The sequence below is a fragment of the Camelus dromedarius genome, chromosome 1 (assembly GCF_036321535.1).
Source record: "Camelus dromedarius isolate mCamDro1 chromosome 1, mCamDro1.pat, whole genome shotgun sequence".
In the NCBI taxonomy this organism is placed as follows: Eukaryota; Metazoa; Chordata; class Mammalia; order Artiodactyla; family Camelidae; genus Camelus; species Camelus dromedarius.
The window spans coordinates 66,166,966-66,311,144 of NC_087436.1; the positions used below are offsets into that span (position 1 = coordinate 66,166,966).

The window sequence follows — 144,179 nt, forward strand, 5'->3', positions numbered from 1 at the left end:
ATTTTCCTATAGTATATAATATTTTACAGTAGCTTTATATAAAAACCACAGTCTTTTGAGGTCTGCAAAATAGTTATAAGATAAACTTATTTGAGTAAATGTCTGTATCTTACAGAAAGAGAAACTAAGTTATAAACAGTTATTTTGATCCCAGGAAATTATTTAATCACTTATGTTCTCTAGTTCTTATTTGGACTATATTTACAATGTCTTTGCCAAAGTTATTTAGTCTGTTGTATCTGTCCTCATTTTACTGAGACTTAAAAATCCTGGTCTTATCAAATATCACATATTTAATATATATGAGAACATGATTTGAAGTCTTAACTTTAGTTCCATGAGTTTATCTATAAAGCAGAGAAATAGGTGTGCACATGGTATTAGGGAAAGAGAGAAGGAAAATATAAAACTTACTGGAGGAGGAAAGATTTGGAAAAGAATTTCTGGAGACTATAACCTTGAGCTGGGTCTTGCTTGAGTATTAAAAAAGTTGGGATGAGATTAAGTGTAGAGATGAGTATAAGCGGGACAATGCATGAATGAAAGCAGACATACTAGAGATAGTATATTGTGACTGAGGAAATATAAATGATTGTTCTGGCTGAGCAGGTATTGGATAGGTTATGGCCTGATTATGGAGAGACCTGAATACCAGTGTAACTGGCTTGCTTATGTACTTGAAAATTGCTGAGAGTAGATCTTAAATATCCTCACCACAGCAAACAAAAAAGCAAACAGAAAAATTATACAAGGTGATGGATTTATTAACTAACATTTTAGTGGCAATCATTTTGCAATATATATATATATATATATATATATATATATATATTTATTTATATATATATATTTGACATATATATACATGTGAAATCACCGTGTTGTACATCTTAACCTTACACAATGTTACTTGACAATTATATCTCAATAAAACTGGAGAAAAGAAACCAAAAAGAAAATCAAAGAAAGAAAAAAACAAAAACCAACAAAACAACTAGCCAGATCATAATTCTAGTATTAATGGAGAACCACTTAATATCTTTAAATAAATGTCCAAATTACCATTTGATGTGGCACTCTATCCATTTTGTTACAAAAATGTATATATCAACTAGGAGTGGTTTCAGTAATGTCACATAATGTGAAAGTTAATAAACAAAAAATAATATAAAGAAAAGAACAATTCATGGCATGCTTTTAACAAATACATTTTGAGATACATTTAACTAATATACTTGATGTGAAAAAAGTTGATTTCAGCTCTACTAATTACTGACAGTGTGACTGTGGACAAGTCATCTATCCTATATATTTTTGATTCTTACTGTTAGCACTAATACTATTTTTAAATGGGTGATAGTATTAGGTAGTTAGATAAGTGGGGGCACTGGGCAGATAGGTGGAGGAGAGGGAAGGTAGTCCAGAAGATGGCATTTTGCCTGCCTCTTAAAGCGACTTGATTTCTAAATGAGTGTCAGCAAGAAACTGGTTAAAACTCCACAGCCATGACTGTGCAGTAGCAGAAAGGACTTAACCAGATAGCACCAATGCTTATTGTATTATAATTAACATTGTGATTTAGGCACCTGCCCCACAGGTTTTTCTGTATACACCTTGGGTAAGGACATACACAGAGGGGCCGAATGTAACTAAGCATTCCAGGGAAAGGAGCCATCAATCAAGAGACCACCTCTAAGCAAGGGTATAAGAGAAAGGGGAGATAAAAACCACCACTTTTCCTCCCTTGGGTCAGCCCACCTCCCATTCTTGGAGGGGGGAGTACTTTTCCTTTCTTTTCAAATAAATCTTTTAAAATTTTCACTACAAATGTACCATCTCCCAACCGTAAACTTATCTTTCGAGTATGACAAGAATCGGAGTCTTTACCTTTTGGGGCAACAATACTTTATTGTATGCTTGTTGGTGGGGTTGTTGTTGGAGCAGGTGTATCCTGTAGGATCTTCAGCAGCACCTCTGGTTTCTACTCTCTACATGCCAGTAGTAACTTCTGACTCCTGTCAATCAAAAATGTCTCAAGTATTGTAAAATACTTCCTGGGAATAAAAGCACTCATGTTGGTAAGCCACTGCAGTATTCTCTCTCAAAATTCGGTGTCTTCAGTAATACTGTGAGGACTTGGGGAATATTAAATGAAAATATGTAGTTCCTGTTTGTCAATAAATGTTAACCCTTCATGTTTCTTTTTTATTTTGCTATAATATTTATTAATATATAGGAGTGCTTTTTCCTTTGTGAAATATAAATCTGTAAATCATAGAGGAATATTTTTCACAAAGGATTACTTCATTATATACAAATTATATACATATGTTTTTCTCTAACTGTTTGAAAAATAAGTTATCAATAAAGAAAGTTATGATCATGTTAGATCTTTGGGGGGAATGGAAGAGTGAGAAGACATAATTTACCCAAGCAGGGAGGTACAACTATGTGTTTTGAGACAATGGAGAAAGCAGAGCCCCAAGAGGAAATAATTGCTCTTGTGAAATTTGAAACCCCTGAATAACTCTATTAAATAAAGAAATGGTAATTAGATAAATAGAAATAAGTAATAAATGTAGGTGTATATTGAATAGATAGATAATCAGGTAGGTAAGAATATAGATGTTGGAGCTAGAAAAGAGGTGCCAAGAAGAGAGAAGGTGCTGTAGTTCTCTATTTAGTATAAACAGTATTCCACATTGTTTTTTTGCATCTAATCTAGACTGCAGGTGATGATTACCTACTCAGACAGGAAGGAAGGGTGCAGGGCAGAGTCATTCAAGAAATAACACAGCAATTAACATCAAACTGGTGGAAAATTCAACTCCCAACAGGCCTTGAGGCCCATGATGGTGGGAGATTTGACTTCCAGTAGGCCTTGAGCTTCATTATATGCTCATTGTAATATACTAACATGCTAACTGGCACCCCCACAGGCACCATGACAGTTCCAAGACTGACCATATAAGGTCAAAAAGTGATGGTGACCCAGTTCCTGGGAATCCCAGCCCCTTCCCCAAAGTAGTTGGAATAATCTTCCCACTTGTTAGCGTAAAAAGTTACCCAGGCCATAAAAACTAACAATCCCCACACTTCATGTCTGCTCTCTCTTCTGAGTGAGATGGTCCACACTCTGTCTATGGAGTGTGTAACTAAATTTACTTTATACTAAGCACCCAACCCCCACACCTCGTGGCCTTTCTCTTGCCTTCGGAGACAGCCTGCCCTCTGTCTATGGAGTATGTATCCCTCTGAGTAAATCTATCTTTACTCAACTGTATGTGGCTCACTCTTGAATTCTTTCCTACATGAAGCCAAGAAGCCACACTTGGCAGGGTGTGTCTCAGGGACTCAACCGAGACCTGTGACACGGCCATCCTTTGGCCCTATGTTCATTTTTCCTGTATCATAGTCATAATTTTTACCTAACCAACCTGTAGTAACTTTTTATATACAAGGTGAATTTTAATATAAAGTAACATTTCAGAAAAAGAATATCTTTAAGGGAGTTCATATTATAATATGAAGAACACATACAGAAACTTAGCCGTATAAAATCATGAAAAATTCAATTCATATTAAGTTGATTAGTAATTATTTGAACATAGGGAGTATGAGAAAATATCTTTGAAGATTACACTAGAGAGAAAATGCAGGAACCAGTCCATAAAGAATCTGTTGCTTTCAATAAAGTTTTAAAGAAAAATTTAGTAGATTATACTTGTTCATGGTAAACAATCTGGAAAACATAGAACAGACAGAAAAAAATTATTTTTAATCCTCTTACCTTATAATTGTGAATTTTTTGATACTTTTCTTTCTTTTATATTATTATTTAATATGTAAATTTGCTTTTATTTTTGGTGGTTTTCTGTTTTGTTTTTTGCTTTAGTGTTGTTAAATATCTACAGGATAAGTGCTTATCACTTTTGCATTCTATTTCATTTAATCTTTCATATTAGGATTTAATTATGCCAATTAAAATTCATAGAATATATATTTTAAAAGCTAAATATAACTCCATTATCTAGCTATAGCATAAATTGACAGTGTCAGCTGAAAGTTCATCCAGTTAGCAAATTCAGAGTCTCACCATCTGCTTCATCCTGCCCCTCATATCACTGTTTACTCTGTCATAGCACACAGATTTTCTTATAGCATGAGCACAGTCTAAAATTACTTTGCCACTCATTTATTAGTTATATTCTCATTTTCTATCTCAAATGAGACTCCAAGAAATAAAAACCTTGTTTACTTTTTTCAGGAGAGCTCAGACCTGTTTTTTAGATACCAGATACCAGTAAATATCTTTAATGGATTAACAGAAATCGTATAATATAAAAACTAAATGTTGGTAATGTAATTCAAACATGGATGTTATATAACATTAGAAGCAATAAGAATTGACAATTATTTAAATCTACAACCATTTCCTGTAAGAATTTATAGCGAAAGTATATTACAGGTTGCTTACCTCAAATATTTTATTGATAAGAAAATGACAAGAAAACACATATCTAACAACTTAAGGTAAGCAAACCTAGCCAATATAAGATATTTTACAATAACAATTCCTAAATGACTTACTTTTTATTTTTATAAATTTCTTCTTAATGTTAAACTAATTGATAATGTAAATGTAAATATAGGAAAGATTTCTTTATTGGGGTTATTTATCCTATTATATTCTCTGTTGAATTAGCCAATAGATGATTAGACAAAGTATAATAATTCCTTTTACTTGGAGATTCTACCAGGAAGGACAAGAAAACTTGGAAAACAACCTATTTGTTGAATGGATAACAATTAGGAAATCATTGATAGAAGAAGAATGAATTATAAAGAATTTATTGTAGAAATAACATTGATTTCCAGGTCAGTAGAATGATGGGATACACATAAAATTATACTTTGTGATTGTTGTGAACATTTTTTATATTTGACGGAAAAAATAGAATTTTATGGGCACCAATCATTTCTCAAACAGTCAAAAAATATAAACATATGTCTTCTATAGTCTCAGGAAAATAAATCTGGTATGATTATACATTTGTTTTTTAAAACATACCTGAACTTTTTTTTCTTACATGTTTTAAGCACTGTTATCTAACTACAGTTAAAAATCAAAATCCCGTTTTAAAATGGAACTTCTGCCTCCAAAATGCTTTTTTACATCTTGACGATCAAACCTCCCCTAAAGGAAGGCTAATTATAGGCTTCAGTATGCACCTGGGTGAAAATTAACTTTTAAGCAGCCTTTAGAATAAATGTTTTTTAATTATTATCATTATGCAAAAGCTGCATAAATGCTTTTAATTGTACTTATAAAGTAACATTTGCTATAATCACCTCTAATATCCAAGAGCAACCACAAGGGTTTTTTTTTTCTTTTTTTTTTTTAAATAAAAATAGAAAGAACCCTCATTATTGATTCACAGGTCATTTTACTTTATGAGCACAAATGTTATAACTGAAATATATCAACTGCAAAAGTGTAACATGTGCTCAGTGACAGTTACTTAAAATTGAATTTAAATATCTTGAAAATACATTTAATTACAAGATTAAAGGTCAATATACAAGATATTCAACTATAGTGTTGAATTTTGTGATTTGATTACCCTTTGATATTAAGCATAACATTTTTATAGAGAAGTAAGATTGAACATGCACATTTAAAAATAAGAATATGTTTCATTTATTTGAAAAATATTTGATGCTACCAAATTTTATTGTCTCTTTTAAGAAATATTGCTTAAAATTGCTGCCTGTGTGTATGAGTTAGTGAATAAGTTTTTTTTCATTTTTTTACTTTTAATGGAATTATAGTCATTTTCAGTTGTGGTAAATACACATAAAATTGACCACATTAACAATTTTTAAGTGTACAAGTTCAGTGACATTAATTATACTCATATTGTTGTACAACCATCACCACCATCCATCTCCAGAACTTTTTCAGCATCCCAAATCAAAACTCTATACCCATTAAACAACAACTACCCATCCCCTTCTTTCTCCAGCCCCTGGCAACCCCTATTCTACCTTCTGTCTCTAAGAATTTCTGCTCTAGGTCCCTCATATAATTGGAATAATACTAGATTTGTCTTTTTCACACATGTTGTAGGATGTCTCAGAACTCCCTTTTTAAGGATGAATAATATTCCGTTGTATAGATACACCATATTTTGTTTACCCATTCATTCATCAGTGGATAATGGGTTGTTATGAATATGCTTGTTTGAGTGTCGGTGTTCAATGATTTTCATTTTCAAAGAGTCACACTAACTACTGTGTTGAGATTAGATAGTAGATGTCAATACTAGAAGCTAGAGACCAGGTAAGGGGCTAGATGAGCGTTGATGGTGAGAGAAAATGGTAGTGGTGGAGGAAGTGAGAAGTTACCAAACTCTGATTGGATCTCAAAGATAATGCTGGCCTCTGGGCTGAAGCAGTGGGCATTTTTCTGCATTCTTTCTTTCAAGGCTAGCATCTGATACAGTGAAATTTACTTCTTTCAACTTTCTATGGGAAGTCAGAAAATGATACTTCTAGAGAAACCTGGTTGTTTATCTATAGAGAGACTGACAAAAGTGCTAAGCAGTCTTCAGTCCTATTTCAACCAGGTAGAGGCCTGAAAAATTTCTCAGGGTGCCAGAAAACTTGAACAAAACACCAAAAAAGTTTAATTTTAACCATTTGAGAATAAGTTTTGTTTCCACAAAACTTTTGCTAAAAGACAAAATGCGCTAAGTGTCGTAAGGGTATATTTTTATTCAAACTTAGCCAGAAATTAAAAACAAAACAAACCAACAAACAAACAAACCACGTGCAAACAAACCAAAAACACCTTTAAAGTAGCAGCTTGAGCTACAATTGATGAAGGGGTGGGGAAGACAGGTAAGAGGCTATAATAATATGGAGTGAGGTAGCAGCTGTTTCAACTTTTGTTCTTCTGTTTTTCTTTCGATTTATTTCCCTCTCCAGCTACTTTTTATAAGAAATGTGCAAAAGACGGAGATGTGGTATTTTAAAAACACTGTCTCCAATTTTTATTTTTGAATAGAAAAAGTAATATTCCAGACAATTATTTAAAATTTAGCCATCAATGATTAGATTAACTGTGATGCTTCTTTTTAATATCATATGTAATCACAATTCTAGTATCTGTCAGAAAGTTTTAAAGTTAATTTATTAAATCTTGACTGCTTAATTATGTTCATAAAATTTAAATATGTTATTGACTATATTATGTGCAAAACTGTAGGCTGCCAGGCTCATAACTGTTACACTAAATGATTTGGAGGTAGAAGCTAAGATCTTTGATCTGTGATTATATTTTTCCTCTACTGCTTATGATTATTTCCCATCCCCTGGAATGGGGACTTCATTAGTAAAGATATAGTAAGTTCTGTTTTGATAAGGGGAAGATTTATGTGAAAATTCATTTTCCTTGTGGTCTAGTCTACTTTGAGTAGTTTCATCCTCCTGAAGACTCCTTAAACCAATTCATGTAGAGATATGTAGAAGAGAATTACTAAACACCCAGTAACCCAAAGTAAACTGATAGGTAACCCAATCTTTGAAGATATCATCAGGCATTAATTCACAGATCTATGCATTTCTCAAAAGAAATGTTTATGGTATATTTTATATGCCAGCCATTAATGGTATATTTTCTATTTTTAAACTTTCTGTGGTGTTTTTTTAAATTTATAAGTAGTATGCTCTACAAAAGTGATAGAGTGAAAAAATGGAGAGCAAATGCATTCTAAGATATAATGGAGAAATGGCCTGAGAGGAGACTGATCATTTGAACCAGGATATTGAATACAACCAGGGAAGATAATTTTTAACAGGAAAATACAAGTTGTGGTAATTCCATTCCTTTATATCTCATGTAGCCCAAAGAATAAAAGAACAAAACCAGAAAATGTTAGTATTCTTTTCATACGTGTTTTTAATTAATTTCAATTAATTCTACTAATGATTTTATTGTTATGAATTATGTTGGCTTCTAAATAAGTAAACTATCTAAAAAGCAGAGGCTTCATTATTACATTTTCTTCTCTTATCTACTGTTTGCCCACAGCTGACATTTAGTTCCTTTAACAAATTTATCAATGAATAGAGTAGGAAAATTTGAATGTTAAGTGGCAGTATCTTAGTACTGTTTCCCAGTTATATGGCTGATAATAACATTTAACTTGTTCCTTAAACTACAAAACTGCGTCTTGACCAATCCCATATTACTTTAATGATGATATCATGTATATACATACCTCATTTAAATTAGAAATAAGGCCTATTTGTCTTTCTCTATTGAAAACGTGGATTTGTGAATGCTAATATCATCATAATCTTTAATTTTCATAAAAATCGTAGTTGTTGAAAATACACATACAAGAATTTTAGAATTCGAGAATGTAAGTGCATTTTATTTATAAGATGAGGATACTGGCACTTTGGGAGAATATAGTATAATGAAGCATATTTAGGATGGCATATTATGTTATGACAAATATGATTCCATGCTATTTTACTGAATGGGTATTAGTGAATTAAAGTTTGTTGTCTTCCCATGAGATATTTTAATATTTTACATTTGGGAATGATAATAACGTTTTTAAAGGAGTGCTTTTGTTATTTCTTAAATAGTCGTTCACATAAACTCTCACAGAATGCATATAGACCTACTTTTACCAAGGATATTATGTCATATATGTATATATCTAAGAACTTTAATGAGGATATTTTGACATATGTATATCTATCTATCTAGAGAGATAGATTTATGTCAGAGAATTGGAAAGTCTCTAGAAATTAACCAATCTAAACAACCCCAATTTAAATATGAAGAGACTAAGAATTTCTTTTAAATATATAATATGTATTTAATTTTTGTCAGTTATATCCTTGTCAAAATATATATGCATATTCACATATACACTCATATACACATGCATACAGCCTTGGAGAAGACATAGGAATTTAAAAGTGTAAAAATAAAGCAAAAATATCTTTACACTTTACATCTCAAAGTTCCAATGCACTCTCTTTTTATCATCACATATAATCCATTGAAAAATATATATTTCAATATATATATTCATATATAAATGTGATTTATTCATTTATGACTGTTAAAATTCCAGAATAATATACAATGTATATATTATGAATAAGTAAGGTACATGGCTAATTACAACTATTTAACTTTTAATATAGGTAGAATTTTCATAAGAAATTGATCTCTTAGCATAAGATACTTGATACTTCTCAGTAACATATTGAACAATAAGAAAAAAGTTTAATTGCTGTCAAAATAATATATAGAATTTGAGTGATTTACAACTTTTAAAAATATTTACCTTAGAATTCAGGTATTTTAAATTGTCCTAAGCAAATTGTATTATGAAATATTTAATGAAGTAAGATTTCATAAAGATCAATCCCTTGCAAACATATTGGATGCTATTTTTCATTAGTCATATTATAATTTCTACTTTTCATTTGTCTGAAGTTTATTACTCTAAATTTAGCTAGGTACTACCATTTTATATTTTTACTCAGAAAAATTTCTGTTATTTGTGAATTTCTGAAACACAATAGGCAACCATCATTCATCAAGTTTGATTTAGTGAGTCCATATACTACTTTTCTGTATATGAGATAAGATCACTTATTTTTTTCTTACAATATAAATGGAATCATTGCCGATTTCCTACGCATGTAAGAATTGAATTTCTTCAGGTAAATCTTATGTTTCTTTTGTGCCCACAAAGACATCTGGATACTCACTAGAAGTGTAAAAATTCCAACTAGAAGAAAAAAGATATAATCATTCATTCTCTTATTTTTATGATGAATACAGCAAGTTATATTAGAAACAACTATCATATATAGCTCTTAAAATATTTATCAAATGCTGCATAGTTCTCTATCAATTTTCTTTACTCACATTTATCTTCTAGTATAATATACATTCAATCGATCAATGGTTAAATAGACATAAAAAGTTCATAGAGATTAAAATAAATCTATATTTTTTATGTCTCACTGCCACAAAATACTCCCAAATAAGGAGTTTAAAAAACTCATTGAATTTTTAAATAATAGTTTTCCATATGCTTATAAAATACCTCTACATATACATACACACATATGACAAACCACATTAATTGTAATCCAGATTTTTGTGCAGTTGAACAAAGAATGGATGAAATGGACAGAACATATATCCCTTCTAATACATGCATTTCATAGCAATTTGACTTTTTCCTCTGTGTTAAAATGACCAGTTTTCAATATTACTCATACTCCCAGCCTTCCCTTCACAGACACATATGGATGCTTGAAGACATAGTATGTACAAGTCTGTGAGCATGTACAAGAGAGTTTCAAGTGAAGTGTATTAATATTACTGCTTCTTTTTAACAAAACTTTGTTTCTCAATAAATATATTTGCATTTTCTAGCTTGGGTTAAGCCACAGCTACACAGAGATGCATATTAAATAAAGTTTCAACATATTTTAATACTGCTAAAAAGTTCAAAATAAAATAAAAGCATAACATCCCCTTACAAATATGACTAATTCTAATACTATAGCAACTTGTCCTCAGAAACCACGTATCTTAAAGGTGTATTTACTTCAATTAATTATGAGTAAACCAAAGTCTTACCTGGCAGTGTTTGCGTCATGACTGTGAAACTAATCCATGATCCAATCTGTTAGATCGAAACATAACAAATATTTACTTGTTCACTAGTGGCATTAAATAGGCAATTAAAAAAAATTAAAACACAGTAGAAAAATTATAAGTAGAAATACATATCCCAAAGATAATTATTTCATTGTTAAATATGATAAAGCCATTAAATAATCCCATAAAACAGTGTCATATTCATAAGAAATGAAAGATAATGTTCTAAAAATGTTGATTAAAAAATAAAACCCTGAAACTTCTCAGGATATTTTATATGACAATTGTAAAATTTTCTTTAAATATAGATTAATATATGTACAAATATTATTTATTCTGCAGAGAAAATTATGGTTGAATAATTTCAATTTTCTATGCCTATAGCAAATTGAAATCTATATCATCATCTATATTTCTGTCTATTCTATGCCTGTATCTATGGTAAAACCTATATGTATAATGATATCATATATGATAACACTTATAACATATATTAACCTATAATACATGTAAATACATAAACACATGTATTTAGTATATCATCAAATAAAGTTCAGTTACTTGCATATGTAAATAACATACCTCATAGGTGTAGTTAGGACAGGAAACCAGGAAAAACATCCATGTAAAGGGGTTATAATTTGGAGTTGGAAAACAGGCATTATTTCCTTTTAAAAAGGAGTAAAATGTCAATGATGTTCCATATTGCAAATCTGATCACATGTTGTATAGGTCTGAGTTCCCTAGAACAACTATATACCATGTGAAATGTCATCATATATTTATAAAAACTATTTTCACAAATTACTTCAGAAGACACCCATTTTCAAATGGTATGACCTTTTGACTCAAATAGAATACCTATGGTTTTCTGACCATGTCTACAGCTATGTTGCTGTGAAATTAACCACAATAATCAGTTCTTTAAGTTTCTAAATAAAGTTATATATAAACATTACTTCGTATATTTGAATACTTTGTAATAGTTGCAGCAATATTGCATACTGAGATTCATAAATGCATTTTAACAATTGCATGCCTCTTCCTATTCATTAGTGTCAAAGAAGATATTGTTGGTTGAGATTTTTAAATATCTTAAAACCCTCTATTAAATTAGTGAAAATCCAAAGTGAGTTTTATAAGGATGTCATTTAAATCAGAAAAGTGCGAAAATCTCTCATAAGAGGATTACAATGAATATCAGTGTAGTTAATATTCAGAAATACCACATAAATTATTTCTTCTCAGTAATCAGGGTTGTCATTTACAGCTCTCATTATATTTAGCATATTGTATTTTGATTTTTGTTAGTTGCTTTTTGCCTTTTGAATTTTGTTCAAGAAACATTTGGATAACAAATTTCCAATGGTTTCAAGTTGAACTTTGAGCTGTGATATTTTAAAATAAATATGAACTATAAAATTACTATTCTCCATAGCAAGATTTAATCAGATATCACATCAAATAATCTTTCAGTTATAATACTAAAGTCATAATGAAATGTCAGTATGTTGTTTTCAAAATTGTGACTACTGTTGAATTTGTTAAAGTAAAAAATTTATTGGGCACTATGCAGATTTCATGCACTGCTCATTTCAAGATAAAGACATATATGTATGCCATTTAAGTAGTACAGATTCTCTTGGTAACATTTATGTAAACGCCTTTACGTAACTTCCATTTATTTATCAATAGAAAGATAATTGAGGAACCTACCCACATTATAGGAACTGAATTTCAGAGGTAGAATTTGCACACAAGATAATCTAGGTTAAAGCCAGTTTATGACTGATAAGCCACTGGAGGTAGTGGAATGATCAGTGTCCACAAATACCCATTTCTTCCAGATGTCATTTGTAGATTAAATAACCAATATGTTTTATGACACAGAAAAACATTATATAGGTATTTTCTAAAGTGTATATAGTTGCTATTAATTATAATAATATATGTTTATAAGTTACTAATTTAATATTTACATTTCTGTGATATGCTTTCTCAACCCATAGTTACTATTTATAATAGAGCTTCAGTTAAGTTGAAGTTGAAGGTTTTGTTTGTTTGTTTGTTTGTTTGTTTTTTTAACATTACAATGTTGCACCACCCATATTCTTCTTGAGGCATAAAGGATTTATCCCAAAAAAAATATTCTGGAAAGTGTTTCATATGCTTCACCAGACTGCCAGAAATGTGCAAGACAAGAAAATGTGAAGAAATTCAGACAGATGTTAAAACAAACTTGAAGAGACAAACAGACCTTTACTACTTAGTTATCTGTGTTTTCATATTTTTAAATGAGATTTTGTGTGTGTGTGTGTGTACATAGATACTTCATTTTAGAGAAACCATTATTAGGGAATATAATTTAGTTCAAATATTTGGAAAATTTAAGCATACAAAGACAAGAAGTAGAGAATAGTATTCTCAAATGTTTCCAACAATTGCTTTAAAAATAGTAATTAATAGAATTCACTCTAGAGAAGATTAAAAAAGAGATTAACCTGTGTGATTGGGATGAGCCAACACAACATTGATGAAATGGTTTCCAGCTTCACAAATCTGCAAAATATTTCAACCTTTTCAGTGTGATATACATGTGCCTTATTAAAAATACATTTTATAGATATACAAATATCCATGTAATATATTAATTCCAAAGATCCCCAAATATATATTATTACTCTAATTGTGGGAAGAGGAAATTTTGTATTATAATAATAAAAGAAGCTATTGTGGATAGATATAGAATCATAAGAATGAGTCACCTTGATTTAGAGATTTTGAAGATATTTTTGACCCTTTTAGACAGCTATGATCAAATTCCCTTGTTAATCAGATCCTGCTGATTATCTGCTTTGTACTTGTTACAATAAATAAATTTTTATGGTGTGAAGAGGCAAGTTATATCACTGAAGATAGATTTGGCATAGGTTTACATATTCTAAATTTATTAACACAGTAGCAACCCTTCTATTGCAAGGGTAGTATGGTTCCCAGCTGGTTTTAGCTTAGTTTAGAAAATCTGTTGTAAGCAGTACTGCCCCACAAAGACACTTACTGCTTGTCTATCACCTGACCCCTTGGTCATGTTTAGTAGGCATTATGACCCTCTAAGAAGCTCAAGTGTTAATGTCCCCTGGGCTAATAGGGTTTGAATTTGTAACGTGTATCCTCTGAAGTTAAAACCCTTTCCTTTGTCTGTCATATATACTTTACCTGATTTAACATAAAATGTATATTCAACATACAAATAACATGTTATTAATAACAAGTTAATGTTATCCAAAATATTGTTTAGAATCATTCCACTTTTCACCAAATGATAAACTGTATCCCATAAGTTGAGCACTCTCAACTCAATGGCTTTAGTGCTATAAATCTCTTAAAATATATCTGATTTTGCTCTTTTTCTTTTCAACAATTTCTGAATTCCTTTCTTCGTATATAATTATAGTTCTGTAAACTTTTAATTTCTAGGTGGTTCTAACATTGAATAACTGGCATATATTTCTACACCGTAAATTTTAGGAAAGAAATACATTGAAAGAGAAAACAAAACTCCATTTGTCGTCACCTAAAACTGTTATACAAAAAGTCATTTGGAATAATCAACTTCACTAGGTTGATTCTCCCAGAAGATAATATTAGAACATACACCAAATAAATTAAAATAACATTTGAAGTGCTGGAAAATCATATGATTGTTAGCATTCATATTTTTGCACAAATTAATTGTAGAAGAGGCTTCCAATTTCTCAAGTTACCATTAGAAAGAGAAGATTAAATTTTCAGAATTTTCAGATCATTATTTTCAGTTGAAATTATTTACATGAGTAAATGTGATTAAGAGTAGGTCTTTTGCTGGATGGCCCTGTGTTTGAATCCTGAGTCTTTCACTTAGTCGTTGCTATTGATTAAATGATTTAAATTTTGAAATTTTCCTTCTTCACCTAAGTGCAAATTTTAATTCCTGTTTCATAGAGATTTTATAGTGATTAAATGAAATCAAGTACCTGACATATTAATTGCTCAATTAAATTATTCTGATAATTTTAGTTACCAATGTAATCAATTAAAACTTCTTGAGAGAATTGTTCTGCATTGATCTCACTTCTCTAAGTTTCTGTATTGCATATTGTCAGCACCACAAAACACATAATTTGTTATAATGTTATATTTGTGTAGGTTTCAGTTAGACCACTAGAGTAGTCTTACCATAATTTATCATTAGGTGTTCTTTATCCCACTCCCCCCCCCAAAAAAACATAATGTGTACTAAAATAAGAAATATGAGAGAAGAGGATAAAAAAGTGATAAATGAATAAGCCATATTTTTCATTTTGCTACCTACTGATGAAATGCTTACCTATGTATGTTCTAGGGGCAAAAAAGCACTGACTCTGTCTATATGCTTGGAAGTGCTTAGTTTATCATTAACCTAGCAACTTCCTATTGAATTTTAAAGAGAAATTGTGACAATCTGTAATTTTTACCTTAAGCACTGGCTTTCAAATTCTAGGTAATAAGTGAGTTCAATACAGGTTGCAGTACTAGTTGATCTAGATAAAAGTGGTTGATTTAATTTCCTCTTGGGTCAGTGCTTACTAACATTAGAAAATTCTGTCAGTGCTATAAAACTCAATGTGTGGTTTTATCACTGATTTAAATTCCAGGGACACATTAAATTTGAAACATTGGAATATTTCTTAGCATGATTACATACTTCTCCTGGGTTGATTCTTACCCAAATTAGATGTCTTCATTTAGTATATTGGATATTAACACAACAATTTCATAAATAGCATTTGGGGAAGTTGCTGACGTTACTTTTGACTTTATATTACTTAAATTATAAATTATCTTAGATAATAAAATGTATCGATACTATCTGCTATGAACTATGTATGGCACCTATGTAACACATATGACAAAAACAATTGTAGATGATAAATATACAGAAACATAAAAAAATAAGGAGACGATGTCCAGATATATTGAGAGAGAAATAATATCCAAACATTATATCCAAAACAAGCATGATTCTCCTCATTATAATAGTGGAACAAGTAAATTTGAAAATATTTCTATTGGGTTGCTCATATATGAACTGATCATTTGCAACAATCTTACTTTTTTTCAAAAAGTTTAATCTAATTAAAAATAAGTTTGTATTTTTTAAAACAACTCACAGAGAGATGCAACCCACAGATATTACCAGAATTGCCTGAGTTGTAAAGAACAAAATGGCATAGATTTTAAAAATCATTGTTGTACAAAAATGTGAGTATACGTAACATTACTGAACTGTACACTAAAAATGGTTAAGATGGTAAATGTTCTGCTATTTTTTAACTACAATTAAAAGTAAGAGTAGTCACTAGGTAAAGTATTTAAAGTGAGAAAGAACTTTAGAGTGGTAAATAATAAAAATTCAAATGGACTTAAATCTGGATGCATATGGTGGCTTAAAGCAAGTGAAAAATATGCTTTATTTTATATAAACTTTATTGAGTAATTTGACTACTTGTTGCTTCTCAATAGCATTCATTTGAAAAATAGCAGAGTGTTGATTCAATATTCTACTTTCCCTCAGCATTATCGTTATGTGGATAAATATGAAATATGAAATTTTTAGCTAATTAAAAATTAGTTTTTTATATGGAAAAATCATCTTTTAAAATGTTTTGATTCAGAACATAATCAAAACATTTTTCCTTTTTCAGCATCTTCTGTACTCTCAGTTCTTTGAGGTTTCAATTTTATCTTTAATCAGTACAACTAAATATTTAATAATGTACAGTGTGGGGAATGTCAAATTTTAATAAACCACAATGGACTTTGGTTAATATATTAGAAGTTATATATTATACATCACATCATATTCTACAGATTTTTCTGAAAACATGCCCAATTAAATCCTGCTGTATCCAGACTGAAAGACATGATTGGAACAGAAAATAGAAAATTTCAGCAGTAAGATTCTTTTTGTTTACTACTAGGTACAGTAGTCTCCCCTTATCTTCAGTTTCACTTTTTGCAGTTTCAGTTACCCATTGTCATTTGTGGTCTAAATATATTAAATTGAAAATTCTGGAAATTCACAATTCATAAACTTTAAATTGCCCACCATTCTGAGTAGCATGATGAAATCTTAGGCCATTTCACTGTGTTTGGACATTTTCTTAATATGTTTATAAATTAAACTTTGTTATAGGCATGCAGGTTAAGGAAAAAACATAGCATATGTAACGTTCATACTATCCAAGCTTTCAGGCAATTGCTGAAGGTCTTCAAGTGTATCTCCCACAGAAAAGGGGAGACAATGGTATTGTGCCTCAGTCAGTAGCATGTTGGCATTGTAACAAAGATTCCAGTGACCGATGACCAAAACAAAGGATTGAAGGAGACGAACTTGCAGGGATATATAATTTATATATTGTTCTTTCTTAAAAGTTTCATCATATTAAGCATTCTCTACTTTAAATAAGTGAAAATAAGTGTCAAAAAAAACCCAAAACCCTAATACAGAATTTGTAGTCATCAAGTGGTCAGGCTGTCATATTGCAAAGTAAAATCCTCTTCGTTTCCACAGTAAAAACAAGTCATCTTTGTTCAATGATTTTATATTTTTAGAGGAATGAACATAATAGTCATCTTATTTCTGCATATCTATTATTCCCTTCAGTTTTATATAAATTATTATTAATTATTGGCAGCTCTAATACCTAATATTGTTATCATTTAAGCAATGTGATAGTCATTTTACTAATTCATTTGAAATGCAGAAATCTGCCAAAATATGTCTAACACCCATAAGCTTGTTTGAGTTTCAGCTATTTTTATTTTCTCTAGTAATAGTGATGGTAATAACAATAATTACAATTTTGTTTTATTTATTTTAACTTAATATTTCAAGAATAAGGAAACTTCAGGTTAAATATATGATTACAGGAAGTTTCACCTGTAATACATATCAACTATTCTGATCTTGGGACGTTAACGTATACCTTAAGGGATAAATCATATCACATAGACTGAAATACTATTTGATATAATAAACCAATATTACACAGTTTCAGCATTCATTGTCTTATAATTTATATTACTATGATCATAAAATTATAGAACTACATACATTTATTACATGTTCCTAGATATGGTAAAGTTCCTAGATAAGATATGATATATTGTTCCCAGAATCCTCTCCACTAATTACTGTTCTATGCACAAGGTCCTTTTCAGCTAATTGTTACAAGAGAAGGTGTGACTTCTTGATAAGAGCCTAATTTATTACTTCCCCAAGATTTTCCATTTTGATAATAAAAATACAAACTTAACCTAAATGACTGAATAACTAATGGTGAGAATGAAGGTACAGAGGTAAAACCAGGAAGAAAAATTATTTTCAGCACTCTGCAAACCATGTCTTATGAGTTATTATCTATTCCTTCATTTCCTACATTATTAAAGACAGTAAGAAAGGCAAGAAAAAAATTCTTTTTCTCATGAAACTCTCAATGTACAAAAAATTGAAAAATCATAATTGCTTCTGGGGAGCAAAACTAAAGTTGAGAGTCGATGAAGGAAATAGGATTGTTAATTATATAAAATATATAGTGTTTTGCAATGGTGAGTTTGGTGTTCTGTGGATAAAGTTGGGTTCAGAGGATAAAGGGGGTCATAGAACTATGAAGAGGCTGGATTATAGTGTATCTCCACAGTACTTACAGCAGAAAAACCAAGTTACATCCAGATGTTATGGAGAAAGATATTCTGAAGTCTTTATAAATTTGCATATATTTGATTCTACTTGTTTGATTTTTTTCCTTGTAGATTTTGTGATAGCAGGATATATTCGAGGAAGGAAAGTTATGTTGAAAGTCAGAAAGAATTTATAAAAAAAAAAAAAAGAAGTGATAGAATACTTCTTATAATACAGTGTAAGCATTGCAAAACCTACCAAAATCAAAGATTTTACACAAAGAATCATTACCTGATTTTAGAAAATACACATTGTAAAGTGTCTTGTTTTATTTGCAATATACTTTGGTTAGTATATTAGGGAACACGATAGTAGTAGAAATAAAACAGAGGGAGCAGAAGAGAGTATTACAATTGTTGATGGTTAGTCCACAAAAGGGATGATTCACACAATAATAATTAAGAATTAGCTGTAATTGTATTCAACAAAGTTCTAACATATTATCTTCTTACCAAATGGTAATCTGGCTCTACATAACAACAGAAATGAAAACAACTTTAAATGAATGTGTTTTTCTTCTGTGTTGAAGCAGTGTGAGATCAGTAAATGAAAACAGAAATTTCTCAAACATAACATTTTATTAGTAAAAAAAAATTAGCACTTGCATATATGATATGCAACTTTCTGGTTGAATTTTATACAAGATTTCTTTTTACACCTTTATTGTGGTATGATTCCTGTAGAGTAAACTACACGTTGAAACCACCACCACAATCAAGATAGCTAACATTTCAATCACTCCCCAAGAGGTGCAAACAAGATTAATCCATGAATTTCCCCTTTGTTCCTTCTATATAATAATTGATTCTACATAATGTTATGTATGCTAGGCATCTTCAGTTTAAGTGATTATATATAAACTCAGTCAACTCATTATTTGTTATATTCTGTATTAGAATCAATTTCTTAAAATTTATCTTACTATCATATTTTATTTCTAAAAGTTGAATGTCTTGCTTGCATTGATTATTATTGAGAAGCCGCAGAACTAGCAGGCCTTCCTTTTTAATTTGTCATCACAATTTGTGATTTTAACAGTCATGGTGGACCTTTAGTCTCATTTCTAAATTTCAATTTGCAGTGGAACAAAATTGCATTCAAAATTTGACTTTCAAATAATATTTTTTCCATATATTTAGTACTATCTATAATTAAAAGCACAGGTTATTTTCTTATCTTAATTTTGGTCTATGATTAAAACATACTGCTTCTTATGTGCTTGGACTTGTGGAATTAAAGTTATCACATTTACTTACTATGTCTGTATTGGACATACTATGCAGAGTACTAACCTATATTTGTGTAATTTGGCATCTTGGCCCCTACAAGACAGCAATTGTGATAAAAGATTCCTATTTGCCTAGTTCTTTTTATTATTATTTAATAAACATTTTCCAATGGGTGATATATAAAATATCATTGATTAATAAAGACATGTATGAGGAGGAGGCCCTAGTAGCTTGACAAAAAGAGCAGTTTTTAAAAGTCTTCAGAGGAAAGTATATATAGCAAACTACTAGAATTTCAATTATTTCCAGTTATGACTCTTTTCATTTTTTAAGAAAAATATTATAGCTATGATGGCATATAATGATTTAGAAAGCTACAAATTTTAAGAAAATTATTGTTTTATACTAGAGCTATAGATTTATAACTATATCACATTTGAGAAAAGGAGGAAAGCAAGACTGTTATATAAAATGGAAGTTGTGTAAATATTTTCAAGTGTCATTGTAAATATTATATAATATTATGCAAATATTGTGTTATGTAAATTTCTTTCACTAATGAGTTAATTGAGTTTGCACATAATCACCTAAATGACAGTAAACAAGTTGCAAAAAAAAAAGTAGGATATAATAATAGGAAAGAAGGAAAATGTGAGAAACAATTAGGCATTAATCTAAAAATGTATCTGAATAAGTAGCAAGTATGTGTTTATTATTTTTTAATCCATTATTTCATTCTTCCATTTGATCAAATTTACTGAACAGTTAATATACAGAAAACATTAGGCTCAGAACAATATAGATTAGCGATGAAGGCATCAAAATAAATAAATTGTACGATTGCTGTCTATAAACAGTATACACACATGGAAAATTAAAAGGTGGTGATATATTTATGACATATTTGCTTAAAAATTCTAAACAAAATAATTTGTGTCATTAAAGCAAGTAGGGAGCTCCTACTTTGTAGGATACTAGGTGTAAAAAAGATAAAAGCATAACCTGCCCCTCTCACAGCCAACACAGTAGTGGATGTTATTAACCAAATTATTGATTATGTATATATGTACATGCATACAGGTTCATATAAGAGTTTTTCATAAAGTGTAGTGTTATAATTTGTGCCTTGTACAAAATGGTGGGGTATAAGTTGTTCAATACAAACTTTACAAAGGATCTGGACATGTGCATGAATCATGAGAATTTATCAGTGTATCATGGGCAGGAATAGTGCAGTTAATCTTTCAAGGGTAGGAATGAGGAAAAACAAGAATAAGGAATGAAAGCATGCAATTATGTGGTATATGGAGCCAAATATCTATCTAATAAAATAATGCATTTCCGAAATAATAAATAGTCTGTTGTACTCAGATTGATTTATATCAGATTCAAACAATATGTATGTAAAGTTAAATGGAATGAGCTAAAGACCTGAACTGAGAACAATAAGTAAAGAGCCCCATTTCATTAAAAAAAATGAACTTTGTTTTCATCCAGAATTACTCAACAATTACACCAAAGTGGTTTTTGGATGATCATCAGGTAGACTTGTAAAACTTTTTATTCTTAGAAGTCCGTAAGTTGGTAAATGTGCAGATAATAAGAATTACTGAGTTTAATTTTTTTCAAAATTTACTCTATTTCAAATAATTCTAATCATCATTTATAGATGAATAGAACATTTTGATTAAAAGATTTAGAGAACTAATGACTTGATTATAGGAAGTTATTTGATTTATTTCATTTAATACCATTATGTATATGATATAAAATAAATTAAATTTTCTACATGACAAATCCTCAAATATAATCTGTTTGAATTCTGAATAATGCTACAATTAGAGTATGAATAGCCAATAATATAAATATAATATAAATACATACCAGAAAGTTGATAGCAGATACTATGACTTGCCTGTTTCCAAATGCTACAAAGCAGAAAAAGAAAATGTTAGGTAAACACTCAGTTTTTGGATTGCATACTACACATATAATTCAGGCAAGGCTTACTGACTATCACTACCCTCTAATCAAAAGTACTATGTGATACATAATTAACCTTTTGGGATGATACTTTTGCAGTCTAAAGAGATGGTAATTTCCACATAATATTTTTCTTCTAGTAAACTAATGATATTTAGGATATAAATGGAATCTATTTTTAATTTGCATTATTAAACTCTTTGATGGCCTATTAATCTATCTCATTGTCACTTTAAAAAGCACATTAGTATGACCTAACATCATGACAATCAGTATCTCTTTTAATGTTCAACAGTAAAAAGAAAAATGCTAGTAATAGTAATTTTTATTTTTGCATTGATGTTTTACAACAGGCAATATGTTAGTGTTTTATAATTTTTCTTCATAAAAACAAATATATGAAGTAAGTATCATTGTTCTCACCTTACAGTAAAGAAAAATATAGTTTAGGTAGCTTGCCACATCATATAAATAATAATGGACAAAATGGAATTTGAAACCGGGTTCTAAATTCACCTTGTTCATGGTGGAGAAGTAGGGATATACAAAACTAATGAAAAATAGAATTATCTAACAAGCTCATTATCTGTATTAACAGTTGAATTTCTTCTAGTTTTATGTGTGTGTACATGTAAATTGTATTTATTTATATAAACACATCTACAAATAAAAATTAATGTAATGCCTCACTTTGAATCTTGGATTTTTTTATGTAAGCGCATATTCAAGGACTTTTCATAATTCATTGAACATTTATTGTCAAAGGTATGATAGAATCTGCTTCATAATAATGTACAGTGTGGTTAGCTCTTAAAACATTAACTTATTCAATTGTTGCATAGTTAGGGTCACTTTAATTTTATGTGTAATAGACAATACTGCTTCAAACATCTTTCTGTATAAATCTTTTACTGAAGTCCTATTAACATGAGTTAGAAACTCAAAAGTATAATTTAGTTAAAAGTTATATAAGTATTAATACATGGATATATGTATGAAGTACATATTAAAAACATATACATGTATTAGAAGTTTTGTTTTTATAAAGTGCATGTATATAATTATAAAATAAAATACATTAATGAAGAAATTTGGGAAAGAGATAAAGGTTCAAAGGGAAAATAAACTGCATGAAAAATCCCACCATCCATGAAAAACTAGTTAATATTCAGATTTTCCCCTTTGGAAATACACATATTTGTTATATACTTTTTACAATATTTGATAGAATAATTTTCTAATCACCTATTTCCTTAATATTATGTTATACATATTTTGCCATATAATTAAACATTTTTCCCCAGCTAAATCATAATAATTAAATGATATCTATCCCTATCTACCATAATTTTTTTTAATTTGTATCTGCTACTAGACTAAACTTTATTCATTCAACACTAGTTATTAGAAATTTATATGACAGGCTGTGTACTTGTGATAAATTAATTATTAACAGAGCCAAATACAGTCCTTACCTTAATAGAAATTACTTTCTGATAAGGAAACAAATACTCATCATATGCTAACAAATGGAAGTTTGCAGCTTTAATAAGAGTTACTAGGAAGAATCTATGCAATATTTAATATAAAAGCTAAAAAGAAGTATTTGTTGTAATCAGGGAAATCAGAGAGGACTCTGAGCACATGACTGAGCTTTGACCTAAAAAAAGATTAGATATTAACACAAAGAAGAGAGGGATTCAGAACATTTCATGCATCAGAACTGTGAAGGTATGCCTAGTTTTCATTTTTTAATGAAAAAAATTATGTGGTAAAAGCAGGTACTGGGCCACAGTATAACTTTATAAGATTTTTATATTAATTTCCAGAAAAAAAACCCGAAGTAACAGATAATATAATTTGAAACAAACTTTCTAGAAAAAAATTAGCCACCATTAGAATTTTCTATAGTATTTTTATAATTTGTATATTCTACATTTAGATAGGCAAAAAATAGGACATTTTTCCTTGACCATTTTTGATATTAAACATTTGTGTATTAAGTTTTCTGAACACATGCATTCTGGTTTGTGGTTAATGGAACATTTCTGCTATTGGGCAGTTCAATTGTGATAATGTATTTTTCTTAATTACCTTTAAACATTGTTCAAGAAGTATGAAAAATGACCTCCCTAATGGTATATGTGTCAGAAATACATACCACTAAGGTTTTTTCTTTTGTATTTAGATTGTGTGTGTATCTGTGCAAATGTTATTTATTTTATGCAGTCAAATCTTTTGAGAGTAGGGTTATAGAAAATGTGAAGCTGTTAGTACAGAGGATACAGAAGTGGAAAAAAAAAAAAAAAGACCAGTTGATGTAAAAGACACAGAACAACAATTTAAATTATGACAACATAAAAAAGAACAGAAAATTAGTAACCATAGTTATAATAAAGAAAAATACCCTGAATTAAAGATGAGTATGTAAATCAAAAGAATATATATATAAAGTGAAAGCACATTAAAAATAATGGTGAAAGAATTAAACACACATGAAAAATAAAACCACTGTTTATTTCTTCTGATTGTGAAGGTAAAATGGAGAAAGATTACATTGTAAGCATGCAGGTTTTAAAGATAATTTTCAAGGGAAAATATGTAAAAGTTGGCTCAACTATTCTGTTGCTCTACGTATCTGAACTTAATGAAACACCCAATTGGAGTACAATGTTTTAATATAAAGGAGTTTCTAGCTTGTTTAATTAGTATGTTTGTTTCATTTCCTTAAATATGATTGACTAATAAGATTACAACTACTTAGCTGAAAAAGTTTAATTTGTACTCTTTTGTCACTTTGTCACAGTCTTCTCCTTAATTTTTTTTAAATTTCAGATTCAATAGTTATTTAGGGAATAGGTTTTTAAGTATCTAGTTTCAAAATTTGTGTTTAAAATTTTTGATACTGTGTTTTAAGGTTTATTTCATCTCATCTAAAGATAGTGTAGTTTGTACTATTTCTACTTTGTAGGGACAGCATTGAATTTTTACAATCTAATATATGATCCATTTTTAAAATATTTAATCTATAAATTAAAATCAAAGAGTTATAAAAGGGGGGAAATCAATCTTTAAAAATCTTAGGCAGAGTTAATGCAAGGAAAGATTTTTTTTGTAGTGTTACTACAGGAAAGTAAAATTCTTAAGAAAATATTAAACCTAACGAATGTCATAATCTTCTAATAAATTAGATTTGTTGGATTCGGTTATTTTCCTGCAGTGTGGGCTAATTAAGTTGGTATGGACTGAATGGTGTCCCCCAACATTCAGATGTTAAAGCCATAACCTTCAGTATGATGATGTTTAGAGATGGGGCTTTTGGGGAGTAATTAAGTTTAGGGATTAGTGCCCATATGAGAAGTGATGCCAGAGAGCTCGCTCGCACTCTCCATCTCCCTCTCCCTCCTCGATCTGTGTCTCTACCGTATGAACGCACCAGGGAACCCAATCTGCCAGCACCTTGATCTTAGACTCCCCAGCCTCCATAGTTGTGAGAAATAAATTCCTCTTGTTTAAGCCTCTCAATCTGTAGTATTTTGTTATACAGCCACGGTTGCCTAAAACAACTACTAATTTAAGATACAGAAGCTTCTCCTGCTTAGATCAAAACTAAAGGTCAAATTGATGTGATGTTTTTCCTCCATAAAGATGTCTATCCAGAATCTACCTGTCTGGCTGATTGGGGGTTGGCTAACCTTCTGTTCAGATTACTACTTTCTGTGTCCAAACTGCAGGTTCTGTTCCAGTTGTTTGCTGGTTGTGAGTGAACTGAATAACAGATGTGCAGTTACCAACCACCATCAAATGTCACAGACCATGATGTGCATCAGTTATTTATAGAGTGATATGTGGACTGAAGAGCTAGTTGCAAAATTTGTACTTTATGCAGTTGCAATTAACATATATGGTAACTAAAATTTACAGCATGGTCTTGGGGGCTGGTATTATTTAACTAAACCATAAAAACTGAAATTCATGCATATCAGAGCCATGCAAAGCACAGAATGCCATTACATGCTATTCACTCTCTACTTGGAATCAGTGTTGTGATGCTCTGTGTATTTTCACAGAATTAAAGTCCTGCTTATATCATATGCATTTAAAAGTCTTGCACAAAGTAAAATTAACCTTTTAGGACCTTATTTTCCTAATACATAGTGGGAAATATTAACACTTACATAATAATGTTTCTCATTACAAAATAAATAGCAATTCTGTTGTCTTTGACAAATAATGTTTTCCAAAAATATTTTGCATATATTAACACAATCAATCTCTATTATTTTGTGTCAGATATATGAACGTAGCATTTTTCAGAGGCTTCTCTTCTTAAACATACTATGGATCAAAAATACCACTTTTTAAAATTTTACTATTAATGTTCTAAAGTGAGTAAGTACATCTGATAAAATATTTTAAAAATCAGATGGAGTTTGTGAAATCATGGATATTATCCTCAGTATTCATAGTTAGTTTGTTAGTATATAGAAGAATTAAAGTTTTGAACATTGCTATCATTTACTCTGATTGCTGAACTAGATTTGCTGATCTTGGCAAAGAAAGACCCTGAATAATTTAATCCTCTGTATCAGTGCTTCAAGCAAAGATACTAATTTATTTTAATATCTTTAAGGTTTAATTATTTCATAAAATCCAAAATACAACCTGAATACATCCTTTATATCCATTTATTTCAAACTTTATAAACTAGAAATAAACCACAAAAATAACTGCTAATTAAACATGAAATTTCAACACGTAACACTAGGGCTCTACCGTGTGTGGCTTGTGGGCTGCAGTAAAAGCTGAAGAGAGAAAAGTCCACAGTATATGAAAGAAGTGGAAGTTTTTTTATCAGGGCAAATATTTTCCCCCCAAGATTAGAAACTGAGGATTTAAGTTTGATCCAGTGTCTATTTCACTAAATTACTTCATCTGAGTCAAGGGCCAAGACATTTGATACAGTTATAAATAGGAAACAATATGTCACATAAAAAATGCCTCTATTTTTTTCTTTTTGAGTTATACTTAAAAGAATACATTATTTACTTATTTTTAAATCCCTGATATTTGATTGCACATGATTATGTGATTACATAGAATGTTTCTTTTTCATCTTTACCCCTTCATTTTACTCTCCATCATTATGGAGGTTTATAATCAACTTGTATTTTTTTTTCTAGAGTTTCTATGGAAGGAAAACAAATCAAAGTATATCAATAAAATTTGGTCTTTTAAACCTACATAAAAATTTAATACAGTATGTGTGAAAGCAATTTAAAATTGGCATTTTTTCATTTTTTATCATTAAAACAGAATCTCTTGAAACCAGTGTATTAGAACATTTGCAAGCACATGTTAAACCACATACTAAAGCAATAAGTGAAAGTTTTTGAGTTTAAAAGATCTTTTGCATTTTTTCATCACGATAGAGTGGAAATCTTCCTGTCTTCAAAGTCCTTAATGTGTGCCATGTTGTTCATCATTTCTATGTAGTTTAGAGCAGAGTTTTAATATTGGCAATTTAGGATGGGGTTAGATAAGAAGAAATTCTACATACATGGTGGTGTATACTGTGGGTGATTAATGTAGTAGGCAATCCAAGAAGTGAATCCCCAATAAAAGGCACAACTCTACAAATAACAAAATAAAAATTAGAGGGTATACACACACACACACACACACACACTTATTTGATATCACTAAGAAAATACATTTCTTTGCTGGGCCCTTGTTAATATAAGAAGGTATTTAGGAAATAGATAAATATAATGATGTATTTTAGGAAGATTTTTCAAGAATATTTTTTCTATCAAGTAATATATATATAAGGAAAGTAATAAAAATAATAAATAATATCTCACAAAAGGTATACCAATAGCCATTTCCAACAGTAAAGAATAAAAGAATGAATTATCTAATCATTAGTAATAATGTTGCCTGATTGATTATAAAGAAGAAATGGCCTGTTTTAATATGATCAATTTTAATAACTTCTGTCAAAAGAGAAGCTAGACTAAATGATTTTGAGGTTTCTAAGAATTCATTACAATTACAGTAGAATGTGTGCTTTGTTGAAATTTTTAGAAAACAGATTTTTGCCAAAATCTAGGAAGATTTTAGTAAAGACATAACTCCTTTTGATACTAAATTTTAAATTGGAAAATAGATAAAAATAAATTTTAATTTGAATTGCAACATGTTATCTAATGTACATTTCCACTTCAATGCTTCAGAAAATTTCCCATCTTCTTGAGAGTTATATGATGGTTAATAACTCTTGCAGTCATCATTTTTTGGAAGAGCAAAAGCAATGTCATTACATTGATGACAATCATAAAGATAGGGTGTAGAACCATCATTTTAATCACACATGCGTATATTTACAGGAGAGTTATATATGAGATTCCTCCTCTTCAAATGGCACTTGGTCTGAATTCAGTGCTAAGTACTTCCAAAATTGAAGGTGTCTAAAAGTATGTAGCTTGTAACATAAAGTCATGGCAAATTTTTTATGTAGGTTTTTTGGTTGAGGGCAACTCCAATAAACTAGATCACTTAGGAAATGGTATTTTAGGGGCAGAATGCTTAAGATATGCCAATAGGGTTGAACAGAAAAATCTAGGCAAGAGAAATAAACATGATTAAATTACTTTGAAGATTATCCAATACATAAATTTCTCAATAATAATTATAATTACAAAACATATTAATTCCCACCTTTATCAAATTTTTCAAAGGTGTATGTCCTGCAGAAACCTTGTGAACAAATAAGGTTTCCAAAAGGTATCTGATATAATGTAAACAATGACAGAAGCAGGCCAAGCTAGAAAGAAAATAAAACATAAACACATTAAATTTCCTTCCAAAAAATCTGGCTTGCCTTATGCATTAGATGTTTATTTTACTATAATAGTCTACTTATCAGAAAATATTATTTCTGATAACTAATACATAGGTATTTGTTTCAATAATTTTATTCTCAAAATTTTCTGAATTTATTTATAAATAAAAAGACTGTTACAATAGCCTCTATAAATTTACTTCTGATGTCACTCAAGATATTTTATAATACCAGTTATAAACTGTATGTTCACACCTGCCCCCTGTGTGTGTGTATATATATATACATATGCACATTCATATATATAATTGCAAATGTGCTTCTATAAAAATGCCTCAAGATTGAAGCAAAAAATTCAGTTTTTAAAAGTATCCAAAACCTACTTAAAATGCATTTGACATTTTATAATATTCCAAATAACTTTTTCATTGTCTGGTTGTCCTTTAGCAAGTCCCATAAATTGAAAAAGTTTGAGGTTCATTTCCTACAGAGTCAGTGCAGGTTTTGTTTAGCTTGTTTTATGTTTGATTTTTGGCTACCTAACATATTGCAATATTTTGTGTGTCTCTTTGCGTATTTGTTTTTGTTGCTGTTGTTCTTATCACCTCTTTCTTGTCATTTATGTAACTATTATTTTAAAAGTAAATGTCAAATGTGATTTATGGAAGTATATTTTCCTGTTTATACTAAAGAAAAATGTATTTCCATTAATATGCACCAATTTTGTTATAAAGAAAGTTATAAAATTTACTAGTTAAAATCTGATGTACCCCTTCAAAAAACAAAAATTGAAACACAACTTTCATAGAAAAAGCCATTTCAGAACTCCTATCACCGTCAGATTCCTCTCGTTTCACACTCTTAGAAGTGCCCAATGTAAAATAAATTTGTATGTAATTGGTTGGTGTATCTATTCATTCAAAACATTATTATTGAGTATTTTTTTGAATCAGGTAATGTGATAAGCAGCAAAAATTGACTAAACTTCAAAAGACATCCATTATATAACTTAAGCTCTTCAGAGGAAAAGCACAAATGTCTATGTAAATATATAAATTTAAGGCAGTAAATTGTATAAAAGAAAAACAATTTAGGAGCATATTTCTCATGGAAGGAATAGAAATGGCTGCCCTGAGTAAGAAATATTGAGCTTTATTTTAAACTGAACAAGAGATAAGGAAGAGGAGAGTAATGAGGATGGAGGGAGAGGGATGGCACGTGTAAGTTCCCTTGTGGGAAAGGGGACATAGTAGTTACCAGGATATGAAAAGTAGTCATTCTGGCTGCAGTACAGAACTCATCTACAAAACAGAAACAGACTCGCAGACATAGTAAACAATCTTATGGTTACCAGGGGAAAGGGGGTGGGAAGGGATAAATTTTGGAGTTTGAGATTTGTAAATATTAACCACTATATATAAAAATAGATAAAAAATAAATGTCTTCTGTATAACACAGGGAACTATATTCAATATTGTGTAATAACTTTAATGAAAAAGAATATGGAAACGAATACATGTATATATGCATGACTGGGACATTATGATATACACCAGAAACTGACACACTGTAACTGACTATACTTCATTTAAAAAAAAAAAAAAAGAGTAAAGGGAAGATAATTCGAGATGAGAAATCCGTGAGTCAAATTGTTCTCTATCTTCTAGTATCACTATGACATCAATTTGTCTTAATTCACTTAGAGTTTAGTCATTTGATCATGTTCCTATTTTTTAAACAAATCATGAACTACGTCTCAATGTAGTATCTTGAATAATTATTCTTTCTCTTTAATTTTGTATACAGAAAAGGAGAGACAGATAGACAGACAGATTACTTTCACAATATGCTAAGGACTGTAGTTATATATTCTGCTTTGATAATTGCCCTGGTCTTTTTTTTTTTTATGTTTTACTTTAAAATTTGATTTTGGCTTTTGACTAACTAAAGGTAAATTGTAAAATTTTTTCCCCAGGGTATTAGTTTGGTCATTATTTCTTTCCTATGCTCCTATGCAATTTTGCCCATGTTTTTAGAGAAGTATTTATACTCAGAGCCCTATATATTTCCTCTCAATTTTGTAATTTTAAGTTTCTTTTGATACTTCTAAATTTTCAGATTTATCTTGTTAATTGTGATCATTAACTGAAAAGATGTCTACTTTAAGGTATAAAGTATTAAATATTATTAAAATACAGTTACTTGTTTATCAACTTGTAAGTTGGCATATATACATTATTTATGGTTATCTAAAACATATTTCCCTAAAATTGAATCCACTTTAAGTGGGTTTAAAAACAACCTTTATTAACATAATGTCTGTGTAATAGTTTGTCTCCTCCTTAATCTGTATGTACCATACATATGTATTACTTACTGTACCACTGGGTGACGTAATCTTCTAGAGCTCTCTTTCATGTCATATATATATGGGATCCTCAAATAAAAGAGGAAATATATTAACAGAGGTCCTGTGTATTCAGCCAAAAATACCTGAAAATAAGAAGGTGATTTTGGTTAAACATACATTTTTCTAGACATTATTAAAGTTTACTTAGGGCCATAATAAGCATGTCTACAGACTTAGCTTGCTTCATGAACTGGTGAAATGGACAAGTGAGCATCTAATTTTTTAAAAGAATTAGACTAGGTGCTAATGCAAATAACAAGAAGTCTTCCTTGGAAGAATTAGCCAAGACTTAAGAAGAAGGACAATTACAAACAGTTAATTAAAAATAAAAATAAATATTGAACATAATATAATGATTTCCTCATAAATAGTACAAAGGAATTTTTATTTAACTAACCAAACTATTGTAAGTATATTCCTTCATGTCTCTCCAGCCCTGTAAACACTTCATCGTCTTTGATAACTGCCCCTGTCATTGAATGGAATGGCCTATAGTTCCTTTCTTTTTTTTTTTTTTTAATCTTTTTATGAACATGTCATCTTGAACTCAATTTATTTGACCATGATTCAAATTGAAATAATTTATTTCTCTCTTTTGGAAATTTTAGACTTAATTCTAATGAGTCTGAGTAAGTAGTTTAAATGACTGCCTTCTGAATTCTGTAGTTGAGGGCCAATCAGATATGTGGAGTGAGATATCCAATCTATAGAGAGACAATCATAAGATTTGGAAAGTCTGGAAATGAGACTTTGTGATGGGAGAAAGATTAATTGACTGACTGGTTTTGTGATAATTTTCTGAATCTGCTAACTGTCCATTATTTGGTTTTGTTTTGATGCTAAAATCAGATGAAAGTCACACTCTGAAATTGTCAGCCAGAGAAGGGAAAATAATTTCCCTATGAGGGTTCAAAGAAAAGGGAAAGAATGCAGACATGGCAATGATGAATCCAACTGCCATTACTACTTTGCTTTGTGTTTGCCAATTTTCATCATTTTCTAAGGAGGGAAACATGAAGCTATACATGTTCTGCTCAGATATGCAGGTGTGCATATTGATTATTAATGCTCTTATCTCTGGTGAGAATTTTGTATAACTATCTGGGTAGAATATATGATATAATGCACATGCATATTTAATTATATATGTGTGTATATATATATATATATATATATATATATATACACACACACACACATATCAATGGCTATTTACATATGTAAGTTTCTTCAGTTATACTTTTTAAAAACAGTATTATCTCATGAGCCATGAAAGACTTTTATGTGACAGGAAAAACAATGCAACATCTGATAAATTCAGTATTAAGGTAACCTTTTTACTGACAGAATATATTAATCTATGACATACAACATGCCTGATTATTCAGATATAAATAAAAAGATATTTTCCACTTAGGGAGTGTCTGATAGGAGAGTCTAGTTAATGCTCTAGAATAATTAGGAGAGTGATTATTTTATTAAAAAAAGTTTAAAAATATTTAAATGCCTCTGATCTAGTCAAGTCAATTTTCAGCAAATTCTATAGTAATATATCAGAAATGAAAACTATGGCAAACATAGTTAACCTGGACTGAATGTCAGTCTTTGAGTTAATAAAAATGCTATCACAAATATGAGGCTTTTTGTATCAGAGGAAATTAAACTATAATCTTATCTCCATCATCCCCTTAAAAAATTGGAAACACCTGGTAGCTTACAGGAATATGTTCCAGGAGAACCAGCATCTTATCACAAATATTTTTTGTGCTGAAACATGGGGGTTAAAAGAGTACCAAAATATGAAGGAATATCCTGACATAAAAGTACTGAAGGGAAATAAAATACAACTTTTGGACAGTGCATCTTTCAAGCAACAAATCTATTTGGATGCAAACAGAAGAAAGGAATAGAGACTTTGATTAAACATAGAAAGTAATCTGAAAATAGTTTTAGAATAAAAAGAAAACAAGAGCCAGATAGACAAATATTAGTAAAACAGACTTCTGAAACAGGAACTGATATTCTTTGACTAAAAACATGGAGAGTAAAAATATAATTAAAGCCAAAATAAACTCACAAACATATACTTACAAGTATACAGCCCAAGCAAATCAAACAAAGCTATTAAGACCAGGAACTCCATTATAATCCAGAAGTTTAGTATAGATTCTATATTCAAAATAAGCAAATATGCTCTCTTATTACTTTAAAGATATATTCTACTTTTATATTTCAGTTTATTTCCAATGTCAAATTATTTCCTTGCTTTCCCTTTATTAGTGAGTTCTCTGTATAAACTAATGTGTTGCTTTAAAAATTTTTTGTGTGTGTATATATTTTTTTATTGAAGTATAGTCAGTTTATAATGTGTCAATTTCTGGTATACAGTACAATGCTTCAGTCATGAGTTGCTTTTAAATGTAAAATTCACTATTTCTACTTAAGCAAGCTAGGCAATTAGGATTTTTTTGGAACTTCTGAGGAATATTCAACTTGGTATATGTCTAAATTGAAAAGGAAGAAGGCAATAAGCTATTTTAGAAAATATAAATTGAAACATGCTGCTACAATTGTTGTGAATTGATTAGGACTCTTGTGCTTGGACTGCCCTTAATACATTTCATTCTCCGTTTAAAAACAACTTTTTTTTAGTCCTGTCATTATTAAGGTAGTGTTGGCTTTGTATGTTGTCTAAAATTGCAATTGACAGTTAAAAACAAAATAAATTGTATGTCTCACAGTTGCTGGAAATCACTGACAAAAATAAGGTAGTGCCAACCTTAACTTTCTAAAGATAGGAGAGCTATTAAGTAAAATTATGAGAACATCTCCCCATAGTAATTTTACTTTGTACTCAGTGAGTACTATGGGAAGCAATATGATACCAGAAGGCTATTTTAAAAATTTAACCATTATATGAGTAACATATAATGGAGAATTCTATTCAACATTATTCAAACAAACCATCCTGATGGGACCAGCAAGAAAAATTGATTGAAATGTTTTTCAGGAGCCAAAGAATTACTGAGTCATTGAAGAATTAGAAGGTTAGGATGTTTAAAATGGGGCTCCAGTGTAGTGACCTGGTAAATGAAGCCTGGTAACAGATGAAAAGACCACATTTTTTGAGGGTGCCTGAGAATGGAAAGACAAAAATTATTGCTTGGAAACTTTTGAAGATGGAGGTGGCTTTATAAAACCTCCAGGATTTGGATTAGAACCTAGAAGAGTTACAGTCTGGGAGTAAAGATGAGACAGAAGTAGATCTATCATCATAGGTACTGAAACTCAGTCTGAAATCATTTCAATCATAGATTCAGTTGAGTTAACTTGGACTCAATATTGCTATTAGTCCATCTGCAGAATGATAAATTATCTTTGAAAGAAGATACCATCTTCTTAGGCCTTAAGTTATCTTTCAGTTTTTTCACATCAATTTTCCTTCACCACATCAGAAGTATGCAAGTATACAAAGAGTGAAGATATTGTGACCAAAACCAAAAAAACAGTAGACATTGAAAACAGGTGAACTAAAGATTAATGAAACAGAATTGTCAAATAAGTACTTTTAAAAAACAATCTTTTAATGTAAAAAGAAAACTAAAAGTTGAGGAATAAAGCAGATATTTGAAAGCCTGAAAAGAAAAATATGAAAATGTAATATAAATCCCAGAAGGAGAATGTAAAGAGAATAATGGAAAATAAAAAGATGAAGAGATTATGGTAACTAAATTTTTAAATTAAATATATGAACCGTAGACTCAGATAACACTATAAACTCACAGCAGGATAAATAAAACCACAATCATAACTATGCATACCATAATCAAATTCCTGATAAACAGTGGGAATCAAAAAACAGAATAATGCAATTTTGTGAATTAAAGATAAAAAATAACTGCCAACATGAAATTTTTTCTGCAAAATTATTCTTCAAGAATAAAAGTTGAATAAATATATTTTAAGATAAACAAGAATTTAGTGCAATCACTAAAGACAGAACCAGAATAAAGCACCAAAGATGTTCTTCAGGAAGAAGGATAATGATTACATATGTCAGCTCAGTATCAGAAGGTAAAACTAAACTGCAATAAAAAGGGTGAATCTAAATAAAGATTGGCCATATGAAATTATAGTGGTAGATTTTGGCTTTATATATATATATATACACATATATATACAGAAAATTAAAATATGCCATTATAATAGAAAAGTCAGGAGCCCAAATATCTTAATCATTCAACTATCTGTGAAGTATCTTCACATTAGTAAACTTAAACAATTTTATTGGTGTTCAGTATTTTAAAGCTGCATATTGCAATATCTTGGGTAATCACTAGAGTTGGTGAAAAAGGATTTAGCTACCAAAAGAACAGAAAGTCTACTAGAAAAGAAAGTATGACAATCCAAATGGGGCAAGAAGAAAGGCAGAAAATGGATTATAAGACACATGAGGCAAATTAAAAGAAAATATTGTTTGACAATTAAAAAAATAGATAATTTTTTACAATTAAAAACCTATGATTAAAATTTAAAATAAAAAACTATTAAACTATTAGAAGAAATCAGAAGAAAAACTCCCAGGCCTAGGACTAAGCAAAGATTTCTTACATACGATACTGGGGGCAAAATCCTTAACAGAAGACATTGATAAATTAGGTTTGCATTAAAATTGAAAACTTTTTGCACAGCAGTAAAAATCCTGCTAAAAGGATGAAAAGAAGTTAAAACAGAGAAAATATTTGCAAACCACATATGAGACAAGGGACTTGGATGTAGAATATAAAAGGTGCTCTTTAAACTCAACTGTTGTCCCAGATAAAGAATAACCTATGTTCACACAAACACCTACACACAGATAGGTAATAGCTTTATTTGTAACAGCACAATACTGAAAACCACTCAGTGTTTGACAATAGGTGAATAATTAAACAAACTGTTACATCCATCCAACTGGATTTTTTTATTGTAAAGTTTTTAATAGTTTTTTATAGTCATAATTTTTATTATAATTATCTATTTTAATTGTCAAACTTTTTCCTCCTATAATTATTTTCTTTTTATTTATTTTGTGTTTATAAGTTACAGTTTTAAGTACTATTAACAAAAAATAAACAAGAGCTTCCTAACAAGTGAAAAAAATAATTTAAATGTTGGAAAAATTGGCCTCATTAACATATTTATAGACTTTTATTTAATACATACTCCACTGGAAATAAATTATATGACATTTATATAATTTATATAATATTAATATTTCCAAATCACTCTGAGTAGAGAGCACTTCAGTTCTTTACTGTCTATACCCAAAGTTGAAAATCACTTAGTTTCTGAAAGACATACTGACAAGCATCAGCAGTGGTCAATCTGAGATGCTATTGACATTGTGTCATTCAAGCATGATGGGAGAGAACAAAATACTGAAAACCACTCTATGTTTGACAATAGGTGAATAATTAAACGGAGTCTGTTATATCCATCCAGCTGAGTACTACTCACCAATAAAAAGAAGCAACAACCAGGATGGATGGAAAGGGCACTATGCTTAGAGAAAAATGAACATCAATCTCAAAAATTTTTTTGATTCTGTTTATATAGCATTCGCCAAATGACAAAAATATAAAGATGAAAAACAGATTGGTGGTTGCCCCAGGACAAGAAAAAGAGGATGTGAATATAGAAGGGTCACATGAGGGAGTTCCTTTGTGGGAATGAACAATTCTGTATCTGATTTTTGTTGGTAGATATGTTAATATATGCAAGAGCTAAACTGCATAGGACTGTACACATACATGAATGAATGTAAAAGTGGTGAAAACTGAATAAGATCTTTAGTTAAGAGGATTTGTATGATGGGAATTATATTATTCTAGTAAGCCTTTTTTCTAAGTCTTTCAGTAAGCTCCATGAGACAAGAATTTTCTCAGTATTCTGTAACAATGCACTCTTACTTGATGAAAAATATTATTAAAATCTTAATTTTGATTTTGCTAAATTAGAGATTTTTTCTTAAAAAAAGAAAACATGATAATGGTTTTATTATAGGAGCACATTTTAATATTTTATAAATTTTCAAGAATGTTATGTGTGGTAAAATATTCCTTTTATTGTATAATTTAGTTGATGTAAAGTGGGTGTGATTGCAACACAATGTGTATATTTTGGGCATTAATAGGACTGACTCATTTGGAGCAAAAGAGTGTGTGAACCATAGTGTTGATTTAAAAATATCCAGCCTATTTTTGGAGGTTTCTTTGTCACCTAAATGACTTTCCTTTCAAATAAGCTATAATTTTCTAGTACAATTGTCATAGAATTCCACCTTAGCACTTTTTATCCTTAGTGCTTATCCACATGATACAGCTGGAATTTCTAATGAACTCAGTTAATGCTACTCACTCTGACACAACTTCTGTAGACAGAATTCCCTTTTCATCATAAGTGGACAAAGACTCTGAATATTTTAACCTTTGAAGATCAAAATCTGCTTGTCTTAAACCTCTTTTAGCAGAGGTTGTAGGTATCACATTTAAGTATTAAACCTTTTGGTTACAGGATGCATGCATTAATAGGTTGTTTTATGAACTTTATAATTCACCTCACAAGGATTCAGAATATTCTAAACTCAGTTTTTAATGCAACAAATTAGTACTCAAAGCCTCAACAAATCTCGGAAACTAAAGCGACCATTTAACCAAACACACTAAAAGTAATTATCTAAATACAGGAAGATGTTAAAGGAGAGATTGCTAGAAAAGTAAAGGTGTGACATTTTGATTAATGAATGTAAACTTGAACTTTTCTTTTTGAGAATTAAATAAAGACATATAAATTATCCTGTGATTGTAATAATTTTAAAATTGATTGTTGCACTATGAAGGGAAACAAAGCACTATGCTGGCAAAAAGAAAGCCATTTTGAATAGAAAATATTACAAGTATAATCACGTAACAAATATAAAGTAGAATGTAATCAGAAAAAAATCTTTCAAGTCTGAGAAATACCAAGAAGATAGGTTTAATTTAATTGAAGAATGATTGCACTATTTCTGTATATCAGTGTTAAAATTGTTTTTCAGATTAACTCCTTTACTGCCTGTCAGTAAATATCACAAGTATTTCCTCTTGCTACTGAAGCTATTCCATCTATCTATTCCATTATTCATGAATACTTCATTATTTGTGAAGTAGTGTCAAGTATTTTCTCTGTTTCTTAGTCCTCTGTGTCTTGTAATGTAGTCTTCATTCTTCTAATGCCATTGGATTCAGTTGCCACCACTCTGAAAGCCCCTCCTTCAAGACGGTGAAAAGAACACTCCACTTCCCACAACTCAAAGTCTTACTACTTAACTCTGTTTTCAAAATGTCCTCCCCACTTCCTTGGAACATTTTTTATTGAATGTTCTATCTCCCCTCTTTCCAATGAGAAAACCATCTTCATTATCCCCAAGCTCTTAAAAGGAAAAGTTAAAGAAAATACCATTTAACTGACAAGGCATAAGGAAAGCAGAAATGAGGCCATCAATCATAAGACAGATTGAAAATTTGAAAGGAACTTATCTTCTTATTTTCAACCATGTATATCCATTGCTCCAATTCTTGAGTGAAATTTTGGCCACTCACCACAGTAAGAATGGAAAATTTAAAATACCATCAGAACAATATTATGTTTCACTATGAATTTATTTGACAGAAAATGTCCTCTCTGTCAGCACATTATTCACATCAAAATATGGGATATGTATATTGCATTTCAAACTGATACTTACTGTAGTCCAACTGACTTGCCGACCTAGGTCTGTAAAATAGAGTGTGACAATGGAGGAAGTTGCAATACTTTGAATGGTTACGTAGTCCTTCAAAAAAGGCCCACCTTAAACAACAAGGAAAGGTTATTTTAATACAATTTCAAGGCATAATGATAAATAATTTTTAATGTGAAACTGGTGACAGCTAAGGATGACTTTTACATAGAAATTGTAATGTACAATAAACATTTAAAGTAAAATAAAATGTGAATAAACTCATTTTATAAAGTATATCTGGCAAATTTTCAAATACACATGGTTTCCCATGCTATCTAAACAAAGTGCAAGTTCCCACTAGCTACTACCCTATTGTGTTCTGAGAAAATGTAATATTAGGTAGTATCATAATCAAATATGATATGAGTTTTTTTAAGTATAATTTTATGTGTCAGTATACATAGATATCAACTGCCCTATAAGTGATTTTATTATAGGATAAGTTAGTTAGAGTAGAATGATTTCAATGACCATTGCAAAACACTAGGGGATGGACATGATTCACTTTTTTAAAAGATCACTATGGATGTTGTGTGGTAACTGGGAAGAAAGGAAGCAAGATTGCTTAGGAGGAAGCCAAAATTCATCAAATAGGAGGGATGATGTTTGGATTAAGGTGACACTGGTGGAAATGTTAAAAATTCATCCATGCCAGATTTACTTTGAAAATAGAGCAGGTTCAACTTGAGAGGAGAGTATTCAGTGGAATATAGACAATGCTTAGATTTTTGGCCTGAGCACTTAGGTGAATGACAATCTCATTAACTCTCATGAAGAAGATTGGGGAAGGACGGGATTTAAGGTGAAAATGAAGATTTCAGTGAGGGTGTGTTTAGTGTTTGATATCTATTAGACATTCAGGTGGGAGCTGTCAAATACATACTTGGGTAGCTGTGTCTGCAGATATTTAAAAGTCATTAACATTTAAAGCCATGGGGCATGATGAGATTATTTATGCATTCAGTTTGAAAAGAAGGGAATGGAAACTGAGACTGAGCTTTCTAGCACTCCAGGCTTTTAAAGTAAGAGAAATATACAGCAAAGATTACTGAGAAGGAATTTCTCATGAAATAAGAGGAAAATAAACAGAACTGATGTCCAAAGACTTGTAAAGGAAATGTTTCTTTCTTAAATATGAATACTAGACAAGTTTGGCATGTGTATACTGAAAGATATGTACAAAGATGTTCTTTTTAGCATTAGTTGTAACAAAAACATTGTAAAAATCTTAAATGTTCATAAATAAGATATGGACAACTATATTCTGTTTTAATCAAAGGTGTACTGTACAGAAAGAAAAATGAGTAGATTAGAGCAATATGTACCAACATGGATGAATCTCACAAGTATAGTGCTATTATGTTGTTATCATTGTCATTTTTTATTTATATTATACTTTATGCTAACCTATTTGTGATTTATTTTATCTCCAATCATGAAAATGTGTCATTTTATTCTCTATTATGGAAAGAAAGGCTAAGATGTTAATTTATGACTATTACTAGGTGATTTTCAAAATCCAAGACATAGATTTACAATCATAATTATAAGTATTTAAAGTAAGATAAAAATATACAATTGTTATATATTAATTTTGATAAATCCAATATGAATATAATGGGCATCATTTCTTTGATTAGCTTATGATACATGACTTTAAAAGAGATCATCTAGGTCGGCCTGAGCTAATAACAGCTTCTTTGCATCTGCATGAAGGAGTCATAAAGAGAAATACTGAGATTCTATATATTAGGGAGAGTCACTGTACCATTGCTGGTTTAAAAATGGAAAAGAGCCACATGGCAAATAATGCAGGTGGCCTCTAGGAACTGAAAGCCAACAAGAAAATAGGGAACTCTGTCATATAACCACAAAAGATGGCTTTGCCACCAAGATTGAAGATGGGAGTAGTATTTTCTCAAGTCTTTAGATGAGAATTCAGCTCAGCCAACACCTTGATTCTAGACTTGTGATAGTTTGAGCATAAAATCTAATCTTACTGTATCTTCAAGCTAATAACTGAGTGTTGTTTTAAGCTGATAAATTTGTAGTAATTTGTTGCACAGCAATAGGAAGCAAATGTAACATGGTTCAAGGTAAAGACTTTGATATTCGGATGGTCAGTAATGTCATTGTGACAATCGCATATAACAACAAGAAATGTTACTAAGGACAGACACTTCTGATGGCTTTGTAGCACTTGAAATTGTGATGAAAACATCTTTACAAAATGCATCTATTGACACCTTGGGGGAGGCAACGGTTCCCACTCCTCTATGACCCTTGCTGATTTCAAAAAACAGAACATTGGCATTATATATTTAAAATATGAACCCATCTATATGATATTTGGATAAAACAACTTAGCAGAATTCAGACATATCATTAATCACACCATTCTTAAACTCAGTAATCAGGGACCCCTTTCCTTGGCATCCCATGCCTGTGTTGTCTTCTAAAGGGAAAAGAATATGTCTAGAGAACATAGAGTCCAAGAAGACGTGTAACGGAAGCCCATGCCATTTTTCTATATCATATTTTGGCCATTTATAGACCCTGAATTTCCTGCCTAAATTAATTCAAATAGAAGAGTAATACATCTTTGGGGTTCATTTTCTCCCAAGAATGGGCGAGACCTAAGGTGCATACCTTTAAACCCGGGGGTTTGCAAGGCTATTATATAAAAAGATATGGATGGTTGGCGTCAGTGAGGTGAAGAGAAAGACCAACTCTACTCATACTTCACACCTTTCTACTGTACAAATCTAAGGAATCTAAGAGTTAGAAATTTACCCCTGTATTTCCAGGACATTATGAAGCATATTAATCACAGTAGGAAGAGAACACATTTTAGTTGCCAGTTTGTATGACATATTTATTGCAGTGATGGCTGCAATTTTTCACCCTTACCATATCAACACCGTTTACAATATGGCTTATAGTTCCTTCTGTTGAGTTGGTGTCTATTTCTCCACCCCTTGAATGTAGCTAGCCTAGTGTCTTGCTTTGGCAAACAGAATGTGGGGAAAGGGATCATATGTCATTTCTAAGCCCGGACCTCAAGAATTCTTGAGTGTTTGTGCTCACTTACCTGTACCTCTGATCCCACCATGAGAACAAGTTCAGAACATTCTGCTGAAACATGAGAGACCACATAGGGCAGAAAAGAGTGGCTGCAGTTGTGACCACCTTACACCAGTCAGTCCTCAGCAGTCCACCAGCAACTGTAGCTGTATGAGTGAGCCTAGCCAGGTAAGGCCAAGTCTAGCCCAGCTCAGCAGAACCACTTAGCCAAATGAGTGTTTGCTATTTTTCCCATAAAAATAGGCTTCCTCTTTTATTTATGTTTCAGCAATGTCTTGTGTGACAAAACTTTAAAAGGCTCAAAATTCACATTGATATCATTGCTCATAGTACAATCATTCTGGCAAATACATCCTGGCAGCAAATAGATGTAAATATCTTGCTCTATTTTGCTGCTGTCTTTTTTGCCTTAATGTTAATAGTTACAACTATGATTAATGAAGCATCTACCATGACAAATTATTATAGTGCTTTACAAACATAATCTTACTTAATACTTATAACTCCAAAAAGCCACCATAAGTTAGTCTTTATTAGCTCTACTTTACAAAAGAAGACCCTATGGATAAATAGGTAGAAGAGTCAAATTTAAAATTCTGAGTTACTCCAGATGACCTCTTGTTTGCACCATATCCTGCTTATCTTACTAAATTAATTGGTTCTTCTTTTCAAATATGTTGTCACATTCCTATCCAAGGACACTTAGAGGTCTATACTTTATTCAGACCACTTCCTGGTACACTCAAACCAGATATATAAATATAAGGGGATAGTAAATAGTCACATTCACTGGAAAGGTTAAACTAACAGAAATTCCCCAGTCGCTAATAGTGTCCTTCAAATTGAAATTTCACTTAACATTGATGCCTGTGGCATTGTTTTCTGTATTGTTAAGAGTCAAGTTCAGAAAACAGTACCACTATTTCACTTTATGTTATTTCAACATCCATGTGTTGAAAGGCATTTATGTGCCTGGCACAAACTATATGCCCTGCAGAGGCAAAAATAAACAAGACAATGATTCTTCTTCTTTAAACACTAGTAAGATAGGAATTTATCTTGAACACTCGAGCTTGGAAGAATTTGACACCATCAACAAAGTGTGACTTACAAGAATGCCATGGATTCCTGTCTTTTCAGCATAGAGATCTCAGAGAAAGATGGACTGTTTAAGATGGCAATGAAAACAGCACAACATCTTAGATCCAAGAAGATCATCATTTGTCCTTAAGTGAATGTGATATTTGAGAAATAGCCTGAATATTAGCAAAAGCACCAGAAAAATAAAATTCAGTTCACGACTATATGGAAAAATTTAGAGACTGAAATTCCTTCACAGATGCTTCTTATACATTTACAGTTAGGAACACGAACTGAGTAGTCCTCCACAATTTACATTTTACCCACAGCTTTTATTTAACAAGTCCAAATTTAAGGTCAAGTTGATGCAATGTCAATAATAAGATTCTTAGCAGGACTTATTTTTAAGTGTGTCTATTTAAAAATGTTTCTGAATGGAGAATAGAGTTTGACACTTCAAAAATCTTAAGGTTTATTAATGGATATAATACTTCTCCTTATAATTCATTTATTTCTTCTCCTCCTTACCTCCCTTATTCTGCTTTTAAACAGAAAAAAAAAAAGGAAATGGAGATAGGCTGTATCAATGAGAATAAATTAGGACTCAGTGGAATGAAGGAATGTAGCAGTAAAATCTTTAGACACAGGAAGATGTTAGTTCACATCCTGCCTCCAGTACACACTGACAGTAAATCTGTGAAAATTATCTCTTTGAGACTAAAATTTACCACTCACAAAAGAGGAGCACTAGCTTGTTGGGAAGATCAAATGAGATAATATATTTAAGGCATTTATTACAATGTCTGCCATTTAGGAAGTAATAAGTAAATATTAGCTATTTATGACATAAAAGGGATTCTAAATTAAAAAAAAAGATCAGTGAAGTTGGTTCTTACCACGTTCTAGCTGCAGTCCAATTCGAGAGGGGTACCACTTTGGACCTATTCAAAGACAAATAACATTTGATTGTCCATACAGGTGTAAAAACATTTTAAAAGCTTCCATTGGAAGACAGATTAGATCTTAGGACATGAAAAAAACTGATTATCTAGTGTCAGAAATGGAGATAGTGGTTACCTTTGGCAGGGTGCTGACAAGCTCTGATGGATGATTCTGGAAGAAAGCATGATGGGAGCTTTAGGGGTGGTGATTTTCTGCTTTTTGACCTGGGACTGATAACAATTCAGTTTGCGGCATTTATTTAGGTAAAGTGACATATGACTTATGCACCTTTTGCAAATTATTCTTCAATACAAATCTTAAATATCTTAATTTAAAACTAAAGAACTTTGATCTCATTTAAAATTCATTCAATATTGGCATGTGAAAGTGGGTTATTTTCTCTATCAAAATAATACATACTATTGACTTTTAAAATTATGGGCATATTGATCATAGCAGAAACATCACTTTAGTATCTTCTACTTATACTACTATTAGGAATAAATAGATTACTAAAGAATTCTACCTAGATAGGATAATCAAAATATCTTTAATTTGCACTGACATAATAAAAAAGTTAGTTCACAATTATCAGAATATAATTATTTTCTCTTGAAATTAATTCTGTTATTATTTAAAATCTCTATTGAAAATTTAATTCTTAACTTTGAGATACAATTTTAAGCAAATTCCCTTGATAAATAATAAATTAAAAGAAGAGTATTGTCAAAGGAATTGTTATTTTCCTTTTAAAACATTACTTTCTAAAATGTCAGTAAGAGTAATGATAATATGATAAACTGGTCTATTGCAATCAATTATTTCTAAATTTACTGCAAAAAGACAACTTACGTATGTAAGTTCTCTTGGACAAATGACCCATAAGTCAAAAATCGTGATCATAAGTTAAAAGCTATTTAGGATTATATCTAAACAAAATTTAGTTATACCATGGCAAATGAGGAAGACACAAACTCTGACATTTGATTTTTTAATTAGAATATATGCAGGTAAAGACAATTTATGTTTTGTTTATTATTTGCTAATACTTGTTTTTATTTATATAACCATTTGTTATGGAATATATGCTAACATTATTTATTGAAAAGTATTTAAAAATAGCAACTTTATTACTCATTGAAAAGCTGCTGTCAAAATATGATGCAAATGAATACAAAAGAGACTTCTACAGTTTAAATTGAGTTTCCAACTGTGGATATTGGAGAAAATACAAACCTTATGAAAAATCATTTATATTTGACAGTAGTCATTGAGTACCTATTGTGAGCGTGTATTAGCTGTCAAATTGTCCATTTTAATAATATTCATGTAAAACATCATTTTCAATAACACATTATGATGCTTTTAATGATAGAAATGCCAATGCAAAGCCAACTCTATTATTCTAAGCAAATAGATCTGTCTGTGAGCTTGATGAGTCAATACTGTCTGAATACACAATGGTCAGTCAGAATTTAGAAGCTCTAAACACTTTCAGGACATAAACCATGTCCTTCTAACATTTTCAATAAAGATAAACTATAAATCTATTTCTGAAGTAAACTTGGAATTTAAAAGTTGAGCTCTTTGAACACTGTGCCGTAGTGAAAGAGTGTTATCAACTGCTCTGTAATCTTTTAGATCAGTTTCAGTCATCTTTTCAAAGAGCAAAACATACATTTTCTGAAATGCTCTGTGCTTGTTGAGGGTGAGTTGGAATAGGCTGGAAGAACAGGAGAAAAAAAGACAATTCATAAAGGAAAAAGGACATGTATTTCATAAGGATTTTAGCATGTATGAATAACGCTGAGTATATTGAACTTGGACGGCTGGTTCGTACCTGAATTATGACTATGTAGTAGATCTAATGCATCCGCCAGTATCTTAAGTTACCTAAGATGTTGAACTTGACTTGTGTAACTCCTATCATATTCTAGTCATGACTTAGAGTTCTTTCCTTGATGATTGGAAGTGTTCATATCACTATGTAATAATATCCTAAATAAGTAATGTCTTCATGTAATTCAAATATATTTATTTTAATAAGATAATGTTTTCTAAATTACTGGTTATTAGTAGTTTAGTCTCATTAGTAAGTTGAAAAATAGAGTAGTGTTATTCTCAGCATAATATGCAGGAACTGAATAGAAAATACACAGAATAGGACAGAATAAAATAGGACAGAATAGAAATGGATTGCCAGGGCACTGGATGCAACATATTAGGATAAATTGTGAACAGATAGAATTTCTATTGTTGTTCAAATTTCTTGAACTTTTATTTCAATAGTTTAAATTGTATAAATGCATTTGTGTTTTACAAGACTAATATGCATTCCTTATTCTGAATCATAGTAAAAAAATGCTTGAAATCCATGGATCTCTATTATATATATTTTAAAAATTTCCTAAAGCTTTATATTATAGAACTTTTACATGAAAATTGGCATTAGTGATTGCATTAAATCCTAAGATAAAACAGATTTAAAAGGTTTGATTATTTTCTTTCTTCAAAAGGATTTGTTTTTAAATTTCTAAAGATTAAGGAACAGCGTGATGATATAAATTACATTGGATATAAACTATCTAAAATATATGGTAAACCATATTTAATCAAGTGTATATGCCAGGTAACCTGCTCTTATATTCTTTTAACCTAAGAACATATTGATTGCCATCGTTTTTATTACAGTTAGAATTCCTTCTGTAGGATATTGGCTAACAGTGTAAATTTTAACTTAAATGCACCACTCATGCTTTCAGAGATTGAAGTTTAGAAGTGATATGTCAGCAATAGTCAAGTGAAATGTTTTATTATTGACTTACTGATGGCATGTGTTTTATCTTTGTGTAAATGAAAATATAGAGCCAATTAGTAATTAGAACATACAGACAAAAAGCATACACAGATTAAATTATTTAGTGTGGTATAGTCATAAGATACTAAAAATTATTTTGCTAGCTTTTGATTACATATGGTATTAAATACTTAACTGAAACCTATGTTTCATATTATTACTGAAAGAGGAAAAATTTAGAAGAAAAAATAGTGGAGAAATTTTTCAAAATTTATCAGTACTCTTCGCATAACCTAGACTTGACTTCCTCACTTAAAACACCAGGTAAAACTTGCCCCCTGACCCCTACCATTTTCTTCACCACCAGTCCTACCAGGAAGGAGAATTTCTAGGAACAGTTAAAGATTAATTAAAGAAATCACTTAATTAATGTGATGGAATATCCATAGTGGACCATGGAGACTTTTGGGGAGAAAGAAAGTGATAGTGAATTTTTGTTGTCTGTATCTTGGATTCTCTGTGGTTGATGTGGTGAGATGAGATGAAGAGTAAATAGACACAGAATATAGTTCTGAAAAGTATGCTATGCAGACCTAGCTCTGTTCAATAGTTCAGTGGAAGAAAGATAAAACAATGGTCTACAAGTTTCTACATGGCTCAGTTCAGTTCCTCAAGATTCCAGAACTGAATATAGGAGAAAATAAGAGTATTTGTTTGAACTGTTCACTGTGTCCTGCCACTAGATACAATTGTTGCAGTCAAGGTCAAGGTTAATCTGGGAGATGACAGTTCTTAGGAAGAAGCAAAGTAGGTTCACATTTTCTAAGTAATTGTTATATACAAGATATTAGGAAATACATTTGAAGTGTTCAGAAGATAAATATGGTACTTTTTAACAAAAACTTTAGGTAGCAATGTCTCAAAATAAATGGAGCATAAATTTAAAGTGTACCAATTGTAATTTTCGATAACTGAAAAGAAAAATGAACTATATATAATGTGTTTATACATAATATATGTGTTTATATTATAAATACATTGTTTACTTTTTTCAGATATATAAAAGGATTATATGTATGTATAACTATGTGGATCCATTTTAAGGTTAAAAGATAAATGGAAAAAAGTTATATGGATGAATGAATAATCAAACATGAATACAAAAAAATTATTTATACTTTAAAATTGCTCTTGGAATAATGAAGTCTGGCATAATGTAAATGTGTACCAAAAGTTAATATAATTCAAAATCTCTTGATAACATTCCCTGCATGAAAATGAATAAAGAAAGGATATCACCAATAGTTGACAAAGAAGTTTTGCCAGTAAATTGAGCACAATGCATTTCATCTTCAGTGAACTTTCTTCTTACCAAATAAAATGTCAAAATAAAATAATGTAAATGCTCAAATAACATAATTAGAAGGTCATTAAAATCCTATACAAAAGAGACATTTTAAAAAATCTCTTCAACTCATGAAATGAACTTAAGTTAATCTAAAATGACTTTCTAAATTGAACCAAAGTGACTATAAATTTAATTGAAAAGCAGTTGTGAGCCTAATAGTTGCTAGGTGCATTTCAAATAACATCCCATTTCAGGATAATCTTGTAAGGCAAGCAAAAAAAATAAGAGTGTAATGTGAATAAATTAAAGAAAGTACAAGCATGAAATAAAATAATTTAAAATAATTTAATTTAATTTAATGGTAGTAGTCTCCTGTGCTTGAATTCTATTAAATCAGACCTGAGTTTTGAACATATATCAAGACACAACACTTTGAAGAAAAGATACCAGGCAAGGGGCCGTTCAGAGGAAACAAAGCATGATGATTGATCTTTCATGAGATGAGTCTGAAACATCGTATATATTTCATAAGAAAAAGACACTTAGGGGAAAATGAATTTAATTTTCAAATAGTGAAAACTTAAGTAGGATAAAGACAAGGAGTATTAAAAGAAGTTAATAGAGTTAATTGGAAGAAAGAGTATTTGTGCAGGGTAAGAATGTCATTAAAAGTAGTTAACCAGTGGTTTCCTCTCATAGACATGTGTAACGTGAATATTTCAACTATAGTGTAGAATAAATTCCTCCATTTGGTAGGAAGGTGAACTGAAAAACTTTTAAGATATCCATCTATCACTTTTCAAAAAAGCATTTCATTCTATATTATTTAAAAAAGAATACCTGAAACTACATCAGGCTCTGTCAATCATCCTAACTATTATATGTTTAATCTTTGTCTAAGCTAAATAAAAGAATACCTGAAACTACATCAGGCTGTCAATCATCCTAACTATATATATGTTTAATCTTTGTCTAAGCTAAATTAAATTTTTAAATAATTGACATAATAAGCATGAACTATTACTTATAATATGCATAATGCTAATTATGCATGATAAACAGACACTGTTTTCCCATAGTATATTCATAGTGTAAAAGTCTTTGAAACATACCTACTATTAATCATATATTTGAATAATGGAAAAGATAAGACTGACAATGATGAGATATTTGCCTAAATTAAATCAGTGATTTAATGGCTAAGCCTGGTTTATCACCCAAGGCTCTCAGTTCTCAATTTACTAACCTTTCTAAAGCCTGTGTTGTTTCTGATTGTTTTCAATCAGTAAATAGCATGGCAAAGAGAAGTAAAAAGAAAACAATAAGTGAAGAAAAAGGAAAATGAATACATATTTAGCTACTCTTATTCCTCAATTCCTTGATTTTCTAGGACATAACTGAGATTTTTTTTTTTATTGAAATATAGTCATGCAATATTGTTATAGGTGTACGATACAGTGATTCACAAGTTTTAAAGGTTATACTCCAATTATAGTTATTATAAAATATTAGCTATATTCTGAACACTGGGGTAATTTCTTATTTCATCTTACCTTATTTTTGTTATGCACATTAATGTCTTTAAAATTTAGATATTTCAGTAGCAAGTTTAAAAGACAAAAAGAATCATGTCATTTATAAATGGTTTAAATGACATCTCACCCTTTGTATTGCTTTAATCTGTGAGGACACTCTATATGGAAGCTTATTACAAGTTTGCCAGATGTATGATCATGTATCTTTGTCTTCTTGTTTATGTAGGAATTGAAATGCCCTGCTCTATTATAAACTATATTTAATATCTTCTGAGTGCCCACTAATACACTGTTGGGATCTACATGGCATGATTACTATTCTTCAGTGTTTAAAGAAAGAATGATTGACAACTAAGAATGATGCAAATAATAACATATTGTACAGTGTCATTTTTGATAGAATTTGGAATTCAGAGAAGGCTAAGGTAACTGAGTATTAGAAAAGTATGAGAGTATTTTATGAAAATGAGAAACCATGGGCAGAGCCTTCATTAACCCATAATATATAACTAATTAGAAGAAAATAATTTCAGATAAGAAGCATATGTGGAAAAGTAAAAATATACATTGAATCTTTTGTCTTCCAATATGTGTGTATGTATCTTAAATATACACACTGAAGTAAATGTAACTTTGGAGAAAATAGGTTATTTCCCTAAAAAAAAAAATTAAAATAGCAGATAGCAAAACTGATGGATTGTATTTATTGATGATCAGTTATATGACTTTTCATAGTCAACAACTGCATTTGGTTGGAAATTATAGCCCCATGATCATGATTCAATTTATTCACACTGATAAGAAACCTCCCAGATATGGTTATGCTATGAAAAGTTAAATTAATATACTCAATTATCAGTACTTTTTAAAAACAGACATTTAAATGCAGCATAGTACAACAAATGTTCAAAGCCTACAATTAAGTCCAGACAGCATCAGATACATAAAGAGTCTCATAAAATTTATCACCTAAATGTATTAAAAGATGAGTGAAGATGTAAAATAATTAAAAATGTGAGAAAAGAGCTTGGCACTATAAACATTCAGAAGTTTATTTGATAAAATACCAAATAAAATTTATAAAAATCAAACAATTTTATGATAACAAAAATGTAATGGAATGATTGTATAACCTATTAGACCAGGCAGAAGAGAGAATTAGTCAATTAGAAAATGTGCTAGGAGAAATTACTCAGAAAGTAGAAAATTAAAAGGAATAAGAGACTAAAAATAGCAGATTTAAGAGAAATAGAAAAAATTAATGATATCACATATATTAGGCATCTACAGGCATAAGCAAATAATTTCATTAACTGCAATGGCAAACTATGTGTTCCACCCCATACTTCCTATTGAGGACAACTAAGAAAGTATGGCAAAATATTTTTTTATCAAAATCTCCATATAGAGTTAATAAGGAGATGAAGTATTATGAAGCCAATATTTTGGAGGAAGGGAAGCCCAGAAAGCTTTGGTCCAGCAATTTAAGCCACATTTCCCTAGAGATAATCTGCTTATATTAGAAGAGACAGCAGAGCAGGATTTTCCACAGACTCACAAGCCTGAAGAAAAAAAATAAATAAAAAGCACAAAAACAACCTACAGAATGGGAAAAAATTTTTACAAATGAAACCGACAAAGGCTTGATCTCCAGAATATATAAGCAGCTCATACAACCTAATAAGAAAAAAAAAGCAACCCAATCCAAAAATGGGCAGAAGACCTAAACAAGCAATTCTCCAAGGAAGACATACAAATGATCAATAGGCATATGAAAAAATGCTCAATATCACTAATTATCAGAGAAATGCAAATCAAAACTACAATGAGGTATCACCTCACACCAGTCAGAATGGCCATCATTCAAAAATACACAAATGACAAATGCTGGAGAGGCTGTGGAGAAAAGGGAACCCTCCTACACTGCTGGTGGGAATGCAGTTTGGTGCAGCCACTGTGGAAAACAGTAGGGAGATTCCTCAAAAGACTAGGAATAGACTTACCATATGACCCAGGAATCCCGCTCCTGGTCATATATCCAGAAGGAACCCTACTTCAGGATGACACCTGCACCCCAATGGTCATAGCAGCACTATTTACAATAGCCAAGACATGGAGACAGCCTAAATGTCCATCAACAGATGACTGGATACAGAAGATGTGGTATATTTATACAATAGAATACTACTCAGCCATAAAAACCAACAATATAACGCCATTTGCAGCAACATGGATGCTCTTGGAGAATGTCATTCTAAGTGAAGTAAGCCAGAAAGAGAAAGAAAAACACCATATGAGATTGCTCATATGTGGATTCTTAAAAAAAAAAAAAAAATCATAAATACAAAACAGAAATAGACTCATAGACATAGAATACAAACTTGTGGTTGCCAAGAGGGTGAGGGGTGGGAAGGGATAGATACAATTTCAAAATTGTAGACTAGATAAACAATATTATACTGTATAGCACAGGGAAATATATACAAGATCTTATGGTAGCTCGCAGAGAAAAAAATGTGATAATGAATATATATATATATATATGTTCATGTATAACTGAAAAATTGTGCTCTACACTGGAATTTGACACAACATTGTAAAATGATTATAAATCAATAAAAATGTTAAAAAAATAAAAAATAAAATCTGAACTCTTCAAAAAAATTAAAAATAAAAAAAAATAAAAAGCACAAAAAAACACAGACTTTATGCTCAATAAAGAAGGATAATTCCTAGTAAAAGCCCAATCTTTCCATTGCAATTATAAAATAATAGCCAGTCAGAAATAGATCAGTCTTTTTCAGGGAATGAAGCTGCATTTTGAATACCTGTTTAGATTCAAGTGTTCTGTAATTTCAAAAGTCCAGTCCTACTGCCTGAGGAAGCAAAAATAAATCTGGAGAGATACAACTATATCCAGAGTCTTTAATTACCTCTACATTTTTTCATGTTTTCAAATTTTAATGAATGGCAATTGGACTGAGAACAGATTTCTAAATGACAGCAATAAGAGATGTTGGCCAAATAGTTTCCAAATAGAGTATTTTTTTCATGTAAAATAAGAACATTATTAGTTAGACTGACAAATCTTATGCTCAATAGACCCTTTCTGTCTGTTACTAGATGAATATCTAAAGGATCAACTTTGAGAAAAAGAACTTATCCCAGGAATAAGAGGTGAAATAAACTAAACAATATTGAGCAAATAAATTAACATATAAGTAGATGATTTATATAAAATAGCAGTGTATTTATGTAACTTGATTATATAAAGTAATAATGATAAAAAATAATAATTTATGTTAATATACAAGAATAAATAAAATACTGGAATGCAATAATGTCCAAAATGGAAAGTATTCTCTGGATTTAAAGTATTTGAATTTGTAAAATTTAGGAAGAATGTAGAAATGGTTATTAATCTCAGATTTGAATAAAAGGCTTTTAAATAATTTTTGAAAATTTTTTACTAAAATTTTATATACCTATGAAGCCAAACTTCCTTTATAACATCCATCTGTTTTCCTTGTTCTGGCATCCCAAAATGTACAGAACTTTCTCCTTTCCTGTCTGACAAAAATCCCTGCTCCAATTGGGAAGTTCTCATGCGTACAAAACAATATTAAGGGACAAAGTATTGACCAAGCCATGGAATGCTAAATAGGAAATACTATGGCATTACAGAATGCCATGTGCACATTGCATTACCACTTTGGTTATATTGCTTTATTAGTTAGTACTTTTATGCTCTTTCTAAACAATAAAAGCCTAAAAGCCTCAACAAAAGGACAGGCACATGAATTCTGTTTCTTTTCTCATAAGAAATAAACATCAAATATCATACAGAACTCTTCCTTTCTGATGATTTAATATTGTTGAAGCAGTTGTTTTATTTGTGAGAAATGATTCATTCATTACAGCACTTCACTAGAACTAAATGAACCATTTTATTCCCTGCACACCATTTCTTTGCAGTCTTACAAATGCCACCTACATAATTAAATGATCAGGCTAAAATGGAATCAAAGAAATCAGTAAAAATGTGTGATAGTATTTATGTGTCTAAAAATTGAGAGAACCATTTCCTATCTCATACTGAATAACAACAACAAAAAGTTTTAGCACTCAAACTAGCACCAATGTGTATAATTTTGCTGACCTTGAAAAGAAAATGCATCTGCTAGAGAGTTTGCTATTACAAAGTGCTCAAATGAGAAAGTCAGAGTGTTACAACACTGTATAATCAGCAACCACAAAGCAAGGCTTCTGTAGGAAAACAGACATGGTTCTAAAAATGGAGTATTTAAAAGCTGCATAAACAAATATTCAGTTATAAAATAAAGAGTATGGAAGCAAGAGACCAAAAGTAACAAGCCAATTTCACAGTAAAATACAAGGCACAAAGCAAGAAAATATGGGACAGAAAAAGAGCATACAGAATACAAATGAACTATTTCTTTTTATCTTCTCTGGTTTAAGTTTATAACCAGTTTGTTTACTTAATTACCCACTGTACTTCTAAGGGGCCACCGAGGTTGATCATCATGCCTACATGCCCAGTTACTTTAGAGATCACTAGCTGTCTAAGTCTCCCAGAACATCCATCATCACAGTGGTATTTCTCCTAATTTGTCTTTGTGCAACCACTTGTCAGAACTGTCCACCTCTCTATGTCTTCTTAGACTTATCCAGTGTGCTTTAGGGCATTTATAGTCTGCCATCAGCAAAACCTTTTAAATCAACAACTTCCACTGGGGGGAAAAAAATCCCTCTATCTTAGTTGAATATAAAACTTTTCTGCATCTTCTTCAAGTGGTGTTGGTCTTTATGCCAAACTCACTCAATTGTGGACCTAAAAATATATTAGGAATCGTCCTTGCTATTAAATCCAAAACATTTGTTCTCCATTCTCCTCCTGGGATACCTATCACCAGACTGTACTGTTGCTATCTGTGATGGAATGATCTTTACATCTAAACCACTGAAGACTTTTTAAGTCAAAGCATCCTCTCCACCTCTACTCATTTACCATGGTGACTTTAATATCACTTAAATTCTCTGTCCTTTAGTTCCTTGATCTACTCATCTAAATGTTCTCTATCTACTCTCTCACTCTTTCTCAGTCTTGTGCTCACCAATAAATGTATCACCTCCAAAGCACATATTTCAAACATCCTACGTTCTCATCACCACTACCTTTTCTTTATATTTAATTAAGTTAGTATTTCTAGCTCAAAAAAATTTTGATTCTCCAAGTTCTTCCCAACAATTATGTTACTATTTTCACTATGATAAGTTTCTTATTTCTCCCACTTTTTAATTTTTCTCTAAGCCCAATTCTAGTTTCCATAACTGTAATCACATGCTAATCAATGGTCTTAACTACTTTGCCCAACATTCCCTCTGTCTCACTACCTGGAAAACACTAAAACTTGTTATATTCAACTATTCCATTTTCTGAGTATGAATATGAGTTTTTGAATGTCTTTCCCCCGATACTATCACTTCTCTGATTTACCTAATACTATAAGAGTAAGCAGATCCCAGAATTGCTTCCCAGTTACTTTCCCCCCTTACCCTGTTTTTATCTAAAATTATTTTATGTACATATTAAGATGTGTAGTATACATTTCTTCTTACTGTTGCACAGCATCGAGAAAACAGGTAACTATAATAATTTTTATTACTTTAATATATGCAGTAATTAGAAGACTGCCTGGCACAAAGAAATGTGTGTTTTTTTAAGAAGAATTGGCATGGTTTTAATTAAATGTGACATTACTTATTTATAATAAATCTTTTCCCTATATAATGAGTAGTGTTTTGTTGCTGCTTAATTGAGAATTCTGTGGACACTGACTGGGTTAAAATTCTGAGACTATAATCTACCAGTTGTCTTTCTTATCTTGGGCGTTTTACCTCTCTGAATCTTATTTTTCTTATCTATTAGGAAAAAATTAAAATAAAAGAAGGATAACATAGTCACCTAACTCTTAATGTTTTGAGATTTAACTGAGATTATGCATGCAAATTACCAAAATTTATTAAGAATTAATTTGAAAATGTGGTATCTGTGAGAAAGATTTGTGTCTGCTGAAATTAACAAAGGTAAGAGGAAAACAGACCATAAATATTTCCAAGAAAGCACATGTGCAGATTGAGCCAGGTAAGAAATAGATGCTGTGATACAGTGTCTAATCATCTACATCTTCATGTGTTCATGTTAGGTACTTTTCATTTAGCTACTGTACCTCAATGGTGCAAAATGATCATGCTCATTAAGAATGTGTATGAACAATTGTAAATTCCACATTATGCTAATATAATTCTATTTATCAATTAAAAATGAACTAAATAGATTTACAGAAACAAATAGAGCAAATAAATACTAGAGTATGAATAATTTCACAGTCAAAATACAGTTGCTGTTGAACAAAACCAAAGAAGCATTACCCACCCTATCCCTCAAATTATATATTAAATATATTTATCTTTGACACCAAGGTAAACACACATACCCATACACATAAGAGTATAAGGACATTATGGAGACCTTCTGTGCCATAAGGAGCTTGAACTTGATGCTGGAAGCAGTAAGGTAGTAAGGGTAAGATACCAGAGCAGGTCAATATATGAGCAAACATATCTAGTAGGAAGCTACTGCAGATATCTAGATTAATTACAAAAACTTGAACTGTCATTTTGAGAATTATAGTAATTTATAGATTTCAAATATACCAATAGTATAGAATTGATATTTTTTAGTAGTAGTCATTTATTTAAGTCAGAGGCCTCTTTCAGAAAATTGCATTGTAACACACAGCGTAAGAATTTTAATAAATATACTTATAATATGGCTGTATATACACACATACATGATTAGTTGCTCTTATAATTGAGGTATTTCAATTGTTTTGGGATTGGGAAGTTTACATTAATTTGTAATTCTCCAAACCCTTTAGCTTCAAATATAAACAAAACACCTAGGATGAATATGGCTTCTTATTATCAAACTACTATAAATACTGAGAAATCCAAAAACAGTCTTCAGCTAAGGCAGATAAACAGTTCAGAAGGTGAAAATCTTCCATGTCAATAAATCATAGGGCATTTTAATGACATTTTTGCACTGCAAGATGATTCACTATGAAGTATGTTTTATTATATATTGTCCCAAGGATTACTTCTTTTCAGTTTTCACCTACTGGGACTTGGGAAAAACCTTGAATGTTTCCAGATTGAATCTATTCCCCGAGCTTTGTGTGTCAAAATACTAATGAATTGCTCTGAGATGTCTGCAAGATATAGAAGTTACTGAGATTCCACATTGGCTGTTTAATATACAGTTGAGAGTTCTGAGGAGACAGTTTTGACTTCATTCATCCACTTGTGATATTTTCTAAACCATGGAATTGTTTAGAGCACACAAAAAGAGAAAAATAAATATATAATTCAAAGGGGAAAGCGTTGAAGATAGAACCTGGGTAGTAGTAATATTTAAGAGGCCTCAGAATGATGAGCAGTCCTCAAAAGAGTCTGAGACTGAGAGGTCAGAGAAGATAAAAATCAGGTATAGTATCTTAGAATCAAGTGGGCAGAGAGTTAAATACAAAAGCAAACAACAACAACAACAAACAAACAAAACGAAGACGATCAAAGAGAAGAGCTGGGTACCATGTCAAAAGCAGTTGAGAGTTCAAGTTACAAATGACTAAAAATGATCCATTGCCTTAGCAAAAAAGAAACGGCAGTGGCCTTAGAAAGATCTTTGGCATGCCGACAATGGAAACTATTTTGAAGTGACTGCTAAGTGATGGATTGGAGGAGTGATCATATTGCTAAAAGTGGTTTGTAAGTTGAGATAGTCTTGATAAAAGAATAAAGAGGAAGCATTTGAAGATATAGGAAAAACGAGGCTTAAAATAATAAATCTTCTAAGGATATGGAGAGAGGACTGCATAGAGGAGCTGAGAACTTGATACGAATCAATCAGTGAGAGAGCAGTTTTGATAAAGTACAAAATAAACTGTTAAGCTAGATGATAAATCAGAAGACAGGTGGTGTTCTAGAGATTATGTATATTTGTGAGTTCCAGAAACTGGAAATCCTGAAGCCAAAGAGTGAGATATTTGGAAGGTAGATGGTCCAGTGATTTATTGTTTCTAACATTAGAATTCACTTCTAACTAATGAAAAATCTCATGGTGTGGACAAGGCAGCAAGTAGCGAAAGCAGAGTGGAAGTGAAAATTCAGAAAATCAAGTAGTTTTAATACTGGCATATATTGGACGGTTATTATTTTAGATGTAATTTTTAATGTAATGCCAAGGCCTAGAATGAAGGCAAAATCTCTTAGCCAGATTCTAGAGCTTTCAAAGAAAATAGAGAAAGGTTGGGTAGGTAAATACAAAACATAAGACGAATGAAAGGTAGTAAACTAGAATAACATGAATCTTATAGTAAGTGAAGTTTTATGTGAAAGAAAACTTAATGATTTAAATTTTAAAAGTTAACTAGATGAGTGGTGTAATGTGGATTATGACAAAATATACAGATTTTACTTGATAACCACTCAGTCAACTTCAAAATTATACTATAGATATGTCTATGTAAAATATTCTTTCTAGATTAAATCTCACACACATTTAAGGTCTGTATACTAAAATGCACAGAATATACATATAATACCATGTAATACTACCCTATAATCATTTAGGTGATACTATGACTAGAAGCTGTTTCAATGTGGCTTTATTCTACGAATATTTTACTCTAACCCATTTCGAAAGAGAACTAGGACTCATTAAAATAAATGCTGGAAATATAATAGTGCTATACAGGGTCATATTTGGTAAGTATTAAAACTGAAATATAGCTGTATTATATAAATATTAAGATTATAATATTTGCAAAACATTATGTTCCTGAAAATACCTAAATTCAACTTCACGGAGCCCTAAAAATAAATGAAAGTGATGTCAAGAAAATATCTGATCAAAATTATGAGTGAAAGAACAGAGACAATATTATACAATATAAATGATCATGGAAGACATTTTTAGAGTAGAATTGATTCTCTAAAATTTAGATGTTGTTAAAAAAATGTATAAGTATATGTAAATGAGAGAAAATAGCTGTATATATTTATTGTTAATATATGAGAGGAATTTAAAATTATAAAAATGATAAGACAACTGAAAAGGTGAGAATCTTATACTCCATTCTTACACCAGGATATAGTCCAGAGATTAAAACAATTTATGTAAAAAATAAAATCATTACTTACAAGAGTGCAAATAAAACACAAATCAACATTTTTAAAAATTGGAGGATGAATAAATGCTTCTAAATAAGCCACACAAAACAGGAAGTATAAAATAAGTAATTGACAAAGTTAAATTTAAAAGATTTATTTTTCCAGAAGAAAATTTGAAAAAAGGTGTCTGTGGCCTATAGACTAATTCATGAAGGCCTTATATATCATTAAGGCAATAAAAACATCCAAATAAACAAATATGTGGGTGAAGACCACAAACAGGTAATATAAAAAATATAAAAAATCATAAATAAAAGTATGAAAAACTTCACTAGTCATCCAATACATAGAATCTAATACTACATAAAATATTTTTCCACTCATCAATTATCAAAAATTAATCTCCATAAATATCCAGTATTATTGAGAAAAGGTGAAAAAAAGACATTCAAAAGTAGTTTTCAGTCTGTAAATTAGGAGAAAAAATTTGCAGGACATGTTAGGATTTCAAGTATGACTAATGTTCACAAACATGGATTATCCTAGTGAATATATCAGTGCATGGTACATGGTAAATATTCAGTAAATATTTTTCAACATTCAATAAATATACATAATATTGCTTTATTATGGGAACAATTTAATATATGCGCCAGAGATTTTGTATTGCTTATTCAAGCAAAAGCAAATCTCCAGTAATATTGATGATGTAAACTATTGACATAAAAATGTATCTAGAAAATGTACTGACAGAAAAAGCTGTTACTGAATAATGTATAAAATAGGTGAAATTATGTGTATCGGCATAGAGAAGTATCTGCATAATATTAGTGAAAATGTTAATAATAGATGGATAATGCTTTACTCTAAAGTTTTTATATTTTTGGAAATTTACCTTGTACATTATTCATTTTATTATAGTGAAAGGTGAAGCTATTATTATCTTGCAAAAATAATCTTATTTATTGAATTTGTTGTTTTGCCAACAAAGGTTATACAAATCAAAGAAAAAAATCATGCGTGAAAGAGACATTGACACACTACTATCTTTTCAGATTAGAGAGAATATTGTTCTACAATTTAGCATATACACATTTAAAAATAATAATATTTATATTTTCAAGAGATTTATAACAGGATCTGAGTAAACTATTTGATTATGACCTGTTTTATGAAACATGAAAAATGAAACATGTTTTTAACCAACTAGATAGATGAGAAAACAGATAAGAACAAATAACCCACTTTACGACATTTTCTTGCAATAACAAAGCATTGTTAACAAAACATTTTCCAAGCTCATGTGCTTGTTTTTAGATTGTTTACATAGAATTCCACTGTGATGCATTCCCAGTCTTTTGGAAAATTTCCTTAAGGAAGAAAATCCCAGGAAAGAGAGACTAATGCTTCAAGCTATGTCTTAATAAGCTCCCTTGCTCTTTTATATTACTTATCATACATTATTTCCATAATCCTGCTATTGAATGCCATTTAATCAGAAACAGTAGTTGTCAAAAACAAAACAAAAGTTCCTAAAAAGAAAGAAAAAAAAGTAAAAGGGAAAAGAAACAGAAAATGACATGCTTTTTAAAGTTTGGGAGATGATCTTTGACTTTGTACCAGTGGTTTTAGTTCTTTGTGTGCTTTCTGAATTTGTATTGTTGAGAGCATTCCATTTTAGAGTATGATAGCCGATCTTTCTCACTGTCCAGATATCTATATCCCTTTAAAATTTAAATGTCCTAACACAGTGTCATATTCAAATATAAATTGGAAATCAATCATTTGCTATAGACTATCTCTTCTAATAGTTGATGTGTCTATAACGTAGGTACATGCTCAAGATCAAATATGCTAACCTAATTATTTTGGTACTTGGGGATTATAAAAAAATGTTTCATAATATCAGGCTCTGGAAACATCAGCATGTCATGAAAGATGAATGAAAATAACCCTGTCATTGCACAGCAATACACAGCTTTAAAGGCTGTACCATAAGAGAGACAAAACAATTTATATGAGATCACACCTCACGCACTTTTCATATTGTTATTAGTTACGGCAGTTTTATTACATGAACCTTGACTGGCAAAATGGCCATCCCTTCCTGACAGTTTGATCTCCTTAGATTCTACAATCACATATCACATACATAAATAGAATTCTCAACACTTATGGAAGTATCCAATGACATTAAGTACAGAGCAGTGTAAATTTGACCAGTATTTTAACGTAGTCACAGTGAGAAGTCCATTTTTAATACCTAGGATATTAATATGTGCCATTGCTTTGTATTGTGGTTTAGATTGAAACCACAAAGAAATCACTGGCTTAAGTAAGACATTTAAGAGATGTACTTATGGCAAGGGCCTTTTAGTTAGTTAAGAAGACTTAGAGACAACAAAATTGTACTAGTCTTTACATCATTAACTGATTTTTAAAATAGAAAACATTTATGAGGTTATCATAAAAATTGTTTTGAACAATGTATCATTACACTTTGTGATTTACAGTACATACTAGAGTAATAGGATAGATTTGAAATGTAGTTTCTTCTCAAAATATTATTTCAGTATGTTTGCAGCTCTTGATATTATGTTGGTGATACATTCTTTAGTTTTCTTTATCATTTTTATATTAATATGCCAATCTTAAGAAAAAATAAATCACAATTTCCCTGAAATTTCAAGGAAACTTATAAGAAAGCCTGTATAATCACTTTTTTTTTTAGAGATTTGACATTCCTCTTTATTACCATGTATAAGTTGTTGAACTGTTTTGAAATTTACTGAAGAAAAAGAAAGGTAAAAATATCCTATCAGCTACTTTTGAGGCTCAAGAGCGGATCTGTGGCCACACAGAGTAACATGGATAAACTTTAATGTAAAATAAAATTTTCATAATTTATAACTAATAGATTCAATGTTAATCAATTTTATGTGGTCATTCAATTTGTGTGTGTTTGTGTGGGTGGATGGGTAGGTGCTTGCACACATGAGTGTTCTGCATGCCAGAAAGTCTTGATGGCTAGACTACAAATACTCCTCTTTTTAGTAACATAGCATAGTTCCTAATTACTTAACTTGAGTAATTATTTTTGCTACTAAAGTACTTTTTCAACTATAGTAGCAAAAAATGTGTTTTTAAGATTAAACTGAAAATACATACAGTTTGTGATGTTTGAGTTATTTATGTGGACACAAATATTTCACATGAAATAAAATTTTGTAAATTACCAAATACTGTTGGCTTCAAAATTATGATTCTTTCTCTAAAACTGAAAAAAAATTAACAGTATTTGGCATAAAATTTAAATGATGCATACAGAATGCTAAATGAAGAAGAGATATTTTAAAAATCCTGCCGAAATTTAAATAGGTGAAATATAGTTCATGAAATTTCACATTTTTCCTGAAATTTTTTCAAAGTCATCAAGGATACAGCTAACTGACAGATCTCTTTTGTTATTTTCAGTTCAGGAAGGCCCATATAATCCAGTTTCTTACTTTACAGGGGCACATTTCTTAGAATTTCTTCGAAGATCAGAACATCAACACTGACAGGTTTTATTAACTCAATTTTGAAATCTACATGTAATATAAAAAATTTGGTGATATTGCTGCGTACTTGTAAATGATCCTTTAGAATCTTATTGATTAAATTTCTAGAAGGTGAATAGCCACTTAATTCCCATAACTTTCAGAAAATGTAATTTTGACTTACTGAAGAATAAATAACCTACCAAATTATCTATTTCTCTATGTAAATTATTGACAAAGCTCATAATTCCTTTTGCTGAGGAAGTTATTAGAGAAAGTACGTTAGCTACTTCTTGAGTTAGCAGTAGAGGGCTTTTTTAATGAAAACATTCTGCCACTTCTTTCCTTGGTGACATTTATCATTTTTCTTGCTTCTTTTGTTGAGAGATCAGGGTATTCTACAGCCTTGTCCAGGAGGCTCCTTTCAGATCGCCAAGAGAATACTCATTACTCTATGCTATATGTGATAAATCTTTCTACTGTTACCTTTGTTTTGAGTTACTCTCCTTGAACCTTTCAAACTTTAGCAATGTTTATACCCCCCTGGCTTTTTGGCAAGGATGTATATGCATTGAAACTCTTACAGTAAATTATATATCCTTTCATGCGGATGAAACTAGTTGTTCTACTAATTGCATTGTTCCTTCTTTGCTTTCTTCCCAGGGCTCTTTTTGGGAGCTGCAGAGACAAGTGGTCCAATAGATTATAAACATCACTGAAACTTTTATGGTGTTGTCAACTAATAGATGACATACTAGTCATGGGCAAAATGATTTTGCATTTTCTTTCAGAAACTTCTTTTATGACCCAGAATCAGTTCACAAATTACACTTCAGCTGATTGTCATTATTTTTTACCCCAGTTCATATATTACTAATTCTTAGATTAGTCCAGCAGTAGAAAATTTCATTTGCAATTTCAAGCCACATTAGAATTTTTTCCTTTTATTCGTATTAACAGCTGTTTTTAATTTAATAGTTGGTCTTATGGTGCCATATGGCATTAGACAAGGACTTCAGTTATTGTAACCAATTGTGAAGTATTCTATGTGTTATTTATTGCATAATTTCCAAAATAACTTCTAGTTAGTTCCCTGTTTGCAAATGAGACTAGTGATAACCTCTCCCAACAGAGATACATAGGTGCTATTTAGATTTCTTCCTGAAGAAATTAACAAAAAATATGACTCAGTAAAACAGAGGCAATAGAGTTTAGTGATTAGAGTCCAGGGTCCAGAGTCATATTCACTGAGTTTAAATTCCAGCTCTGCCACTTTAACTATGTGACCTTGGGCAAGTTATTTTATCTTTTTTGTTAAAGACTTTCATCTGTAATCTTTTAGTAGTACTAGAAAATAATAATTCTGCTGGATGATTCATAGAGTTGTATTTTGTAAAATTTGCTACATGGAATTATCTTTGGAGATTCATGACACATTGAATATTTGACGAAAGTTAACTATTTATTTTTATTATTATAAATGTTAATAAAAGATGGCTAGAACAGAACATGCAAAGATGTTATAAATCACAGTATTTCATAGCAAGTACTCAACTTTGATGCTTGCTATAACTATAAACAAGACAAATGTCATAAGGAAATAGTTTTCCTTTTCCTTCCTTTTTTCATTTTCCTTCCACTTCATGATTTCCTACAATTTTCTTAATAATGTTTATCAATTTTGACAAATATGTTACTAGTCCATACAAATTCTGTGAGAAGAAAAAATTCATAGAGTACTATTCTAATTTCGTGGTGGTATTATTTCTTGTGTTTTTCTTTATTTAGTTTTTAAGCATGTACTTTGGGTTCTGCACCCAGTTCCAACAAGTGTGTAGTAGGGGAAAGTTTTCCCCCACACCAACAAGCAATTTTCAAGACACCACAGTAATGTCTTACAATTTAACTCAATTCTGACACTACCTGGAGATAGCATCAGATTCTACATGTTAAGTGTTCAGTCCTACAAAACTGCCCTCCCCTCTCCCCTCGGATGTCAATTTCAAGCCCAGATTCTCACCTATGTTTCTGACTAACTGACTTAAGAGATTCCCATGATCCCCTCCTTGGGTTCAATTAAGTTGCTAGTGTAGCTCACAGAACTCAAGTGAACCATCTTACTTACTAATCATAAAAGGATATACCTCAGGAATAGCCAGATGGAGGAGATGCAAAGGGCAAGGTTTGGGGAATGTTGTGGAGCTTCCATGTCTGCTCTGAATCTCCACTAATTCAACAGCAGGGAAGCTCTCTGAACCTTATCCTTTTTGGTTTTTGTGGAAGCTTCATTAAATGGGCATGATTTCTTAAATGATTGGCCACTTGCAATTGATTCACTCTCCAACCCCTCTCCCCTCTGAAAATCCCCACCCTCTAATCATTTGGTTGGTTAACCTGACAACCTAGCCAAATTTCACCTTGTTAACAGAAACACCTTTATTGGTGTTATCACCTAGGAAATTTCAAGGGTTTTAGGCATTCTATGTCAGAAAAAGAGGACAAAGATCAAATATATATGTATTTTATTATAAATCACAGTATTGCAGCATCCTAATTTATTTTGCTAATTTATTTTAATTTAAAAAGAAACACTAAAAAGCATTTATTACTTAAAATTTTAAAATATGTTAAAACTTTTGTCTCAATGTCTCAAATGAGGATCCACAATATTTATGATGAATTACCTAGAAACAATTCATCAAGTGTTTGGTACTTTTGCTCACCTGAATCAAAATCTCACATAATTAATTTTGTCAAATATATGTAAGCTTTGATATAAACTTTGAAATATGTTTTTATTTAACTTTGAAAACACTTAGTAGATGCCATTTAATCTGTTACATTCAATATTCTTGAAACAGTCACTGGATTTTATATCTCACCCAACTTTAAAATTGTGGTTTTAATTATATATATATATATATATATATATTTAATTATAATTATGATATTTACCTCAACTAAACAATTATAGAAGTGACCATTCATAATAACTTATTGGTGGCTACTTACTTTTTAAATATTATGCATGACATTGGAATGCCTTTCGTGGCACCTTGTTTTATAATTGCAAACCATCTTTAACTACAAAACCTATGGAAGTTTTTCAAAAATTAGAAAAATGGTGTTTCTTTTTAAGAAAAAAAAAGCTATTGAGATGAAATACTATCTCTATACAACTTTGTACAGCAATGGTATTTTCCAATTTCTCTTAGAAATTCCTTGGCTTACCACAAGTAATGGCACAATTTCTAAAAAGTATGTTTACTAGACCTTTGCTTTGAGAATTCTTTAAATTATTTTTTTTAATATATCTTTTATTTTATCAGCACATAGTATCACATTTATCCCTCTTCTATGGAAGTCTAGACTATAGGAATTTAAATAATTTTGAACATGATAAATCACAACAAAATAATTTTTAACATTCAGAGAGATTATTTTTACTGGAATTTATTGTTGAGCAAACATTTTGATTGTTCATTAGTTAAATCCACTAAATAGAATACATCATTACAGATTTAAGTTAGTATATACATGGTTGTGGTTCTTTGTGAATTCGATTATTTTCCAAAACTACTAACAATTATTCCAATAAAGTTAAATTTATGCCAAAAGAGGAATAAATTACCTTCAGAATAAAGAATACATGGAATAGTTGTTGAATTCAGTAACATGAAATAGGGTTATCCAACTTACCTAGAATATGTGGTAGTATGCATATGGGAGGGTTCTTTGGTTTTTTTTAAGCCTCTTGAAATCTTAAAAAAATATTCACAGAATTGTAGGCACAGTGTCACCTGGATTTGTATAATTCTTTATTCTTCATCTCAGTTTTGAAAACAAAGTTTACTTTCTCTGTGACACATTTGTGAGAAGATGAGAGTGAACAGAGTGTGATATATAGAGATATGAGTGTGAAAATCACTGAGGCTCTCCAGGAAAGACTTCAAGATACAAGCAAGAATGATAATTACAAGTCTTAATGAACAGATGGTAGGAGATTAAAAAAAAAGACTAGTGGAGGATTAGCAGCTGAGGACATTTCACCATTTTTGGTACATTGACTAAAAATAAGAGAAATGGGCAAAATTATATTTTTGTGTGTATACATATATACAATTTATAGTATTTCTTTTTCATGAAAACCATTGTTCTTTCCCTTTTTGCCTTAACAGCTAACATTGTCATTATAGTTCCTCCTCTTTCTACATCTTCACCATTCTGATTGCTGTGGTGTCACCAGTGTAATCTAAAAGATGACTCACAACAAAGCAGAACTGAAAAATTATGAGCTTTAGAAGAGCATAAGATAGTCACTCTATAGGACAAGGAAAATCACAGTAAAGAAAGTTCTAAAACAGAGCTAAGAAAAATGTTGAACTGACACAAGCCAGAAAACTAGGAGGAAGACAAGAAATCAAGATGAGTCAGAACACCTAAGAGAACAAAGGACAGAGATAAAAGACATGTAAGGAGAATTTTCCCTCAGGAAACCCAGTCTTCTGATAAGAGTTTCATATATTTTTTTCTTTAAAAAATTAACAGTTTCTATTGTAACTCTAGGGCCTGAAAATAAACAGCATCAGAAATACCATAATAAAAAAAAATGATTTGATGTCAGAAAATAAAGAAGTCAACTGTAAAAAATCTTATAGTTATAAAACTGTGGTTATATAACAACTGTAGTTATAAAAATATAACTATATATAATACTTATGATATTTATTGTTTAAATAATTTATCAATTTGAAGAAAATATTCATTGCTGTCCAATTTTAAAATATGCTAAAAAGATAAAATATTAAGGCAATCAATACATAACTCTTTTTTAACCATTATATATACAATATATATTGTTAGATTTATCAATATTTCTTCATTTCCTTTCACCATTTCCAAATATATTAAACATAATGTCCAACTTAGTTGACTTTTAGATACTTCTCTGTAATGTGATACAGCAAAAAATGTTTGTGTTCCTGTCCTTTGTGAAAGCTAAAAAAACCAATGAGTTTTTGAAATACAGTGTATTAAGTGCAAGATTTCCTGAATATTATTTTTCTTTGAGTGATGGATATACTTTTAAAGTAAAGGTAATTTTGAAAAAGTAGAAAAAGATATAATTTACTTAAAGCTATTAAAGTGTAGAACTGTGCTTAGAAAAGTGACTAAAATAATAGGTGTATAATAGGTATCAAGAAATTGTTATGTCTTGATTAAGGCTAACCATATTACTGTCACATTTTCAATTGTCCAATTCTGAAACTGGATATTTCTAGGATGTTTTGCAAGCTACTTAACCTCATTTTCCCAATTACTAGAAATAGGCTCTGGAACACATACACATAGAACTGGCTCTAAAATTTTAAGTTGCCATGTTGTTGTTCTGTTGGTGTATAGATACAAACTAACATAAAATAGTCATAAAATTACACATCAAGGTGACTGCACATTCTTCTTAACACATACATTAAATTTTGATTAGTTTCCTTGTTTTCAGACAATAATAAATATTTGTTTTATACAGTCATTATTAACTTATATAAAATCATTTTCTTGTATCTTTCTACTTAATAGTAAAAAGGTCTTTTTCAGATGTCTTTGCACTTATTACCACAATCCAAACTTTCTGAAACTACTTTATTAGATAAGATTGTTCTAAGTTTTTGCAAGGATGGCAATTCAATTGCTAGCTTAACAAAGCATATGCATTTAAAATTTAAATAAACTGGACATACTTGTGGAAATTACCAGGGTAACATCTTTCACATAGAATATGTCCTAAAATACAAATTTGGTGTTTTCAATAACTTAGAAAATATTGGCATGAATATACAGGGAATTTAATTAACAAGCTAAAAAAAGCTAGAGAATTAATCCATGACAGATCTCTATACTTCTGTTTTATTCTTTTTTTCTCTACTACAATGCATTTCTGGTTTTTTAATGCATATCCAAATCCTACATGTCTTTATAGTGAAATATCAGCACTCACCTTCCTCAGTAATGTTAAACTGGCTAAACATGTTTCAAGTAATTCTATTCCATCCTGTATATGATTTATGTTTCTATTAAAAATTCTAAATAGATTTGTCCCAAATATAAATAAACTTTATATACATTGACTATTTATGTTTTATGTCTATATTCTTTATGTATACATATTGAATCTTCCTAATGAGCAATTATTTGAAGGTTAATGAGGCATCTTTTATCTTTTGTAATTATTCATTAAGCCTAGCATAATGTGATATATACAGAAGGTATCCAGTAAATGTTCTACATTTTTCCTGAAAGAAAATACTGAAAATGATGAAACTACTACCTATTTACTCCCAAGTATTATTAAACAATTTGATGTATTTTAAATTGTGAGCTTTAAATATTCTTAGAAAAGAAATGTTGTTCAACTAAATCCAAAATATTTAAAATGGATCTTAGCAAAATCTATAGATGTACAACACTAAAAATGAATTCTAATGTAAACTATAGACTTTGGGTAATAATGATGTGTCAGTGAAGGTTCAGAGATTGTAACAAATGCACCACTCTGTATGTTTATGCTGGAGGACGCTGTTTATGCGTGGGGCAAGGGGAATGGGACCTCTGTGTATATTCTACACAATTTTGCTTTGAATCTAAAGCTGCTCTAAAAAATTAAGTTTATTAAAAATTGTTAACTAGTGATTTTAAACATTATCAGTATGCTTAACAGATGTAGGTAAACTGATTGAAAAGTTGTAAAAATAAAAATTAGACAAACATACAAATATTTCCCCATAAATAATAATAGGAAATCTCTTAGTGAGGTAAATGTAGCCATTAATAAAGTTAAAGAACATAATTTAAATACATTATGTAAATAATTCCTATGTGGAAGAGATTTGACCAATATAAATGCATGGAGGAAAAATTTTGTTTTATATTTGCTTTAATATAAAGAAATACCTTGTATTGATTAATGCCTTTCATACATAGGACTTTCTTATTAGAATTTTAAAAGTTCAAATAAAAAATTAAAAGAATGTTGAATATTAAAGCATGAATTAGAAAGTTAGATATGAAAATGTTCATGGTGAAGAGGTGTTTAGCATAATATTACTTCTGAGATCCACATAAAAATGTGGTGTCCACACATTCATCAAAATATTAAACTTATTCTTACAGATAAATTTGAACCAATCTGAGAAAAAAACTATAATATAAACTCAAAATTATATTAAAAACTTACATGCTTTGTGAAATTTTTGTTTAACATCATGAATAGTAGATTTTTGTGTCATCTGAAAAGGAAAATAGTAAAAATTGTAAGAAAAAATGTTAATTTCCTTGAGATATATTTAAGAAGAAAACATAATTTAATATGTTTAAAATATAAAATTAGTACAAAATAACCAGTCTGTTTTGTTTAGCTCTTTAGTCACTACTGCTTTGACAGTCATGAAACATTGAGTCAATCTTTTTCCGAAAGTTTTAGATTTGTATTTAACAATAATGGTGTAATTTTGAGACCATCAATTAAACGTATGAGTAACTTAATAAGAAAGAGAGAAAGTAAAGGAGTTTACCAGAGGAGTCCAGGGATATAAAACTGATTTATATGGACAAAAAAGGGATGTTTTCCTTCAGAATATCATGAGGAAAAAAATAACCTGTCTAAGCCCCCAAGTTAGTTATGTTTTTAAAACTTCCATCCAAAAATACTAAGTCTATCAAAATTTATATTGAATTGTATTTTTTTGATTCCTTAAGTATATAATGGTTTGACCAATTATTTCATCTTAATCTACTAAAATTAACTCTATTATTAGAAAAATGAATAAAATAAATATTTCTTTATCTAAACATTAGAATTCATAAAGATAAGAATTCTATCCAAATACCTCAAGTTATCACAATATTTTCGACTTTCTGACTTTGTTCACATCAAACTTGCAAACTGAAATTCTCCTTCATCTCTGATTCCTTCCATTGGCTTATGAAAAACCCAACAATTCTTTAAAGTCTACATCAAAGACATTTTCACAATTATTCAATAAAAATTTATTTCCTTTCTTTAAACATGTATAGAATATTATATATATGATTTTATTTTGCTACTCTAAAATCTTATGGCTGTTTTTAGAAAATGAAATGAAAAAAATGTACATAAAGCGATGGCACATAATAATTCTCCAAGAAGTCCTTGCTAACATTATTATATTTAATATTACATATCAAAAGTATAACAATGTATACACTTATTTTACTATATTCCAGTCCCTCCCATAGCCAAGTATATGCTATACCATTCAGAAAATTTTTGTCTGATTTCTTTTTCGTATACAGTTTACTAAATAAGAAAGTTTTTAGATTTAAACACTGAAGAATAATATTAGTCCCCATTTGTGTTATGCTGTAAATAACAAAAGGACCCCAAATAATTATGTTGGTATGAAATTTTAAATATTTCATAGCATTGTTCTTCTCTGGAAGATGTTAGGAAATATTTGAAAAAAGTTTTTAGAGACACTGATATATATGTATGTATGCTTGAATATATTATATTTTAATTATAACTTTGATATTTGAATTATATTTTTAAATGTGATGGTTTGTTTTAACAGTGTTCATTGCTTTATCTCACTGTTACTTATCACAAAGCACTATCATATGTTGCTTCTTCTGACAGGGAATGCCTAAAATTCACTAGAATAACAGATATTTGTCTATCAGTCTTTTCAAGGGCCATCTAATCTCAAAAAAACAGGTGATTTTCATGATTAACAACTCATAGTTAGGGTTTGCTGAATGCTCAACTTCCTCTTTATGAGGGCACATAATCTTGTGTTTATCTGCTGGTGGTTCCAACAATCTTGAACACAATGACCTAGAGTATTATAGTTTGTGTTTAACATGTGGTACACCATATAGCATGTAATAAAATTGAAGTCAACAATTAAGTTGTGAGTACAAAGTCACGTGAAAACAGTTCCTTGATCTTACATGAAAATCTTTCACAAGTAGATTATTATGAAAAAGCTGTATGCTTTTCCCCAAACTACAATACATTAAAGACAGTCTTCTAATTGACATATACATATTTTTTCCTGAATTTGCAAACTTTCTAGCCTAAGATTATGCTTTCCTGAAAGAAATCTACATGTGGGAAGTGGGTTATTATTACAAGCTTTTCACAAAGTTTTTAATTCGTTATTTTTTTAAAATTACATTTCACTTTCACATGTTAGAAAAGGGCTGATTTTGAATAAATCTTTTAGAACTGCCCTTTCTGGAATAATTTTAGTCAAATACAGCAGGAAAAATATAATTAACCATTAAATGATTCAGACAGTGTTGCTCAATTAGCCACAAGACTGACTGTGCTTGATCAACTCTTTCAGTACTTTAGTTGTACTCAGAGCACAAAGAGAAGAAAAGATGATAATTAACAGAGCATAAAAGAATTTCTGATTACTAAATTTATGCCTCCGTAGCTTCATCAGTAAGTTTATTCATAATAACTTCTACTTTGTAGCTAGTTTTACAAGCTCTTAAAAAGAAGAAGCTATCATTACAATAATTTATTCACTTTTGTAAATAACAATTAATTGTGCATATGAGAGAAATGAGTATTCTAACATCTGAAATCCTGAAGTTCTCTTCTTAAATGTTTCTTTCTCATCAGAAGAAATTAATCTTAAAATGTTAAGTAGGACAAGGTAAATGATGTTTGTTTGTTGAACCAAAATTTTACCTCTAAATTTCAACTGATCATAGTTGAGTTTTGGGTCATTATTGCTTTATTCAACACTTAAGTTGATGAACTTAGGAAAAGCTTTCCACATTTAAGTGAAACAGGATTTGCCTGAATTTGCCCCATATGAAAATACTGCAGTAAAGAAACCCTTTTTTTTTTTTTGTACTACTACTACTTTTTAAAACTGTATTCTAGCCACTTCTCAGGAACTCATTGAAATGAACAGATATCTTCAAACTACCTCCAAAACAAAAAATATCCTACTTAAAGAAATGAAAATTAAGTGGTAAGGAAAAACAACTTGAAATTTGTTTGACAGAGTAATTGCAATGTGCAAACCAAAAATTGTTAGTAAACTCTGTAAATAAATGTTTCTACTAAAGACACACTATAGTACATATAAAATATAAAGACACATAAAATAGTTCCATATACTTTACTCAGGATGGACGAGGAGTTTTCTAAGTAAACAAATGTTATTTTACTAGTAAGTAATCTTCAGATTGTAACTAAAATACAAATAAGCAATAAGCGATCTATATGAAAACATTTTTATAAATTCAAAACATGTTTGGTATTTTATAGAATATCAAGTATTTTCACCATGAATAAAATTGACATGATACTACAAATATGCAGAAATATCAGTTTTAATAAAATTTAATTGTTTTAAGTTTAACTATATTTCATTTACTATTTAAGAAATTGGAAAATTATTTTGTATCATACCAATTTTATTTCTTTATAAACTATAATGAATTACTTAAAATGAGTTTTTGTTATGTCAAAATAATATATATGTATCCATATATATTTCAGTTTTTAATATTATAAATATATTGCAATAACACATTTGGTCAACTTCATTTTAATTCAAAAACAAAATAAACATTAAAACATAAAATAAATTCTTTAAAATCTTCACCATAGAAAGTTTCAAAAATATATTAATCTGAATAATGTATTTTTAAATAAATACTTCACTCCCCAGTAAATTATATGTATATGTAAATTTTATTTAGGCATATAGCCCAGATATTATTTTTATTTTTATTACATATACATATATATCATATAAATATTGTAAATATAAAAGAAGAGGGAAAAATATGGTAAAAATATGACTGGATATCTAATTTTATTACATATAATTTTGGTATAGTTATTATATTATAACATTGCAGGCATAAATAAATACAATTTCAATAGCTACTCTAAGACTAATATTTAATTTTTGTAATCCTTCAATAAAACTGAATGTCTCTTATTGACTAGAATATTTATTTGTAGTGTCTATCACTAAGTCATTTTATTTCTATTTAATACAAAAATAGTAGTCTTTATATATTATTTATTGAATAAATGACTTTCTATATACTTGTTTTCTGTCTTATAGCTTGAAATTCTAAAATATTGAAAATAAAGAAGAAATTTTAAAATTGAAATTAGAGCTGGATACCCTAAAAAGTACAAAAAGAAGTAATATTTTATAAGTCGGAAAATAATTCAGATTTTAAGAACACAGAATTTTTCATGGTGAATACTCTTTCTGGAAGTTTTAGAATATGTTTTGTATCCTAGGTGAGAATATTTTAGAACTAGAGGGAATCGTAAACACCAGAGTTAAAAGCACATTTTTAAGAATAAAATAAAGCTTGGTGAATTAACATTTATGATTACTTCATAGGTGACTTTGACTATGCTTTCCTACTGCAAGTTTATGAAGCCAAGAAAATAATCCTTGCACTCAGGAGAGTTTACATGATATAACTGAAATCATAAAGCCCAAATCATATTAAATGAAGTAATTTCTGTCTAAATACTGAAGAACTATTTCAAATAAAATAGTATTACCTATGAGCAAACTAATAAGTAATCATTAAGAAAAAATATATGTTAAAAACATTAGTGAACAAATGACAATCATTTTCCTTTTCAAATAGTCACACATATTATTACATGAAAATTAACTGCTATGTGAAGATAGTTAACAAATGAATATTTTATTTTCTATTGATTAATCATTCAACTTCAAAATCAATGTAAATATGCATAATCCAAATTAATTTATATTCACTTCTTTCAAAAAGTGATTTTTCCATAAACACAAAAATTTTACATTAATAAGACAGTTCATTAAAATGTATGCAAATAAAACTAAAGAGAAAAGAAAAAGTCCCTGTGATATATTTTAACTCCAGTTTGACTCTTCTTACACTCTTTCAAACTGTAAAATATTTCAGAGTCCATATTAAGTGATACAATTGACTAGTGATGATCAGAATAAAAAGGCTTTCTTGGAATAAGTAAGTTTATAGTCTGTTGAAAATTATTGATTAAAACATAATTGGTTTCCACTTGGTTTGCAGTGACAGTGACAAGGACATTTACCAAAATCACTTCATCTTTAGTTTTAAAAGGGAAATATGACATTTATGCATACTTCAATTATTATTGCCATGAAATTTATTTTGAATAGTCTCAAATATAGTGAAAATTACAATGGAAGTGATAAGTAATAATGAACTCAGTATCAATAGTAGATATCCATCTGTTTTGTGTTTATGTATGTATGTATATATCCTACTTATTAGTAATAAAAATTATAGTTTATCCTGTACTATTATGGTGATTGTAAAAATAGCCGGAATATTTTGCAGATCCTCCCCTCAAGTAGAGTTTACTTCCCTGGACGTTAAATTTAAGCTAGCCTTGTGATTTGCTTGAACCAAAAGCATGTGTTGAAAGTGAGGCTGTGCCAGTTGCAAATCTAACACCCAAGAGGCCATGTATTCCTAGTCTTTGTGCTAACATCCCTGATCAGCACCATGTAAAGAAGCCTGAGTTAGCTTCCCCAGTGATGACAGAGATGTGGCCCAGTTACACCCTTTCCTAGAGATCATTCATTCCCAGATCAGTGACCAAGCAGCAGCGACCTGGCAGCAGGCTTGAGAGCCCAGCAGATGTCAGCAGATCTGCTGAGCAGCTGTATGCTAAATCACCAAATAACAGAATAATAAGATAAACAATGGTCTTTATTTTAAGCTGATAACTTTTGAGTATTTGCTTTCAAGTGGTAAAGAACTATTAAAAATATTAGTCATTAAGAAGGGACAAGGAAGAGAAATATATAGTTCAGTCATTTCACTGTACAGATTACAAATTCAGAAGAGAGATGTTTACTTTTTAAATACTTACATCAGGTTTGTAGATCACCTGAGATGTTAACTCTATTGTATAATTAACTTTTTACTATTTTCTACTGATGATATTAAAGATACATGTCGATTAAATTTAACTTTAAAAAAATACACTCAAATTTCAACTTCTATACACAGAAATGAAACTAACATGGTACCACTGTGAAATATGTCACATATTTAGTTTTATAATAAATCTGAAACTATTCATCAGTCATATAAATATTTAACCTTAATATTCAAGTTACTTAGTGTCTGCTTTTGAAAGATGCACAGTGCAGTTAAACTGAATTTCAGCAAAAAACAAAACAAAAAAGTAACAGAAAACAAAACCAAAATTTTATAATGCATAAGATCTTAAAATGTAAGGTTTATTACCTTGGTGACTCAAGGAAATCCCCATTTTAAGATTCATATTATTTCTTGGGAAATGAGTTATGGGTAGCCAGTTTTCTAAAAAAAAAAAAGTAGGATTTTACCTACCTCTTTAAGCATCAAATATTTAAACCCATCCAATTTGAACACTTTTCTTCCTAAAATACATTTATTGTCCTACCAAGAGAAGGATAATTTAAATGGTTCTTGGAAACTAAAGACAAATTAGTTATTTTAGCAAATATTTGTTCTATTGATCTCCACTTCTCTAAAAAGTGATGCTGGTTGTTAGACTGGGATCTTTGGCTTGCTTTGGACAATGAAATGTGGATAGAAGAGGCAAAGTCCATTTCAAACAATAGGTCTTAAAAGGCACAAAAACATCTGGGAGCTTCTGGCTTATACCTTGATGAGTGTATGTTCTCTCATTTCTTGGACTTGTTCCTGCACTCGCTTGCTACACGTGTCACTTGTCTTTCTTGAGAACACAGGCAGCCTAATTGTTTCATCTAAAACAAGCAGCTAGATTGTTTCATCTAAGCAAATCAATTAATAGAATTTGAGTGAGAAATTGGGGCTCTGCATATGATTAAAGTGAATGAACTTTGAAACAAATTTTGGAGGAAATAACTTCATTGCAAAGAGTTTGCTTACTCAAGTAGATTTATAATTGTTCAAAATATTGGTTGTTCCTCCCTGGGCAGGCCTCCCAGAGGGAATATTTGGTGTCTCTCCCATGTTGAACTCAGGCATGACACTGATTGACCAGTGAAATAATGAGAGGAAACAAATGTTTAATATTCAAGCAGAAGCTTTAAGAGCCAGAGTGTGTGTGGTTCAGCAACTGTTAGGGACTGAAAATGTTTTTGTGTCCCACAATCCATGTTGAAATTCTGTTCCATAATGTGATGTTATTAGGAGCTAGAGTCTTTGGGAGGTAATTAAATCATGTGGGTGGAGCTTTCATGAAGGAATTAGTGCCCTTATAAAAGAAACTCCAGAGAATTCTTAGTGCTGTATATACAATTAGAAAATAGACTGCAGCTTCAAAGGGGATCCTAACCAGAACCTGGCCATGATGGCACCTTGATCTTAGACTTCCAGCTTCCATAACTGTGAGAAATAAATTTTTGTTGTTTAAAAGGTGACCAGTCTATGTAACTTTATAGCAGTCTATAGTGACTATGATACCCCTACTCTATTCACTCTACTTGGAAGCTGACATGACAACGACAAGAGCTGCTTCATCAACCTGGTTGCAGGAAAGAGAGCTCAGAGCATGGCCACATCTCATCCACATTGGCATGTCATATGGGTGTGAATTAAACCTTTGTTATTGTCCATCATTGATTATTTGGAGTCATTGATTAATTTAGACTGAAGACTACTGTTATGTGTTGTGTATTGTCTATATTCAAAAAGTGGTAGGATTTTTTCTTAGATAACTAGATTTAATCTATGGATGTGAAGAGACCCTCATATCCTATACCCTCGATGGATAGTTTTAAAAGGATTCCCCAAACATCAGAGATCACTTCAAATTCTGAAGTGATGGTAATACATTTCTTTTTATCTACTTCAATATTTCTACTTCAGTATTTATGCTACAGTTTTTAAAATATGGAGACTGTGAAATGAGTTTCAAGCAAAAATAATTAGGGAGAAAAACCAACTTTAGAAAGTTCATATTATTGATTAGTTGTTTGACATCAAACCACAGAGATAGATGCTACAATTACTTCTGCACCACTGGCTCACTGCCCTCATAAATGCAATGACATAGTGCCAGCCACTGAAAGCGATGGCATTGCTTTTCAAATTTCATTGTGTGTATTGCATGTTCACAGATGAATTCATCCTCAACAATTAAACAAACTCTGAGTATTGATCATCTTAGAATAGTGAAAAATTTATTATGTAATGTGCCTGAAAATCTGAAAAATATTTGATGATTAAATGAGCCATGAATCATCAACATCTTCATTACATCTCTTTACGTTATATCATGCTTTATCTGGAATTCTGATCAATGCATTTCCATGACTTTGAAGGCCATATATTTCCATACCCTCAAATGTATATCTCCAACACTAAGTTGTTTTCATAGCTGCAAACTTACATATACAATTGAATATTTAACACATTGACATGGATGGCTCACAGTGATCACAAATTTAAAAATGCAGAACTGAATGCTATATGGGTTAAGCCAAAAACTGCTTCTACTCCATTAATGAAACCAATATTGAATTTTTCAAGCCAGAGTGTTTATATAAACCGTAAATTTTCAACTTCATTGTCAGGGAAATCTGAGCTTTACTGATTTGATCTCCTATGTTTAAAATCATCCCCCTTCTGCTGTCAAAAATTTTTTCAGTATCACCTACTAGAAACATATTAGGTAATCATTAAACATTCACTGAAGAAATTAATATTCAGTGGAGACATAGAGTACCTAATATATTCAATTTATTTAATTATCTTATATGTATAATAAAATATCTTATTAACTGGCTTTACAGTTTTGTGCATACATTTATTAAATGTTTTATTAATTTTTTTCAGATTTATTTAGGCATAACTGACAGATTAAATGGTTAAGATATTTAAAAGTTACAATGTGGTAAATTGATACACATATACATTGTTAAAGGATTCCCTTGTTGAGTTAATTAACATATTCATCATCTTACCTAATTACCCTTTTTGGTTTTGGTGGGAACATTTAAGTTCTACTCTCTTAACAGATTTCAATTTTACAATACAGTGGTATCAGCTATAGTCATCATGTTATGCAATAGATCCTCTGGTCTTATTCTTCTTACAGCTGGAAGTTCGTACCCTTTTACCAACTTCTCTTTATTTCCCTCAAACTTCAGCCAGCAACAATCACTTTTCTACTTTCTTATTCTATGAGTTTAACTTTTTTTTCAATTCCACATATACGTAACACCAGGCAGTATTTGTCTTTCTCTGCCTAGCTTATTTCTCTTAGCATAATATGTTGTTGCAATGACAGAATTTCCTTCTTTTTAAAGACTTAATGATAGTTCATTGAATATATATAATGCACATATATATAATATATATACATATTTTCTTTATCCATTCATCTGTAGATGGATACTTAGGTTGTTTCCATACCTTGACTATTGTAAATAGTGCTGCTAATAAACATGACAGCACAGATATCTCTGAGATGGTGATTTTGTTTCTTCTGAATATATACTAAAAAGTTGGATTGTTGGATTATATGGTAATTCTATTTTCAATTTCTTGAGGAACCTCCATACTGTTTCCATAGAGGCTGTGCCAATTTATATTCCTACCAGCAAGTGCACAAGGGTTCCCTTTTCTTTACATTCTGGCCAAAACATGTTATCTCTTGTCTTTTTAATGATATCTGCTATAACCAATAGATAGCCAATGAGGTTATGTCTCATTGTGGTTTTGATTTGCATTTCCCTGATGATTAGTGATTTTTGAGCATCTTTTCATGTACTTAATTGGCCATCTGTATGTCTTTGGAAAAAATGTCTATTTAGGTCTTTTTTCTACTTTCAAATTGGGTTACTTATACCTTTGCTATTGTATGAGTTCCTGGTGTATTTTGGATATTAACCCCTTATTGGATATGTAGTTTGCAAATATTTTCTCCCATTTCATAAGTTGTCTTTTCATTTTGTTGATAGTTTTCTTTACTGTGCAGAAGCTTTTTAATTTGATGTAATCCTGCCTTATTGTCTGTAATCCTACAGTTTTAGATGGAAGAAGAAATATTTTACAACATACATATATGTATGTATTGTATGCATCTGCTCTCCTCTTTCTCTTTGTTATGTTTTTCCAATGATAAAAGGATCTTTAATATTGAAATAACAAAATTACAAATATCATCTTTAATTCAAGTTTCATTGAATGCACCAGTCAGAATAGTCTAGGTTATACAACTCAGTAGTTTGAAACAATATATGCTTATGTTTCAACCTTACATGCATATCACAGATTGACTGGTGGAACCACTCTGCATTTTCCTCACTCTAGGGTCCATATTAACAAAGCAGACATCATATGGAACATTGCTTGTTTCCAAGGGAGAAGTTAGGGGGAAAATGGTGAAATTAGAGTAGGTTCTTAAAACTTCCATCAGGAAATGAATACATGCCTTTCACTCTCATTTCACAGCACACAACAAGTTACTTCAAAGAGTTAGGCAAGTTTAATTCTGCCATGTTCCTGTGTGAGAACTAGGGAAAAAATCTTATTAAAGAATACTAATATTTGCCAAAGTCTACCCTTCTGATCAAATAATTCTTCCTCTATCATTTACTCATGGTATGTGTTTTCAAAATGCACACACCATGTCCTCATGGAAGCAGCACAAAATTCCTTCTAGTCATGGTGTTGACCTCAAAGCCCAAGGTGTCTGAATGATATGAGGTATTATATACCTATTCATTCAGAGACCTATGAACCAAAAGACAAGATATCTGCTCTCCTAAAGCCCATTTCCTGCCTATGGATGCTAAGGAACCAAAAATGACTTTAAGGCTTCTAAACTCAGAGTTTCTAAAATGTTTAAAATTTTATCTAGAATATTCTAGAAGACAATAAAACCAGACACTATTCCCATCTTTTCTCTGTCTGTCATAAGCAAGAAATGCCATGCATATCTCACTCACTCATGATAGAGATAGATATATACATATAAAGTTACATATATATTTCAAACATCATTTATTTATATATATGTGTGTTTATATATGTGTGTATATATATATGCACACACACATATATACACAGAGAGGGGCTGGAAAATTTAGGGTTTTTCTCAAGGTGGGAGGTAGAATATGAAATATTATTCATGTTCCTTCCGTTACATAAGACATATGCTTTTCATCTTTGACCAAGAAAGACATTAGTTTCCTGGGCACATGAGGGGAAATAAAAATGGTCAACTCATCAGCTGTCAAACAAATATAAGATCAACTATTTTGTTACATGCATTACAAAGTTACCCCATCACCAGTGTGACCTGCTATGTATAATGTCCATAAAAGTCATGATTGCAAATAATAATCCCCACTGCATATGGCGGGCAGTTTAGTCTCTGCTCCTCTTGGTCCAGAAGTAGTAACTATTAGGCATGATAACATCATCATTCCCTTCATTGTTATGTAGACAGCAATTTTTGGTAACTTTTATCAGTCTCGTTTGATAGTAGAAAAATAGTCTTCAGTAGTTGTGCAGGGGCGTGCACTCATCTCACAGGCTTAAATGTAGAAAAGGCAACCATATAATTAATAGTCCAAGTTTTAAATGTGAAAAAGCATTTTTTTTAAATACACGGTGACACAAGAATAGAAAATATGATACCGGTAGGGAGTTCTACCTCTGGACATAGGTTTTCTGGCTTCTGTAAATTGAATAGACTCTATGTGACAATTAAAATGATAACACAGTAACAGAACCACTTCACCTATAATAACAAAATCCAAATTCTGTTTCACCTAGTGATATTGTGGAGCCTGATAAATACATCTGATAGAAACTATAATGTATTTATAGTATATATAGTGTGTTTACTGTGTTTTGCTAAATATACTGTGGGTATTCAGGGAAGAAGACTAACAGGGAGAGATTCTAGAGAGTCAACAGCTTGACAAACTGTGAGGTGAGGCCTTCTCCATCAGTTCATTAAAGAATTGGCTCCATAGGTGAATTCTCTACTGATGGGAACACCTTGGTCATGCTGCAATCACTTGCTGAGTGTCAGCCTTTTCAACCTCCCATATAAGTAACTGTGAGGCAACAGCATGAGCAGATTTGAAAAAAAAGTTAAGTGTTCCATCACATACACATTATGTGTTATAGAACTCCACGTAGTGAACTGTCCTTTTGGGACTGATGTGACAGTGAGTGGTATGTGTAATTAGAAGAGACATAATCAGGCAAATGAGAAATGGGTGTCTTTGTGTACAGAAACAAGGTTAAACTTTGATTCCAGATTTTTTTCTTCTGTCGTAACACAGTATAGTGTCAAGTTCAGTTAACTTGAAAATCAGGTGTTTTAGCCAAATTGTACTTCTATACTTAAACTATGACATACAAGGACCATTAATTTAAGTTACAGGGATTCTATGATCAACAAAGGCCTAAGAAGACATTATGTCTCTACAATGCCAGAAATGCTCACTGAAAAGTAAAAGTAAATGTATGGATCTATTTTTTATAATCATAAAATTACCTATTTGATTGATTGCCTCTCACTTCGAAATAAAGCAGATTTTATTTTAGCAATCGACAGCTTAGGGGCTGTTCTTGCTGTTTACTTTCTTATGTCGAGTTAAAAGAATTCTACATAAAAATAGCTCTTTAGATAAAACTAGTTTCTCAGTAATTTTAGAGTGAGAGCTTTTTCAGTTTTTTCTATCTATAAAAACAAAGTAACATATCATCTGAATTGCTAGAAACCTCAGGTTTCTATGTTAAAGTCCTGATTAAATTAGATTCAGACTATAACAGGATTTTATTAAACGAAGTTTATGAGAAGCAGATAATAAATATATATTCAATGGCACAGAGACCAGTGTTGACAAATAAAGGACTCAATTAGACAGGCAGTAATTCATCAAATGTTTTCTGAAAAGAAATTACTAACTACATTACATTTTAATTTTTTTTAAAATCAAATAACCAATAATTACAAAATCAGAAACACCCAAACATGAAGTAATATTGCGTGGTTATTTGGGAGGCAGTAAAAATGTGTAATGAGAAAACCTAAACTGCAATAAGGAAAAAAGGACAAGCAATCATTAATTCACTCTTTTTACAAAATGATGTTAAAGTGATGAATTTGTAAGAAGGCAGAGGTGGAGCATTCCTTGATTTAAGAGTAAGATCAACTCTCAAATAAAAAATCTGTTATCAAGTTGTACTAGGCAGTTCAAAATAAATCTGCCTGAAGGAGAACTAACTTCTGATAGGAAAACAAATGTGTGTGACATTCATAGGCTTTATGTGGTGGCAGACTGGTGGGCTCAGGTTACTTCGTTGAATCCCGGTAGATCAACAGGGATTGAAAATTATTTGAAGACTGTCAGTTTAAAAATCCACTAATAAAATATAATATACTAATGGTATGGAGCCTGAAAAAGGTGCACATTTGAAACTGTTAAGTGGGTAGGGAATTAATCTTTGCCTTCCTTCCTAGATTCTCCAGAGGTATCTTTATAGCAATATGCCTTCAGTTAAAGCCTGAAAGGCCAAGGATGTAAGGCATTTAGAAGAGATAATTTCTACTTTAGGAGATTGCCCTTTTCTGTTAAAGATATCCCCAGGATGATCCTTCAGTGTGCTGGGACTGTTCATAACTGGAAGAGATTTCTAAAGCCACTCTCAATTTTTTCAGTAGAGAAAAAAACTCATTCATTTGGGCTCAGTCAGCACCTTGTTCTTACCTCTATTTTACTCTGTGTTGTATTATCTTGTGTTGGACTATTTACATGTGATTATCCATCACAATGTGGTGAACATCTTGAAGAGGAGGGAACATTTTGGGTGGTTTATTTAGTTTCCATGCTGGTGTACCTAGCATCTGTCATAGGGTCTACCAGCTGGAAGGCTGGTATTATTCAATGTATAAGAAGAAAAACAAACAAGGAACAAGGACAGTAGGAGGGATGGAAGGAGAGAAGTGGAAGGCAGGCAATGTTCCAGGATTATATCTCTGCAAGATATTCTTGTCAGTACTTGATAATAATCAATGGGTCACATTTTAAGGGTAATATCACCTTCAAACAATGACTGCCTTCAAATCTTTGAGCTCTTATCACGGAGCCATGGAAATACCATAGGTTTTACAACAGAAAGTAAGATGCAATGTAAAATGAGATGAAGCCAAGATACACACGCTCTGATGTATGTATGATTTAGGACTTCATGGAACGTAGATACCGTCATTACACGTTCTAGCAGAAGTATAAATTTCATCATTCATGTGTGTCTAATAATGCAAACTGAAGCTTTCAGGGAGCACCAACATGTGCCCACAAACATGAGTTGTGAGAATATTAAAAGCTTAATGTGATATAAACATCAAATTCCACTTGCTGCAACATTGCCCCTTCAGTCCTCTTTCCTTTAAGCCTTTAGATAATTTTTTTAAATGGATGTTTATTTCTTAATGTTGCCTTAAAATCTTGCTCATTTTAAAAAATACTTTTAAGGAATAGTTATAGGAAAGAAAATTGTCAGTAGATAATTCTGAGTGCTGAGGTCAGTAAAAGGAACACTAAAAAAATGGTTATATTTTAGTAAAACTAAGATCACAGCAACAAGTAAGGTAATGATTTTGATAGTTGTCAGGCTACCAGAAAGTACAGTAAAATGTTATTCTGTACAAGGTACATGCTTAAAATATGATTACTTTTAATATCTTTAAAAATAAATCAAGTATGAGCATGAAAAGATCACACCAAAAATATTTCCCAGAAATAAATTATGTAAGCAGTCTTCATCTTTTTTTGTTTGAACTGTTAGATTATGAAAGAACTAAGAATTTCTTCATTGTGAACTTTCTGACAAATAGGAGAGCGTGCACATCTTCAGGTTTTGCTGAGTTTAGCTAAATTACTCCCTAGCATTGCTGCCTGACTTTCACATTGTTTGACCAAGGAACCTGCAGGGAGCTTAAACTGACTTGCCCCTCAGGCAAGCCGAAGCCCCCATGCATGCCAAGGCCTCCTCCTTCTGTGCTCCTTAGATAAGACCCTCTTGGGTTTTACCAAAACCCCAGTCTTTTGGTTTGAATTGACCAATCTGGCCTTAGCTGAGAAACCCGAAAGCACTCCATTTATGGACCCTAATGAAGGCATGTGTCCCAGGTCCTGTCTCTCTGTCTGTGTTCTTCAGTGTAGTCCCCTGAGGCCTGCTCGATTCTTCCTCCAGGACTGTGAGTAATAAACTCTATTTCATTTTCTCTCCTGGTCTGTTGTTGAATCTCAGCTTACCATCTGGCACCATGTGCCCCACTTAACAAGTGTTGATTTGACAAATTCATAACAGGTTTACATTTAGAGAGATTGCCGTAATTCATCACAAAAATCCCAGTAAAACTGAATTTAACTGAAATAAAATGGTAATGGAATATTCCTTTAACCTGTAATACCACATTCTATTCTATTGAACCTGGATACAAACATTTGTCTAACCTATGTGGGCTGTAACTACATTTGCTAGAAAATACTATATATTTATTGCATAATTATTCTGTTTTGTTATACTTATGATTTTCAGTAAAGATTAAATCAGAAATATATGTATGTGTGTATATATATATACACTTAAAGGTTTAAGTGTGTCCTAAAAACATGCTCAATGATTTACATTTAATTTGAATTATTTTATACTTATTCCTCAAACATGGATTATAAACACACATATGAGAAAAAATAATTTAACTTCAATGCATTTATTTCACTGTAAACATTTTACTAAACTTTCCTTCATTTTACAGTTCTTTAGTACATTTAATTGATGTGAGAATTCTCATGGTATTGTTAAATTTGTAAATTTTGTTAGCTGTGTCCTACTTTATTCACAGCTCTCAGCTATAGCCGTTTCCTTAAGGAAATTCCTTATGAAAGGTGGTATTTGTTCAGGTGCCTCCAGTGAGATAACTTAGGTCAGTAAAATGTACGGGAAAAGAAAACAAGGCCAGTGCCCAGTGTCACAAGCTGGTTAAGCGAGAGGTGGCTAAGTATCCTCAAAGTCTCCGAAGATCTCATGATGTCACGTTGCCTGTCAAATGTGTCGGTCCTGAACAGACTCACAAAAGATTTGCTTCTCAGTTTTACTGAACTCTCTGTCTTCAGTCTTTCTACTATCATTCTATCTTCCACATGGTTGCCAGATTTAATTTTCTGAATGGCAAATCTGAAAAAATTATCCCTCTGACTTGAAAGAAAAGAAAAAGTCCAGGTGGTTTTGCAAGGCACGCAGGACCCCTACCCTACCCCCACCCATACCATCTATTTTCAGTTCGCTCCATTCTGCAGCGTCACACCATGGACTGACTTACATCAGTCCAGAAACCTTGCTTGTTACTTTTCTACTTCTTTACTTTTGTAATGCTAATTATTGTTCCAAGAGGTTGCTCCTTCTACCCTGCCCATGCTAGTGAATTGTACTACATATTTTTAAAGATCCTTTTGAGTCTTTCTTTCCACTGCATTCATCTTTATTTCTCATCCTCATGCTTAAACCTCTATCAGATGCTTTCCCCAGCCTTCTTTGTATAATTTGTTTTAAACTCTCCTATGCTTGTTGCCATATTATAATTTGTTTTAAAATGTGTAATCTCTCTTTCTGATTTGACTCATGCATATCAGGGTAAGGAAATGTGTTTAATTTTCAACCCCATGTAACCTAACATATAGTAACCACTCATAAAGCAACTAATCTGAATAACAAAGTAAACATAACCCTCTCGCCTGTACATGTCTCTCTGGGATATAGTCACCACTTCACAGCAACATTCTTTACACAGAAAATGTTGTCTAAATCTTATGTTTTTTAAACATGTGATCAGAACTATTAATTTTCTTCATTCAGTCTTGACTTGTGGGTTTCCGTAGTGTAGTGGTTATCATGCTCGCCTGACAGTCTTGACCTAACAGGAAACAGGGTCTCTTAATTGCACAGTGTAGCCCTCTTAATTTTCTTCCTGTAATGGTTAGCTTTTCTTTTTTCATCTCATCTTTAAATTTCCTAGGAAAACATGATTTATTCACATTCATTCATCTAAAAATGTGTTATTTTAGCTTTAAGGTTTGTTTCTATATTTAAAACACAAACCTTTGAGAGTTATTATTTTATTACCTTTCAAGAAAGTATAATCTTTAGAATGAAATCCAAGAGGAGCCTGGATATGGCATGTTCCAATTTTGCATCCAAGATATATTTATTGTACAATAGCACTTAGGTCATTTGATCTGTTTGAATCATGGCAATGTTGAAAAGGTCATTTTCATGTCATCAGTTTAGTGCTTCCCAAACTATGTAGGATAAGGTATCATTTTTGAAAAAAATTCTACTTTGTTGTGGACTAATACATCTGTCAAATACAAGGAAAATAAATTGCTAGAAATAAATGAAATACTGACCAAATACAGTCTTCATTTAAGAAAAGATTATTTGATTGAACAGGAACAGAGTTACTCTTTAAAATTGTTATGATAGCTTACAAATGTTCATTCCCAACTACTAGGTTGTATAATGTACATAATGGAGATTTCAACTAATTATTACTGGGACAAGGAACACATCTGCTTATGGGAGATCATAGCGGCACACGAAGGGGTTGCCATCTCAGCTGGACCATGAAGAATGATTGTTAATTAGACATAAGACTGTGACAGACCAGTCTAGGCAGAGGAATCAAATTTGATCAAAACTAAAAGAATGGAAATTACAAAATTGTTTTGGGACTGGTGAGTAGTGTAGAATGTTGAAACATTGAGTAATAGAGAAAAAGGTGGAAGATAATCCCAAATATGTGAATCAGACTACATAAGAGTCAGTAGAGTTGAAGAATGAAGTGTTTGGGGAAAATATATTTTTCAAGACTACTGCTACGTACAAAAGAAGAGCCTTCCAGAAAACTCACGTTTCTTATTTCCCATTGCTTGTCTCCCCCATTTCAGATTCGATTTCTCTTCAAATCACTGTACCTAAAATAGTCTAATTAAATTCAACAATGACTGCCTCAGCATTTAATGCAAGGGATACTTACAGTGTTTCTCTATGCTTCTTAGCTGCATTTGACTCTACTGATCTCCTACTTGTCACTAAAATATTCTTTATTAGGTTTTGTGATGGAATATTCACCATATTTCTTCTATCTCTCTGACTCCTCCTCTTTATTTTCCTTTTTCATCTCCCCTTTATTTAAAACCTTTACGTTTTAGAATTCCTCAGGTTTCTGTAGTTGGTTCTTTTCTCAGCCATCGCACTGTTCTTTCTTAATTTTATCTTCTCTACTCCAGTGGCTGCAAGGATCTCCTCTATGTTTCTAACTCCCAAGACAACATATTTCATCATGACCACCCTCCTGAGTTCTAGATCTTCTCACCCAGATGCCTACTGAGTATCTCACAAAGATCTCCAACTTAAAATGAACAAAACTGAGTTTTGGTTTCCTCCTCACCTCTCTACTTGTTGAATAACAACAATAATAGAAAGCAAACATGCAACAAACAAACATAAAAATCCACAAAAAGATTCAGTAAATTATGCCATCCTCAGGATCTGCAATTCTCAAACAGCAATTTAATATCATACTCACATCACCCATGTTCCTCATTCTTGACAACCAAACAACATGTCCTGTTGTTTCTACCTCCTAAGTATCTGTTATATCTTCCTATTTCTGTTCATCTTATTCACTGTCTGGACCACACATGAATACCATGTCTCTAGGGAGATTTTCCTGTTCCACAGATTAACTCATCACCCTGTGTTTACCACCATAAATCACTTTGTGCTCCCTCTTATGTTGCAGATATCTTTGCACCTAAAATTACTTCTACAGTGTTTGTCTTCCACAGGAGAGAATAAAATCTACAAAATATAGGAATTTTATCTGTTTGTGTTAATGCATTGTCTCTAGAACACTAGACATACATCTTAACAAATATCTTTTGAATTAATACTTACAACACTATAACGACAAAATAGAGAGTTGGAGAAATACTGAATCTGATAATTTCAACTCTTCTTTTTAGAGGCATCCTCTAAAAGTTATTCATCTTTTTTGCCTTTCTAAATGGAGTATCATTGCATATTATATATTAGGAGATAAAAATGGCATCTTATTAGCTCAACTGTAGATAAAAATAGTTTTCTTAGATGTGATATATTTGGAAAATAGAAAAATGTAGACAATTAATTGATTATGTATAATAGTCTATATTTTTTAAACATTATTTATAAATAATTTTCTAGAGTATATTTATTTTTTCTCTACTATTACATTGATATGCAATGCTTTTACATCCATTGGCATCCTTTCTGGTATATCATGGTATTAGTAACCAGTGCATATTATTTAGAGTATGAGAGTTGGATATAGAACTCTAGAAACCAGTGCTACAAAGATGGTCCCTGTGACTGTGCTTTCTAATTCTAATACTTCCTAATCATTTCAGAAAGGGATAGTAATAACTATCATTTTAAAATGCCTACATTTTACAGTCATACTAGAAAAGTATCAATTCAGATATTTTCCCTCTTCAGTGGGTGAATAGTATTTTAAATATATTGCTACTACCTAAACTATGATGTTTATTTACAGAAAAATAACTATGTGACTGACATGGTGCTACATTTTGCATACATATGTAAAATTCTTAGATATCCTGCAAGATAGATATTTACCCTACATGGAAAACCAAGGATCAGAGAGTTAAGTAACATGTAAAGGTAATAAAACATTAACTATTTGCAAAGCTCAAGTGCAGAAACAAATATGTCTGACTTCAGAGCATAAACCATTGCACCACATTGTCCCTCATCACATGTGTATTTGGACATTATGTATCTTTTCTGAGAGAAATGTAAGTCAGGGCAGATAATGTTAAAGTACACTGATTCTTTTGAAATTAGAACTGCATGCTGTATTATAGAATTCCAAAGTATATGAAAAAGAGGGGTGAGCTTTGGGGATGCTCTGGGTTCATAGAAAATGATTATGTTAATTGCCTCTTTGGAGAGGAACCATCCAACTCAATTTCTTAATTTTTAAATGATATAAATATTTTAAGCATATTTTGTTTAATTCATTATTAAAGGGAATTTAAACTATTTTAAATTTCTAGGTTTGAATGTTAACTAGTGCTATTATATATATTATATACATAATATATATAATGCTATAATATATATAATGCTCAAGAGCCTATCTTTGTCTTAAATGGAATGACAAGTGGACATCTTTCTAAAGTAGCACATCTGCCCTGAAGCACATTGTAGTGCAAATCAGATGTCCCAATCATGAAATTAAATAGAACATGAGAATTTTGGCTAATGAAAGTCATTAATATCTTTTACATAATAGTGTATAATAGTTAAGAGCAAGGCACAGAACGTGTGTTGGCCAGGTTCAAACCTTTGTTCTAATACACGCTAAGTTCTTCTCTTCAGCTCTCTGTGCCACCTTTTCTTTTTTACATAAGTGAAGAATAATAATATATAAATCCTTTTAAAGAAAAGGACAATAATGGACAGAGATATTGGACCAGGTCTAAGGAAAAAGAAAAAGCAGTCCAAATTTATATTAAAATTCTAGTCTAAGTGAATCCAGAGGTCATAAACTTTGTTGCATCATGCAACATCATAAAAAAAAATAAGCATAAGGGGATAGAAGAGAGGAGCAAAAAGGGAACCAGAATGGAAGGAGAGTTAAAAAAAAAAAAAGAGAGAAGGAAAAGAGGAAGAGAAAAGCAGAAGATAAGGAGAAGAGTGGAAGAAAGATATTGTCATGTGCATATACATGAAATTCTGAAAACTGTCATTAGGCCATTTTAAGGCAGGTATCATTCTCCTTTTACAGATGAGCATATTAAGGCATAAATATGCTAAGTTGTATGCCCAATGAAAAATATTAAAATGATAAATTCAGAAATTAAGAATTATCAAATTTTCTAACTGAAGTATTAAAAGTGCAATTTTTATGAAGTCTTACTACCCTATAATTTTCTCTACTATTTTCTGGTGAAAATTATTATTTTTACCATTAGAAGGACTGGAGAATTATTGAGTACTTTATTTTATTTGTAAGAAGTATTGTAAAAGAAGTTAAGAATTTTGATATAGAGCAAATAAAACTATAGGAGAAAGAGGGGTCTTGAGGTCAAGTTTCTTGGAAAAAAGATTACCGAAAAAAGAAAGCAATGATACTGGAAATGTTTATCAACACTAGTGTTTTAGAGTTCTTTCCTTGCTCTTGAATCATCCACTTGTCACTAGATAAGCTTCTGACATTTTACAATAGAAGTGAAGCAAGAATAGTTAGCAACTTAAATTACCCACTGTTAAATTTTTAAAATGTATTTTTCACATATATTTTTGGTGTTCCAAAAATATTTACTATGGTATTTAACAATATTTTTAATCTGCTCTCTGTTTTATCATCCTTGATTAGTCATATTATTTTAATTATTCGTGGAAAATACTTAAATTAGTCAAATTAACATTCCCATCTGCATTAACTTCTTTATGAAAAGTTTGTTAGCTTATCAGAACATGACTATTTGTTAGTAAATTAAACATTAATACAAAGTTAAATTCTGTACAACTTTGTTGGGAGCAAGTCAGGAAGAATTTTGACATTCAGTGGAATTATTTAATTAAATATCTTTTTCTGTGAATGTATCTACATTTATTTGATTGATAATTAGATTCAGAAAAATAGTAAAAAGTATTTTCAGATATACTCTTCTACCCCAAAACTGTCACTGTTAAGCATGAGTTCACTGTCAGATCCACGTATCTCTTAAACAGGCATTAATTCATTGAGTAAATATTGGTTAAACACTTTCTTTGTACCAACCACTGTTTTAAATGTAAATACAGGAGTGAAAACAAAACAAATCCCTGATTTTGTGAAGCTAGAAAATAATAAACTAAAAAAGGAAAATAAACAGTATGTTATATAGTAATAAATACTAGTAAAGAAATAGAACAGGGAGAATTTAGAATATTGGCAGATTTTGCATTTTTAAATAGGTAGTCAGGAAAGGCTCCAAGGAAAAAGTGACAGGTGAGTAAAGACCTAAAGAAAGACACTGACCAGTTTTGAGTAGGAAATGATATTATCTGACATAATTTAATAGGCTAGTTCTGGTTGCTAGGTAGAAACTATATTGAATGTGCTAAGGACAGAGCAGAGGCTAGATTTAAGAGTGCTGGCAGTAGAGATGGTGAAAATTTGTCACTCTGGATATATTTGAAGGTTATCACCTTGAAGATGGATTGTATGTGGGGTGTGAGATTAAGAGATGAGTCATAATGCCTGTAAGTGTTTGACTTGAGCTATTTGAAGGATATAGTTGCTACTTATTGACTTGGAAAACTCTGTGGAAAATTTTTCAAGGAAGACCAAGGGCTCAGTTTTAGATATACTAAGCTTGAGATGCCTAAACAACCAAACAAATGGATAGATAGATGGATTGATACATAGATATATAAAGAGATACATAGGTAAATATGCAGATAGATATATACATAGATACATAAATACATTTGCAGTTCAAGGGAAAAAGATAAGCTGCAGTTACATATTTATGAGTCATCAATAGGCAGATGATACTTAAAGCTATAAGATTCCATAAGGTAAATGACCACAGAAGGAGAGAAGTTCCAAGGACTGATTGGTGACAGTCCACACATAGTCAGATAATAAAGAAGCAGCAAGAGAAAAGGAAGAAACCAATGAAATGAGTTTTCTTTTAAAAAAGTATGTATTATCCTGGAACTTAAATAGCAAAAGTGTTTTAAGGAAGAAGAAGTGCTTAACAGTGGGAAATATTGCTGATTTACTGAGGGAGTAAAGTGTGACAGTTGACCTTTGGAATTAGCAAGGTATTTGTCACTGTGTCACTGGTGACCGCAGCAGGTTCATATAGTGGGAAGTGATGGAGGCAAAGGCCTGAATGCAGTGGATTTAGAATAGAATGAGAAGAGGAAAATGTGGGAAGACAACATGAACATAATGAAAGGAATGAGAGAAGTGGGATAGAAGCTGTAGAAGATAATGAAGGGAATAGAAAACTTTTTTTTTTTTTTGGTTGGTGTGTGTGTGTGCATGTGCATGTGTGTGTAAGTAAGTAAAGAACATGGTTCAGTACATTTTCTTTAATCCCAGAAATTCTCTCAATGTTTTTGTTTTAGGATATCTCGAGTATATACTTTGTCTATTCTGAAATTAAAGTTATAATACTGTGATGCAAACAAAAGTTCTACTAGAGATCAGCATATATTACTAAGATACATACATCCTACTTATTTGAAAATTCGTATATAACATAAGCATTATAACAAATCATGTCAGTGAGTAATTGTCAAGAAATCTTGACAATGTACAGTCTCTGCCAGTGTAACAAGGTTCATCACTTATTTTTTTCCTGGGTTTGTATTCACATTAAATTTCTCTCTCCAAATTGTTATGAAAACTTACAAAAATATTTTTGCACTATTATGTTCAAGGCACTATCCTAAATATGTTACATATCTCATTTCTACTCTTCACCATAGGCTTACAAAATAGATTTTATTAATCTGTTCTAAATAAGAGTCCTGGTGATCAGCAATTCAGTGACTTTCCTGAGCCTTGATAGACATGACTGTTGGAGCAGGGATTCAGTCCAGATACGCTTAGTTCCAAAGCATATGACCTTTAACTTTTACTGCTTTTTAACACTATACTTCCTGAAAGACAGGGACTAACTTATAAGAAACACTTCTTTTGTATACTGGGTAGAGCTAAGTACAATGAAAGGCAACTAACATGACTTTACTCTTCATAAAGCTGTTAATTTGTATAAGAAAAAATAATATATTTGTTACAACAAATAGAATCATTTTTCTCACGTTTACAAATTTAAACTGTTAATAATCATGATGCAAAAAAGTGTAAACTAATTTAATTTTTTTCTTTTAAATGTCTTGCCTTCATTATGAAAAAATTTTCCAAATTACAAAACTAAAACAAGACAAAATCCAGTTCTACTGACAAGTTTTAAGATTTGAGTGCAGTAAGTTGCACATCGATGGTGTTGATTGTGCAATAAAAGCCGGTGAGGAATCCAAAATTAATCCTTTATCTAGCCTACTGATTTCTCTAAAGGTTTGCCACTGGAGATGCAATTACCAGGACTCTTACTGTTCAAATATAAGATTCTGAAACAAAATCCTTATCTCTAAAGAATGCTGGCTTTCTGCAAGCTTAATTATTTTTGCAATTTAATTAATACCTAAAAATGTAAATCTCCATGTCTTAGTTTCAAATAAAATTTCAATAACAGAAAACTTAAATGTACAGGGAATATAATTAGAATCCCATCAGTTTCCCATTACTTTAAGGTGGATTTTGTGTCAAAATTTAGACACATACCAGAAAAGACAATGTCCAGTCACATTTTAGAATCCTGGTCTTTGGAAATCATTTATCTATTTAATATCCATTCCATTTATTGTTTTATTTCCCTTGATTTCATTCTATTTTCCTTATATGTTTTAAATTTTCAGTAGTGAGACATTGCAACATCAGCAAGTTCTGGATGACAATTTTATTTTTTAGATTTGTCTTATCCTGTGTGATATAAAAAAATCCAAAAATTTAACTGAGATAATTAAATTGTAATATGCATAAAATTTGTAAGTTGAAATCCTATTGTACATAATACATATTCATCATTTATATATGGCTCCATTGGTACTATAGAAAAAGAATATGATTTAGAGTTGTGAAGAAATGGTTTTGAATCTCATACATCCCACTTATGACCTGCATGAACTTGTAAAAGTTCTTTATCTTTCGTTTCCACCTGTAAATAAAAGTTGATATTGCCCAACTAATGTTACAATTACTAAATGAGAAATCACATAGTATCTTGTTGGCAATTAAAAGCAAGTAAATAATTTCTTCTCTTTCCCTCTTATCTATAAACACAGCTAGAACATAGATAAATGGAATCAGTGGTTGAATTTTATTTTTAGGACAATGGCAAAAAACTTATTCAACATGCCTGTAAAGCAAAATAAATATATACTTTTATTAAAAATGTCAATCTTCCTTATAGTGAATTAAACTACTTGTGTTTTTTCAAACTTTTGAAAAACTGAAAACTTTGTAATATTGTACATACACATGTATATCTACAATGTACATGCATATTTTTGTGTTGATTTTTTAACCTAGGATATAAGTTCTTGTTTCCTTAGTGAAACATCTGTAATATGAATTTAGAGATAGAACATATTAAGTGAGATATTCTTTATAGAAACTTAAACACTGTGGTTTTGAAATATGTAATCTTTTCATAAAAAGTGAAATATTCATATTTCAAAACAAATCAATTCTAAATTATTTTCAAAGGACTAGATTTTATCACATATGCTAAATATTATTTTTAATAACTTTGGTGCTTTTTGCTTGCTGTTTTCTACAAACACTGTTAAAACCCTATGAAAATTTGTATATGCAAGAAAGTGCATGAAGAGAAAAACCTAGACATTTTGTCATGTAAGCTGAGAAGGTGAGCACTGAAAATTTTACCTCCTGACAATGGTCAATGTTAGGAAGAAACCTAGAAACTACTAATTATTAGCTACCATTTAAATTGAATATGAAAGATGCAGTGTATATTTTCTAGTGAAACAAAGTATATAAAATATACTTTAAAGTATGTTATATCGTATCGATCCTACTCATCATAAAATTAACATTACAAACCAGGAATATATTTTGATATAGACTTGTTAGCATTTAATCAAGTGATCAATAATCTTTGGGGCAGAAAAGAGAAGTTTAAATAAATAAATAAAACTCACCTTATCCACAATACATATCTGCTTTCTGGTGTGAGCATCGAGAATTTCAATCTCGAAGTGAGTAGTTTTTACATGTTTAACTGCTGCAGCTGATCTTAGAGGGCCTGCTGAGAGTATAAGTTGCGACAAAGAGTGAAAATTTCTCAAGTCATTCTTCAGTATGGACCGTGTAGCTCTTGAGGAAATTAATTCTCTCTTGCGTTCTGAAGCAAGGGACTTGTGCCTTTTGAACATTGTGTGAACTACCAGAATCTGTCATGTCAACAGGAAACACTTGCAAGTGTGTTCCCTTCGAACCAGTTAAATACTGCTGGTGAAACCCAGAAAGGTCAAGTGGCATGCCATTCCAAGAGTTCAGTTTTATTTAGCAGGCTTGAAAACAATGACTGATCTATTTCTATATATAACGCAGTATTGTGGATTGCTGCAATGTAGATTACTTTACCAGCATTCAAATTATTTCTCGCTTTCTTCTTTTATCTCTGCTTTTTAATATGGCCACTAATATCTGAAATTCCAAAGCAAGAAAAGAATAGACAACAGTTTTCATTATCTCTGAATTCTGGAGGCACTAATCTTCAAACACATATATTATTATTCACAACTCACATTTAGACATATTTAAAATTAGCATAGTGCTATCTTATAGTTAAATTTAATAACACTTAGTACATTATTACATAACATACTTTTTTTTGTAAATGCTGCCTATGATATCAAGATTTGTGCCATGTTTTTAATACATACATAAACATCTGATACAAAATGGATGAATTCTTCATGCTAAACAGGGAATAGAAAAATGGCAAATCATCTATGAGATTGGAATATATAGAGAGATATTTTATAATTTAAGAAAAAGGAAGTAAGTCTTATTTTAACATTTCTATACACATTATATCATTGGGAATCATTAAATTTATATACAAAATCAGGACTAAACATCACACTTTTCACAAAACTAAATTATGGTGAATTCAAATAATCTCAGAATGAACAATGAAAAATTATAAACAACCTGGGAAGAGGGGTTTGTGGAAAAGACTTCAAGTACTTTGAGACGTGTATAACTGGTGAAGAAACAACCAGAAAACATCCAAACTATGTCGTCTCTGACTCAAAGGGATATTGTAGGAGAATATTCTGGGATGTTATCTTCAATGAAAACATGAAAAGAAAATGGCTAAAATTATAGAGGGAGAAATCTATATATCTACCTGAGTTAATCTTTACTTTTATAATTAAATAAGATAATGTAATATTTATTTTTAATTGCACTACACCTAATGCACTGAAGATTCACTTACACGTTGTTAGGTTATCATTTTCATATATAGACCACTATGACAGTCAGTATTTAATATTTAAGAAAATAAAAGACAGGGAAATATGTGTATATATATTTGCACACACACCTACACATGTTGTCAGTTTTATCACCCCAGTTGTTCAGAACTTTAAACTTGGCATCATCCTTAACATCTCCCTTTCTCCCACACCTCAGATTTAATCCCTCAGAAATCGAGAAGCCAATCTTGACGCCATACCCAGAGCTACCTTTAAAGTGTTAATCTCACCTGTATTGCTTTTCCAAACTAGTCTTTCTGTGTCAACACTCACCAATCTGTAGTCTTTTTTTTAACACAGCAGCTGAAGTCATCAGGCTCTATACTAGAACTGGTAATACAATAATCTGCTCGGCATTCCTATTTTATGTAATAGAAAAGCCAGAGTTCTCTGAAAAGTCTACACAACTCTGCATCATCAGCATTTTGTTATATCTCCGATTTCATCATCTAATCTATCCACAGTGCCCAGAACAGTGTATGGAATGCAGTGCCCAATAAGCATGTATTAAATAAGTAATCAATTAATAAATAATCAATAAATGTATCATGAAGGTGTAGGCAGAATGCTAATTGCTTGCAGAGGTGAACTATTTCGTTGTATTAAAATAACATTACTGCACAACCCATTTATCTTCAGAGATAGTTTATATTAAAAAAAAAAAAAAAGAATGATGGAAGGACACGTGTGCCGAACTGAAAGAGCTCCCATCACCAACGCTGGAGTTATTCAAATAAGAAAATAAATACTGAATGACAAGACATTCTAACTTAAAGAATATGCATACCCATGAATCCATACTGTTGTAAATAAATAATTGAACAAATAATAAATAAATGAATGTGGACAAAATATGACATTTTCTTACATAAGAGTCCCAAATAGTATATACAGATATTCTCTCCCTGAGTATAGGTTTTACTTAAGTAACACACTTACGAAAAGGAATGAGTGGAAAGGGAAAATAGAAACTTTTTAGTGGAGAAAACTGGCAGGCAGACAGCATTTTGACCTAGAAGCTGAGTCTAATATCACTGGGAAGAGTCATGTTGATATCATGTACCAACTGGTATCTTGACATGAGGACAATACACCTCTGCAGTTTACTTCTAAAAGTTCATTTCCTCCGTCTAACCAGGAGAAAACAACAGACAGACCAAATTGAGGGACATTCTGCAAAAATACCTGATACTCTTCAAAACTGTCAAGAATATGAAAAATGAGGAAAAATTGAGATAATGTGACAGATCAAAAGAGACTATATAAAGACATGACTAGAAAATGCAATGTGGTATTCTGAGTGTTTTCTGGAAGAAAAAATAAATTCATGGAAGTTGATGAAATATGAATAACATCTATAGTTTAATTAGTAGTATTATGCCAAGGTTAATTTCTGAATTTTGATAAATACGAAAGATTTTTAAATTAGGGGAAACTGGGTAAAAAAACATACAAGAAAAATTCTGTACTTTCTTTCAATGTTTTTGTAATTTTATTCCAAAACAAAAAGTATAAAGTAAGCACACACCCACAACGAAAAGGAATGAAGAAGGAAAAAAAAATGGGTAAATGGCACTATTCAAAAGGAGAAAATTGCAGATTTTCATCTGTGCCTATCACCTAAGTTAAATATTTTGGAAAAGAATAAAAATTATTTCAAATATTATGTTATTTATTATTTCACTTTGTATTTTGGAAGTAGTTTAAGAATAAAATGTTTTTTGTTTGCCAAGGTGTTCTTATAAGATGCTAAACAGATCATAATAAAATAACACCCTGAATTACTACTTGTGTAATACTAGACCTGGGAAACCACTTTAAACTAGATTGTAACTTAAAATATATTTAAAATAGAGAACTATTATAAAATGATGCAGTGTCAAGTAGGAATCTTTATTCTAATTGCATTTATTTATAATAAAATGTAAAGGGGATGGTAAGAATATCATTGTTCTTTACCCTCATTTTTTTTTGACAGAAAGCATATCATTTAAATTTATTTTCCATTTAAAGTGCTACTTCTTATTAGATCATTTTACATAATTAATCGACATTTTTAGAGCAGTTTTAGTTTACACAATTGATTGTTTGGAAGTGCAGAATTCCCATGTATGGACTTTCTTCTCACCAAATACACAATTTCTCTCAACATTAATATCTTGCATTAGTGTGAAACATTTGTTACAATTGATGAATTAATGTTGATATATATTTATGAATTAAAGTCCATACTTTACTTTAGGATTTAGTCTTTGTGTTTTATAGTTCTATGAGTTTTGACAAATGGATAAATTCATGTATTTACCATGATGCTATCATACAGAATAGTTTCACTGACCTGAGACTGTCCTGTGCTTCACCTATCCTCCCTCCCTGCACTCCTCCTGAATTCCTGGCAACTGCTGATCTTTTTATTGTCTTAATAATTTTGCCTTTTCCAGAATATCATTAATTGGATTCATACAGTATGTGGTGTTTTCTAAGACTGGATTCTTTCATTTAGCAATATGCATTTAAATTTCCTCCATGCTTTTTCATAGCTTGCAAGTGTTTAAAAAAAATCACTGATAATACCCCACTATATGGATGTACCACAGTTTATTCATTCATTTATTGAAAGACATCTTGAATCTTGATGTCTGCTATGAACATTTGTGGGCAGATATAATTTCCAATTTGTTTGCGTAAAAAAACTAGGAGTGTGATTGCTTGATAAAATGGAAAGCCTATGTTTAGCTTTGTAAGAAATTATCAGACTGCCTTCCAAAGTGGTTGTACCATTTGTATTCCCACCAGCAATGAATGAGAGTTCCTGTTGTTCTACATCCTCAACAACGTTTGGTGTTGCCAGTGTTCTGGAATTTGGCCATTCTACTAAGTGTGATGTGGTATCTCATTGTTTAAATAAGCAATTCTCTAATGAAAAATGATGTAGAACATCTTTTCTTTATATCTTTGGTGAGGTGTCTGTTTAGATCTCTTACATGTTTTGTAATTACTTTTTTTTCCTCTATGTTGAGTCTTAAGAATTCTTTTTATATTTTGGATATAAGTCCTTTATCAGATATGTTTTTTCCAAATACTTTCTTCCTGTCTGGCTTGTCTTCTAATTCTCTCAAGAGTATCTTTTGCAGAGAGAAAGTTTTTAATTTTAATGAAGTCCAGCTTATTTTTTTTCATTCATGGATTGTGCTACTGGTGTGTTATCTTCTTAAAATTATATGGTTTTACATTTATGTCTTTGATCCATTGTGAATTAATTTATGTGAAAGATACAAGGTATGTGAATAAGTTTTCCTATTGCATGTGGATGTCTACCTATTCCAGTACCATTTGTTTAAAAGACTAATCCTTTCTCCGTTGACCTGCCTATAATTGCTTGATTGTATTTGTGGGGTTCTATTTCTAGGCTATTTATTCTCTTCTATTGATCTGTCTATTGTTTTGCCAACATCATGTGGTCCTTATTATGGTCGCTTCAAAATAAGTCTTGATATCTGATAGTGTCACTCATCTGACTTTGTTCTTCAATATTGTGAGGGATATTCTGGGTCTTCTGCTTCTTAGTTCAGCTGTTATCATAGATACTCCATGTGTTTCCAAAATTACACTGTGGATTTTCTAAATTATAGTCTCGCACATTTGAATATCTTCATGTTAACAATGACTATTCTCATAAGATTTAATATTGGGGATTTCCAGAATTGATACACCTTTGTGCTGAGTCAATGGCAAAGGTGCAAAAGTAAAGGACATCATGCCTATCATTGGATAAATTGTTCTTGTCCATTTTTCTAGAGAGTAGTTCAATAGTCTGTATTTACATTTTTTTGCCAGTACTTTAAGCAACTGATGGAAATTGTAATTATCCATACATATTTGTGACATTTAACCAGTGACTGTGTCACCCACCAGAATGTAAGATTCATGAGGAAAAGATCGGATCTAATTTTGTCCATTGCTCTACCTTCAAGGCATAGTGTTATTCCTGGCATATAGTAAGTACTCACTATTGTTTGTTAAATGAATAAATAATCATGTGAATAAATTTTCCTCTCTAAGTTGAGATACTAATCAATGATATCACAATAAGGTAATCACTGGCATTTAAGAGCACCTTTGATGATAGAAAGGACCTCATGATAAAAACTATGTTTTTAGTCTGTATTAAATGTCATCTGAGTAAATCCTGGAAGACACTAAACCTGAAATTAGGCAGGTGAAAGAAAAAGAAATAGGAAGCCAAATACAAACTATTTGTCCTGGATATTTTTTGGTCAAAGTTCATAAGAAAATATATATTAGATACAAAGAATCAGAGTTTAGGAAATTAAGGTGTGATCAGAATATTAAAATAAACATCAAAGTACACTATTCTTGTACCTAAGCCAATATATAAGCAAGTATTATGTGTCTAGGAAATAACATTGTTCAGGGGAAGTAGTATCGGTTCAAGAAGTTTCTTGTTATAATTTAATAGTTATGTGATGTCAAGCTTTCCATTATCTCTTACATTTTGCAAACTTTATGAATTTTACAAGACTTTTATGAAATATAATATAATGTATATAAAGTAATAGGGAAGTTTCTGAAAACTGGAGGGTATTCAATATATATAAGCAATGTAATTTCTCAGTTTTGGTCTCCAAAATCATATTTATGCCTCCCCAAAAATCATATATATGCTTTTCTTTACCCCATCACCCTACTCAAGCATTCAGATTATTCCTCTCCTTTACTTTTCTAAATCAAAATGGTTATAGTACTAGTTCACTGGAAAATTAAATTTACTCATAGTAACCACATTGATGCCCAGTTCTAATCTAGTTCAACTGACCCCTTAAAATATCTGCAAGTATATTTATTATTCTCTTCCCCTATAAAGTGTATACAGTCTTATTTTTTCCAATTTTCTCAATTTTAGTAATACCAGTGAACTATGAAATGGTCTCTGAATCAGCAGGCTAAAAGCAGATAGAAAGGACCTGAGTAATATGAAAATAAATTATTTTCTGAGTCTCCAGAGGATATGAGTTTTTCCAGAAGAACATTTGATATCCTGATTGGTTACACAAGCTTCTGAAAATCCTGAAACTACCAAGTGGTTAAAACCACTGATGTTAACATTTCAATTAAAACAAAATAATTAGAGAGTTATATATAATAATTGAATATTTATTATGGATACATGAAATAAGTTCCTTGTAATAGAGGAAAGGATTAGGAGAGAAAAATATGTGTTCTTACAGGGACAAAGTTTCAGTTTTACGTTTTTTACCAACAGACTGGGATAATTGATCTAAAACAATTATCAATAAAAAATAATGATAAATAAATCAGTCAGATTATAGATAAATGATAGTTGCTCTATTTAAAAAGACTGTACCTGAAACATAGGGGGGAAATTCTGGAATTAAATTCAGAGATATAGGTTCCTGGTCTAACTCTGCCAATGTGTGCTGTGTGATACTGGATAAACTGGGTAACTTCTCTTAATATTAGCCGTATCATTCATGAAATGAACACGTTCTCAACATGATATTTAATGAGCCTTCTAAATACAATTTCCAAGGAATATTTGAAAGTTTGTTTCCTATTTAAAAATCAGCCATAAAAACAAAGAAGTAGGAGTAATATCTGCATTATAGTCTTTCTCTCACAAAGTTATTGCGCAAAGTAATATTTGTAAAAATGAACTGTGAAATCCTATGACATTATTATTAATTAATTAATCAGACTGGAATGGAAGTCTCTGTACTTCACTAAAACTATGGTGAAATTAAATGGCTTCCTGAAAAACACATCAGTTGGACTGAGATTTAATCATTTTTAACTGAGGAAAACATTTTTGCATCTTGCATGTATAAGGTTCAAGTTTTATGCAAAATTAAAATATCTATAGAAGAAAAAAAGCAAAAAGGAGGTGGCAGAACTCACTTTAGCAGCCCATGTGCTTGTTTATTTTAGAGGTCTTCTTATTTTTTTTTAATTCTGAGTTGAATATTTACCAAAATGTTTTCTTTGAACCATTTATACAAATTACAAACTCGCCAGAAACCATTCAATCTCAGTCTCTCTAACTCAGCTTTGCCTGCTTCATTTTCCCTTGGTTGCACACTAGGTTTTTATTAGGGCAGTTGGCTATGCCCTCCCTCGTATTCCCTGAATCATCCCTGGAGAGTTTCCAGATAAGCAGGCCTGCCCTTCCTAGAGTCTGCCACACGACTGCATTTGTTCCATGTGTGTTGACAAATGCTGGTCTTTATTTTAGAAGCCGAGGCCATGCCAATTTCTCCTCTTTCTTTCAGGGATTTCTTGCCATGAATGGTGTGGACCATAAAGTTCCTTTCTCCGTATTGAAAGAAAAACTTGAAAAAAAATTCCCTATACTTGGGATCTATATATTTAGAAACAAACTCACACTTCCTATGCAGTTTTATCTCTACTTGGGTAAGCTGTGAGGAAATCACAGTGAAACAAAATGCTAAGTTTCCATCTGAGAAATAAGAATTCAGTATTTTCATTTTTTTTATTACCTTCAGCTTATTTTTTCACTGGGGTTGGAGGATTGAGGCTAGTACATTTCTTTGGTTTCTCAGATTTTTAAGGAAGTTTTAAAACCATCAGAGAGAAGAATGAGACATAACAGGGTGAGAGTATTAACTCTTCATCCTCATAATTTAAAAATCAGTAGCATTATTTTTATTTAGCTTTTTAATGCACATTTCAAATAATTTAAGTTATATGCCCTGAGATGTTTGAGGTACATTTTCACCTTGAAGCAGAGAGATTGACTGTAAGTATTTGAAATACCATCTTGTCTTATGATTATTTGGGATTTTCTTGTTTTCATTTTTATACATTTTATGCCTTAAGATTTGCAAAGTTTATCTAGAAAACAACACAAGTTATGTCTACAGTGAAGTATTTGGTGTTGACAGAATAACAGTCAGTGATCATGTGAGGCTTATTATAGTTCTGGTAATGAACTCAGCGCTCATCCACCTCACAACTGTGTAACTATATCAGATGGTTTTCATTATCGATGCAGAAACTGAGGCACAAAAAGTTGAAGTAACTCAACCAAAATGATGAGTCAAAAAGTGGCATAATTCATCACAAACCAGTCTAAGTTCTTAATCACTTTCTAATATCACATATTATGGCCACACACATTCACATCCAGGAATAAATATATATGTAGGGATCTATTATTTATTATTACCTAGTTAAAATCATTCAGCACAGATATATGTATATAGTATCGAAATATAATTGTGATTGCAAAATGATAGACACATTTTTCAATGGCAAGCACACCATATCATCTACGTATGAGTTTATTTGTGCTCACAAGTGTATGTGTGTGTCTGTGTGTGTCTGTGTCTCTGTGTGATGACTTAGAGCAATTTGGGGAGCTTGCCCTTAATAAAATAACAAACATAATGTCCCTTGACAGACATGTAGGCCTATGCTTCTCTGACTTTCATTCACTCTCAGTTTTTCCTTTGAGTCAATTTTCCTGCCATTCCTACATCCTAGCCATTCTGAAATTTACTTGGGCCATGGTGATACCTAGAGTTACACAATTTTCTTAAGAACTGAAGTAGGCCATCACGAGGTCCTTATGTTTAATATATAAGGAAATTAAACTATACCATACTGAAAGTATTTTATTTTCTCTTTTAATAGGATATATTATTATGCAGATTTTATAAAGGAATTGTATTTCCTTTAAATCTCAGGATTCACCTCAATCTGTTTTTGGAAGAATATAGCACAAGACCTAGTGTGTAGCATGGCAGGTGCTCAATAAAATTTAATGAATGAACAAATAAATGACAATATAAAAATTATGCTTAAGACAGTATAAAAACATTGGGTAAAACATAGTTTTATGTTAATAAGTACAGTAAATATCCATATTGGGTTAGATTGTATGTGAAACCAGAATAGTCCTCTGATTATATTAGCAAGATCCAGTCAAGAATAGTCATATGCAAACTCTGCCATGTCTGTCTCCTGGTAGAATGGACAGCAGACGAATTAAGAAATATCATACATCAGAAACATACATATTTTAAACAGTGAAGTGAACAGCATTTGCATATGGACTGGCTATGGGTTGTGGGAAGGGAGAAGGGTGAGGTTGATTCATGAATTTTGACCAGAAAAACTAGAAGAATTACCATATACCAAAATAAAAATGACTACAGGGAAAATGTTTGTTAGAGAAAAATTAGGATTTTTTAAAATTGTTTTGTTGTTAGACATATCATCCTTGAGACTCCTTTTAGGTTATTTATCCATGTGAGCTTTAGTGGGTAATTGGATATGGGAACATGATGTTTAAGGTCAGACCAGAATGGAGCTGTAAATTTGAGACTTTTTTCCCATGCATAGGCTACATTTAAAGTTATATGGCTTCCTGAGAATCCATTGTTCACTATTCCACTTTCTTCATGCCTTTGTTTAAAGAACATCTACCGTTCAGGGTCTTCCATGTCACCTCTAGTTTAAATTGTTAAACTTTTCTTAGCACTGGTTTATTTTTCTCCTTAATGTTTACCACTTTCTACTACACTATATAATTTGCTGTATATTACAGGTCTTTCTACCCAATAGCTTGTCCATGCCAGAAGGCAGGCTGCTTGTTTATTTTACTCATTGATATATCTGTACCAGTTGGAAGAGGCCATCAAAAAGACATGACCACCAATTGACCTTCAAGCTGGACCTGGGTAATTAGAGGTTACCACTTCCTCCCCTGTCTTTGGAATGTGTGTTCAGCTTGCTTTCCCTGCTCCTCGAAGTTGCACCAACCATGTAGCGTTGAAATAGAAATGTGGTCTAGAAGCTATCTGGACTAAGTATGTGACTGTGACTGAACATAGTTAAGCCCGCTATATAAACATTTAAGGTTCTGTTGGGCAGATGAAGAAATCTACTTGTCTTGTGACCGCCCAATACAAGCTTAGTGAGTAAATTTCCTTGCTTATTAAAAGTGCCACCTACCAATCTGGAGCAGCCTACCTTTTTCTTAGGTTTCTCCTACCCTCTGCATAAAGGGGCTGGTTTCAGGTCATATCCAGAAAGATCCCAGGAGTTTTTGAAGCAACACTACCACCCCAGCATATTACCATTGAATGAAGGAGAAAGCAATAATTTGGGGACTAACACAGGGGAAGAGCAGCAGCACTTAGGGATTCTGGAAAAATTCTAAAAAAATCCTTGGGAGATTGTGCAAATTATAAAACAGGGAACCAGGGAAGATGGTTTCTCCAAGGCCAAACATTGAAATGTTTTTAGAGATTGTGACTTTCTAGCTTAAATACTGTAGACTGGTTTGAAAACTGAAGGCTAAAAATTGAAAATTTGATTTGTAAGAAGAGGAAAGGAAATGAATATCCAGATCAAATTTGTAAAAGCTCCTGTAGAGAGAGGAAGACAGAAATAAAGGGTAGCTAGATGGAAGGAAATATGGGGTAAAGAGTTTACTTTTTAAATGTAAATGATATTATGACATTTATAAGCTGATATTAATGATATCATAAAAAGAATCAAAATATGATGATAAAGAAAACGAAGAGGTAATTGCTAGAACAATGTTCTTAACCAGCAAAAGGAAATGGGAGTTTATGTACAATTAGAGGGTCTGACCCTAGGTAGAGGAAGGGTCAGTCTTAGGATTGAGTGCAAAGAAGTAGAAACATATGGGCACAGAGGCAAGTTTATTGACAGATGTGGAACTTCTCTTACCACTGCTTATATTTTCTTATTAATAGGTGAAGAAAATTCAACAGTTGAGAGAGAGGAGTGAGGTAAAGGTGTTAGAAGAACAAGAAAAAAGAGAAAGTTGCTTGTCCTTATATGCTCAGCCTATAATGGTTTTATGGTCTATTCTGGTATTATGTAACATAAAATGTTAAAGTTTTATATCAGTAACGACGTATTTCTCACACATGCATGCTGCAGAGACTCATAAATATATATATATATATATATATATATATATATATATATATATATATATATATATATATTCTTTACCAGTTTTCATTTCAACTTCATAGAGTCTGGCTAATTTTTAAAATATGCTCTTCAGATTATTAGAGCAATTAAAATCCTTTTATACTGTTTTTAATAAATTTATAAACTCTGTGTCTGAAGAGATTTCATGAAAGACACTTAAAAGTCATAGGATCTTGCTCTTCTAGTTCAAATTTGATTAAGAATAAACTAAGCTCATTTTAAAGTATAGTTTAATCATATTTGGTTGTATATTTAATTGAATATATTTTTTAAAAACTGAAATATAATTTTGTTTGATTTTCTACTTAATAATTACATATATTAATTGAAGAACCAATGCCAACATGAAACAAATGAATTGACATTTTTAATAAGTTCTCTGGTGCTATCATTAGTTGTAATCTTAAACTGTGGCAGCCCATGTTGGACTTTGAAAGCTTCATTGTATGGAAAAACTCCTAGCACACTGCTTTATTTTGATGATGTCATCATTATTTTAGCAAATGACTAAGTCATATGATACGAGATAATGCTTGCTTTTATTATACTAGGACAAAGAATAACTAACTATGTTCTTGCTTCAGATTATGTTAATGAAATTTAAAGACATACTCCAGAAAAGCATGTAGGTCTGTACACATGTTGCTGGGTTGAGCTTATTCTGGAAAACAAACAGCAAATAAATTACCACACTTTTGTAATGCCATTACTGTACTTTCCAATAATCTTAGTTCCTCCTCAAAACAATCATGCCTAATAGGTTTATCTTCATGAAATAGAATTGGATACGGCAAAACAGGATCATTAAGCAAACTGACAAAATTAGAAAGAGAACACACTGAGTTAGATCCCAAGTCTTCTGAGGAAATTTTAATGGCTGAATTTTAATGGCTGTCTGATAAAAAACCCAAAACTTTGTTCAGTAGAAAATAAGAAGTGAAGTGAAAATATATATAAGCAAAATGGAGGTTTCCCTGTGATGGGAAATGTAGGTTAGAGATTTAACCCTAACAAGCTCCAATCTTTGTTCATGTTTATATAGCTGTAATTGAGTAGTGTGTCTACATAAAGGGAACTATACATATTTAAACATGTGATTGTACATGTGAGTTTCAATCATTTTATTTCTGAAATGTACTGTACAATATACTGCAGATAACATAGCTTTAAGGTTTATTAATAAAACAAAAACTCAAACATCTTGACATAGCATTAAAAAATAATATTTAAAGTTCTCTTTGTGCCTCTTCAGAAAAGTATCTTGGTCTCTCCTTAAGTTAAACCTTTCCCTTAATTTTAGATTATTTATCTCTAAAAACTAAAGTATTGTGAAGGATTTTGGGAACCACTTTTTGATACTTATATAAACAGTGCTTATTCTTCTATGATTGCATGTTCTCCCAAACATTCTGTTTTTGAGATTTAGATATATTCATGCATGCAGTGAACATGATTTCAATAGAAGAAAATGGTCACCAGTTATTATACTTGACATGGTCATATACCATTCTATTTTTTGTCATATAGTAACATTTATTTAACTGTGATTGGACACAATATTTTACTATAAGTTTGTCAGGTTTTGTTGCATTTTTTTCCCTTTACAAACAATTCTGCAACAAAAATATATGTACATGACTCCTAGAACACACATGAAAATATTTTGCTATGTTGTACACCCAGAAGTATAATGGCTGTGCCATAAATGAAGACATGTTCAATTGTACTCGAAAATAAAAACTGTTTTCTAAAATTGCTGCATAAATTTAAATGTGCAGTAGAAGTGTATAAAATTTGCAGTAGGAGTGTATAAATTTTTTTCTGCATTTGATATTGTCATATACTTCATTTTTTCCAAATCAATATGTGTAAAACTTTTTTTCACTGTGATCTTAATTTCCATTTTCCAGATTATTCATGAGGTCAAGCATGTTTTCATAGATTTATTTGATGACATGCTTTTCCTTTCTTGATACAATCAGTTTAAGATTTTGTTTGCAACTATATTCATTAGGCCTGTAGTTTTCTTTTCTTGTACTATCCTTATTTGGCTTTGATATCAGGGTAATGCTGGCCTTGTAAAATAAGCTGGGGAATGTTCCTTCCTAATCAATTCTTTGGAACAGTTTAATAAAGACTGACATTAACTATTTATTTTTAAGTTTGGCAGAATTCACCAGTGAAGCTGGACTTTTCTTTGTTGGAAAATTTTTAGTGCTTTTTAAATCTCTTTACTTGTCTGTTCAGATTTTCTATTGGTTATGTTTCTAGGAATTTCTTTCTTCTAGGTTAATTTGTGTATAGTTGTTCATAGTAGTATCTTAAGATTCTTTGCACTAAAACTGTATCAGTTGTAATATCTCCTCTTTCATTTCTTATTTTATTTATTTCAGTGTTCGCTCATTTTTTTTTTTCTCTTAGCCTGGCTAAAATCTTGTCAATTATGTTTATCTTTTTAAAAAAACAAACTCTATTGATTTTTTTCTATTGCCTTTCTAGTCTCTATTTCATTTGTCTCTGCTCAGCTTTATTATTTTCTTCATTCTACTAACTTTGGGCTTAGATTCTTCTTTTTCTAGTTCTCTGAGGTGTAAATTTAGGTTGTTTATTATAAATCTTTTTTTCTCCTTAGTGTACACATTTATTGCTATAAACTCCACTCTTATAACGGCTGTTCCTGCATCCTATAAGTTTTGGTTTATTGCATTCCACTTTTGTTTGTCTCAAAACACTCTTCAGCATTTCTTTTGATGTCTTCTTTGACCCATTGGTTGTTCAGGACTGAGAGTCTGAGTACTCTCAAGTGGCCAAATTTGTCACTGCAGTTACATGCAGTCACCAAAATGTTCTGTTGATTTCTTTTTTCCACCAGTAGCAGCCCTCTGCCTGGACTGAGAAGATAATTTTTATGTTTTAAATCTTTTTACTGATTGTTCTCAGTATAAGTAAGGATTAGTCTGCCATAGGCCGTAGTATCTTATTTTGCACAAGAAATCTCAAATCTGATTTTTAAAATCAACTTTGATAATAGTTTTCTTAAATTGGAGTATAAGGACCATTTATATTTATCACATATTTCTCATATACCAATATGATGAATATGAATTTATTTCTATCATTTTTATATGTTTCCTCCCTAATCTGTCTTTAACCACTTTCTTGACTTATTTTGTATTTTTTATTCTTTGTTTTCCTTTTTGTTGCACTATTTTCTTTTTCTTATTCTCTTTTTGGGGGGAATTTTACACATATTTATGTCCATTAGTGGTTTATCTTAAAATTTTAGCACTTACATTCAACTTAAAAATGTGAATACTATTTGATAGATTTTTCTCAGTTCTGCAGCCATATAATGAACTTTATATTATTTTGCATAATTAATATCTTAACATTTATGCTACTGTTATTCGGTATTCTTATTTCATATTGATTTATTTATCCTACATACTTGATCTTATTATGCAGTATTGCTGTAGATAATAATTGTCTGGAATTTCCAAATATTTACAGTTTCTTTTGATCACCTTTTTTCTCCAATTTCTTAGATGAGTTTTCTTTCCTTGAATTTATCTGTCAGTTTTCTGCAGAGATGTTGTGCTGGGACTAACCCTGTATAATACCATATACTTGGAAACATTTTTCCCCTTTTCTTCTTAAAAGAGAGTTTAATTTGGTATGCAATCAATATTCAGTTATTTAAAGGTATTATTTTGTTGTTTATGCTACCATTGTTTCTGCTAAGATATTAGTTGTCAGTCATTTTTCTCTAGGTAATCTGTCTATCTCTTCCCCCTTTTCTTTTTTCCTTTTAAGATGCTCTGAAGATTCTCTATCTTTGGTTCTGAAGTTTCACTGAAATATATTGGCTGTGGATTTATTTTTTTTGTTTATCATCTTTGGAAGTCACTAGGTTTACAGAGTGTGAGAATTGGTGTCATTTCAATTATGTATAAGTCTTGGTCATTTTCTCTTCAAAAATTCACTTTCGGATTAAATTTTTTAAAATAATGTGAATTTTTAATCTACAGTTATAGTTCAGGTTAATTTTAGCAAGTTTGTGGTATATTAAAAGTACAAAAAACACTTTTAAATACAACTTCAAGAAACAATAACTGATAACATCTTAGTATAAACAACTGTTTTGTTTATGCTTTATTAAGCTATAAAAATTATATCATAGACAACATAAATGGATTTCTTAGACTATTTCTCAAGTTAATAAAAGTTCTTCTACAACAAAAATTCAGTGACACTATGGTATTATATATCAAAACCAATTTAACCAATCATCTATCTTTTAAATATTTAAGTTGTTTCCATCTCTCCTCTCTTATGCTCAGTTATTAGGATATGATAGTGAAAAAAGTGGGAAAAATCTTTGCACAGAATTTGCAATCTACTTGGTGAAAGCCAATACTAAATAACACAGATTAGTAAATTTATGGTATTTTTTAATGTGATAAATGTTGAGGGCAAAACCACATGAAGTGGGAAGGATGGGTACAGATTATCAGGGTTTGCTATGTGAAATATTAGCATGGCCAGAAAAACTTTCTCTGAGAAAATGTTTTGATAAAGACATGAATCAGACACAAGTCATATAAATATCTGGAAGGATATGTCAGAAAGAGAGAACAACAAATACAAAGTCCCAAAGTGGCGGCATGCCATGGGTAAGAAGCCGGACTGCTGGATGGGAGAAGGCATTGGAGAGCATGGGATGACATCAGATGGTACCAGAGGGTCAGGTCAGGCTGGATTTTAGGGGTTATAGTGAAGATTTTACTGGGAAATAATTAAGTCTTTGGGGGATTCTGAGCAGAGAAGTGGCATGATCTGAATTAACAGTGTCACTTTGATTACTTTGTTGAGGTTAAGGAGTGGGCAAATACAGAAACAGTGAGACCAGTTAGGAGGTTGCTTTAATGTTCTAGGCCAAAGTTGATGAACTTTTACTGGGGAGGCAGCAGTGGGGCTCCTGTGATCCGCAGATTAAATTTTGGAGCAAGATCAAACACGAATTTCGGGTAGGCTGGTTATAAACAACTAAGACTGCAGAAGCAGATAGGTTAGGAATAGAGCAAGAACCATGTAGAGGTCATATTTATAGGTAAATGTTGTGTCTTTTTCTACGCTGTTATTTATAAGTTCCTGAACATGAAATGTGTATGAAAATGTGTAGATTTAAATATTTTTTCTATCCAATGTCAAGTAACTTTCCAATGTGGATTTTACTAACCTGTGCCTTTGAGTAGTGCATGTAACTATTTTCATTCACACCCCTAAATACTAATATTGCTATTTTTAGTTGCTGTACTCTTTATTAATTAAAGTGCATCTCAATATTGATATAGTGTGTTATTTAATTAGAATAAATCTGATGGGTTCTAAACAAGCTTAATTAAAAATACTTGAGTTAAAATACCATAATTTTTTACTTCTTCCTGCTTCTTCTTTTATTCTTCATTATTACTCTTTATCCATATTTTTAATTTGTGTAATAAATACATCATTTGTCATTTCTTGCCTGCAGAACATTTGAATCTTCTCACACATTTGGGAATTCTCATTATGCCCCTTGGACATGGCAATCTGAAAGGGGAATGTCTTTTCTATTTCCATTTATTGCCAGACAAAATATTACTAGACAAGATACTGAATTCTGTTGCTTGTAAGTAAGAACCCTTACTGGTAATGACTTCCATACCCCATTATGCTCAGAATGGGTCTTGCATATGCTGTTGTTTAGTACTTTAATGGGACAAGGATATTTTTATTCATTAGAATTCCTCTTGATGAGAGTATCACATGTACTGTGAAGAAATATTTTTGTTAAGCCACTTGGAACTGAAACTGAGACCCTCACTAGATGATTAATCATAAGACAAAAATTTGGTTATTCTGAGAAAGCAAATATGAAACAGAGAGACACTGCAGCCAGTGAGGTGATATTATAAGGCTATGGGACTGGACAACTTGAATTTTTCCTATTAAAAACAAAACAAAAGATAAATTAAATATGAATACTACTGTCAAAATTGGAAATACAAGATAAGTAGGAGTTGATATTTATTATAGCAATATGATTATATAATGACTCAAGATGATTAACCAGAGGTAATATTATAAGCATATTATTAATTAATATACATTTAACCCTAAAAGAAACTAAGACCCCATAATGTGTTATATGTAAATTCAACTTTTCAACATTTTTGTTTCTGTCACTTTGCTATCATAAAAATAATCAAGACATATCAGAATCAAGTATTTTCTTTGGATAGGTTATTTTGCTTTGATTACTTGCATGCATTCCACTGTTTTCAATTATAATTTTCTCATTTTGAATTATTATTTTGAGATAAATGGCACATGCATATGGAAAGGTAAAAATTGAAATTAGGTGATATAATTCCTGTGGCTCAAAGTATACTATTTTATTTTCACAAATTATTTCATCCCAGTAAAAAATATCACATTTTGTATTGATAAGTACCAATTCAACTGCAAATGATTGAAACCAACTTTAACTGTGAAAGACAAAACAAAACCAACAAAGAAACAAAAAAACAAATTAAAAGGGAAAAAAGGAAGATGTATGGTTGGAGACTGGACTATTGCATGAAATGTAAGGGACAGTTGAGCAATTACTGATCCGAATTTAGGGAAAGAGAAATTCTATCTTCAGGAAAAAAAATAATCTCATGGTTGCACCACACCATTTCCTCATTTTTTGCCCTAAGCTTCTCTTCCATCAGGCTATTCCTGAGTTATATGCTTTTATAGTAAGCCAGTGATCTAGTAGAGTAGAGTAGAATATTTTTCTGAGTTCTATGAGTTGCTGAAGCAAGTTAATTGAACCCAAGGAAGGGTCACTGGGACCTCTCATCTATAGACGGTAGGAAAGAAGTACAGGTAACAACCTGGACCTGTGACTATGCTCTGAAGTGTGTGTGTGTGTGTGTGTGTGTGTGTGTGTGTGTGTGTGTATGTGTCTGTCTGTCTGTCTGTGTGTTGGGTGGCAGTCTTATTAGGACCTTAAGGTGTGGAATCTTATACTACCTCTGATGCTATCTCAGAATTGAGTTAAATTGTAGGACATCCAGCTGGTGTGGGAGAATTGCTTGGTGTTGTTGGGGGAAATCCCTTGACACATTGTAGTAAGTGATCAAAATTTTAAAGATATATGTTTGAAAAACCCATAAAACCCCACTGGTTGTACTTGCTTTACATTCAGGACTACTGATGTCTCATAAGTTTTAAGTGTTTTCCAACTTGCCTACTACATTTTCTTACTTCACTCTCCTGGGTTCCTAGATGCCTTTTTCCAAATTCTTCATCTTGTCAGGACTCCAGAATCTCTTCTTCCATCCCCAAGTTATCAATAGATAAACATGTTACCATTTCCCAGTGAAAACAGAAGCAATCAAAAGATATTCCACATGTTGCTTCTACCCATAAATAAATAAATTTGCTTCCTTGTAAATTGCTTTAACTACTGTTAGGATGCTAAACTCCTATATTCCTTTCTAAGGCCAACCTCCTTTGTAAACTAGATCTCATCCCTTCTTGCTTAACAAAAACATCGCTCAGGTAGTATATCCTTCCTTATCCACCATTTTTTTTTTCTCTAGTGTATCATTCTGATAAAACAAACAAATGTTATAGATATAATAGCAAAAGATTTTATGACAGCTCTTGTTTACAAAATAAAATCCATTTTTACCTATTTCCCCAGTAACTATCTCATTTTTTCCTTCTCTCTTGAAACCAAAACTGCACCCAAGTAAATATTGTCTTACTCACTGGCTCCATTTCTTCACCTCCAATTATTTCCTGAACTCACTTTAATCAGATGTTAATGCCTCTTGGTTCAAAGACACCTTTCATTAGGTCCCAAGTGGAGCAATCTTTAACTCCTCTCCTTTTCTTTCACTCCAAATCCAAATCATGTTAATATCCAATAAGTTTTTCCTTTAAAATTTACACACACAGAGACAATCAAATCACACCCTCGTCTCTAGTACATCTAAGGGAGTATGTCACCCAAATTATTGCAATGTTCTCTTAACCATTCTCTGCTTCCAATATGCAGTCTCCATATAACAGCCAGAGACTTTTTTAAACAAAATGAGATCATATCAACAGCCTTCATAAAGTGTTGCAGTGGTGTCTTGTCTTATTCAGAGAGTAAGTCAACGGCTTTACAAATGGTCTACAAAGCTACATGTGATCTTCTCCCCACCACATACGTGATTCTCTGACTTCATTTTCAACCTTTTTTCTTGTAGTTTATTCTCTTCCAGTAATATTTATTTCCTTTCTGGGTAGCGAATACACCAAGAATGTTCCTATTTTGTGTCCTCTGCACTTGCTCTCTCCTCTCCCTGAAACCGTCTCCATGGCTCCATGTGGAAGATGCGCGTTGTGGCACTTCTGTCTCTTATCTGCTCTATGGTGACTTTGCCAGAAAGGCCTCTGCTTGTTTACCTTCTGTAAAATAGACGTACTCAAGGTGCCATATCCCTGTTACCAGGTATCACATAACTACACAGCATACATGTTTGTTTCTTTTTTACCCCACCTGAATGTGAGACCCAGGATGGTATCTGTTTTGTGTAATGATGTAGTCCATTAACCAGGAACATTACCTAACATTCAGCAGATGTTCAAAAAATATTGTTAAAATGATGGCTAGACAGATGCATGAATGGAAAGATGAGAGTTATATTGTGGTGTCAAAGAAACCTGTATGCTGCTCCACAGTCCAAACACCAAAGAGTAATGAAAACTTCTAGAAACACTTGTGCAATTTGAAACAGAGGATATTATCCCAATTACAGGATAAAGCTCAAGGATAAAGCAGGATTCCAGATAAAAGTTGATTTACTATGCATTTATGAAGGGAGATCTCAGCCTCACAGGCTTACCAGTTCTGGACCAGGAGAAAAATTATTTGAAGCTTAAAGGTAGCATAGAAATAGCAAGAGAGTTGGTGGGACTGGTATGGGCAGAGGGCAGTACAGTAAGGGGAATCCCACTGAAATCTTCATGGATAGATAGCGGACTGAACAAGTCAGGGGTACTAGGTGATGACTTTCTCAGAGAATCTCCAGGTGTTAATAGTATTAAGTAGAGCTCAAACACTTTTTCTTCCAGCTTTGGCACAATAAATCAGTTTTTCCAAGATATAGGATGAAATGAATGGCAACTGACTTTACTTTTTTTTTTTTCTCTTTCTTACTGTTAAATTTCAAAACTCTGTTCAGAATTTAGAGGCCTGATTTGTGGGAATGTATCCTAATGGAAACCTCAAAATATCTATTTGTAGACTTAATGTTAGTAGACTTTATGTAATTATAAAGATAGTATTTTAGTACTATTTTAAGTTTTATCTCATGACAAAAAATATTTATCTATTATCCTCTCAACTTGGTTATTGATACAGTTTGCTTGAGTTAGTAATATTACCTTTAATATAATGGAATGAGTTGGTATTTTCCTGCTTGTCTCCTTTCTAAATCCAGTGATTTTTTTTTGTAATAAACTTAGAACTAGTCATATGTATGTCATTTAATAATTTTGACAGAATATTGAAATTATAATCACAGTCAGGCACAGAATCCTTTACAGATTTGAATGGGAGACATTTGATCAGGCTATCCCAATGATAAAGAAAAAAATATGCAAGAGTTTAGAAGACAGTCAACCTAAAATAACTATGTCCATACAAATAGTACATTTTGCACAAAACTAAAATTGATAGTAGTTTTTTTAACTAAACAGTTTGCTATTTTAAATTGATAGTAGTTTTTTAAACTAAACAGTTTGCTATTTTACTGACACAGATGTTTATTGAAATGGAAATATTAGTATAATTTTCACCAGATATTTTTCAATATGATTAAATATATGAAGTAATATGGCTCCCTCTGCTTTATAAATAATATTTTCTCAATTATACTGAAAAAAAGGGAGTTATAAACGTATCACAGCATTCTAGCCAGTTTTTAGGGATAGCAATCTTGTCATCTTGAAAACTAAACAAGATTTTATACAGAGTAGTTTGATTTCATAATAGCAGAGACAAGTGGAACAATTTAATGAATGAAGTCTGTCTAAATAAATAGCTTCTTCATCTTCCAATCTATACAAAACTCCCTACCCATATCAGATAAAAATTAAAGTTGTGTGTAAGGGGCAGGGGAACTCATGATTCATTCCATTTTCATTGCTTAATGGATTTCTCATATTTGCCAGGAGATAGCTGCAAAATTGCAATCTATGTGAGTAATTAATTGGGCAGTCTTGTTATTTTTCCATCTAACAGGAATGAATAAGTGACACCTAAGTTTAGGTGGGATAAATAGGCTTCTTTTCATCATCTTACTAACATTTTCCCACTATTTTGTTTTCAATTAGCATGTAATGAAAGTAGCCTCCCTAGTGCTACAGAACACTCTCTTATAACAAAAGAGAAAGGGATTTAGCACATATCTAGTATGCATTAGAAACACCATAATTTTTACAACTTAGAGAAAATGATGCTGATATTATATACTTCCCATTTTAATTCAGAGACCTAAGAGCAGGTTAATAAAATTGACTTATGTAAGATTCATTTAGAAATGTTATAATGCAGAAATATTCTGTTATCTTTCATTTAATAGAATGAAATAGAGTATTTTAATCTAAAATATTATCTTGAAAACTATTGATGAAGTATTGATAGAAAATTGCTGTTACAATATACAGTATTTGCTGATTTAATTTATAAAGGACACTTTATGTACTTCATAAAAATACTTGTTGAGTAAGTATATGGAAAATCAATTAGCTGATACCTAGTCATTTTTTATATTTAGTCCTTTTCTATTAAAGATCCATATAAAAAAATATATATGTAAATAAATATATTTGGCTGGTGCATAAACATGTTTTATTGTAAACACCTTTGTCACTTTCTCATATTAGATATATGAACACAACATAACATAGTGTTGTAGGCCAATCTCACTTCAAAAACAAACAAAGTAATGGGAAAAGAAATCAGATTTGTTAGCAGAGGTGGAGTGTGGGGGTGGGAGTATAGGAAATTGGATGGACGTGGTCAAAAGGTCAAACTTCCAATTATAAGACAAATAAGTACTAAGGATGTAATGTGCAACATGATAAATACTGCTATATGTTATATATGAAATTTGTTAAGAAAGTAAATCCTTAGGGATTTCATTACAAGGAAAACAATATTTCTCTTTCTTTTTCTTTCATATTGGATCTATATGAGATGATGGATTCTCACTAAACTTATTGTGGTAATCATTTCATGATGTATGTCAATCAAATCACTATGCTGTATACCTTAAATTTATACAGTGCTGCATGTCAACCATATCTCAATAAAGCTGGAAGAAAAATATTTATTTTTTATATATAGTCCATGTAATAATTATCTGTATACTAAGGTTACTTGCCTAGACACAGTTGAAAATTATCTGTCAAGGTTAAAGTGAATCTATAAATGAAAACTTTTTAAAATGTTCTCTTTTTGAAATATGAACAATAAAAATATATTTATAAGAAATATATCTATTAGTGAAATATGCCCAACAGACAAAACAAAAATCTGATGGTGCTTGATGTTCTTGAGAATGAATCAAGCATACACTTTATTTTTCACATTTTCAAGGTTGCATGACATTTGTGTATTGATATGTGTAGTCTAGAACAACCTCAGGCCATATATAGTGGCCAAATGATGAATATTTATTTATATCAGAACTGAATCACAAGAGAGCCTTTGGACAAAAGATTAATACCAATATGGCTACAAATATAGCAGTAGATGTTTTGTGGTTAGAGATCTAGATTAAATATTGGATCACTGGGGTTCTGGATTTATTTTATTCCTTATCCACATTACCAAATAACAGGCCCTAAATAAATGTGTTTCAAAAGCATACTTAAGTGAATGGATGAAAGCTTGCAGGGTTATTTTCTCATCTATTAATGTAAAATAAAATTCCAAAATCATCTCATTTTATACCTGCTTCTTTTTTTTTCTGTTAATAGTTGTGAGAACAAATAAAATATGTATGGGACACATTTTTAAATGTTGAAAAATAGATTTTTATCCATAAACCATTTCTATTATTTGTTTAAGAAAAACAACTCAAGTTAACATGTCAAAGTTGATAGATGTAGCAGACTTACCATAAGAGTTGTATCATACTCCAGGTGGGCTATGTAAAAAATATAAAGAGAAATAATAAGAAAACTTTGTGTTACATATTGGAAAGTCACTGAGAGAATATTAGGACTATGGATAGGGGCTCTGGAATTAATATTCTCAAGTATAAATATACTAAAAAGAAGTCTAACCAGTACTTGGCTAAAGCATTCTGGGACTTCTCATTTATACAACAAAGAAGAAAAGAAATTCAGAAATAGAAAGAATTAAGGTTGTAGGAACTGAACCAACTCTTGGGGTGGCCTTTCTTAATTCCATTTTGTCACCTTTTGATTTTGTCCTTTTGATTATTTAATTCCATTTTGTCACCTTTTGATTTTGTATTTTTGATTATTTTTGTGTGTGTGTGCTTGATTTATATCCAATAGATTTAACACAGTAGAGAATAACGGACCTTATGGCTAGCAGGCAATACTGGAAGTAAGACAGGTGGCAGTACCATTTATTGTGGTGATCAAAAGATAAATGAGATAAAGTTCCAACTCAAAATTAAAGTAGTTTGAGACCATGGAGCATGGGGGGAAAGGAGCCAGGAGGCATCCAGGATCAAATGCAGAAGACTAGCATTCAGAGCAAGGAAAAGTACAACATACATCAGGAAAGTAAGATAAGCATCAGTACTTTGTTAAAATTAAATGCAAAACGAAGACCAGGCTTGAAAATTTTCTGAGCAGGCAAAACCAGTTCATCCGCTTAGGCAAAACTAAATTTAGCTTATTTCATGAACGTAAGTGAAACTTAGGTTATTTCTTGTAAATGCCTTCTGAAAATAATACAATTAATTTAAGCTTTTCCTGCAGATCAGCATGATCTTTTAACCAATCCCGATCACTAAGAAAACTGGAATGCTACAACCCATCATTGGAAAGAACAAATAGCCTCTGCAGTTTTCTCTATAAACTATCCTATAATAATGTACCTCTGAGCCGCATTCCACTGTTGCCTTGAGACTGCCCAGTTCACAAAATGTTTATGTATGCACGATAAACTCTTACTGAGTAGTATTTTATTGATATACCAGTTTTAATTTTGCTATTTATGGGGTTTTGACAGGATTAGGACCATAATAGCAGACTTCACACCTATAACTTCCCTGTGGGTCAGCAAAGCACACTGAATACCAGGTCTACCACAGAGAGGCTAATGCCACATAAAAATCAAAATCACTTAATAACCAAACATACTCCTTTCCTGATTACAATTGTTTAAGGAACTTGGCATGGTGAGCCAAGTGGTAATTTTCCTGTTTTCCAGAAATCAAACTGATATTCTGAAAGATATGTAGTTTATTTGGCTTCTGGAGGTCAAAGCTAAACTCTGTGTGATCTGTTGTAGTTTGGAGTTTAGTTAATTTCTCTCTCTTCAGTACTTTACAAGGGTCTTGTAAAGTATTTTCTGACATAACTGTTTGTATTTGTGATTAATCAGGAATGGACCACAGTACTGTTGGCAATGCCATCACCAATGACAGCATGAGCACAAGTCATGTGGAAATCCATTCTAAATGAGTAGTTTCCATCTAAAAAAGAAACATTTTAGGGTTTCTCTTAATTGCCACATAATTACACATTATTTGCATTTAATTTTATCATTCCTACTTCCAAATTAATAGGAACACAAATGGGAAATGTTTCAGGAGTCTAACTTTATGCAACTTACTCCACAAGAGATTGTAAACTTTTTTCATGGAGGCCATATCACTTTTTTTCCTTTTCATTGCCTCCTGACATAATGGAGAAGAGCGATTACATTCTTGCATTAATCTCTGTGTGATAGCACTGTGAGAAGAACACCGGCACTTGGAGACAAAAGTAGTAACAGACAGTGGCCACAGCATGCTCAAAAAAGACCTGGACAAGACCAGTAAAACATACTGCCGAAAGGAAGCACTTGACACTCACCATGCTAGGATAGCATGTCAGTCAGTACCTCTGTCCTGAAATTCTAAATATGAGAACTTCCAATTAGACATTAGATCAATTTCATTCAATTGTAGGGTGACAACAGCAACCATTAACTCGAAGCTGGACAATAAAGAAAAAATTAGTGATATTTATTTTTCCCTTGGTGTTCCCTTTCCCAACAGTCAAGATGACAATTTGAACACATGCATATTTTCTCCTTCTCCTTTGAAATTTCTGCAGAGAAGACAATCAAAAGATATTTTAGAACATGGTTAAAAATCATATAAAGAAGTGAGAATATTGTGCCTGCCCTTTTGAGATAAAGGGAAAAGACAAATGTAAAACATTTTTAAGGTCATGCACACACACACACACACACACATGCACACAAACAAACATACATATCCAGGTTATAGTCATAGTAGCAATGATAGAAATATACAGGAAAAATGTAAACAATGCAAAGAAGATAGGAGATAGAATCAAAATTGTGAAGCATTCTGAATATTAAGAAAAAAATTAAATAACTTGTTTTATTGTACCTAAAACACTTTTGTGAGACATTATTATTCTATGTACTACTAATAACATAGAAACCAAAATCTAATGAAACTATAACATTGTCAATTTTAAATGCATCCCTGTATGAAAATTTTATTGACAAAAGATTCTTACAGACAGTTTAACACAGTTAATGAGGAAATACACCAGTTTCTATAATGGAGTAAATCACTGTAATTAGATCAACTGCTTTCACATTTTATATATATGAATGTATTTGTTGACATGTGTGTCAAATTAAACTCCAGGTGTGTTTTTGAACTTAGAGAAATTCTTCTGAAAGAATGAATCATGTAAAAAAATATAATGAGGTCTTATACACAACAGCAATTAAAGCACATTTATTCTAATAGATATTAAAATATATATAAAGGATACAATGATTATAAGAGGACACTATTGGAATAAGAATAGCCAATGAAAGGTAAAATACAATAAAATAAATGGTTATGTAATAAAAACTAGTGGTTGTAAGAAGAAGATACACAAGAAATACACCATTAATCTTCAGTGAAAAGAGGATGAATTACCTTTAAAATATGTCAAAAAGAATTCATCCAGAATTTTAGAGGTACAATGGACAGTGTAAGATGTTGAAGTTAAATCTACTTTTCTGAATATCCCCTCTTAGTTTATTTTCAAGGTTAGCTATAGTAACAAACACTTTTCATTCTGTATTTTATTACTCACAAAGTAAGGACACTGAGACAATCTGTACTGTCTTATCTTAATATTTCTTTTTTGTATCTTCCTCCATGTTAGTAGTTTCCAAACTCTTTCTCACATGACTTCCTCTACAGAGTCCCTATGTCACTTCTTTGGAGTAAGGCAGGAGTCCGCTGAGCAGAACTCTAGACAGCCTGGATACCTGCTTTCGTCAGAGCAGCCCTGCATTTATCTCCTTAACATCATTGCTTAAGAGAAGTAGAGGAATTCACCTGTAAATGAAGATTTAAGTATTGTTATTTAAGAAGGCAGAATATCTGATTGCAGGCTATATTTGGTGATATTAATTGGCAGTAGTGTTTTTTCAACTTAACAGTAGTCAGAAATGTCACAAGACAGTAAGAATTTTCATACAGAATAAGGAAAGGAATCTTGTTTAATGAGTGTATCTACTAGGACAAGACAAGAAAAACTACTTTATTTTAAATTGCAGCCAATAAATCTTGTCTGTGTTAATATGCAGTTATAGTACATTAGATAATATTCATGCTTAAAAACCTTTTCTAAAATTGGTGGCAAATATCCTTAAATGGCCTAAAAAAGACCCTACTCTGTTCCTTGCTTTCTCAGTAGCCTGTCTTGTGTTGTACTGACCTTGATATCCATGTGCCAGGCTTGCTGTCTTCTTTCCTTTTCTCAAAGATGTCATTTTCAAAATGTGGATTCACAAGTTGCCCCAGTGACCATGTATGGCTCTTCTTGATCTGGGACCTTTGGACATGTGATTCTGTCAACTCCTCTTCAGCAATTTATCTTAGGAGACTCAGCAAAAAGCACATGTCCACTCATCATTTTCCTCTGTTATAGTGTTTCATGCTATTCTAGGCATACTCTTTAATGAATGCATTTAATTGTGTAATTTGTTGGCAAATGTCTCTCAAAGAAATATTACAGTATGTATTTTGAATTTTTTTCTACAGCTAATCTAGAAACAGACTTAAAGCATAAAAATCCAGATGTTGTAGGTCCTTTAAATATAAGAGATTTGGAATCATGCTAAATATTTATGATTACTCCTACAGGTAGATATTTAACCTAACTCCAACTATTAAATGATACACTTAAACGGCACAAGATTTATAGATAGTTTGCATTGCATCAGACAATGAAAAAATAAATATTTAAAATATAGCATATGCTTGTGTCTGTATCTAGTATTTAGCTATGTATGTCCCCTAAAATGATATAAAGTAAATCTAGCAACCATCTAAAATACCTTTTATATATGAATAATTTTAATGTTCCTAAAAGTTCAACTTTGCCTCAAATATGTTTACTTGAAATTTTGGGGGGAGGGGCAGGGAAATATAAATTAAGCAAGTAGATTCTAAAACTTCTTAATAAATAATATCTAACACTTTCAGAGCACTTACTATTTGCTGCAGAATATCAAAGAGAGAAAGACATGTATTGAGTTAGACAGATATTAATGAATGTATATTATAATCTCTATATTTTATATAATCTATAATATAAATTAAGTATATTTTCCACATTTGGAAATCTAGCACAATTTGTAGAAAGAGAGAAATCAAGGAAGAAACAGACCTGTAGGAATTCAACTCTTCCTCTAATTAAATTGATATCACAAGGGAAGTTTTTTTTCCCAGATAGCAATTAGGAAAATAGCACTCAAGAAAGATGATTACACACACACACACACACACACACACACACACACACACAAATATACTTTTGCTAGGGCAATAAACAAGTTAATTTATCTCATTGGGGGATTAACACTTGACTCCACCTACCCACTATTTTAAAAAAATGAAATTATGGTTTTAGTAAAATATTTAAATTAAGAAAAGCCCACCATATGAGTTTATTTTCAGGTGTGAGGTGTGTACACTCCAAAGGTCAGTGGTAAGGCTTAAAAACTTCATGAATTTGATTCTGAAATAGGAAAAGCCATCAGATTAAATTGTGGTCATTAATAAATGATTACCATTATGATCAGTATTACTTGTTATTTCAGAAAAAGAAAATGCTTCTGAGGATGGAGATGTGTCTATATCATGAGGAATTACTAATGGGTAGATGTAAATATTTGATTACTGTTATAAATGCAGTCAAAATTAGTGTCTTTCATGGAAGAGGTATCCATACATATCAGGCTGTGGCAAAAATTGAGAAAACAAGAAAGAAACTCAATATATCTCTCTCAAAGGGAGATAAACCTAATGGATGTTATAGCTGCCCAGATATTACTTAAAACAATCATGATAGTCGCAGATCAATTAGATCATATCATGTGAAGAATTCGGAAAATATTTAGAAAACAGACATTAAAAAATGTCTAATGGAATGGAAAATAAGTGCCACAAAAACCTGTTTCTTATTTATTTAAATTATGTGTTTGTGTCATCCATTCAGACTCATATACAAGTTAAGAAATACTAATTTACCCAGGGTTTGTTTTATATTTTTCAGACATTTTATATGAATTTTCAATTTATAATATACTGCTTTCTGTATATCAGCACTAACATCATCGTCACAATCAAACCGCAACTTTCACCACTTCATATTTAAAAATTCCTGCCTTGATTTGAACTATCATATCTATGATAAATATAGTTTCTGTTATTGGGTTATTATAGACATTTTGGCAATAAGAGAATAAAAGTGTATATATTGGCAATTTTGTATAATTTTTATGTTTTTACATTACAGAAAACTAATAAATGATGTTTACTGTTAAGGGAGACTATCAATAAGGAAATTATTCAGCTAGGTTCTTGCCAGCCTTCTATTTTTTTCTGCAAATATTGTTATAAAAGTAATGGACAAATGTCTATAGATTATTAATGAAAAAAGTATGATAACCAAATGTGCTAAACTTAAGTTGCCTTTATACAATGCCAGTTGAAAGGGAAAGTTACTTTTTTCCCCTCAAATAAGTACTAAGAACATACACTACACATTTGCTATCTTTAAAAATGTTAATATAACATATAATCAAAATCTGTGTCTTATTCAGTTTCTCCCAATTAACTCCCTAGGCTTATAAATTATAATATATGAATGCTGGAATTTTATAGGGCAATTAAGAACATTAAGTAATAGCAAATGCAGAACATATAAATGTAATACCTTTGTTATTTAAGGTAACACTACTTGCTGTAACATCCCAGAATAATATCCTAGTAGAAGAAAAAAAATTATTTCTAATGGAACAAAGTCTCCATACTTAACCATCCTGATTTCTACAGATTAACAAAGAAAATGCATGGGTTAGTAAGCACCCGTGAATAAGAGTCAGCAGAAAAGCAAAGAGCAGAAATAGATAACAGAAGACATAGATATTCAATTACCACATATTCAAGTACCACAATTAACACATACAAGTTGAAAAGAGATAAATTTAAAAATAGATAAAGGATTACCTTAGAAATAAGAGCAATGAAACAAGAGACTAAAAATGATAAGTTACTTCGCAAAGAACAAAGTAGAATTTCACAATTAGTAAATTGTTAAATGTCTAAAACAAGATAAGATACACTTTAACAAGATAATTAAGAATTAAAGAGAGATTTAAATCAAGCAATAATCACAAGAAATGTAAGATATAGAAATGAAATTAGATAAATAAATCTGTTTGTATGAGAAAAACACCTGAAAAATAAGGATATGGATAGTTGAAAGTATAAGGCTGATAAAACAACATGGAAGGGAAATATTACAAATTAAGAAAATAAGTGAAGCTATGTTAATACTAAAATAATGAAAAAAGCATTATTAAGAAAAAATGGGCACCTGAATAATTTGAAATGCTTAATTCAACAATTATAAATAATGATTCAAAATATTCATGTGCCTAATAATACAGCATCAAGATAGAGATAAAACATACATTAAGAGAATTATATAGATAGGTTGACAAATTCACTGTCACAGTGGGAGATTTTAAACATAGTTTTGTTGATATTTAAATGTTAATCAGTTAAAATATTAACAAGGATAGGGTAAATTTGAACAATATGATAATAAGATCAGGTACATACAAATCTATATACATATATAATTTTTTATTAAGAACATTAGAGATTATTTAAGCTTCTCAAGCATGCATGGAACATTTGGGGAAATTGTTGATTTATTAAAAAATAACAAATCACATTTTCAAAATTTTCAAAGAATAAGTACCATCTCATGTTTTCTGACCACAATATAAGTAATACTGAGATCAGAAACTAAAAGTTTGCTTCTTAAAATCTACTTTAACTCATGAAGAAAATTACTAAAGTAGATCTGGGCATCATCATTTTAAGTGAAGTAAGCCAGAAAGAGAAAGAAAAATACCACATGATATCACTTATATGTGGAATCTAAAAAAAAAGTAAAAGACACAAATGAACTTATTTACAAAACAGACTCACAGACATAGAAAACAAATTTATGGTTACGAGGGTGAAGGAGGGTAGAAAGGGATAAATTGGGAGCTCTAGATTTGCAGATACTAACAATTATATATAAAATAGATAAACAAATTTATACTGTATAACCCATGGAACTATATTCAATATCTTGTAGTAACCTATAATGAAAAAGAATATGAAAAGGAATATATGTATGTATATGTATATGAATGACTGAAACATTATGCTATACACCAGAAACTGACACAACATTGTAAACTTCAATTTAAAAATAGTTCAATTTAAAAAAAAGAAAATTACTAAAAAATATTGACTGGCATTCAATAAAACAGAAATGAACAGCTACAACATATTAATGAGCAGGAAAATTCCATGTAATAAATTTGTAGATTTTTCCAAAATCCATCTATAAAATTCATGCAACTCCTATTAAAAAATCCCCACAGAAATTTTATATGTAAGCTAAAAAGCTGATTTAAAAATTTACACAGAAAGCAAATGTCTAAGTAGTGAAGAATCTTCTGATAAACATAAGAAATGCTAAGAAATTGCCCTACCATAGAGTAGGGCAAATGTTGATAACTACTGAACAACATACACAGAAACTATCTCATGTTGGTTAAAGACCTAAATATGAAAAGCATTCTTACTGAAGCTTATGGAGTATGAAAAGCTATCATTATTACTTCAGATAGAGAAGATTTCAAAATGACTATTGAGAACATACATTACATATGTGTTATCTTGGAAAAAAGTTCATATAACATATAATCAGTCCATGACAATGGGACAAAAAAAATCATACAACATAAATATAAGATGGATATATCACATAAAACTTTAAAGCTTTATCAAAAGACAACATAAAATGTGAAAAAATAACGCAATGTAGTTATTACTCATATATATATAAAACTAAATCAAATCAATAAAAAAATAAAAAATAAGCAAGGAAATTCAAAGAGGAAGTACATATGACCTACACGTGTATGAAAAGACATTCAATGTCACTACTTATCAAGGATATATACATTATATACACAATTATACACCATTTAAGGCCAAGAAGATTGCCTGAAATTTATGTTTGTAATCTTAAGTGCCAGTAGGAGTGTTGAGAAATAAGAAACAGAATAAACTTTTTTGAGGACATAAATTCTCACAAGGTAATTGATAAGTAATTTGGTATCATTCAGTAGACTAGGAGACACCCCCAAAGTATGAGCTCCACTTTTTGGTATATACCCTGAAGAAGCTGTCACATATAGATATGAGTGATAGACACAGATATTCAGAGCTTCCTTACATGTTATGGTAAAAAGTGTTTCTTAATGAGCTTAAGGACAAATAACTAATGGTTTGTCCATATAATAGGATACTATTGAACCATGAAAATAAATGAACTGGAGCCATGCAAATTGACAGAGCTGAATGTCACAATTATATCCAAGCCAAACAACAACAATAACAGCAAAATAGGCAGCAAGAGAAAAAATAGAACACATAATATAATACTATTTCTTTAGAGTTCATTGTTCTTTTAATACTCAAATTAAAACAGTGGATATTTCTTAGGGGCACACACATATGCAGTAAAACTATCAGAAATATCAGTGAATCATAAGTAGTTACTTTTCAGCTCGTGTCAGGAGGAAAGGGGTGATATGATGGGAACTTACACAGTGGATTTTAGTTTTACTACAAGGATTTAGTCCTTATGCCTACGGAAATGTGTGTGAGCATCCATTAGCCAATTCTATATATATATATATACTTTTCTATGTCTAAATAGTTTATAAAATTTAAAAATAAAAATCATATAATCTAACTGAATTACAGAGAATAAATACATTTATTTGATAAAGTATATCAAATAAAGACTTAAAGAACTTTTGACTTTGGAGGCTAATTAGCAGTAGTAAATGTCTGATCTGGTTGATGTCTCCAAATCTATTTCTTAACCTGTAAATTGGAGATAATAATAGGATCTACTACATAAAAGGGTGCGATTAAAGTAGAAATGCACATAAACTGTTGAGCATGGTGCCCAGTCCATAGTATTTACTTGATAAGTATAAACTATTATTGTCACTATTATTATCAATATGGACTTTGAATATAAATATAATGACAGATCTTGGTCTTTTGTAATAATAATTTAAGTAGAACTAATTAGGAAAAATAAGAATAAAAACGCTGTTTGGAAGAATTTAATATAAATATAGAAAAAACTAAAACATGGATAAGAGACAAGGGATATTGTCCCCATGTTTTATAAATGCCCCTTTAAAATTAAAAGTTAGGGACTCCTTTTGCAGTCAATTTCCAATGTTGTTTATGGTTGTGAACTTAATTATTTGTATTTTGTTTTAATTTCAGTATTTCAATTTAGTGTAACAAGTTCTTGAACACAAGATTTAAGTTACCGGTGCCAGTGGACTTGAAATAATATGGGGTGATGGTAAATATGTGATTATTTATCCTTTCTGAGATGGTTTACTTGAAACATATGTTGCTTCACAACTCACTAATTCCATGTCATATTTTGTTCTGGTATATTATTAACTGTTATAGTTCCAGAAAGCAGTTTGCATGTATATGCTACCTGGCACGTGGAAAGGCCTTAGAAATTTGGCAGTGCTGCAACAGCACTGTCACTCAAATCAAAAGATAATTTCCAAGTCAAGGGTTAGAACTCTTTCAGAGTGCCTGAAGAATATTTTATGCATCCATTTATAGACTGTTTAAAAAGTTCTTGTTTTACTTTATTTTACTCGAATTCATTTAAAAGAATTAATTACATGCCTACAAGAGAAACATATCTTTAGAATTCAGCTGGAAATAATTGTCAAAATGACAAAAGTAATTATATTAATTGTAATTACCAAGTCACCATGAGTTTTTTTCTATTTCTCTTACTAAATAAGCAAAGGTATGGTGTGAAAGATAAATATATCTGTAACAAGCTTTGACATCACTTTATAGTTTTTTTTTTGAAATTTAAAGCATTTCCTGGTAGATTATTCATAAATTTGTAATGTTTGAAATAAAACTGTGTTACTTAAAAAAAAATAGATCTAGACTAAGTAAGATCTCTTTAAAATAATGTAATTCTGTATGACTCTTCAGTGCTATGAAAACCTTCATTAAAGGAAATACGTTTATTGAAAATGTTATTAGTACTGATAACACAAGTCTTTTGGGTTGTATATAAACATCACATTCCCTCTTTCACTTCCACACTCTCCACATTTTCTGGTCCTACACTACATACTGATCATCCTCATAGAAGTATCATGGGTTTTAGGGGAAAATTCTATTTGGTGGCAATAAACTTTTACATAATCCCTTTTCTTACAAAGCCCCACATGGCAAAAGTCTCTAATGAAATGACTATAGTACTAATAGATTATTATGGGAAAACATTATATTATGTGTATTAATGCAGTTGGCACATTTTCATTTTAAATATAAATAGATGAATTCACTTGATATTAACATAGTAACTATAATTTTCGACAGAGACTGCAAATATGATTTCTTTAAATATTGGCTGTTTATGTCTTTAAAAAAATGCCATGTGATTAGAGTGACAGTTCACCTTAAATGCAACAAAAGGGTAATAACTTGAAAATAAGTCTCATACTTACATTGAAAAAAGAAAACTAGAGAGTTTATATTTGTAATTTTGAGGGAAGAGGCACATAATTTAATTTTACACTAATGCTAATATCACCTATTAGAAATATCAAACATTTACTAATAATTCTTTAAAAAATTTTAGAGCTTATTGCGTTTAAATCAGCCATCTACAATTTTTAAAATGTTACGAGTAAACATACATGTTTGAAAGATTGTAATAAGAAGGAATTTGAATTTTTTAAAAAATAGGTAATTATTTCTTTGATGACACATTTAAAAGCATGTCATTCTAAGTAAAGTAAACCAGAAAGAGAAAACAATGCCATATGATATCACTTGATTGTGGAATCTTAAAACAAGACACAAATGAACTTATCTACAAAACAGAAACAGATTCACAGACATAGAAATAAATTCATGTCATGGTTACTGGTGGAGGAGGTGCAGGGTAGGGGATAGGAAATTAGGAGCTGGAGATTTGCAGATACTAAATACTTTATATATAATAGATGAACAATATTTATACTGAATAGCACAGGGAACCATATTCAATATCTTGTGGTAACCTATAATAAAAAACTAGGAAAACAAATACATGTATATATGTATATGACAAACTGTATGCTGTAACCAGAAATTGACACAACATTGTAAACTGATTATAATTCATATTAATGAAGTAAGTAAAGCATGGTTGAGAAATCTGGATATATAAGTACTTGTAGAGAGTGATTTATATTTATTAAAGGACTGTTTTATTTCATCTACCATTCAAAATATATGATGCATTTTATGTAATGATGCCATCACCAGAACTGTACAACTTACTTGTGAAAAATGTGAAACTTTGAAAGAGATGAACAGAAAATGAAAAATAAACAGTCTTCCAAATTCCCAACTCCAAGATCTTTGTATAATATAGCATGTATTCTCAAATTACCAAATTTGTTAAGACTTGCTGTTAGGCTCCAAATAACTCTATGTAATGAACTGTATTGCAATATGGGAACTGCTTTAAAGAGAAACTCATCAGCAGAGTTGGAAAGAAATTACATCATTGCTTACAGAATAAATACAAATAAAAGTTTACCAAGTTATGAAAATAAAATGTAACACATATTTATGTTCTCTGATTTTTAAAAATTCTAACAAGATCTGTATCTCTACAAGCGCAATTTCGTACTGATGTATATAATTTAACAATAGGAAATGTGTTCTTTCTAGGAGAAAAAAAGAAACTTTTATTTTTATCCACCAGTGTTAAGACCTAGCTCTAGAATGATAATATCAAAGGGCCCATCGTGGAATTTAGCACATCAGCTTTAACTTGGAAATAGAGTGTCTGCAGCAGCATGTGCTATAAAATGTCTCCTTAATAGTCAATAAACCTGGCAAGAGTCATTGCCTCCTACCTGATAGCTAGTAGGTTTTCAAATTATAGAATTCATTTGTCACACTCCATTTAGCATATCTATAACTTTCCAACAAGAAATGCCATCGTCAAGCAGTTATTTTAATGAGTAAAGGATTAAATGCTAAAGTAAGAAGTGATAGAAGAGAAACATGAAAGGCAATTATATCCCATCTCTTAAGACAGAAATAGGGATCACCTGTAGGTCCGTATCTATTTTTTCCAAAGACTTTATTTAGGAAGACACATGAAAACATAGAAAAATAAATAGCGCTGCACTAAATGCAGACATGGTTTCAGAAGCATCTGTGAATAGGATCTTTGTAATGCTAGTGAGTATGTATTATAATTAATCTTAAACAGCATACAGAGACAGAAGAAGTGATTGCTACTATCCATTGAAGCAAATCTACATCTAAATAGAAATATAACTCTTACTGTTACATGTACATACTAAAACGAATCTGCCAAAACTTTTCAGTCACATTAAATCCTACTAACTTTTTTCCTTTTTATTCAATAATAGTTGAATAAATATTTTAATAGTTCTTGAGATTATATACATTTTCTTAGAGCAGTTTTGTCACTTATTGGACATAGTGTGGGATAGAAATAAATTACAGTCTAGAGCACAACAAAGTTGAGAACAATTTTAAAAAAATAATAAACTGTTATGTGCTTTTCTAAGTGCCAGGAGGAAAATTTCTGAGTTGCTCTACTGCAACAGAGTTCTTACAAAGTGATGAAAATAATATAAAAGGGAACAATTTGATCCTAGAGGAGGCATTGGCAGCATGTTAGGACTTCTTATCATTTTTAGGCAGTGGAAATTGCCCCAAACTAAAGGTGGACAAGTTACTTAATACAGATTGCTTCTCTGTGATACTGAAATATTCAGTAGGCTCTTCTCATTGTGTATTGCAATTTAAAAAATATATTTAAGTTTGTATTTTATGTCAAAATATTCTCTTTGAGATTATCACATTCCTTCCCCATATCTCTTTTTTATTTAATGTATTTTTCAAAGCTATTACTCGTGTGCATATTCTTTCCATCAAACTCCAACATGCACTGATGACTTTGTGATTAGAGTTCATCTGTGTATAAGGACTTTAGAGGCTGTAAACAGGACACTTTCAGTGTCTGAAAAGCCTTTAACAAGATAAAAGTTCTTTTAAGTCACAGGCAATTATCTAAGGACAAGAGTTTGTTAACAAAAGCATGGTTAGTAATATGTGTCTTTTGAGAACTTTGATCTTCTTTAATTCATCACAGAAAACTTAACTCTGTTACTCAGTTCCAGCAAGGGAAAGAAGAGAGTTGAAATGATTAATGAATGAATTTGACTAATACGAATATCTTTATATTTTTTCATGAGGGATGAATGTTATAGCAAGTTGTCAGAGGGCCAGGGAAATGAGCAGAATGCGACCTTGTCCACACTTATGGAAAATTGAAGCTGGGTCTGCTCATATATGCCAAAGAGAGACATTTGGGAAATAGATGCTGTGTTTATATTGCTATTGTTAAACTTAGTCCCAAAATTGCATTGCTAGTTCATGATGCTAATACAAATTCTGAATACAGAAAAATTATTTTCTATTTTCAGATCACCACTATCACGACCTAGCAGGAACATTTTCCTCCCACATTTTCTAATTATCATTTGAAACCTGAAGTTTTCAAAAAGAATGAAAGGATAAATGGTTCTTTTTACTTCATGAAACTTGTTTCTGTAACTGTTTTGTTCTCTAAAATTTCCCTACTAGGTTGATGGATTTTCAAATCCACACATGTAGCTCCACCTACTGACTATAATCTACATTCTTTAAAATGGATGAAAAAGAGATATCTGGTTCTTAGATTTCTCACATGTATCTTGGACAGCAGCTTAAAAATTCTGTAAATTTAATATTTAATGAAGAAATCAAAACAAAACTTTATCAAAGGTATTTTTGTGAGTAACTGTACCTCTTGGCCTAATTTATCCAATATATATTCCTTTAAAACAAAGCTATATCACTTCTATGATTTGCCTTACTCCACTAATTATGTGTTTAAAGCTCTCACTGAAGAAAATATACCTGTAATTCAAATAACCTTAAAGACATTTATAATCAAGAAAATATAATTCTAGTGCTTGTCTTCACATAACCCAAAAGCAAACTGCACACGTACTACTGGAATTGGATTCTTAGATAAACATATCAGGAGTAGACCTGGAAGGAAGGTAACCTGAAAGGAAATTTATTTACATGCAGTTTTACATGTGACATCTGACTTAAAGTGGCTTTTACCATTCATTTATCTATACATTCATATATATTGTCAAGTAAATATATTCCAATATATTTAATTGAAAATAAATTATTTCAAGTTATTTAATTTGAAGTTCTCCAAAGATAATAAATATTTTATCACTGAAGCTTTAAAGTATGTAAACATCCTTGGGGCTTATATTAAGAACCAGGGTATCAAGGTTCAATCAGAGGAGCTAAAGCACTAGGAGGTATTTACAGATATAACATGGAATTTGTCACAGGGGTTTGACCTTACAGGATTTTGGGAGCTGCTCGGAGATTCTCTGTAAGATTGCTGTGCTCATACCTGATGCTGGAGCCTGGAGTCTGCAGGGCAGGTAGTGAGGAGGAGAGGATGAATGTAACAATGGTGGAGAACAAAGACAAGCAGGACCCCTTAAGGATGGACTGAAGCCCATGTCAGCTTTTGCCGCATCTGGTATGGATGGTATGGCTGTCCTGCAGAATCAGCTTGTACCACTCCCCATGGAGCTAAATGTCTGACCCAGAAGTTGGAAAAGCTAAAGCAGGATCCAGGGGACTGTGAGCATATGCAGTCCTGGCTGCAGCCTCATGCTAAGGAGATGAGCCAGCAGATAAGTGACAGCACGTGTGAACTACTACATTAGTTGCTGCTTTGTGTTAGCTCTCCAGAACTTGCACAAGACCTCTCATGTGGCCCATCTTAAAAGGAATCATTCAGAGAGAGGAAGACTGGGGAATGTAGATTTGCATGGCCAAATCAATACATTGCAAACCACCACAGCCAATAAAATCTCTGATGCTACTTGTCGGTCCCTGGATTTCAGTCCCCAAATCATCTACTCTATTAGTGCTAATAAATTTCTATTTTGATTCCAAAAACAAATGTATGCAGTAACACCATTCTTCTACGTGGTAGGTAAAGTTGATCATTTTTTAACTCTGAAGTTATCATCAAATATAACTTCACTAACACTAGGAAAAGATGATTTATTCAGTGTTTAGATAAGCATGAGAAGAGAGGTAATCATAGTTTTCATTGATGAGAGGGAGAGGTAAAGAGAAATGTCTCCTTTCTTGTTCAAGGAACAAAATTTAAATAAAAAAGTAATCTGAGAAGCTAAGCATAATGTAGCAGAAATTTTATTAGGCATATCTTAAATGATCTGTAAAATAAAGCCTAAAAATGTGCTAATTCCTAAATTCATAGTTTTATCTGTCATATAAGCCATAGTAGTCACTTACCACTTTTTCAAAAAAGTATAACATAACAATTACTGTATTTTTGTAAGGATTTTCATTTTCAGATGATGGAAATATCAAAGGTTATTCACTTTAAAAGTGGAAGAAGGGCTTCTATTTGATGAAGAGAATATCTGTTATTAATTGAGCACTTCCTCTGTGTAAAATATTTGATATACATAATAGAAAGTTACTAGTGAAATAGGAATTTGTAATGCTCATTTTTCATGTCTCTACACATTTAAAAAATTCCATCAAGTTTGATGTTTATAAATTCTCTATACTTGGAGAAAACTTTTGATTTTATCAAAGAAAACCAAGATCTATATTGTAATTCTTGTATCTTAGGCAACCAGATAAGAATGATACTTAATTAAGCATATCAATATTTAAAATACCCCCAAATTCTCATCAGTTTGTGGAGAAAACTAAGATCAAATGGTATCTGAGCTCCAGTATTAACCCCTGCTGAGAATTCTTCAATACATAACTGGGAATCCTTAAAGAGAATCTAGTATAATCTCAGAAAACTTGGCTTCTGGCTGGGTAGTTGCTGGCCTTAATTGCTTCTATTTTTTCCATTTCACCTCTTCCTGGCCTCTGTTATCCAAGATTTCCTGTCAACACTCAGTCTCAGCTCACAGCTCTGATCTCTGGCTCCATCATGTTAAAGATGTCCTCTGCCGACCTCAACTAGAGACTCAAACTGTTACCTCTAATCTTCATGAAACCAAAGAGTCAGGCATTGTCTTTTTAAGAATCATAATCAGTTACAGAGATTCTCCTCAAGTTTTTCATAGAACATATGAATTTATACAGATAACTTTTCTAGTAAATACTTGTAACAGAGATTTTAAAAAACATGTTTTTGTTATTGAAAGGAAAATATTAGTAAGGAATCAACCATATTAGAAATTCCATAATTTCAATTTAGTTATTCCACTTAGCAGAAATTTACACAATATAAAATTTGTAGTTCTATGTTCATCAGATTTGAAATCTGATCAAATTTTCCTAATTATATTTTAATAAACTTTTATGTTCACTGAAATTTACTTAATGAGTTTATGCATTCTAATTGAATGAGTATATATTTCAGAGACCCAATTAAAATATAATTATTTATATGAATATTGACTATAAGAACAACTTAGTATTATTTTTATAGTAAATATTATAAATTTGTGACATATTATTTGTTATTGACATGTTTTCTCTGAAATAAAAACGAGCACCCAATTCTTAAAACTGGGTGGAATAAATAATCCAGCTGAATAATAATAAACCCCAATGATGATAATAATAATGATATAATAATTAATATTGATATGGTAAATTCAATATGCTAGAAACAGTTCTAATCAAAAAGGGCCTCAAACTGTAAAGATAAAATGAACAGACATGAAATAAGAGAGGGTAGTAGGTCACAGTATATAACCAAGCTGGACTGGTTTTAATGGAGTCTTCAATTGGAAATAGCTTTCTATTTTTTTTTCTACTTTTATTCATCAACCCCTGTTTTCTTAAAATCCAGGGATAGAGAGCAACATTACTTTGATTTATGAAATGATTTTTTTCTCCCCACCCCATAATGTTTGTCCTCCCCTGTGCCTTAGGACCCTGACTCTCCAGGACTATATGTTTCTTTGCCAGCTGGCTTCTGTTTAGGTTTGGCAATGGAATGTAATGGTAGAAGTCTGGAAGGCAGAATAAAAGAGAGGTTGCCTCCCTGATGAAGGGAACATTTCCTGGCCTTGGTTAGTCCCTCCTGGACTGCAGTTCCTGGGCTCTGGTAACATTTATTCCTCTTGTTGCCTTCTGAAGTCTGAGAATGGTAACAACGTTCCATGGTTGCCTTTTTCTGGGTGCTCAGTATCCCTTGGTTTGTTAGCTTAACCCAGTGTGTCAATATCAGCACTATTAGCCTTTTGTGCCAAATGATTAATTTGTGCCAGATGATTAATAGCCTCAGGGGGCCTATTCTGTGCCTTGTAAGACGTGTAGCCACATGCCTGGCCTCTCACTAGATGTTAGTAGCACCCCTGTACCCTGTGGTGATAACCAAAAATGTATTTAGTCATTGACAAATGTCCCCTGGGAGGAAAAATCACGTATCTCATCAAAGATTTCCCCTATTAAACTTTTTAAAGTCATCTAAATTGGCTTCTGTTTTTTGCTTGGAGGCTGAGCAATATATCATAGTACTCACTTCAGCATTTTATACTTTTGAATACGATTACCTTTTTTGAAAATTATCCATTCTTGACTTTCCCAAAACTACATTTTAACATTCTCCTGGCTTGATAACTGTCTAAAGGTTGTACTCATTTATGCCTTTTAATTTTTCCATCATTCCATCTTTTATTAAAACAGAAAGCATGATAAGATATAAATATTCCGTGGCTCCTGTTTAATATCAGTGAAGTGCTAGATGATTTCCACTCAGTGAATATCAAATATCATTGAGTTAGATTTTAAGGCCTTCCCAATAATGAATTTAAGCTGGATAATAATTTAAGCTGGATAGTAATATTAAATCCAATAAGAATGTAAGAATCTGCAAGTGGCTTTCTTTGGTGTAGTTTTAACTTTAAATGCTGTAAAAAAAAATTATATATATTTTTAGCTTCTAGTGTCTGTTTTACCAGCATGAGTCACCATAGTGATTTTTCTCATGAATCTTTACCAACTAGTGATGTTAGAAAAATATTCTGAGAGACTGATGAACATGTAATAAATCACTCCATGACCACCTTACAATGGTAGCCAATTTTACAATTTGTTATTTTTGTTTGTTTGTTTTTAAGTTGGTGGCATATCTGGTTATTATTTTTGGAAATAGATTTGTTGCTGCATAAAGTTTTTTAATTTAAGTGAAGCTTTAAAAATAGTTTTCTTTAAGACAAACATCAGTTTGAGAGAACCAAAGACCACAGACATGCAGCAAAGAACAAAATGCCCATAGTATATCTCCTTTTATATTATTCCAACACAAAAGATATTACATTAAAATGTAATAAGAGAAATTTTATGTTAACATAGAATTATTTACTGAGTACTATGTATATGTCATTATAGTTTCAAAGAATAGAAGCAAAAATAGTATTAGTCTCCTTACCATACATGAAAATACCAAACATACAAAATGAACAAATATTCATATATATAAACAAGGAGTGATATGTTATTGTTCTGGGTCCCAGGACAAACCAGAATTCACTTCAAATGATTCAAACAGAAGGATTCTAACACAAGGATTCCTTTCACAGGCATAAGCACATGTAAGGAAATTAGCAAGGGATTGTGAGTTAATCAATAATTAGCAATAGCCAAAACCCAAAACTATCCCAGAGCTGAATGGGCACAGGGAAGAACTGTGCCCATTCAGCGTTACTGGAGACCAGTGCGAACTGGAACTGTGGAGGAAGAGCCGGGGTCTGAGAGGGAAGCAGCAACTGCCTGAGATGCTGTGTGGAAATAGGAAGGGAGCAAAAGCAAACAAACAAAAACCCACAAACAAACAAATAAAATTTTTTTAAAAATTCTTTCTTTTCTGTGCCTCTCCTAACCTCTAGGTACTTCCTGCTGCGTAAACTTCCAGGCAGCCAACTGGTCAGGAAATCCTTGTCACGTTATCCTTGGGATGTAGCTTTTTAGGTGCAGAGTAGGGCAAGAAAGTCACAGAATGGGAGTATGGGGCACATAGAGAAGAACCAGCACAGCACTCCTGCTGGGTTCTGCTGCATCTACAGATTTCTCTCCCAAATTTTGTATTTTTATTTAGTCACTTTGATGGCAATTTAGAAGGGACAGTAGTAACAGTGTCTTAAATCAGCTCAGAGGATGAGATGAATTCCCTGCCCTCAAAATACATTTTTAGTCATGAAATAAAAGTCCTTGTTCATAATTCCTTAGACTTCAGTTGAATGGAAGATTTATCCATGTCCTATTTTCCTTTTTCTCTTTCTTTGGAAAGAGCTAGCATTAGTATCCAATAGTGGATCACCATGGTTTTTATACATCATGAATTCCACACTTTTTAAGAGTGTAGAATTAATGCTAATGGGGTTTATATTTCACTCTCCCTCCTTTTTAATAAAAACACATAGCTAATATGTATGGAAGGTTTACTCTGAGCCATGTATCATATGAAACTTGACATACATTATTTCATTTAATCATATATAAATGATATTTCTGGTTTCCTCGTATCCCATCTTATGGAGGAGGAAATTGAAGCTAACAAATTGGCCAATGACCCATTATCATCAAGGGGCAAAGCTATGTCTTGGAAAAAAAAATCAAACTAACACAAAGCTTATTTTCTTAACAATTATATATTTTTCTCTCTCTTAAAGCATCCATTTATCTAATTAGTATCCAAACAGATTTACTTAATCTCTAATCCTAACCACAGTTCTCTAAAATAGTTTTTATTAATTAAAGGTAAAAAAACTTACCAGAGAGATGACAGTACCTGTAGTAAATGAAACTTCATGAAATCTATTATTGTCACCTTGTTTTTTTTTTTTTTTACTATAATCTGTGGCCAAATATAAAACATTTGGTGACAACAGAAAAAAATCACTATAATAGATGCATCTACCTCTCAAGAACCAATGATGTTCTGTAGACCAGACTGGACTACTGGCTTAGGTCGTATTCTGAGGGAAACCAAGTGTGAGTAAGAGTTTAGTGTCAGGAAGTTTATTAGGGACAAACCCTTGCTATCAACACCTAAGGGGAAAAAGAGAAAGAGAGCAAGGAAAGGTAGGGCAGACCCAATAGCCACACCCAACCCCTCAGAAGCTTTGGAGTTGAAATGGTCCATCTAAGTCAACCTATACTGAGCAGGAATGATGAATCCCTTATGCCCTCCACCCTATGTCCCCCCATCAATCATTGGTCACCCCAGGAAGAACACTACCTCTGCAGTGGAGATCATCCTGAAACTTCTGATAGCTGAAAGGAAAGCTGTCAGCAGACATTTCAGAAGCCAGGGTTATATATTGTTTTTAGAAGGGGAATCTGGGTTATACCTCTCTATATCCATTACAGATGTATTTTTCTACTGAGATATACAAACTAACATCAGCAATAATGAAGAAAATTTTTCTTCTTAAACATGAGTTGACTTTGTCATAAAAGTACCAGATCAGATGATCATATGATGTGTCTGCACCTTTCCAGGTGTCCATTCAACCTGTCTCCTTTCTAAAATTTGCCTAATTCATTATATATATATATAATTGAGTCTTGCCATTTCAAATCAGGTTTTGAATTCTTAAATTACTCAAATATGCCAATTGCCAATCTCAAAAGCTCTTCTTTTCTTTCTGCTTTCATAAACACCACCACCAATATAACTTTCAAATACAATCTTAACCTTTTTCCAAATGCATGGTTGGTTTGCGGTAAATTTGTTGTTTGCAGACAAAGCTTCGTTTATTGAGTACAGCAGCTGAGAAAGCTGTTCTGATCTTTGGAGCCTGAAAATCCTATGTACCACCATTAAAACGACACAGTTTCTCTGCAAAAAGCTTTCCCTTCCTCTTTCTAGCCGCCTAAGACACAATGTAATTAGAACAGAGAAAAGAAATCTGAAGCTCAAACAAAAGCTGTATTGTTTTGAAGTTTAAAGGTGAGTTTGTACAAATATCAAAAACTAATTAAGCAGAACAGGTGATATTTAACTACTTTGAAGCTTCAGAAAAGGAAAATTGATTTTTATCTCATTGGATTAAATTACATTTTCATATTGATTGACACAAGCGCTTCTGTTACTGCTCTTCCAGACAAGGTAAACACACTAGCTGCTATTTATTCATGAAACCCTATCCCTCAAAATTTCAGAGACTGTTATTCTAGCATTTTATTATTGAACAAATATTTTGACAGGTGATGATATTCTAGAAGATAAACAGAAATATACAGCCGACCACTTCCACTATGTAATTTAGACTTAGAAAATAAGGTGTAGAAGTAATGGAATGTACTCACAGGTCAATTCTACCTGCGTCTGATGTAGATTAAGATCAATGGAATCAATAAAGCTTAATTAAAGCTTTAACCATTTTATATTTTTGTCAGTCACAAAAACTAAAATGCTAGCAGCTCCGTGATCACTTCAATTCATTTCTTCTCACTTCCCCAGAGTTATTAACAGCTAAGGATGAAAACACATAAGCCCCGTAGAAACATCAAACTATAGACAGTCAAGAAAAATTTCCTAAGAAAATGGGGCAGAGAGGCACATAAAAATAGAGAAGGAATCTTATTCTCTGAAGCACACCCCCCAATAGAAAAACACCAGTTTTAACTGATTCATTGTTTTGTTTTGCATTTTGTTTTTAGAAAGTAAATAATGTGATTAAATGCTCAGAAGGAGGGAGGAGGTTCAGTGAAACAACCAAAAGTTAATCTTGAAGAATGAAATATTTTTTATGACCATAATTCTAGGCTTTTATTATGCTGGTAGGAAATATGAGTGAAAACAGTATCGACTTTTGGGGGACAGTAGAGGGGATTCGTGGAGCCTCTGTGGAATAAGATACAGAGGAGAAAAGGAGTACATTAAGAATTTTTAAAAAAACCTCCTAAAAAGTCATTGTTATCTTATAGGGAATTTTATTATTCTTCTAGTTCATATTTTTACTTCATTCCTCAAATTAAAATTTCAAATGGATTTCCCTCTTAAAATGAATAAAATTCAAGATACTTAAAGTGCCCTAAGTTAGTAAATGATTTTACCCCTGACTACCTTTCTGATCTTACTTCTTACCATTTTTCACAATAAGTTATTCTACTCTAGCCACCCTTTAGCCATTGCAAGTTTGTAAATATTCCACGTACTCACAACTCAAGTCCATTGAAGCATCTATATGCTATATCCCAGATATCCACAAGGCTTGCTTGTCACCACCTTCAGCTTTCTGCTCATATATCAAGGCGGAATTCCTTGAGAGTCCTATATCAAATTTCACCATCCATTATGACCGTTCTCATTCTGCTTTATTTTTTTTGTATGGCTGTTATCACTTGCTGTGATACAATATTGATTGATTGATTGATTGATTATTTATTGTTATTGTCTATCTTCTCCCATACAAATGTCTCCTCCATGAAAGCATATAGCCCATTCTTTTCACTCTTGTATACTAGCACATGAAGTAGATTTAGTAAATATTTGCTGAATGAAGGAATATATCTCCTTACCTCCCTACAGAAATTTTAGTATAAAATAAGCTTTCATTTTTTTGTTCTAAAATTGGATGTCCCTTGGGACATAGAATAAAGCATTAGTAGAGCCCTAAGATACATACAGGGTAGCATCAGTTCAGAGCTGCTTCCATGGTAATCAAAGGAGTAGTTAGTTAGTCTGGGAGAGCAGAAAGTCATCTCACAGGATTATTTATATCCTTGTGCTAGTGAGTAGAGAAAAAAGTAACTGAGGAATTTCATGTACTCATTACTTATTAAAAGTATGGCTATATACTATAAAAGAGTTTAAGTCCCATACTTTGAAAATTACTTAATATGGTTCAGGTAATATGGCTTTATGTTGATTTAATAGAATGATAGAAACTAAGAGAACTAGATGACCTAATATAGAAAAACTGTTTATCAAAGATGTTCCTGTTCCCTGGTGAACATTTATTAGGAGTTGAAAAGCAAATGATTTGAGGCTGAAAATACTACAGAATGTGGTATTTCCTCTACATGTATTCAAAGAGCAATCAAAACTGGCTCATCCCAGTCTGTTCTAAAACAAATCTACAGATTAGCCAAGACAAATATTTAATTCCAGGCTACCTTTGCTAATTTTTCCTTTAAGGCTCCTAAAAAGTGGTTCTTTTTTTTTTTTTCCAGAATAGCAATAAAAAATCTAGTCATAATATTCTTCAACTGTAAAAGGGTAAATTTGCTACTAGACATACAGAAGACTCTTGGGAATTAGATTTTGCCTTTAGGCCACTAATGTGTCATTCAATGAGAACAGTTAAAAAGAGAAGAGACACTTTGCTCCAGCCCAGGCTACTAAATCATTGGTCCCATATATCAAATAAAGTGAAAAAGTATCTAATTGTCCAAGACCATTAGGTGTTAATTGCTAATGTATTTTAGAACAAATCTGAGAAAAGGCTTTGATTTAACTGTGAATCTGAAGTCTAAAACAAGTAAACCTTTGACATTTAAATTTCTTTGTTTACTATTCTTTCCACATAGATTACATCAGGGCTTCTCACACAGTGCTTTTAAAAATATGTGGAAAGATTGATTAAATGAGCAAAATCAATGTATAAATTAATGAGTATGTTCACTGAGAAAGGAATATATTTAAACTTCTGTTCTAGATTGCCAGATACAGATGCCTTTTTAGATACAGCAACAAAGGCACAATCCATGAAAGAAATAATTGATAATCTAGACTTCATTAAAATTAAAAACTTCTGCTTTGAGAAAGACATTATCAAGAGAAAGAGAAGATAAGCCACAGACTGGGAGAAAACATTAAGCATATGAAAAGATGTTCCATATCATATGTCATCAGGAAAATGCAAATTAAAACAACAGTGAAATACCACTGCATGTCTATTAGAATGGCCAAAATCCAGATCACTGACAATGTCAAATGCTGGCCAGGATATGGAGAAACAGGAACTCATATTTATTGCTGGTGGAAATGCAAAATTATAATATAATGCCACAGTTTAGCAGTTTCTTAGAAGACTAAATAAACTCTTACCATACAATCAATCAGTCATACTGCTTGGTATTTACCTACAAGGGTTGGTTATGTCCACATAAAACTATGCAGGTGGGTGTTTATAGCAGTTTTATTCATTACTGCCAAAACTTGGAAGCAACCAAGATGACCTTCAGTATACAAATGGATAAATAAACTGTGATACATCTAGACAATAGAATATTATTCAGCACCAAAAAGAAATGCACTATCGAGCCATGAAAAGATATAGAGGAACATAAAATGAATATTATTTAGTGAGAGAAGCCAATCTAAACAGGCTGCATACTATATGATTCCAATGACATGACATTCCAGAAAAGGCAAAATTATGGAGATAATAAAAAGATTAGTATTTACCACTGGTAGAGTGGGGAATAGAAATGAATAGGCAGAGCAG

The 144,179-nt window shown here is 31.2% G+C and overlaps 1 protein-coding gene across 1 annotated transcript; it reads right to left on the bottom strand.

Annotated features, from left to right (window-relative positions):
• Positions 1–9,203: 9,203 nt before the first annotated feature.
• Positions 9,204–95,529, bottom strand: TECRL (trans-2,3-enoyl-CoA reductase like). Its single transcript, XM_010995684.3, has 12 exons — positions 95,252–95,529; positions 69,555–69,606; positions 43,801–43,845; positions 38,705–38,808; positions 30,904–31,019; positions 28,403–28,508; positions 27,243–27,315; positions 21,584–21,627; positions 13,210–13,267; positions 11,291–11,376; positions 10,688–10,733; positions 9,204–9,824 (listed from the first exon to the last, which is right to left on the bottom strand). The coding sequence occupies exons 1-12, from the start codon at positions 95,483–95,485 to the stop codon at positions 9,697–9,699; spliced, it is 1,092 nt and encodes a 363-aa protein (XP_010993986.1). The 5' UTR covers positions 95,486–95,529; the 3' UTR covers positions 9,204–9,696.
• Positions 95,530–144,179: the final 48,650 nt, after the last annotated feature.

Coding starts and splice junctions, on each gene's coding strand:
- TECRL (XM_010995684.3), bottom strand. CDS start 95,485: ATGTTCAAAAGGCACAAGTCCCTTGCTTCAGAACGCAAGAGAGAATTA. Junction 21,628..27,242: donor CCCACAGTATACACCACCAT/GTATGTAGAATT, acceptor TCTGCTTTGTAG/CATTTGGAAACAGGCAAGTC. Junction 11,377..13,209: donor GGCTCATCCCAATCACACAG/GTTAATCTCTTT, acceptor CCTTTTTAAAAG/GAAATAATGCCTGTTTTCCA.